The 144,179-nt window shown below is 44.6% G+C and overlaps 4 protein-coding genes and 2 pseudogenes across 16 annotated transcripts; all 6 read right to left on the bottom strand.

Annotated features, from left to right (window-relative positions):
- Nucleotides 1–4,913: 4,913 nt before the first annotated feature.
- LOC308235446 (uncharacterized protein) lies at nt 4,914–21,406 on the bottom strand. Of its 2 annotated transcripts, none has more exons than XM_080644274.1 (5): nt 21,244–21,406; nt 19,452–19,740; nt 16,995–17,121; nt 10,404–10,477; nt 4,914–9,318 (listed from the first exon to the last, which is right to left on the bottom strand). In XM_080644274.1, the coding sequence occupies exons 2-5, from the start codon at nt 19,464–19,466 to the stop codon at nt 7,516–7,518; spliced, it is 2,019 nt and encodes a 672-aa protein (XP_080500400.1). In that variant the 5' UTR covers nt 19,467–19,740; nt 21,244–21,406; the 3' UTR covers nt 4,914–7,515. The 2 variants fall into 2 exon arrangements, with proteins under 2 accessions (XP_080500400.1, XP_080500399.1); XM_080644273.1 differs by having other exon boundaries at nt 19,452–19,597.
- A 1,367-nt stretch (nt 21,407–22,773) lies between these two features.
- Nucleotides 22,774–24,225, bottom strand: LOC308235448 (ATP synthase subunit gamma, mitochondrial-like; annotated as a pseudogene). Its single transcript has 2 exons — nt 23,989–24,225; nt 22,774–23,536 (listed from the first exon to the last, which is right to left on the bottom strand). The product of its transcript is annotated as an ATP synthase subunit gamma, mitochondrial-like (transcript).
- Nucleotides 24,226–28,619: 4,394 nt separating this feature from the next.
- Nucleotides 28,620–55,653, bottom strand: LOC308235447 (uncharacterized protein). 3 transcript variants are annotated; one of them, XM_080644275.1, is made up of 5 exons: nt 55,457–55,653; nt 52,603–52,748; nt 48,117–48,243; nt 31,969–32,042; nt 28,620–30,894 (listed from the first exon to the last, which is right to left on the bottom strand). In XM_080644275.1, the coding sequence occupies exons 2-5, from the start codon at nt 52,615–52,617 to the stop codon at nt 29,464–29,466; spliced, it is 1,647 nt and encodes a 548-aa protein (XP_080500401.1). In that variant the 5' UTR covers nt 52,618–52,748; nt 55,457–55,653; the 3' UTR covers nt 28,620–29,463. The 3 variants fall into 3 exon arrangements, with proteins under 3 accessions (XP_080500401.1, XP_080500402.1, XP_080500403.1); XM_080644276.1 differs by having other exon boundaries at nt 52,603–52,891; nt 55,457–55,643; XM_080644277.1 differs by having other exon boundaries at nt 52,603–52,831; nt 55,457–55,635.
- Nucleotides 55,654–67,775: 12,122 nt separating this feature from the next.
- LOC308234970 (uncharacterized protein) lies at nt 67,776–111,967 on the bottom strand. Of its 6 annotated transcripts, XM_080643505.1 has the most exons (7): nt 111,815–111,967; nt 89,180–89,325; nt 88,809–88,956; nt 84,591–84,736; nt 82,016–82,142; nt 73,262–73,335; nt 67,776–71,931 (listed from the first exon to the last, which is right to left on the bottom strand). In XM_080643505.1, the coding sequence occupies exons 4-7, from the start codon at nt 84,603–84,605 to the stop codon at nt 69,628–69,630; spliced, it is 2,520 nt and encodes an 839-aa protein (XP_080499631.1). In that variant the 5' UTR covers nt 84,606–84,736; nt 88,809–88,956; nt 89,180–89,325; nt 111,815–111,967; the 3' UTR covers nt 67,776–69,627. The 6 variants fall into 6 exon arrangements, with proteins under 6 accessions (XP_080499631.1, XP_080499630.1, XP_080499628.1 ...); XM_080643504.1 differs by lacking the exon at nt 88,809–88,956; XM_080643502.1 differs by lacking the exons at nt 88,809–88,956; nt 111,815–111,967 and adding an exon at nt 91,728–91,906 and having other exon boundaries at nt 89,180–89,467.
- A 2,173-nt stretch (nt 111,968–114,140) lies between these two features.
- LOC308234972 (uncharacterized protein) lies at nt 114,141–143,330 on the bottom strand. Of its 3 annotated transcripts, XM_080643508.1 has the most exons (5): nt 143,168–143,330; nt 132,651–132,796; nt 132,338–132,464; nt 119,434–119,507; nt 114,141–117,918 (listed from the first exon to the last, which is right to left on the bottom strand). In XM_080643508.1, exons 2-5 carry the CDS (start codon nt 132,663–132,665, stop codon nt 116,221–116,223), a joined length of 1,914 nt encoding a protein of 637 aa, XP_080499634.1. In that variant the 5' UTR covers nt 132,666–132,796; nt 143,168–143,330; the 3' UTR covers nt 114,141–116,220. The 3 variants fall into 3 exon arrangements, with proteins under 3 accessions (XP_080499634.1, XP_080499635.1, XP_080499636.1); XM_080643509.1 differs by lacking the exon at nt 132,651–132,796; XM_080643510.1 differs by lacking the exons at nt 132,338–132,464; nt 132,651–132,796; nt 143,168–143,330 and adding an exon at nt 129,920–129,956.
- Nucleotides 139,855–140,968, bottom strand: LOC308235324 (protein Wnt-9a-like; annotated as a pseudogene). Its single transcript has one exon. The product of its transcript is annotated as a protein Wnt-9a-like (transcript).
- Nucleotides 143,331–144,179: the final 849 nt, after the last annotated feature.

The raw sequence follows: 144,179 nt of genomic DNA, 5'->3' as shown, positions 1-144,179 counted from the left end.
TTAAGCGGAGGAAAACCTTCAAAAATTGTTATAAAATACATTTTAAAAATAAGTGTTCTATCCCACACTTGAAATCAATTAACTTCAGATACCTTTGGGATAAACTTGTTCACATCATAGCACACTTAGGGCGATAATAGCTAAGTATCCCCCGGCTGGGGTGGCTCAGTTGTTTGGGCATCCCCCCAGGCACCAACAGGTGGCTGGTTCCGTTCCCATGAGGGCACGTGCCCAGTTTGAGAGCTGGATCTCTGGATGGGGTTGTGCAGGAGGCAGCCAATCACATCTATGTTTCTCTCTCTGTCTCCCTTCCTCTCTCTAAAAATCAATTTAAAAAATCTAATGTACTTTCTAGTTAATTACATGCTTCTTCTGAGAGCAATTAGTGTATTATTTTAAATAGTATCTTTTAAATAGCTCTATTTTTGTTTTCTATTTTTTTTAATATTCTAACAGGTGCAGATAACAAAGCCTGTAAAATACATCGTCTCAGGAAGACATTTGGGTTAATTTTATCTAAAGAATCATTAATTTGGGCCTCGCTGGTTTGGCTCAGTGGTTTCTCTGTGTGTGTGTCTCTCTCCCTCTCCCTCCCTCCCACTCTCTCTCTAAAAATTAAATGAAAAAAATATCTTAGTGAGGATCAACAACAGAGAGGAAAAAAAAAAAGAGAGAGAGAGAGAGTTTGGCCCAGTGGTTGAGCATTGCCCTATGAAACAGGAGGTCACAGGTGAATTCCTGGTCAGGGCACATGGTCGCGATCCCCGGTGTGGGGTGTTGCAGGAGGCAGCGGATCCCTGATTCTCTCTCAACATTAATATATATATATATCTCCCCTCCTCTCTGAAATCAATAAAAAAATATATTTTTAAAAAAGTGTTTAGCAGTGAAAATGGAAAGGTTAAAATATACTATTTATCAACATACTGTGCCAAACCACACACACACACACACACACACACACACACACACACACACACACCTCACCACGTAGAAAAGGCATGTCTGCTGCCCCCTGCCAGAGGAGGGACCCTGGGACAGTAAACTGCGATCAGAAGCAAACAAGTGCATTTTCCCACCCCCTTTGTTCAGATCATACTGCCCTACTGGTGACACCTCTCTCTCCCTCCCTCTCTCACACGTAAGGCGAGACCCCAAAATTGGGGGTCCTGGCAGAACACAAAGCATACCCAGGAGCCAGGCAGCAAGCCCAGTAACTTGACCCCCACAGGAGGGGGCACAGGCACTCTGAGAGGGTGGCCCCTCGGTTTTTTATTCCTGACACTGAAGCATAGTAACTCCATCTTGGGTAAAAACTGCTGTTTAAAATTATTTAACCCTGCTATTCTGGTTTCTGTAAACGTTTGCTTGCTTAAATAACAGGGAAAAATAAGACTAATCCCCATTCCAGAGAGGCCATAAACTATGGTTCAGACAGGGTTGTGGGGGAGACGAAGAGGAGGGGGGGAGAGGAGGAGGAGGAGGGGGGAAAGGAGGAGTAGGAGGGGGAGAGAGGAGGAGGAGGGGAAAGACGAGGAGGAGGAGGGGAGGAGAGGAGGAGGAGGGGGGAGACAAGGAGGAAGAGGAGGGGGAGATGAGGAGGAGGAGAGGGAGAGGAGGAGGAGGGGGGGGAGAGGAGGAGGAGGGGGGAGAGGAGGAAGAGGAGGAGGAAGAGGAGGGGGGAGAGGAGGAGGGGGAGAAGAGGAGGAAGAGGAGAAGGGGAGGAGGGGGCGAGACGAGGAGGAGGGGGAAGACGAGGAGGAGGAGGGGGGAGAGGAGGAGGAAGGGGGAGACGAGGAGGAGGAGGAGGGGGGGAGAGGAGGAGGAGGGGGGGAGACGAGGAGAAGGAGGGGGGGAGACGAGGAGGAGGAGTGGGGAGACGAGGAGGAGGAGGAGGAGAAGGAAATACCATGCTTTCACTTACATCTAGAATCTAAAGAACAAAATAGACAAAACTGAAACAGATTCAGAAACAGAAATATGAAGACTGGGAGTGGAAACCGTTGAGGAATGGAGTGAAAGAGGTCACAGGGGTTAAAGAACAGCATAGGGAATACAGGATGTAATAATATAATCAGTACAGATGGTGGGTCCTGGAATTACCCATCAGTGGGAACAATTTGTAAGTATATGATTGTCTAGTCACTATGATCTAAACCTGAAACCAATACAAAATAATATTAAATGTAAACAGTAATTGAAAAAAAAATCAAAGTAAAGAAATGCTCACGTGTCTTTCCCATCTGTAAACAGCTTTGCTTCCTGAGCATTTTAAGTCACAGCGCCTGTCAGTTTTAAGGTGAAAGTTTAGAGTGATGTGAACCACTTCTGTTGGAAACTATTTGATTTCCTCTTAACAGTTGAAAAGATTTATGTAAAAAGCTATTATTTCAGGGCAGCCAAGACTCAACAAGGCTGAATTCTAGAGCTGTTTTGTTTATAGGGACTCGACATGTGATATCAGATGTGGAGATCCAAGGCAGGTGATAATGAGGCCAATAAACATTGCTTTGAAAAAAAACTTTTAAAATTGTTATAAATTGAATTTTTAGGATAACTGTTGTTGTATACCACACTTGGAATAAATTACCTTCAAATACCTTTGAGATGAAACTTGTTCAAATCAGGGGATATTTGAGATCTTCCTCCCAAGCATATGCTGTCATTTCCCCTCAAATAAACTCTTAAAAAAGCAGACAGCCCTGACCGGTTTGGCTCAGTGGATAGAGCGTCGGCCTGCGGACTCAACGGTCCCAGGTTCGATTCCCGTCAAGGGCATGTACCTTGGTTGCGGGCACATCCCCAGTGGGGGGAGATGTGTAGGAGGCAGCGGATCAATGTTTCTCTCTCATCGATGTTTCTAACTCTCTCCCTCTCCCTTCCTCTCTGTAAAAAAAATCAATAAAATATATTTAAAAAAAAAAAAAAAAGCAGACAGTCCGGCCAGTGTAGCTCAATGATTGAGCATCAACCTACAAACCAGGAAGTGACTGTTGGGATTCCAGTCAAGGTCACATATCTGGGTTGTGGGCTCAATCCCCAGTGTGGGGAGTGCAGCAGGAAACATCATCATTGATGTTTCTCTCTCTCCCTCTCCCTTTTTCTCTGAAATCAATAAAAAAACAACATGAAAACAACAAACAAACCAACAAAGAAACAACCTTGTTCAAATCATAATACAATGTACTTAGGTCAATCATAACTAAATGCAATTTCAATTTCATTATATGTTCCTTCTGAGAACAATCACAAAGTTTACTTTTTTAAAAAAATGGTAATATTTTTACCCCCTTTTTTTTTCTATTTCTGAGCAATTCTTCTTTTAAAAATATTTTATGAGCTTGAAACAGACTCAGGCATTTCTTGTCTCAGGTCACCTCCTCGTTGCCATCCCAGGAAATGAAAAGGGACCCATGACCAACGTACAAGTCTCTCCCCGCTGAGTGAATAAGGGTTGCAATTGGAAGCAAGTAATTAAAAAATTCATAAGCCTTATAAACCGGAGGTTTGTCACTCTCATTCAGCTCTAGCTAACTAAACAATTCAGCTAATGTTGAATTAAACATGTAAAGGCACAACACAATATATCACAACCTAACCATCCACACCCCATCAGCTCACCTCTCACCCAGACAAGGGTTCCCCTCCTCCCACTGCTATGTATTTCTGTCTATGGATCTGTCTCTGTCTCCCTGTTCCCTCTCCACTGTGGTCCTTTCCTGTGTCCCCCTCTCCCTTTTTCTTTATGTCTGTCTCTAAACCTGGACCATGAACCTCCTGAAGCCTATTTCACCTTCAGTTACCCTTTCTCCCTGATCTTTCCGATTGTTTCTACCTCCACACAGGTCTGCGTCTTTCTCTCCCCATGCCTGTGTCTCCTCTGCTTCCAGTGTTACCATCTTTCCTGTTACCCACAGCTGGCTGACGCTCAATGCTGTTTCTCCCTCTGCTCGGTCATCCCTAAACCCCCCTTTTCCTCCCCGAGTCCCTGAATTCCACCCCCCAACTTTTCTCAGAGCCACTCTCTCTTTTCCTTTGTTGCTCCCACTTCTGCTCACCAGGGCCCCTCTACTTATTAGCTCCCCTTCATTTCTCTGGGTCTCCCCCCTCTTCTCCCTTTTTTCCACTTCCTTCCTCCCCCGTATACTTTCCCGCATTACCATCTTGTACTGTCGTTGTCCAATCCCTGCCACATCCCCTATGAGGCCCCCTCACTGCCCTTTCTCCCTCCCACATGTCTGTCTCTCATTCCCTCTCCTGACCCCTCCCAGCCTGGTTCCCCGTGCCCTCAGTCACTGCTGGCCCGTGACTTGTTCTGGGGACACCATGTTCTTTCCCGTAAGTCCCACCCCATGAAGACTGCTCTTCCTAGGAATCTAGGCTCATTATTTTTGGGGAAGGGGGGGTTGGGGATGGAGGGAATTTAAACTATTTGAAGCAAACTGATGACACACCAGAAGCAAGATCTGAAATGCTCCCTTCTAGGCCGGCATGCAAAGGGTTGGACTCCGCCCTAGTCGTCTCCAGAGACTTGAAACCTCTTGGGGTGGGAGGGCTGTCCCAGAAGGGCTTGCAGCAGAAAGCCCTCCACACCGCAGGCGGTGTGTGAAGGCCCGAAAGCGGAGACACCACAGGGAGTTTCCTCTGACAGACCCTCCATCTGGGTGGGGAAGCAGGCTCCATGTGGGGTGTGGGCTCTAAACTGCAGCACCCTCCTCCGGCAACCCTCCCTTTGGGCTCCCCAGACCAGTACCTGCCGCCAACCCCTGCCTGAGCCTCTCTGGTGCCTGCCTGCGGGCACAGAGGACCTGAGGTGGTGCACCCAACTATGGAAGAGGGGGGCGTCACTTCAAGGCTCCTTGCTAAAGAACATAAAGGCCACGGCAGCAGCATCAAACGTAGTTTAGCAGAACTCTCAAAATCACTTGTCATATTTATTGTGACTATGATACTGTCGCCAAAGATACAACAAGAACAATATATCAACAATGGAGAAATCTCTTCACATTATTTAAAGTTCAAGGCCACTGGGAAAAGGGTTTGCTACTGACATAACTACACTGCATTACCAACTCCAATGCTGTTACTACAACCTTGAAGGTTGAACACATGAACACATGCACACTCACTCAGCTTTACTAATGAAAACAGCCCGGCCAGCATGGCTCAGTGGTTAAGTGTTGACCTTGCAGTTCCATTCCCCGACAGGGCACATGCCCGAGTTGTGGGCTCATTCCCAAGTGTGGGGCATGCAGGAGGCAGCCAATCAATAAATCTCTCTCCTTATTGATGTTTTGATCTCTTGGTCCCTCTCCCTTTCTCTCTGAAATCAATAAAAATACATAAAAAAAAAATAGGAAGTTCACCCATACTCTAAATAAAGTATGACAACCAACATTTAAGTGCAACCATTTATCAAAATGCACATTACAAACATTTAAGATGTATGATTAATCTTCTGAAGCTGGAGGCTAAAGCAAACAGCACTTAGTATAAAAGTGCAAAAGAGACATTGGAAGGCCAATGGACTTTGATATTCAGCAGGGCTGAATATCAGCACAAGTTTGCCCTGCTGTGATTGCAATGGCTCCAGGCTATTTCCTGACCTGATAATCTTGACATTGTATACCAAACTTTACCTTTGATCTGCCTGTATGCATTGCTAAAGGGCAAATGTGTATTCAAAGTGGGCAGGACCCAATCTCGGTGTTCTTCTTCATTGAAGAGGTTTCACCTGGCGCCCAAATGCCTTCAAAATTCATATTTTTTGTATAGTGTATTTATTGTGTCGTCGGCCCTCTTTCAAGTCATCCTGAACTTGCCAGGAAAGTTATGGCATTCTGATATAATAATGTAATAACTGTGCTTCATCTGGTCTTTTGAATGTAGGCTAATCATTTAGAAAACATGAATGTACAATAATTTTATGCAATTAGGGATGAGTTTTCTATATACGTTCTCAGACATGCCTCGTATCTTCTTTATTTCACCACATTAACCAATGTTCATCACTTCTACCTATGGCTACTATGAAGATACATCAGGATTTTAATGAACTGCCACCGTATTTTTCTGAAAGTGCAATTGGCAAATTTAGTCAAAGTTTATAATGCCCTATGTGATGACATGAAACAACATTCTAAGTCAACCACAATCTCCATTTAGATGGCCTTCAAGCAGCAGTGTGCCTTACACTATGTGCAATATTCCATGGAAAAGTATACGTCAGTGAAACCCACGCAATAGACAAGAGCTCACAGGTCTTTAAGGCAGTAACAACCCCATGATTTCACACATACACCAGGAATAAAACATGACAGCATCAGTGCTATGGGAGCAGAATCACATTAATACTTCCTTTTCAGTCTGTCTCAAATAATGTCAATAAAAAATAGACAACACTGTAAGTAATTATACTTATGGAAACATTGCTTATTTAATATATTCAAGCATACTAAAAATTACTTAGGTTCATTTAAACATTGTATTCTCTATAAGTATTCTGATTTAGAGTAATACCTGAAAAGTATTGACTATTCATCTAGTGTGAATTCTGTGATACTTTAAAATTTAATTTCAAATACATACTTTGGAAAATTTTTTTAGGTGTTTGAGAAGCATATATTTTTAATAAAAGTCTTTCCTACTATATCAAAAACATAGAATTAAGTCCAAATTGCAATCCCTGATATTGACTGAGACTGCAGGTCCAGCTATAGGATTTCCCACATTCTTTGGTTTTAGTTTCCCTCTGCTAGGAATTTCCATGTGAAGAATAAATTATAAATGTGGAATAAAGACTTTTGGACATTGTTTACATTTTCATTGTTTCTCCCGAGTATGAATTCTGATCTCAAATATGGTTCATGTACTGAGTGAAACTTTGCCACATTCTTTATATTTGCTGGGCTTCACTCCAGCAATAATTATCACATGTTGAATAACATATAAATGAGAATATACACTTTGGCACATGTGTTACAATTTATAAAGCTTAATTTGATCATGCTCAATGAAATTGGAATATTGGTTAAATCTTTGGGCAAACTCTTTATATTTTTAGTTTCTATTTAGAATGATTCCAATTATGAGTAAGTTTGAGTACAGGTTAAAAGCTTTGCCACATTCTCCTTTGGTAATGTTTCACTCCATTATATTTTCTTGTTGAGTGAGACACCAGTCCTGATTTAAGGCTTTGACAAACTCACCGTATTTATAGGTCTTCTCTCCAGTACAAATTGTATTGTGTTGAGAAAGACACCAATGATAATAAAAAATTTGCCTAATTCTTCACATTTGTAAGGCTTCTCTTCACAATAAATTATCTAATATTCAATAAGATCACACTGACAAGGAAAGGATTTGCCATACTCCTTACATATTTAAGATTTCTCTCCACTATGAAGTCTCTCATGTACAGTAATCACAAATATCTTTAAAGGCTTTTCCACATTTTTCACATTCATTAGGCTTCATGCAATCATGAATTCTATGGCGCTGAGTAAGTTCTTACTACTAGTAGAGTACTAATGGCACTACTTGTAACTGCAAGGAGTTATCAACTCTTTGATGTACAATAGCGCAAGAACACTGGTTAAAGGCTTTGCCACATTCTCTACATTTATCGGGTTTTTCTACAGTATGACCTCTCTGATGATTACTAAGGTTTGAGGACTTACTAAAGGCTTTGCCACACTGTCTACATTCATAAGGCTTCTCTCCAGTATGAACTCTCTGATGTACAGTAAGGGTTGAGGACCTGTTGAAAGCTTTGCCACATTCTCTACATTTAAACGGCTTCTCTCCAGTATGAACTCTCTGATGATAAGTAAGGTCTACTGCCACAATGAAGGCTTTGCCACATTCTCTACATTTATAGGGCTTCTCTCCAGTATGAAGTTTCTGATGTCGCTTAAGGTTTGAGGAGTTACAGAAGGCTTTGCCACATTCACTACATTTATAAGGCTTCTCTCCAGTGTGACTACTCTGATGAAGAATACACACTGAGGACCTCCTAAAGGCTTTTCCACATTCTCCACATTTATAAGGCTTCTCTCCAGTATGAACTCTCTGATGATAAGTAAGGGATGAGGATCTGGTAAAGGCTTTGCCACACTCTCTACATTCATAAGGCTTCTCTCCAGTATGAACTCTCTGATGTACAGTAAGGATTGAGGACCTGCTGAAGGCTTTGCCACATTCTCTACATTTATAAGGCTTCTCTCCAGTATGAAGTTTCTGATGTCGATTAAGGTTTGAGGAGTCACTGAAGACTTTGCCACATTCACTACATTTATAAGGCTTCTCTCCAGTATGCACTCTCTTATGAAAAGAAAGTGTTGATGCTGCACTGAAGGCTTTGCCACATTCTCCGCATTTATAGGGCTTCTCTCCAGTATGCACTCTCTGATGATAAGCAAAGTTTGATGCCTTACTGAAGGCTTTGCCACATTCTCTACATTTATAGGGATTCTCTCCAGTATGCACTCTCTGATGAATATTAAGTGCTGATGCCATACTGAAGGCTTTGCCACATTCTCCACATTTATAGGGCTTCTCTCCAGTATGCACTCTCTGATGATTAGTAAGTGCTGATGCCATACTGAAGGCTTTGCCACATTCTCCGCATTTATATGGCTTCTCTACAATATGCACTCTCTTATGATGAGCAAAGCTTGATGCCGCACTGAAGGCTTTGCCACATTCTTTACATTTATAAGGCTTCTCTCCAGTATGAACTCTCTGATGTTGATTAAGGATTGAGGACTCACTGAAGGCTTTACCACATTCTGTACATTTATAAGGCTTTTCTCCGGTATGAATACTCTGATGACGACGACACTTTGAGGACCTCCTGAAGGCTTTGCCACACTCTCCACATTTATAAGGCTTCTCTCCAGTATGAATTCTCTCATGTTCACGAATATTTGAAAGGAAATTAAATGTTTTACCACATTGTTTACATTTATGTTTTTCTCCAGTTCGGATTTTCTTGAGTTTATTTAGATTGAGTATTTGACTGAAAAGTCTCGCACAGGAATTAAATTTGTAAGCTTTCTCTCTGGTATGAATATTATCTCGTTCAGTATGATTTGAAGATTGTTTCAAAGGTTTGTCACATTTACTTCGTTTGTTTGTTTTTGCCACAGTATGAATAAACTGAAGTATACTTTGACTTGACATTTGGTCAAAGACTTTTCCACCTTTATAATGGTTCTCTGGAAGCTGAATTTTCTGATGTATATTAGAATTTGACTCTTGGTTAAAATTTTTCCAATGCTCCTTGCATTGATAACTTCCGTCTTCATTGCATGTATTCTGGTAATCATTGAAGATAAAAAGGCCTTTACTGACAGCTATAATTTCATTAAACATGTACTCTTTCAAATAACTATTCTGTGATAACTATGAAAACATGATGGTGTATAAAAACAAGAACACTCCTTCCACGCTGGTGTGACTCAGGGGTTGAGCAACAAACCATGAATCTGGAGGTTACAGTTTGATTCCTGGTCAGGGCACATGCCTGAGCTGTGGCCCTGATCCCCAGTGGGGAGTGAGCAACAGTCAACGATTCTTTCTCATCATTGATATTTCTCTCTCTCTCTCTTCTCCCGTACTCTCTTAATATATATATATATATATATATATATATATATATATATGCATTTTAAAATATATTTTACTGATTTTTTACAGAGAGGAAGGGAGAAGGATAGAGTTAGAAACATTGATGGGAGAGAAATATCAATCAGCTGTCTCCTGCACACCTCCTAGGGGAGATGTGCCCGCAACCAAGGTACATGCCCTTGACTGGAATCGAACCTGAGACCTTTGAGCCCACAGGCCGTTGCTCTATCCACTGAGCCAAACCGGTTAGGGCGATAAAGACATACTTAAAAAAGATGCCTAAGTTTATAAAAATTATACATATTTGTACCAAAAACATTATTTTTCAATAGAAGTATAATGATACCTTAAGACAGAATTCAACAAACTAACTTCATTTAAATTTTGTATGTGCATTATAAATCACTATATTCTAGAAATATTGAAAATTTAATTGCACACTACACTGTAATAATTCTTATATTTATAGCATAGATTATGTAAATGCATAAATTTTCAGTATTTTCATGCCAAGAATGTATAATATTAAAAACATTATATTTGGTCTTCACATTTAGAAACACATTAGTTTAAAATATAATTAATTTAATTGGGAGTATTACCAAATGTATAATACCTTTGACCTCATTAAGTGACAATGATTTCATTATGAATAACTGTACCAGGTTACTTCTGTCCATGTTAAAATACTTTTTTCTCATCTTATACTCCTCCTCAAATTCCAAGGCTTTCACTAAATGTACATTATCAAAGCCATACCTTCCATATCTTACCAGTATTATTTTAGGGAATAAATCTCTTATTTTTGGCTTTTGCAAAATGGCCTGGTTGTCTTCAGATAAGATAGCTGAAAGATATGAAATAAAGTTTCAAAGTTATGACACCCAGGGAAATGTACACTGAACTTACCAGCAATTACTGATCAAATGACATTTTTGAGTACTCCAAAATTAAGTTAAATGTTCAAAGCAAGACCAAGAAAGGTACAATGAGGAATAGGCACATCAAAGAGGGTTAAAATTTGCTTACATTTCCCACCAATACTTGAAAACACCCTAGCAAACATTGGCAGTATTACAAGAAAACTCCCACTTCCCAGTTTCTTCTCTGAGGAGATAGACATGAGGGTACTGTGTGTGTTCAATGATCTTGTGGTTTTACAGCATCTTGAAGAAGGTGTTTCTCTTTAGCATGATACAGATTGCTAAACTAATAGCATTACTGGTACATGGTGAATGCATTGTAATGGCTGCTAAAGAGAAAAAGTGGGTGCCTGGCCCACATGGTTCAGTGGCTGTGCATCAACCTATGAACCAGGGCGTCACAGTTCGATTCCTGGTCAGGGCACATGAGCAGGTTGTGGGTTCAATCCCCAGTGTGGGATGTGCAGGAGGCATCTGATCAATAATTCTCTCTCTGGCGGACATATGTAATAATTTCAACAATAGAGAATTATTAAAAATAAATTATAATTCTCTCATCATTGATGTTTCCATCTCTCCCTCTCCCTTCCTCTCTGAAATCAATTAAAAAATATTTAAGAAATAAAAGAGGTGGGTAATTGTTCAAACACTACAGAGACTGCAATACTGAAGACACTTATAGAGAACAAAAAGATGTTTTGGGTTGTGGGAAGAAATAGAAAATTATTTAAACTGGGAACTTACACACACTCTGACCCCAAACAATTTTGACAGAAATTATAATTTCTACCACAGGTGATTCTTATTTATTTTCTCTTACAAAAAGCAAGTTCATAAGGCCTGGTTGTTTAAATTCCTGAACCCCAACAAGAGATATTAAGATACTGAGAAAAATTAAAAAACATGGTCCAAACATAAAATTATCTATGAAATAAACCAAACATAAAAGGGAAGCTAAAAAAAAAAATGCACCAATATAAAAATATAACAGAATTACCAATGAAAGATATGACCAAGCTGAAGAATAAAAAAACTTGCATAGCACATTCAAGATTTTGATAGAGGGAAGCCCACATGGGATACTAACAAATCGACCACTTTGCACATCAAGTGGAGCAACATAAATACAGAATAGTGAAAAGGGGTGATAACAGATAAGAAATTAAGAGTTGAAGACATGGGGAGCAATGTCAGAAAAATGGAGGCTAGAGAGATCACCCAGGCCTCTCACCCTGCAACTAGAACAAGTTAATCAACTAACTCAACAAGGAATTCCCTGCTCAATATAGAAGCCTGGCTGAGGGACCACCAAATTGAAACATCTAGAGGTGCGCAACCAGGAATAGAAGGGGAAGAAGGGCGGAGAGGCCAGATGGCCATGGACACAGCCATGCAGCAGGAGCTGGCGACCAGCTCCATCCAGAGAGGGAGGGAAGCTGGTGGTATTAGTTGTTCCCATGGGGCAGAACAGAGTCTCAGTGGGCTCTCCAGCAGGGTGAGCAGTGAGAATAGCACCCGAGCCAGCAGAGATGCCTGGGCAAGGACAAAGCACAGGGGTTCTGCCATGACTGTCTGCTGTCGGGCAATGGTGTTTCAGACAAAGCAATGTAGCCACTGATGTTTCCATCTCTCTCTCCCTCTCTTTTCTCTGTTAAATAAAAAACAATTTTAAATGTGTAAGACAAGAATAGAACATTTATCTCCCAAATTGTGAATTCTAAATACATGTACCAGTGGAAAATAATTTTTATAATAACTATACATTCTAACTGTAATTGTGCCTCCATGAACAACATACATTTTGCATTATGACATATGTTACATGGAAAGACAAATTCACAGGATATGAATTCAAATCATTCAAAAATATAAGTATAGCCCTAGCTGGGTAGAGCAGTAGCCGGGGAATAAAAGGTCTCAGGTTAGATTCCAGTCAAGGGCACATGCCCAGGTTGACAGCTTGATCCCCAGAAGGGGGCATGCAGGAGGCAGCCAATCAATGATTCTCTCTCATCATTGATGTTTCTATGTCTCTCTCCATTCTCCCTTCCTCTATGAAATCAATAAAGATATATTTAAAAAATATATATACATATATATGTATAATTTTAATAAAGAAGCATTTTGGGGTCATGGCCTGGTAGCTCAGTTGGTTAGAGCATCATCACAATACACCAAGGTTGCAGTTTCAATCCTCGGTCACGGCACAAAATAAATTTAAGGAATGAATGCATTAATAAGTGAAACAACAAAAATCAATGTCTCTCTCTCTCTCTTCCCCATCCTCTCTAATAAAAATCAATACAAAAAAACTTTTAATTGAGAGAAATTTTTGTCATTATTTCTGCTACTCCTATACAAAATGTATAGGTGTAATCAATCCTAAAGTAATAAAAAAGAAAATGAAAAACACTGCCCCTCATTTATAAAAAAAAAAAGAACCATAAGAAATTTGTAAAGTGTGCAGAGAATGATTGATGTTTAAAATAAACATTTCAAATCTAAATAAATAAAATAAAATAAACATTTCAGCCCTGGCCAGGTAGCTCAGTTGTTTAGAGCATAGTCGCAGTATGCCAAGGTTGCCAAGGTTGTGTGTTCGATCTGCGATCAGGGCACATGTAAGAATCGACCAATAAATGCATAAATAAGCGGGATAACAAATTGATATTTATCTCTTTCTCCCTCTCTCTCTCTCTCTCTCACCACCCCACTGTCTTTATTGTTCTCTATTTCCCTTAAATCAATACAAAACAAATGAAAAATTAAACTAAATATTTCAAGCATAACATGATTAAGAGACATACTGAGGAGCCCTAACCGGTTTGGCTCAGTGGATAGAGCATTGGCCTGCGGACTTAAAAGGTCCCAGGTTCGACTCTGGACAAGGGCATGTACCTTGGTTGTGGGCACATCCCCGGTAGGAGGTGTGCAGGAGGCAACTGTTCGATGTTTCTCTCTCATCGATGTTTCTAACTCTCTATTACTCTCCCTTCCTCTCTGTAAAAAATCAATAAAATATATTAAAAAAAAAAAGAGACATACTGAGGAAAGATATATAAAAGCATAATCATTGCCCTTTCCTAAAGTAAACTTAAATGGAAGAACAAAATTTTTTCCTAAATATGAGGTGCCCAGTATTTCTGTAACTCACTACCAAAGAACATCCCAGCATGTTGTATCAGCACTTGACAATATAAAACCACAATCTGACCAAGATCTCATCAGAAAGTGAAAACATATATGACACCGTCACAGGTAACTTTGGTCTGAACAAGAGAGAATCACAAGATGATAGTGAAGAACAAATCGGGTAACCATGGAGACTCTCCTACAGATGGGCAATGTTCTAAGGCCACAAAGGGCAGTAACTTATTGAAAAACGTTGCGAGTTAAACAGACACATTAAACTACTGTCACACTTCGAAACCGGTTTGGCTCAGTGGATAGAGCGTCGGCCTGCAGACTGAAGGGTCCCAGGTTCGATTCCGGTCAAGGGCACGTACCGTGGTTGCGGGCACATCACCAGTGGTAGGTGTGCAGGAGGCAGCTGATCGATGTTTCTCTCTCATCGATGTTTCTAACTCTCTATCCCTCTCCTTTACTCTCTGTAAAATATCAATAAAATATATTAAAAAAAACTACTGTCACACAAGGAAACTGCAGGTGGAATACACAGGAAAAGGAAGATTTGAAGTGAAAGAATATTAAATTTTCTCATTTTGGGGAGGTGCGGGTGCGGTGATGAAATCCCTGAGTCTAAACTTTGCAGGGTCTTGTTTGAAGCCTACATTGCATTAGGAATTACAAACCAGAGAACAGGACACCTGTCCCATGTTCCTGGAGTTTCTCCATCAAATTTATCCATCTCAACTCCTTTCAGGAGATAAAACCAAAATTTCAACAGAAAAACCTTAACATGCAATTCCTCAAGAACATGCACAGATTTTCCCAGGCTCCCAAAGCAATGGAAGAGGAGCCCTCAGAGCCCAAGGGGAGGACCTGCCCTCACTGCTAATGTGAGGATGGCGGTCACGGGGGCAGAAGCAGGGTCCGGAGAGGATGCACGTGAACGGGTCCTGATGGAGTCGGTCTGTCCCTCTACGACAGCAGCAGACAAACCTGAGCTTCTCAAAATCCTTCCCACTGAAACAGCTTCCCAACCCAAATGGAGGTCTGGCTTCCTCCGTGACCTTTGGGCCTCTCACCTATGTCATCTTCTCCTCATTCCCACCTACCTGGGAACACATACTGTCATTTTTGTTTGTATTCAAGTGCTCTTTCTTACTCTTTTTTAATATTTTTTTTTAAATATAATTTTTTATTGATTTTTTTAACAGAGAAGAAGGAAGAGGGATAGAGAGTTAGAAACATCGATGAGAGAGAAACATCGATCAGCTGCCTCCTGCACAGCCCCCACTGGGGATGTGCCCGCAACCAAGGTACATGCCCTTGAGCGGAATCAAACCTGGGACCCTTGAGTCCGTAGGCAGACACTCTATCCACTGAGCCAAACCGGTAAGGGCTTTTTTTTAAAAGTTTTTATATTTTTTATTTATTGTTGAGGGAGAGAAAAAGAGAACTAGAGGAACATTGATAAACATTCCATTCATCTATTCAATCATTAGTTACTCCTTTTGTTTGTTATTGTTGTTAATCCTCACTGGAGGATAATTTTTCCATGACTTTTTTTTTGGAGAGAGTGGAAAGGAAGGAGGGAGAATATAGGGAGGGGGTGTGGAGAGAGAGAGAGAGAGAGAGAGACAGAGACAGAGAGAGACAGAGAGAGACAGAGAGAGAGAGAGACAGCAATGTGAGGGAGACACTTCAATTGATTCCTTCCCCAAATCCCAACCCAGGCTGGGGATCGAACCTGCAACCCAGTTTCATGTCCCTGACAAGGAAAATAACCCTCCACCCTTGGATGGGTAGATTGAAGCTCTAACCTGAAGCACACCAGCCAGGGCAACATAGGTTGCTTCTTGAATTCATCCTGACCGGATCAAATCCAGAACCTTGGCAGACAGGGATAACGCTCTAACCAACTTACTACCCCAGCCACAGCCCACCTGCTCTTTCATTTGCTTACAAAAGATGATAAGAACTTGCTTAGAGACTGCAAGAACTACCAGTATTTATTTATTTATTTATTTTTTTTTTTTTTAATATATTTTATTGATTTTTTACAGAGAGGAAGGGAGAGTGATAGAGAGTTAGAAACATCGATGAGAGAGAAACATCGATCAGCCACCTCCTGCACACCCCCTACTGGGGATGTGCCCGCAACCCAGGTACATGCTCTTGACCGGAATCGAACCTGGGACCCTTCAGTCCGCAGGCTGACGCTCTATCCACTGAGCCAAACCGGTTTCGGCATACCAGTATTTATTATTAGACTAGAGGCCCGGTGAACAAAATTCATAAATGGGTGGGGTCCCTAGGCCCGGCCAGAGATCAAGGCTGATAAGGTTCCCTGCCTCCCAACCTCCTCCATCCCTCACTGCTCCTGTGCTGCCACTAGTGTGGTTGCCGCCAATTGGGGCCTGTGAACAGGGTGAAGGAGAGGGAGAGGGGCCTGGGAGGTAGGCCCTGAGCTGGGAGCCGGCCCTCAGCCTCCCTGGGAAAGGGGCTGTGTCCACCGCCACCGACCCAACCCCAGTTCCCCATCCCAGCCCAGGCACCTGCTGGCGGGGGCGGGTGGGGGGGGAAGGACCGAGAAGTTGGCCAGCAAGTCCTATGGGCGATCAGGACCTGTGGGCTGCGGGAAGCTCCTGTGTTGAGTGTCTGCCCCCTGGTGGTCATTGTGCATCATAGCGACTGGTCGTTCTGGACGTTCCTTGGTAAAGGTAGCTTATGCTTTTATACGTATAGATGGAAAATGAGTTTAGACAGAGATTCTCCTATTTCCAATCCAGTTTGTCCACTGGCAAGAAGACATGGCAGAATATTTGAATATTCTAGAAAATTATTTTCCAAAATGCTGTTTTCTGACAGAACCTTAATTAGTCTAGACCAGTGGTCAGCAAACTGTGGCTCGCGAGCCACATGCAGCTCTTTGGCCCCTTGAGTGTGGCTCTTCCACAAAATACCACAGCCTGGGTGAATCTATTTTGAAGAAGCAGCGTTAGAAGAATTTTAAGTTTAAAAAATTTGGCTCTCAAAAGAAATTTCATAGTTGTACTGTTGATATTTGTCTCTGTTGACTAATGAGATTGCCAAACCACTGGTCTAGACAACAAGTAAAATTTTCAAACGCTGAGTTCCAAATTCACATACATAACAAAGCCTTTCTTTTCTAAACCAGAAAAACCCCATTTGTTCCCAAAGAGCAAAAATCAGAAAGTCTACCCTAGAAAGCAGAAGCCCCTAAAGATGTTAAAATAATAAAGGAAACAAAACCCTGTGGGAGGAGGAGGAGCTCGGGAAGGAAGTCATCCTCACCCAGGGAGGCCAGGTTGCTGTAGTTCTCCACCATCACATCCAGGTACAAGTTCCGCTGAGCTGGGTCCAGGCACTCCCACTCCTCCTCAGAGAAATCTATGGCCACATCCCTGAAGGTCAGGGGTCCCTGAAATAAAAGACACATTTACCAAGAGGTCATCAGAGGAGTTCACAATGTCACCCAACATGGAAACAGTGTGAGGAGATTAGAAAAAAATGAAAGGAACAAAAAAGAAACAAACAAAAAAGAAAACCATGTTAGAAGAGGTTTTGACCAAGGGGAACATCCTGAATCACCCAATAAGATCACTTTGCCCAGTAACATTCTCTGATGTGCGTTCTAACCCTAACAAAAGAGGATGACGCATGTCCCAAAATCCACAGTACAGATTTTACTTTTCAGGAAAACAAACTTTAAAATTAGGGCATCGACACCGGCATATGGGTTTCCGAGGGCTGTGTTTGCATCGCTAAGGGTCCGTGGTGTGTATTTCTCAGCTGGAGATGTCATGCTGAGTTGGAAGCATAATTACTGCCTGAAGTTAACACAGTCAACCACGACTGCACTTCCTAAAAATACAGGTTCTGATCCAGGTTCTCAGATGGGGCCTGTGTTTCCACATGTGTAACAAGCTCACTTTTCGCTTGTGATGCCAATGTTTCTGGTCCATTTGTCATACTTCTGAATACACAGCAAAGAAAACACAGGAAAAAATTCATACAGAACTTTTAAGTGAAAGTATTTTTCAATGGAATTTATAGTTCTCATGGAATAGGACACATAGGAACCACAATCCTGTTTGAAATTTTACTATGAGTATTCTCAGAACAAGATTATTCTGCCTTTGATAAAAGAATATTTTGTGAAACATATAAAAAAGTTAAACCGTCAATTTTATTCCAAACTTGATATACAATTAAAAAACAAACACAGGTCAATACTCATAAAGAAATCTCATGACTATTCACAGCAGATTCTGTAACTGAGAAGAAGAATAAAGACAGGTTAAGCAAGTAAGAAAATATAGCTCAGACAATGTTAACATTTTATGTGGAGACAGACACACTGATAAGAACTTACCTACAATATAAAATGGACAGAAAAAAGAATTCTCATGTCAATGAAATCGAGGTTATTTTGTGATCCCATAAATTTCATGATCCTCCTTGTGAATGATACCCTTGGTGTATTATAAACACAATAAGGAGATGAACTCACATAATGATAGAAAATATTTTGGACCTATTGTTTCTTAGTCGATAATTTATTTGGAAGTTTTTGAGGGTCATTTGTGGAGAGCTACGATCATAGAAATTTACCTGAATTGGAGATATATTAATAATATGATTCTTGTAAACTTTCTAGACAATATAAAAAGTGATTATGTCGAATATGTCCATGAAATGAGTGTAGAACATAATAAAAATTTACAGCAAGAAGGCCTCATGGGTTGAAGCTCGAATGTCAAAAGACAGTCATCTGTAGGAAATAGAAGTAGGGCTTTTATTTTTCAAAGCAAATAAAAGCTAAGACGAAGAAGGGGTCTTCTGGATGGTCTGTGCACGTCTCTCAATAAATTCTACGATTAGTGGAGCATCTCAGCCAAGGGAGTATCAGGTGAACTGGAACAATAGATACCAAGTGACTGAGGCACAGGAAAGGACATGTCAGAGCAAAAATACATAAATAAGCAAGTCATTATGTGAAAACGTTCACAAATAAACATTAACTTTTGCAAGTGTCAATCCACGTGTACCTCTCACATTCTGTAAGCTAAAGGTACATATAAACAGCAAGTCTTTCTTACTAATCTAGTGAGCAAGTCTCTTCTATTTACTCTTCTTTTCAGAACTTGCTGAGCTATTCTGAGCAGGAAGATGTGCATTTTCTTACCCCTATTCTAGCGCTGATGCTACAGCCACTTGACCCTAAAAGCTACATTTCCCTTCTTCCCCGATACCCCAACTGCGTGGTTCTACTGACCAGGGTGAGGGTGAGGGAGAGGGGGAGGGGCCAGGAAGGTTGGCCTTGAGCGGGGAGCTGGCCCTCAGCCTCCCTGGGAAAGGGGCTTCGTCCACTGCCACCCACACCAGGTTCCAAGTCCCAGCCTGGGGGCCTGCTGACCAGGATGAGGGAGAGGGGGAGGACCGGGAGGGGACCTGGGGGCTGGGGACAGCTCCTGTGTTGAGTTTTGAGGGATGTTTTCAGTAGTTGAAAGTCATCACTTAAAGGTGGAAAGTCTTGACCTGGTGGAGCCTGTATAACATGAATGCAGAGAAGGCTCTGGGCCAAAGGACAAACCTATATAAACTGCTGACCTTGACTGTCATAAGAAAAACAGTAATTAAATAAGGAAAAGAACATGAATAGGACCAACATCAGAAGTGGCAGGTTCTAAATCCACAGATGCCAGAGGAAAAGGAAACACAGCCTGTGACCCAGGACACATCTTTTACCTGAGAAGCAGCCATGTGGTCCTGGTCCTGATGGGGTCTGGGTTGTTTCCTCAGGTGATAGTATGTTGAGGAGTCACAGAATGTGCCTTCAAAGGTGTCAGCCCAGCGTCTCAATCAGCTCCCCTCACACTCACAGAGAGAAGGACCTGGAAATGAGGAAAAGGCCACCCCTCCTGTCCTTGGTCACAGGAGAGAGTCAGCAGCAATGAGCTCCTACATGGAGACCACACTGTGAGTTTTTGTGTGTGTGTCTTCATGTGTGTCTCCTCCCAAAGACATCCACAAACTCCTACAGAAATGAGAACGTGAGCTGCTGTCCTGACCCCCCGAACCAAACAGAGCACCCCCTTACCTCCCCTGAACAAAGCCTGCTCCCCACTCTCACAAAGACATCCTGCACCTCTCCTGCTAATGTCCTCACCTTCCAATCACCTGGTGCCCCTCAGTAACCAATGATGCCCCACCCAGAGCAGCTGTCCACCTCCATGGGGGAAAGTGCCCCTGAGGGCATTGCTTAAAGCTCCTCAGGGGATCTGAGAAGACCCAGAGGATTTATCTCAGGATGTTTTTAAATAATAAATTGTCACACATAGAAAAAGTAAATCAATGGAAGAAACACACACACACACACACCAAATGTCACAACTATACCACCCACACCCCATCAGCTCACCTCTCACCCACATCAGGGTTCCCCTCCTCCCACTGCTGTGTATTTCTGTCTATGGATCTGTCTCTGTCTCCCTGTTCCCTTTCTCTCCACTGCGGTCCTTTCCTGTGTCCCCCTCTCCCCTCCCTGCTCTTTCCCCCCTTTTCTCTCTGTCTGTCCCTACACCTGGACCATGAACCTCCTGAAACCCATTTCCCTTCAGGTGCTCTTTCTCCTGGTCTCTGATTGCTCCCATCTCCACACACGTCTGCGTCTTTCCCTCCCCACGCCCGCGGCCCCTCTGCTGCCTGTTACAGTCTGTCCTGCTCCCCACAGCTGGCTGACTCCGTGCTGCTTCCCCCTCTGCCCCCTCATCCCTGAGCCCCCCTTTCTGTCCCTGCACTCGCTCCCCCAACTCTTCTCCTCTGAACCAGTGTCTCTGTCTGACCTGCCTCCTCCTGTGTGGCCCCCACTTCTGCTCACCAGGACCCTCTCCCTCTCAGCTCCCCTTCCTCTCTCTGGGCTCCCCATCCTCCCTATTTCCCCACTTCCTTCCTCCTCAGGCTCCTTTCCCGAGTTACCCCCTCACTCCTACCGTCACCGTCCAGTCCCTCCCACACCCCCTATGGGCCCCTCTCTGTGGACCCCTCACTGCCCTTTCTCCCTCCCACGTGGCTGTCTCTCTCACTCCCTCTCCTGACCCCCCAGCCCGGTTCCCCGCCCCCCGCAGTCACCGCTCCCACAAAGCCCCTCCCTGCGGGCAGGTCACCTCTTCTGGGGACACCGCGTTCTTCCCCCTGAGCCCCACCCCATGGGAACTGTGCTCCCCTGGCATTCAGACCCCTTATTAATGGGGATGGGCCTAGGAAGGCGGGGTGCAGACCCCCAGGCCGGGGAGCCATCCGGGCTCTTTGGGCGGAAAGCGCCGGGCGGGGGGAGGGGCGCAAAGGACGGGAACCCCCTGACCCAGACTTTCAGCCCCGCGGGGAGGACCGGCGGCCCCGGGAATGGTTTTCAGCAGGAAAACCGCGCGGCAGGCGGTGACCCACAGCCAAAGGCGGACAGACCGCGGGCCAGGGCCTCAGTTTCCGCCCAAAGGAACGCGGCGCCTCCACTGCGCAGCCGCCCGGGACGCGGACTCACCGCCGTGAGGGGCTCCGGGGCGGGGACCTCAACAAGGACTTCAGCGCCTGCAGCGCCCCTCAGCCTTCCCTGCTGGGAGGAGGACGGAGAGCAGCAGCTTTAAAGCACAAACACCTCCTCAGGGGGAACCGCCACCTTCCCCTCCACAGCCGCTTCCGGGTCTGCCAGAAACTGCGCATGCTCCTCCCTGCGGGATGGGCGGGGCTAGCACCTGACCTGAGCGACTCCGCGATGGGGGTGGGGCCGAGCTGCAGGGACAGAGGGAGGGAGGGAGGGCGGGGCAGGAGCAGGGGGCAGCCCTGGTTCCCTCACCTCCTCCCACAGGGACAGCCCTTCCTGGTGGAGTTTCCACGTCATTGTTGAGGTTTTGGCAGGTGACGCGGCTGCGAAAGGATTCACAAGGGAGAGAAGAGACAGGAGCAGAGAGAGGGCGTTCATTTTACTTCTTTAAAGGGAGGAAAGGGCCAGGTGCCCTTTGATGTCACAAGGCTCCCCAGGTAGAGGGGCTGCTCTTTTATTAGGGTGCTAGCGAGTAAATGGCAGCTGTGGCAAAGCATAAAGAGGGGAGGAAGAATCTGGAATTCACACAGAAGTTTCCAGATCCCAGAGGCTGTGCTTAGAGCTACTGGCTGGCCTGCCCTTCAGCTGCAGATGTCCCAGGAGGTGTCTTTCCCAGGATCTTCACAGGCCGGTAACACATTCTTACAGTGAAGGTACAGGGAATTCAAAAGGCGGGCAAACTGGATTTGAAACCAGAAACTTCCTGCCTCTATTTGCCTGGATCCTTAAACCCTCAGTGAGGAGGGGGGAGGGGAAGGGCAGCCTGCTCTCTCAGTCCCTCCCTGTCTCCCATCTGAATGGAGAGGCAGCTTGAGTTAGGGAAGCAGGTGGATGGGGGTGTCAGAGACAGACCCAGATATCCATTCATGGTCAGGCACCTGATGAGATAAGGTCCCATCCAACACAGTGGGAAACAGATTTTAATTTAGGCATTTTTCAAGGGATAAACATTTTGTAGTTGTAAGTTGTGTTCTTTGAAATCTTTGTGTTCTGGGAAGGCATTTTTAAATGATATTTTTACTTTAGTAGTCCCTATAAACTCGTTAGTGGACATTGGTATTAATGTAGAATGTCTCCTGTTAGTTTTCCTTATATTTGGAAAGCAGTACAATTTTAAAATCAACAATATTTAAAAGTTATAAGAAAAATAACAATTGTACTTAGTCCCATCACCATATTATTTTCCAATATTTTCATGAATACAGGTGTTCATTTGCATTTTATATATTTTTTAAAAATATTTTTTATTGATTTCAGAGAGGAAGGGAGAGAAACAGAAACATCAATGAGCGAGAATCACTGATTGGCTGGCACGCCCCCTACTGAGGGGGATCAAGCCCGAAACCTGGGCATGTGCCTTTGGTGGGAATCGAATCTGGGATCCTTTATTTTTTTATTTTTTTTATTTTTATTTTAAGTTGTTTATTGTAAGATAATTTACAAATATCTTGCTGTCTTTAGTAATTAAACAACAGACCAATAATTTCTTCTGACCAGGACAGCAGTAAGATAAAGCAAAATCAACTGGCTGAATTTTCCTTCTTTACCTCTTGTCTGAGGATGAAACTTGATTTTCATTAATCCAGAGCTGCAGCACCAGAGATGATTTCAATCACCTCCTTTGTGATGACAGCTTGGCGGGTGCGGTTGAAGGTCAAAGTCAATTTGTCAATTATTTCAGAAGCATTCTTGCTCACATTGTCCATGGCCGTCATCCTGGCACTTTGCTCACTCATGGTGGACTCCTTCAGAGAATAGTAGATGATGTTGGCCAGAGTGTATTCCTGATAATTCTGTAGCACGTCAGCATCACTGTCATCATAAATACTCATGCTCTCAGCACTTGCAATGGTATTAAGAGAAAAGATGGGTTTTTCGTCTGTCTTGCAGGAGATGACAGACCTGAATGGATTAAAGATGATAGATCCTTCATCAAATTCATATCCAGAATTTAGTAGTTCCAGGGCAATGACTGATGCATCTCCAAAAGTAGGGGGTTTTCTTCTCACTTCTTTGAACGTCACCAGAAACTGTTCAGAATGAGTCCTATGAAGTATAGCCCTAATTTTATCACCAATTCCAACAATCTTAACTTCTTTCCCAGCTGCTGTGAGCGTAGCCACCTCATTTTTCATCTGTTTAGCAACTGAGGAATGGATAGCACCACGAAGCCCTCTGAGGACACACCGATAAGGAGGTGTTTCTTCATGTCTTCAGGCACCTTAATATCAGCCTTTTCAGCCCTGACCGGTATGGCTCAGTGGATAGAGCGTCAGCCTGCAGACTGAAGGGTCCCAGGTTCGATTCCTGGTCAAGGGCATGTACCTTGGTTGCGGGCACATCCCCAGAAGGAGGTGTGCAGGAGGCAGCTGATTGATGTTTCTCTCTCTTCGATGTTTCTCTCTATTCCTCTCCCTTACTCTCTGTGAAGAAAATCAATAAAAGGTATCAATGGAGCCCTAACCGGCTTGGCTCAGTGGATAGAGCTTCGGCCTGTGGACTGAAGGGTCCCAGGTTCAATTCCGGTCAAGGGCATGTACCTTGGTTGCGGGCACATCCCCAGTGGGGGATGTGCAGGAGGCAGCTGATTGATGTTTCTCTCTCATCGATGTTTCTAACTCTCTATCCCTCTCCCTTCCTCTCTGTAAAAAATCAATAAAATATATATATAAAAAAAATATCAGCCTTTTCATAGAGAGCCAAAGATCCTGTTCCATACACTCGAGCTGGTTTCAGCTCCCTCTCAGCTCGGGCATATTTTGCTGCTGCTACCATTTTCATAGACTTGGTAACTTTCTGGATGTTTTTGATTGACTTCAGTCTCCTGGTAATGTCTTTTAAAGTTGCCATATTTCGAACTTGGATCCACTGCGGCTGCATGGCCCAGGCCAAGACCCCAATGAAGCCCGCCCGAGAAAACATGGTGGTACTGGCTGCGGCGGCTGGGGCCGGGGCCAGGCCCAGAGCAGAGACACGACACATAGGGGGGCCGGGCCTGGAGAGGAGACACAACACAAGGGAGGGCCCACCCTCGCTGAGAGACAGCTTTCCAGCAGTCCCACCTCTGCACGTGAGCTGCAGAGGAAACACCTTTTCTTACAGCTGATTGGCTAAGCTCCCTGTATGCCAGTAACAGTGCTCTTGGTAACTTGGGTAATTAGAATCCAAGAAGGTGATCTAGGGTTTTTCCACCTCTGTCCTGGAAGAAAAAATGAAGATCTGCTGCTGGAGGGGCTAAGAAAAGTCACATCCTGCCGCGGTAGCCGGTTTTGCTCAGTGGATAGAGCCTCGGCCTGTGGACCGCAGGGTCCGGGTTCGATTCTGATCAAGGGCATGAACCTAGGTTGCAGTCTCCTCCCTGGCCAGGGCCCATTGAGGGCTCATGCAGGAAGGAGGCAACCAATTTAAGTGTCCCTCTCACATTGATGTTTCTGTCTTTCCCTCTTTTCCATGCTCTCTAAAAATCAATGGAAAAACATCCTCAGGTGAAGATAAAAAGGAAAGAAAGAAATGTCATATTCTATGAAAGAGACATCTTGAAAATGCCTAAAGAAAGTTGTCATTGTTTCGTGGTGAAGGGACTGGAGGACGTGTTGAGGAAAACACCTTTAATTTCATGCAGTATCTTTTTATCTAAGTGGGTCTCATTTAGACAGCATATGTATGGGTCTTATTTCCCTATCCATTCAGCTACCCTGTGTCTTCTGGTGGAAGCATTTAATCCATTTGTATTTTAAGTGATTATTGAGAGGTTTACAGCGTTTGGCATTTTTAAATTAATACATTCATAGTAAGGGACTTTAGCTTCCCATTGACATCAATGGATAGCACTTCCAGAGAGAAATCAATAAGGAAAAAGTGGTCTTAAATGACACATTAGACAAGATGGATTGGATATGTTTACAGCAGTGATTTTCAACCGTAGTGTCACACAGGCAAATTGGTGTGCTGCAAGAATTTTTAGAACAAGCAACTTCTGACTATTTAGATCAGGGGTCCTCAAACTAAGGCCCACGGGCCACATGCAGCCCGCCGAGGACATTTATCCGGCCTGCCGGGTGCTGCTGCCTGTCCTGCTTAGCAGCCAACTCGTCCCGGGCCCGCAGTGCGCATAGGAATTTGTTCACAGCTTTCTTTTAAACTATAGTCTGGCCCTCCAATGGTCTGAGGGACAGTGAACTGGCCCCCTGTTTAAAAAGTTTGAGGACCCCTGATTTAGATGCACAGACTACATTATCCATAGACTCCTAATATATAAAAAGCCAGGGGCCCTCAGGACCTAAATGACCAGGCGGATGACCAAACAGCAGGCTGCATGGGGCGACCAGGCCGGCAGGGGGGTTAGTGAGGGACGACCAAACAACTGACTGAACAGCAGGCTGCGTGGGGTGACCAGGCCGGGGGGGGGGCAGTTAGAGGCGACCAGGTCAGCAGGCAAGCAGTTAGGAGCCAGCGGTCCTGGATTGTGAGAGGGATGTCCGACTGCCGGTTTAGGACCAATCCTGGTCCTGGGATCAGGCCTAAACTGGAAGTTGGACATCCCCTGAGAAGTCCCGGATGGGAGAGGGTGCAGGCTGGGCTGAGGGGACCCCCCCACATGCACGAATTTCATGCACCAGGCCTCTAGAGTCTAATAATATACCAATATATGACAACAGGCAACACAGTGACAGTTGTGTGATGTGCATGAATCAAAATCATACATTTGTTTTGGCAAATTGGCAAAATATTTATCTTGGTGGACCACAGAATTTCAGTAGTTAGTACACATATGCCATGAGATAAACAATGTTGAAATCTCTTAGAGCTTTTAACATCACAGCAGAAGGATATGCATTCTGGACGAAACGAAGACAGATGAAAGGACAATGTCTGCTTCATCTATTTTCCTAATGACTGTGTGAAAAAAAAATCTTATGTATATTTTACATCAATACACCTCCTCCATATTCCCCAATACAGTACCAAAAAATGGAACTGATGTCTAGCTGATATCGAATTCCTATGAATGATCCAGATCCAATAGTTTGTTCGGAACAGAACAAAACCACAAAGCCCCTGGTCCAGATATTGAGATCTAGAGACAAAATATCAGGAGTTTCTTACACGTATGAATGCTCCATGGGGATGTCAGGAAGTAGAGTAGAAGAGTATCCAATATCTTGTTTCTTTAATCATTGTGTGATCCTTTGGGTTGGCCCCTGCAAAGCATCTGATATTTACCACCTTGTACAAATTTACAACAGTACACTGGCGAAGGAAGGAATGTGAGGCTTTCATTTCAATCTCTGCTTACCTGCTGTCCCTGGAACTTACAGCGATGGCTTGGAAAACACTGTGGGGATGCCTAAAAACATACCTGTGGTCATGCTGTCAATATACAAAACAACTTTTGATGCAAAATAGCAAAATTCTTCAACTGCAAATCTAGCATGGTCTCTGGGGTTCCTCTAGAAAGAATGACCAACATTCAGCTACATTCAAGTAATCTATGTAATAAAAGCCCAGCGACCATTACAGCGGAACGAGCAGAACGACCAGAACGACCGGACAACCAGTTGCTGTGATGCGCCCTGACCACCAGGGGCCAGACGCTCAAAGCAGGAGGAGGGAGACAGGGGCACAGTGGGGCCTGAAGGCACATGCTATGGCCCAGGGAATCCCAGGAGCCGCAAGCCCAGTGCTTGCTTTACAAAAAATAAAAAAATAAACTGGGGGGGAAAAAATAAGCGTCCCGATGCCGCCACCCTGGGAAGAACGGCTCCAGGATGCAAAGGCCTCCCCAGGCCCCGCCATCCCGACTGGGGCGCCGTGGGCTCACGGGGACTCACCGGTGACCTGCAGGAAGCATAGCCCCTCTGACTCCAAAGCCGGTCACACGAATAGCTGCTCCACATCCAGCTCCATTGCGGACACACTGCTGCTGAGCCGCCTCAACTGTGACTTCCAGCTTCTGCCTTCCTGCCTCCCCCTTTGTATACTACATGCACCTGGAGGCATGGCTTCAGCCTCCCTGGCCAACAGTGCCACAGCACAGCCAGAGTGGCAGGACACAGCCACCAGGGCTGGCTGGGCATTGATTTGGCTGCTGACTGACGTCCATGTGCAGTCACACTGTGTGTTTACATTTGTAGGGAAGCAGGGCAGCCCACTCCTCTCCTGCCACCGCCCTCACCTTCTAGGCTAAGCAAGGCCCGCTGATCTCCGTGTTTCTCCTCCCGTCCGGAATCAAAACCTCTTGGGGATGAATGATCCCAGTAATGGCCCCAACACACGCTCAGTGTCACTGTCACAGACATTCCCAGTCATTACAGCCCGTTCCTCAGCCCACAGTGCCCTGCTCCACCCACGGCCACTCCTCACTTGTCTCCCCGAGGACCACCTTGTGTTATCCTATTTGAAATGTGAGCAAGATCTAAATGCCCCCCGTCAGTACCTCCCTTGCCCTACCTTTCTTCTTCTCAAAACCTTGCATTTTAAAAATATATATTTGATTGATTTTGGAGAGGGAAAAAGAGATAGAAACATCAATGATGATAGAGAATAATTGGCTGCCAATTATACTTTTCAAACTGGAGATCAAAACCTCCCCCAGCCCCTCTCCCCATCCCTCCTGCAGTGAGCAGACCCCCAGTGGCAGCGCGGCAACCAGGGCAGGAGGCGGGGTACTGCAGGGTGGTGGGGGGCCGAGGGCAGTGTCAGCCTCTGGTGTCCAGTCCTTCCAAGTCCTGCCTGGCAACAGTCACCTCCTCTCCCAACCCCGCCAGGGCCTTCAGGCCCCGATCGGCCTGGCCTTAATTGGCTCTGATTGTCCACCAGGCCTGGGGACCCCACCTGTGCACAAATTTCATGCACTGGACTTCTATGCCTATACCATAAAAGCCTAATATGCAAATAGACCCAACGGTGGAACGACCGGTCGGTGGAGGGCAGGGCCAGCGAGTGGGCGGTGCCAGGTGAGCCAAGGCCCGTGCCAGCAGACAGAGGGAGGGGACGATGATCATTGGGTGGTGGCAATCAGCAGATGCTGAGAGGCGATCGGGGAGTGTGGCTGGCCAATCGCCAGCCGGCGCAGTCCCCTGATCGGCTCGCTAGTCGCCTCAGACATTCCCTGACAGACTGCAAGAGGCCACAGGTCAGGCTGAGGGACCTCCCCCACTCGCAGGTGCACAAATTTTTGTGCACCAGGACTCTAGTTGAGAATAAAATCTGTTTTACTCCAGTTGATTCTACTCCAAGAAAAAAATTAATGAGGTAACACTGAAAAATTCTGAAGGATTCCAATGAAAATCAGTACAAGAAAAATCATTCCAGTTAAACAGTACACAGAAGCCAATTTATTATATTCCAAAAATTATAATATTCAAAACTTGAGAATCCAGCACAAAAACTGAATGGTAGGCTACCTACTTTATGAACATAAAGCAATATACTTGCCAAATTCTGACATAAGTCATAGCATTAGTAAAATTCCAAACTTCTGAACAGAAGCTACAGGGGCCTGAAGGGCTGATGTGAGGGCGGAAGAGTTTTAGATGCCACTGATATAGCACAGAGAGGAAAAGAGAGGGAGCTATAAAAACATCAATGATGGAGGGAATCACTGATCAGCTGGCTCCTGCAAGATCCACAGCTGGAATTGAGTCCGCAACAAGGGCCTGTGCCCTGACAAAGAATTGCACCCTGGCCTCCTGGTTCATACATCCAAGCTAAACCACTGAGGCAAGCCAGCCAGTGCTTTCTCACATTTTCTACAGTGTAAGGCTTCCCTCCACTATAAAAGTCTCTGATATCTAGTAAATTTTGAGCTATATGTATAGGATCTTGCACATGCTCTACACTTGAAAAGTTTCTCTTCAGTATGAACTCTCTTAGGTACAGTAATACATTACTGGCTTTACTACATTTTTCACTTCATAAGATTGATCCCAGTCAGAATTCTGTGATGTTCAGTAAGTTTTCACTGTTGGTAAAGGACTTATGACACTCCTTATAACTGTAATACTTCTCTCAAGTATGAACTCTGCCATACAATAAGGCAGGAACATTGATTAAAGGCTTTGTTACATTTTTACATTTATAAGGCTCCTCTCCAGGATGACCTCTCTGATGATGTGCAGTAAGGTTTCAGGCGTTGCCAATGGATGTGCCACATTCTCTTCACTCATGTGGCTTCTCTCCAGTATGAACTCTCTTATGCGCAGTCAGTTGTGAGGACCATCTAAAGGCTTTGCCACATTCTCCACATTTATAAGGCTTCCCTCCAGTATGAACTCTCTGATGCGTAGTAAGGTGTGAGGAGCTGCCAAAGGCTTTGCCACATTCTCTACATTTATAAGGCTTCTCTCCAGTATGAAGTTTCTGATGTCGCTTAAGGTTTGAGGAGTCACTGAAGGCTTTGCCACATTCTCTACATTTAAAACGCTTCTCTCCAGTGTGACTACTCTGATGAAGACGACACCTTGAGGACCTCCTGAAGGCTTTGCCACATTCTCCACATTTATAAGGCTTCTCTCCACTATGAACTCTCTGATGATTATTAAGGGATGAGGACCTAGTAAAGGCTTTGTCACATTCTCTACATTTATAAGGCTTCTCTCCGGTATGAACTCTCTGATGCTTAGTAAGATCTGAGGAGCTGCCACAGGCTTTGCCACATTCTCTACATTTATAGGGTTTCTCTCCAGTGTGAACTCTCTGATGATATCCAAGGCTTGAGGACTGGCTAAAGGCTTTGCCACATTCTCTACATTTATAAGGCTTCTCTCCGGTATGAACTCTCTGATGCTTAGTAAGATCTGAGAAGCTGCCACAGGCTTTGCCACATTCTCTACATTTATAGGGTTTCTCTCCAGTGTGAACTCTCTGATGATAAGCAAAGTTTGATACTGCACTGAAGGCTTTGCCACATTCTCCACATTGATAAGGCTTTTCTCCAGTATGAACTCGCTGATGTTGATTAAGGATTGAGGACTCACTGAAGGCTTTGCCACACTCTCCACATTTATATGGTTTCTGTCCAGTATGAGTTATCTGATGGTCAGAAAGGGTTGTGGAGCTCCTGAAGGCTTTTCCACATTCTCTACATTTATATGGCTTCTCTCCGGTATGAATTCTCTTATGATAAATAAAGGCTGAGGACCGGCTGAAGGATTTACCACATTCTCTACATTTATAAGGCTTCTCTCCAGTGTGAATTCTCTCATGTTCACGAATATTTGAAAGGAAATTAAATGTTTTACCACATTCTTTACATTTATGTTTTTCTCTAGTACGGATTTTCTTAAGTTTATTTAGATCGAGTATTTGACTGAAGAGTCTCACACACTGATTAAATTTGTAAGCTTTCTCTCTGGTATGAATATTACCTCGTTTAGTATGATTTGAAGATTGTTTCAAAGGTTTGTTTGTTTTTGCCACAGTATGAATAAACTGAAGTATACTTTGACTTGACATTTGGTCAAAGACTTTTCCACCTTTATAATGGTTCTCTGGAAGCTGAATTTTCTGATGTATATTAGAATTTGATTCTTGGTTAAAAATTTTCCAGTGCTCCTTGTATTGATAACTTCTGTCTTCATTGCATGTATTCTGATAATCATTGAAGATGGAAAGGCCTTTAGTGACAGCTATAATTTCATTAAACATGTACTCTTTTTTTCAAATAACTAATCTGTGATAACTATTAAACCATGATGGTGTATAACAAAAACACTCCTTCCAGGCTGGTGTGACTCAGGGGCTGAGGAACAAACCGTGAACCAGGAGGTCACAGTTTGACTCTTGGTCGGGGCACATGCCTGAGCTGCAGCCTTGGTCCCCAGTGGGGGGTGTGCAACAGGCAACCACCCAGTCAATGATTCTCTCTCATCACTGATATTTCTCTCTCTCTCTCTTCTTCTCTCTTAAATCGATAAATTCATATTTAAAAAAGGATTCCCAAGTTTATAAAAATTATAGGCATTTGTATCAAAAACATTATTTCTCAATAGAAGTATACTGATACTTTAATACAGAAGTCAACTAATTGCATTTAAATTTTGTATATTCATTATAAACCACTATATTCTAGAAATGATTGAAAATTTGATCCCACACTACACTGTATTAATTCTTATATTTACAGCATAGATTATGTAAGTTCATAGATTTTCAGTATTTTCATTCCAAGAATGTATAATATTAAAAACATTATGTTTGGTCTTCACATTTAGAAACACATTAGTTTAAAATATAATTAATTTAATTGGAAGCATTACCAAATGTGTAATATCTTTGACCTCATTAAGTGACAATGATTTTATTATGAATAACTGTACCAGGTTACTTCTGTCCATGTTAAAATACTTTTTTCTCGCCAAAACCGGTTTGGCTCAGTGGATAGAGCGTCGGCCTGGGGACTGAAGGGTCCCGGGTTCGATTCCGGTCAAGGGCATGTACCTTGGTTGCGGGCACATCCCCAGTGAGAGGTGTTCAGGAGGCAGCTGATCGATGTTTCTCTCTCATTGATGTTTCTAGCTCTCTATCCCTCTCCCTTCCTCTCTCTGTAAAATATCAATAAAATATATTTAAAAAAAAATACTTTTTTCTCATCTTACACTCCTCCTCAAATTCCAAGGCTTTCACTAAATGTACATTATCAAAGCCATATCTTCCATATCTTACCAGTATTATTTTAGGGAGTAAATCTCTTATTTTTGGCTTTTGCAGAATGGCATGGTTGTCTTCGGATAAGATAGCTGAAAGATATGAAATAAAGTTTCACCGTTATGACACCCAGGGGAATGTACATTGAGTACTCCAAAATTAAGTTAAATGTTCAAAGCAAGACCAAGAAAGGTACAATGAGGAAAAGTCACATCAAAGAGGGTTAAAAAGTTACTTACATTTGAAAACAATACTTGAAAACACCCTAGCAAACAGTGGCAGTATTACAAGAAAACTCCCACTTCCCAGTTTCTTCTCTGAGGAGATAGACATGAGGGTACTGTGTGTGTTCAATGATCTTGTGGTTTAAAGCATCTTGAAGAAAGTGTTTCTGTTTTGCATGATACCGATTGCTAAACTAATGGCATTACTGGTACATGGTGAATGCACTGTAATGGCTGCTAAAAAGAAAAAGTGGGTGCCTAGAACACATGGTTCAGTGGCTGTGCATCAACCTATGAACCAGGGCGTCACAGTTTGATTCCCAGTCAGGGCACATGCCCGGGTTGTGGGCTCCATCACCAGTATGGGGCGTGTAGGAGGCAACTGATCAATAATTTTCCTCTCTGGGGGACATATGTAATAATTTCAACAATAAAGAATTATTAAAAATAAATAATAATTCTCTCTAATCATTGATGTTTCTATCTCTGTTTTTCCCACACCCTTCCTCTCTAAAATCAATGAAAAAGTCTTTAAGAAAGAAAAAAGAAAAGCTGGTTAATTGTTCAAACACTACAGAGACTGCAACAGTGAAGACACTTACAGAGAACAAAAAGAAATTTTGGGTTCTGGGAAAGAAACAGAAAATTATTGAAACTTGGAACTTATACACACTCTGCCCCCAAACAATTTTGACATAAATTAGAATTTCTACCACAGGTGATTCTTTTTTAAAAAAATGTATTTTATTGATTTTTTTTTTTACAGAGAGGAAGGGAGAGGAATAGAGAGTTAGAAACATCGATCAGCTGCCTCCTGCACACCTCCCACTGGGATGTGCCTGCAACCAAGGTACATGCCCTTGACCAGAATTGAACCTGGGACCTTTCAGTCCGAAGGCCAACACTCTATCCACCGAGGCAAACCTGCCAGGGCCACAGGTGATTCTTATTTATTTTCTCTTACAAAAAGCAAGTTCATAAGGCCTGGTTGTTTAAATTCCTAACCCCCCACAAGAGATATTCAGACATTGAGAAAAACTAAAAAACATGATCCAAACATAAAAGTATCTATCAAATGAACCAAACACAAAAGTGAAGCTAAAAAAAATGGACCAATATAAAAATATAACAGAATTATCAATGAGAGATATGACCAAGCTGAAGGATCAAAACACTTGCATAGCACATTGAAGATTCTGATAGAAGGAAGCCCACATGGGACACTAACAAATCGACCACTTTGCACACCAAGTGCAGCGACAGAAATACAGAATAGTGAAAACGCGTGATAACAGATAAAAAATTAAGAGTTGAAGAAATGGGGAACGTCAGAAAAATGGAGGCTAGAGAGATCACCCAGGCCTGTCCTCCTGCAACTAGAACAAGTTAATCAACTATAACTCAACAAAGAATTCCCTGCATAATATAGAAACATGACTGAGAGACCAACGCATTGAAACATCTAGAGGTGGGCAACCAGGAATAGAAGGGGAAGAAGGGAGGAGAGGCCAGATGGCATGGACACAGCCCTGCAGCAGGAGCTGGCGACCACCTCCATCCAGAGAGGGAGGGAAGCTGGTAGTATTAGTTGTTCCCATGGGGCAGAACAGAGAGTCTCAGTGGGCTCTCCAGCGGGTGAGCAGTGAGAATAGCAGCTGAGCCAGCAGAGATGCCTGGGCAAGGACACAGCATAGGGGTTCTGCCATGACTGTCTGCTGAGGGGCAATGGTGATTCAAACAAAGCAATGTAGCCACAGAGCCCTACCTTCCCTCAGATTCCCAAAACTCGCTTCCAGTTAACCTGGGTCAAAGAGCACAGTATCAGCACACAGAGACCTAGTGCCATAGAATCGCTGTTGACTTCTGTGATGGATAACCAGGTGAGGTCTGTGGGGGGACCCACAGAGGTCTGGGGTCACCATTACAATAAGGGCAAAATAAACACCCACCCAAGCAGCAAGGCTGTAGTCAGCTCTGGGAGTTCAGAGTTAATAATGTTGTCATTCAGCGCCACCTGCTGTAAAATACAGAAAGTCCTCTTCAGAGAAAGCTGACAGTGGAGACTAACAAACTGCATTAGTAACCACGGTGATGAGAAAGCTCAGAAAGGAAATAAAAAGTCTCCAGAGAGCCCTAACCGGTTTGGCTCAGTGGATAGAGCGTCGGCCTGAGGACTCAAGGGTCCCAGGTTCGATTCTGGTCAAGGGCATGTACCTTGGTTGTGGGCACATCCCCAGTAGGGGGTGTGCAGGAGGCAGCTGATGGATGTTTCTCTCTCATCGATGTTTCTAACTCTCTATCCCTCTCTCTTCCTCTCTGTAAAAAATCAATAAAATATATTTTAAAAAAAAAAGTTTCCAGAGAGCAAGCTGCAGCACATGGAAATATGTGATAGAAATGACACAGAATTCAAGATTACAGTTCTGAAAACACTCAATAAGATACGGTAACAGCAATTCAATGCACTCAGAAAACAAATTAATGAACAAAATGAGTGCTTTACCAAATGGATTGAAACTTTCAAATGAACCAATCAGAACCCTTGGAAACAAAGTATGCAATTTAGGAGATTAGGGGTGAATTACTGAGACTAGGGAACAGCTGAACAGATGGAGCAAAGAAAGAAGAGACCTGAGCATGAAAAGGAAGAAAGGGCTCCACGACAACTATCTGACTCCATCAGAAAAGCCTCATATATAAGAATTATAGGCATACTAAGAGGAAGAAGAGAGGAAGAAGGGAACTAAAAGCCTATTCAAACAAATAGTGAGTGAGAACTTCCCAAAACTATGTAAACAACTAGATCCTCAAATTTAGGAAGGACATAGAACACCTACTCAACTCAATCCAAAGAGGCCATCTCCACGGTACATTGTATTGCAACTGTCAAAAATGAATTTCAAAAAATAAAAAGGAATTCTCAGCCAGGGAAGAGAAGGAAGTAACCTACAAAGGAAAACCCATCAGCCTATCATCCCACTTCTCAGCAGAAACGCTACAAGCCAGAAGAGGGTGGAACCAATTACTCAAATGACTAAAAAAGAGAAATTACCAGGCAAGAATAAAATACCCAGCAGTAATTTCCTTTACATATGACAGAGAAAGACTCACCCATACATACACAAGCTAAGGGATTTTCTCTCCAGAAAACCTCCATTGCACAAATACTCAAGGGAGTTGTTCTACCCAAGACAAACAGTATAAAGTCACAACAATACTAGTAAGATCTAATGGTGCTGTACAGTTTAAACTAAATTAATAGACTTCTTTTTGTTTCTATTTTGTAACATATAACATTACAAAATTTATATCTCATCACCTCCCAGACATTGTGTTTATTCCGGGGATGACACATAGCTACAAATATAACATCTATATTATTAAATATCAAAGGAATGTAATGTTATATACTTCAAATTTTTGAAAGCCAAATTCTTAAGTTTGTTTTTTTAACTGATTCTATTAAAATTGAAACTCCCAATCTATCAACTGAAACATTAAGGAGAAAAAAAGTTATGTTCAACATGAGAAAAATACCGATGCCACAAGTGGAGAAAAATCTTTATAAAACACAACGTTTACAAAACGATTTTTAAAAAATATATTTTTAATGATTTCAGAGAGGAAGGGAGAGGGAGAGAGAGATAGAAACATAAATGATGAGAGAGAATTATCGATTGTCTGCCTCCCGCACGCCTCCTACAGGGGATTGAGCCTGCAATCCCAGGCAGGTGCCCTTGACAGGAATCGAACTTGGGACCCTCTGGTCCGCAGGACGCTCCATCCACTGAGCCAAACTAGCCATGGCCGTGTACAAACCTATTATGCAAAACATATAAAGAAGTATTCCAACTCATCCTGGCCAAGTGTGGCTCACTTGGTCAAGCATCTGTCATTCACCAAACGTTACTGATTTGATTCCCAGTCAGGGCGTCGTGCTCAGGTTGCGAGCTTGAACCCCTTAGGGCCGTGGTCGGCAAACAGCTGCTTGCAAGCAACATGCGGCTCTTTGGCCCCTTGAGTGTGGCTCTTCCACAAAATACCACGGCCTGGGCGAGTCTATTTTGAAGAAGTGGCATTAGGAGAAGTTTAAGTTTAAAAAATTTGGCTCTCAAAAGAAATTTCAATCGTTGTCCTGTTGATATTTGGCTCTGTTGACTAATGAGTTTGCCGACCACTGACTTAGGGCAGTGGTTCTCAACCTTCCTAATGCCGCGACCCTTTAATACAGTTCCTCATGTTGTGGTGACCCCCAACCATAAAATTATTTTCGTTGCTACTTCATAACTGTAATTTTGCTACTGTTAATGAATCGTAATGTAAATATCTGTGTTTTCCGATGGTCTTAGGTGATCCTGCAAGCAGTTCTCAATCTGTGGTTCGCGACCCACAGGTTGCGAACCGCTGCTGCAGAGCCTAAGAACATCAGAAAATACAGATATTTATGATTCATTAACAGTAGCGAAATTACTGTTAGGAAGTAGCAACGAAAATAATTTTATAGTTGGGGGTCACCACAACATGAGGAACTGTATTGTTAGGAAGGTTGAGAACCACTGCCTTAGGGGGGTGTGCCGGGGGCAGGCAGTTGATGTTTCTTCCTCATGAATGTTTCTATCTCTCTCTCTCTGTCTAGCTTCCTGTCTGTGAAATCAATAAAAAATATATTAAAAAGATCCTTCACAACTTATGTCACTAAGTAAATGCACATTAACGCAATGAGAAGTAACAAACAGCACAGTTAAGCGACACGAACCCACCACCGAACAGGTCAGAATCCAGAAGACTGACCCCACCAAATGCTTCTGTGGATGGGGAACAACTAGAATGCGCATTTATTGCTGGAGAAAGTGCCAAATGCTATAGTCACTTGGGAAGATAGTCTGGAGGTTTTTACAAAACTAAACATACCCATACCATATGAAGCCTTAATTGTGCTCCTTAGTATTTATCCACACACAGGTAAACATATTATCTACACAACAGCCTACAAGGTGGTCTTTATAACATCTTTGTTCATAATTTCAAAAAAAATGAAAGCAACAAAGGTGTGTGTCACCAAGTGAATGGATAATTAAACTGAGGTATGTACAATAGGAAATTGTTCAGCACTATAAAGATATATCAAAACATGAAAAGAGAGGATAGAAACTTAGATACATAGAAACTTAGATACATAGAATTAAGTGAAAGAATCCAATCTGGCTGGCCAGGTAGCTGAATTGGTTACAGCACTGCCCAGATATGCCATGGATAGGGATTCGATCCTGGATCAGGGCACATACAAGAATCAATCATAAATAAATGCATACGTAAGTGGGACAACAAATTGATATTTGTTTCTCTCAAAAAATCAATACCAAAAAAAACACCAACTTGGAAAGGCGACATATTATATAATAACTATATGACATTTCAGAAAAGGAAATGACAAACCCAGTAGACAAATCAATGGTTACGAGAGTGTAGGGGAAATAGGGAAGAATAGGCAGAGCAGAGAGAATCGTTAGATCCTAGAAGCTAATCTGTACACTATCATTTTGGAAATGTGCCATCATAAATTTTTCCTCACCCTTAGAGTGTACAAACCAGCAGTGAACCCTAAGGTAAACTATAACTTTGAGAGATATTGTGCCAATGTAGCTTCCTATATATAATCAATGTACCACTGATAGAAAACAGAGAAGGGGCAGGTTATGCAGGGAGCATGTGGGAATTGTCATCACCCCTACACCATTTTGCTGTGCATCTAAAAGTAGTCATTGTTTTGTTTTGAAAATGTATTTTTATTGCCCTAACCAGTTTGGCTCAGTGGATAGAGCATCGGCCTGCAGACTGAAAGGTCCCAGGTTTGATTCCGGTCGGGGGCATGTACCTTGGTTGTGGGCACATCTCCAAGGGGAGGTGTGCAGGAGGCAACTGATCCATGTTTCTAACTCTTTTTTTAAAAAATACATATTTTATTGATTTTTCACAGAGAGGAAGGGAGAGGGATAGAGAGCTAGAAACATGGATGAGAGAGAAGCATCGATCAGCCGCCTCCTGCACACTCCCCACTGGGGAAGTGCCTGCAACCAAGGCACATGCCCTCGACCGGAACCGAACCCGGGACCCTTGAGTCCGCAGGCCGACGCTCCATCCACTGAGCCAAACCGGCCAGGGCAATGTTTCTAACTCTTTGTCCCTCTCCCTTCCTCTGTAAAAAATCAATAAAATATCTTTTAAATAAAGAAAATATATTATTATTGATTCCAGAGATGAAAGGATAGAAACATCAATGATGAGAGAGAATCATCGGTTGGCTGCCTCCCGTATGCCCCACACTGAGGATCTAGCCCACAACATTGCATGTGCCCTGACCAGAAATCGAACTGTAGCCTCCTGATTCATAAGGTCGACACACAACCACTGAGGCCAGGCTAAAAGTGCTCTTTGAAAAACTCCATCACAGACTTTTTCTTTTTTTAAAATATATTTTATTGATTTTTTACAGAGAGGGAGTGACAGGGATAGAGAGTTAGAAACATCGATGAGAGAAACATTGATCAGCTGCCTCCTGCACACCTCCTACTGGGGATATGCCCGCAACCAAGATACATGCCCTTGACCGGAATCGAACCTGGGACCTATCCACTGAGCCAAACCGGTTGGGGCCAGACTTTTTCTTTGAAGTATCTGATCTCAGGTCCAGGAAGCTTTCTTACCGTTTTGTTGTTGTTGTTCTTGTTATCTTTACCCAAGGATATTTTTCCATTAATTTTCTTTTATTTTTTTGGTTAATACTCACCAAGGATATTCTTCCATTGATTTTTATTTTTACATATTTTTAAATACAGTTTTATTGACTTCAGAGAGGAAAGCAGAGGGAGAGGGATAGAAACATCAATGATTACAGTGGTCACTGATCGGCTGCCTCCTACACGCACGACTTTGGGGATCGAGCCCACAACCTGGGCATGTGGCCCAACCGGGAATCGAACCATGACCTCCTGGTTCCTGGGTTGACGCTCCACCACTGAGCCACGCCAGCCAGGCTCCACTGATTTTTAAAGAAAGTGGAGGAAGGGGAAGAGACAGAGGGAGAGAAACATCGATGTGAGAGAGATTCATCGATTGTTTGCCTCTGGCTTGCACCCTGACCAGAGCCAGGGATCAAGCCTGCAACCCAGGTATGTGCCCTTAACCAGAATCGAACCGGGACCCTTCAGTCTGCTGGATGATTTTCCATCCACTGAGCCAACCAGGCTCCATTAATTTTTAAAGAGGGTGGGATGCGGGGAGGGAGGAGGGAGAGTGAGAGAGAAAGAAACATTGATTACTAGCCCACCACACATGCCCCAATGGGGCCAGGGAAAGAACCCACGACCCTTTGGTGCTTGGACGGATGTCCCAACCACTGAACCACACCAGCCAGCTTTTTTCTATCATTTTTTCCTGCACATGTGATAAATAAACATTTGTAACCAACATAAAAAAACAACAACACAAGATGTCACTTCAGAAAAATAAGGATGACCAGGATCAAAGAAACAAAGTATAGAGGGATGGGGGTGGCTGGGGAGAGGTCAATGTGGGGAAAAGGAGGCATATGGAATACTATATGTAATACTTTAAACAATAAAGAATTAAAAAAATAGCCGAAACCGGTTTGGCTCAGTGGATAGAGCGTTGGCCTGCGGACTGAAGGGTCCCGGGTTCGATTCCGGTCAAGGGCATGTACCTTGGTTGCGGGCACATCCCCAGTGGGAGGTGTGCAGGAGGCAGCTGATCGATGTTTCTCTCTCATCGATGTTTCTAGCTCTCTATCCCTCTCCCTTCCTCTCTGTAAAATATCAATAGAATATATTTAAAAAAAAAAAAAAAAAAAAGAATTAAAAAAATAAAGAAACAAAGCATAAAAAGTGTTTTATAAACTGTTGAGAAAATGGACCCTATTCCTGGCTGAATGGAACATTAATTGATGCCAACAGTATGAAACACACAGGAGCATTTGTCAAAAAATTACAAACAGAATAATCCCATCATACACCATCCCATTTGTAGGTATTTATAAAAAAAACATTTGCAGGAGAAACTACAAGAGACATTTGCACATCTGTGTCCATTATGATGTTATTCACAAAAGCCTGAGATAGGTGGAAACAACCCTAAGGTCCATGCAGTTGAATGAATGAAGGAAGTGTCCTACATACGTACGATGGAAGACTACTCTGCCATGAAACAGAAGTAGAGATCATCAACTGAGAAACAGAGAGAAACCCTGAGGACATTTTTTTAAGTGAAGCACACAAGTGACAAAGAGAAACTGTAGGGTTTCCCTTAGGTGAGTAATCTAATGTCATTCACCTCAGGAAAAAAAAAAAAAAAAAGGGAATTACTGGCCTTGCTTTTAAAACAAATGAGGAAGTAGTTTTTCAATGCATATTGAGACATTTCTGCAAGATGGACGTTTTGAGAGATCAAATGCACAACAAGGTGGGTATACTGAATAGCAGTGGACTGTTATAGATGGTAAAGATGGTAGATTTTTAATCACGTTGTTGTGTTTTTAAAAAACTTTATTGATTTTTATAGACAGGAAGGAAGAGAGAGCATGAAACATCAATGTGAAAGAGAAGCAATGATCGTCTGCCTCGTACAGGCACAGCAACCCCAGACTGAGCCCGCACCTAGGTACATGCCCTGAACAGGAAATGAACTGGTGACCTTCCAGTGTATGAGTCGATGATATAACCAACAGAACCACACAGGCCAGCTCTAGTCACATGCTTTTTACCAAAATTGAAAATAAAAAATAACATCTAAAGAGACAGAATTAGCCCTGACTGGTTTGGCTCAGTGGATAGAGAGTTGGCCTGCGGACTGAAGGGTCCCAGGTTCGATTCCGGTCAAGGGCATGTACCTTGGTTGCAGGCACATCCCCAGTGGGGGGTGTGCAGGAGGCAGCTGATCGGTGTTTCTAACTCTCTATCCCTCTCCTTTCCTCTCTGTAAAAAATCAATAAAATATATTTTTAAAAAATTAAAAAAAATAAAGAGACAGAATTATAAAACTTTTCAAAACCTACCTTCGATGGTAACAAGTTTTTATCTCACATGAAGAGAACATAAATTTATCCAAAAAACAAATATTAAGTAAATGTCCGTAACGACACAGAAAAAAGCATCCATTCTCCAGAGCCTGAGCAGGGGAAGAAGCAAGGTGAGCCGTGAACGAAGCCGGGTAAGGGCACAGACAAACACGCCCATGACGTTCATGGGGACAGACACGTGGCTGACTCAGACCTGAATGTCCGGGGGCACTGAGGTGAGAACTACCACCCACTTCCCTCATATCTAAACAAAACCCACAAAGGCCGTGAACTAAATGTGGGAACTATCACAACCCAGGAGACACTCAAACACCTGTGTGCATGGGGGCTGTGTGAGACTGCGGGGTGCTGGGGTCACGGCACTTCCTCCTTTTTTTTTAATGTTTATTTTATTATTTTCTAATATATTTTTATTGATTTCAGAGAGGAAAGGAGAGAGAGATAGAAACATTAATGATGAGAGAGAATCATGGATCGGCTGCTTTCTGCACGCCCCTCACTGGGGAACTGAGCCTGCAACTCCGGCATGTGCCCTTGACCAGAATCGAACTGGTCCTTTCAGTCCACTGGCTGACGCTCTATCCACTGAACCAAACCGGCTAGGGCAGGATTTCCTCCTAAAGGGCCTGCACACGGACTTACTCTTGGACTCACTGACTCTGAGCTCTAGCACCAGGGCATCAGTTGCACAGACAGGGAGAAACTGAGTTGTCTGTCCGTCGTCAGAGCCAGAGCTGGAAGGGCAGCTTTGTGTCAGCGAAAAGTGCTGAGAGCCCACTGTTCATTTCTGAGACCTTCCCACAAAGCCAGCAGGCGCCTCCATGTGAGTCTCCATCACCCTGGTTAACGCTGTAGCTCTGACCTACTGATTGCTGGAGAACTTGTCCACCCAACTTGGGCCCCCCACCAGAGCTGTTTTGCTATGTTTGGTGGCTTTTCCATAAAAACGGCCTCGTCTTTCTCATGCTTCAGACTTTCCCCAAATCCCTCAAACAAGCAGCACTTGGCTTTCAGGTGCCACAGACGGCACACGTAAGTGGCCTGAGGCTCGGCTTTGGTGGCAACTAGTTGTGGATGACAGCGGGACCTCTCCGGGGCAACGCCAAGCTGAACACAGGCAGCAGCCACTGCCCAGCTGGTGTGGCTCAGTGGTGGAGCACTGACCCATGAACCAAGAGGTCGCTGGTCCAATTCCCAGTCAGGGCACGTGCCTGGACTGCAGGCTCCGTGCACAGTAGGGGGCGTGCAGGAGGGAGCTGATCAATGATGTTTCTATCTATCTTTCTCCCTTCCTCTCTGTCTAAAATCAGTAAAAACATATTTAAGAAGAAAAAAAAAAATAACCACGTGAACCAGTTTGGCTCAGTGGATAGAGTGTCGGCCTGCGGACTGAAGGGTTCCTGGTTCGATTCCGGTCAAGGGCATGTACCTTGGTTGCCGGCACATCCCCAGTGGGAGGTGTGCAGGAGGCAGCTGATCGATGTTTCTCTCTCATCGATGTTTCTAACTCTCTCTCCTTCTCCTTTCCTTTCTGTAAAATATCAATAACATATATTTAAAAAAAAAAACAACACAAAAAATCCAATTTTCAGGTCGCTCTATAGCTCATATCAAGTGGCCCCAGGACGACACAGGTGGTGCCTGACCTTGGCCCACACCTCCTGACGGCCCCAGAGCCAGTCCCTTCGTTAGTTAGCTTCATACCCCCCTGGATTACAACCCAACCTCCACGGGAGACACACTCACAGGCAGACTTGGTGGACATTCAAGCACCACATCAGCAAGTTCAGTTACAGGGGCTTGGCCCCAGCACTGCTGCTTCTCTTCTCAAGCTGCAGTGGGTCCTCACAGTCAATCTGCCTGGGGGTCGATCCCGTCAGTAACGTGCCAACAGCAATCAAGGCTCAAGGACAGCAGGACAGAAAACACAAGCCACACACAGCACCGGCCTGCAGCACCTAGCTGGAGAGACTCGGGAGGGCGTGCCACTGAGCCCTACAGAACGCCTACTTGAGCCACGCTCCCAAGTCCAGCAGATGGCGCAGCTCTACCTAATACACAGCCACAAAGATGCAGACAAGTGGGAAGACAAAAAACGGGTCCCAAATGCAAGAAATGGAGAAATCTCCAGAAGAAGAAATGGAGGCAAGCAAACTGCCAGATACAGAGTTCAAAGCAATGGTTATAATGATGCTCAAGAAACATCATGAAAACCTCAATAGCATAAAACAGACCACGGAGCCCTGACCGGTTTGGCTCAGTGGATAGAGTGTCGGACTGCGGGCTAAAGGGTCCCAGGTCCAATTCCAGTCAAGGGCATGTACCTTGGTTGCGGGCACATCCCCAGTAGAGGGTGTGCAGGAGGCGGCTGATCGATGTTTCTCTCTCATCGATGTTTATAACTGTCTATTCCTCTCCCTTCCTCTCTGTAAAAAAATCAATAAAATATATTTCAAAAAAAAAAAAAACAGACCAGGGAAACCATTAAAATGTAAGTCAGAAATGAAGGCTACACTAACTTAAATAAAGTTAACTATTGCAGGGAATCTAAAGGAGATGACTGCCCAATTCCGATTGACTCCGTGGGAAGGGCATCCACCCGAGGAATGAAGGATCTTGGGTCCGATTCCCGTCAAGGGCATGTACCTCGGTTGCAGGCTTGAGCCCCCGCCCTGGTCGGCTCATATGGGAGGCAACCAATCGATGTGTCTCTCTCACATCCGTGTTTCTCTTTCTGTTTCCCCAATACATTTGCACTCTCTCTAAAAATCAATGGAACAATATCCTGGGGAAAGGATTAACAAAAAATAAAGAAAGAAATAAAGTAGAATAGATGAAGCAGAGAATCAAATCAGAGATTTGGTATATAAGGAAGCATATTAACATCCAACCAGAACATCAAAAAGATAAATGAATTTTTTAAAAAATGAGGCAAGCCCATCAGGTAGTTCAAGGGTAGAGCATCTACCTATGAACCAGGAGGTCACGGTTCGATTCCCGGTCAGGGCACATACCTGGGTTGCAGGCTCAATCCCCAGAATGCGGGTATGCAGGAGGCTGCCGATCAATGATTCTCTCTCATCGCTGATGTTTCCATCTCTCTCCCTCTCCCTCTCTCTCTCTTTTTTTTTTTTTTTTTTTAAAAATATATTTTATTGATATTTTACAGAGAGGAAGGGAGAGGGATAGAGAGCTAGAAACATCGATGAGAGAGAAACATCGATCAGCTGCCTCCTGCACACCCCCCACTGGGGATGTGCCCGCAACCAAGGTACGTGCCCTTGACCGGAATCGAACCTGGGACCTTTCAGTCCGCAGGCCGACGCTCTATCCACTGAGCCAAACCGGTTTCGGCTCCCTCTCTCTCTTAAAAAATTTTTTTTAAATGTGCAAGACAAGAATAGAACATTTTCCAAATTGTAAATTCTAAATACATGTACTAGTGGAAAAGAATTCTCTTATAACAACTGTAAATTCTAACTGTCATTATGCATCCATGAACAGCAAATATTTTGCATTATGAAATACATTACATGGAAGAAAAAATTCACAGGATATGAATTCAAATCATTCTAAAATATGAGTATATGTTAATAAAGAAGCATTTTGGGGCCCTAGCCTGATAGCTCAGGAGGTTAGAGCATCGTCTCGATACACCAAGGTTGCGGTTTCAATCCTCGGTTACGGCACAAAATCAATTTAAGCAATGAATGCATTAATAAGTGAAACAACAAAAATCAATGTCTCTCTCTCTCTCTTCCCTTTATTCTCTAATAAAAACAAAAAAATATTTAATTGAGAAAAATTGTTGTCATTATTTCTGCTACTCCTACACAAAATGTATAGGTGTAATCAATCCTAAAGTAAAAAAAAAAAATAAAAATGAAAAAAGAACTGCCACTCATTTATTAAAAAAAAGAACCATAAGAAATTTGTAAAGTATGCAGAGATTGACTGATGTTTAAAATAAACATTTCAAATCTAAATAAACAAATAAAATAAAATAAACATTTCAGCCCTGGCCAGGTAGCTCACTTGTTAAGAGCATAGTCGAAGTATGCCAAGGTTGTGTGTTCAATCCGGGATCAGGGCACATGTAAGAATGGACCAATAAATGCATAAATAAGTGGGGTAACAAATTGATATTGTCTTTCTCCCTCTCTCTCTCCCCGCTCTGTCTTTACTGTTCTCAACTTCTCTTAAATCAATACAAAACAAATGAAAAATTAAGCTAAGTCTTTCAAGTTAAGTATAACATGATGAAGAGACATACTGAGGGAAGTTATTGAAAAACATAATCATTGCTTTTTCCTAAAGTAAACTTAAATGGAAGAACAAAATTTATTCCTAAATATGAGGTGCCCAGTATTTCTGTAACTCACTTACTACCAAAGAACATTCCAGCATGTTGTATCAGCACTTGACAATATAAAACCACAATCTGACCAAGATCTCATCAGAAAGTGAAAACATATATGACACCGTCACAGGTAACTTTGGTCTGAACAAGAGAGAATCACAAGATGATAGTGAAGAACAAATCGGGTAACCATGGAGACTCTCCTACAGATGGGCAATGTTCTAAGGCCACAAAGGGCAGTAACTTATTCTAAAACTTTGTGAGTTAAATAAACACATTACACTGCTGTCACACAAGGAAACTGCAGGTGGCACACACAGGAAAAGGAAGATTTGAAGTGAAAGAAAATTAGATTTCCTCATTTTGGGGAGGTGCGGGTGCTGTGATGGAATCCCTGAGTCTAAACTTTGCGGGGTCTTGTTTGAAGCCTACATTGCATTAGAAATTACAAACCAGAGAACAGGACACCTGTCCCGTGTTCCTGGAGTTTCTCCACCAAATTCCACCATCTCAATCCTTTCAGGAGACAAAACCAAAATTTCAACAGAAAAACCTTAACATGCAATTCCTCAAGAACATGCACAGATTTTCCCAGGCCCCCAAAGCAATGGAAGAGGAGCCCTCAGAGCCCAAGGGGAGGACCTGGCCTCACTGCTAACGTGAGGATGGCGGTCACGGGGGCAGAAGCAGAGTCCGGAGAGGATGCACGTGAACCGGTCCTGATGGAGACGGTCTGTCCCTCTACGACAGCAGCAGACAAACCTGAGCTTCTCAAAATCCTTCCCACTGAAACAGCTTCCCAACCCAAATGGAAGGTCTGGCTTCCTCCGTGACCTATGGACCTCTCACCTATGTCATCTGCTTCCTCATTCCCACCTACCTGGAACAGATATTGTCGTTTTTCTGTTCACATTCAAGTGCTCTTTCTCATTCTTTTTTAATATTGTTTTTCTATTTTGTTGAGGGAGAGAGAAAGAGAGATAGAGAGATAGAGAAACATTGATATATATTCCACACATCTATGCAATCATTGGTTACTTCTTTTTTTAAAAAAATATATTTTATTGATTTTTTACAGAGGAGAGGGATAGAGTTAGTAATGTCGATGAGAGAGAAACATCGATTAGCTGCCTCCTGCACGCCCCCTACTGGGGATGTGCCCGCAACCAAGGTACATGCCCTTGACCGGAATCGAACCTGGGACCCCTCAGTCCGCAGGCCGACGCTCTATCCACTGAGCCAAACCGGTTTTGGCCCATGACTTTTTTTTTTAGAGAGAGTGGAAAGGAAGTAGGGAGAAGATGGGGAGAGGGGAGAAGGGAGAGAGAAGAGGGGAAAAGTGAGAGGGAAAAAGGGGGAGGGGGAGGGGAAGGGGGGAGGGGGAGAGAGCACAATGTGAGAGAGAGAGTTCAATTGACTGCCTTCCCCAAATCCCAACTCCGGCTGGGGATTAAACCTGCAGCCCAGTTACATGTCCTGACAAGGAAAAGAACCCTCCGGTAGATTGAAGCTCTAACCTGAAGCACACCAGCCAGGGCAACATTGGTTGCTTCTTGAATTCATCCTGACCGGATCAAATCCAGAACCTTGGCAGACAGGGATAACGCTCTAACCAACTTACTTCCCCAGCCACAGCCCACCTGCTCTTTCATTTGCTTACAAAAGATGATAAGAACTTGCTTAGAGACTGCAAGAACTACCAGTATTAATTATTAGACTAGAGGCCCGGTGCACGAAATTCATAAATGGGTGGGGTCCCTAGGCCCGGCCGGAGATCAGGGCCAATAAGGTTCCCTCCCTCCCAGCCTCCTCCATCCCTCACCACCTTTGTGCTGCCACCTTGTGGTTCGTTGCCAATCGGGGCCTGTGAACAGGGTGAAGGAGAGGGGGAGGGGCCTGGGAGGTTGGCCTGAGGGGAGGGGGGTAGCCAGCTGCGTCCAACCACCCACCCCTGGTTCCCTGTCTCAGCCCAGGGGCCTGCTGCCCGGGGGGGGAGGCACTGGGAGGTTGGTGGCCGGACCCATGTGCGATCAGGACCTGTGGACTGCGGGCAGATCCTGTGTTGAGTGTCTGCCCCTGGTGGTCAGTGTGCGTCACACCGACTGGTTGTTCTGGACATTCCATTGTAAAAGTAGTTTAGGCTTTTATATTTACAGATGGAACATGATTTTGATATAGACATTCTCCTATTTCCAATCCACTGGCAAGAAGACATGGTAGAATATTTGAATATTCTAGAAAATTATTTTCCAAAATGCTGTTTCCTGACAGATCCTTAATTAGTCTAGACAACAAGTAAAATTTTCAAACACTGAGTTCCTAATTCACAACAAAGCCTTTCTTTTCTAAACCAGAAAACGATCTCCATTTGTTTCCTAAGAGCAAGAATCAGAAAGTCTACCCTAGACAGCAGAAGCCCCCAGAGATGTTAAAATAAAGGAAAGAAAACCCTGCGGGTGGAGTAGGAACTCGGGAAGGAAGTCATCCTCACCCAGGGAAGCCAGGTTGCTGTAGTTCTCCACCATCACATCCAGGTACAAGTTCCGCTGAGCTGGGTCCAGGCACTCCCACTCCTCCTCAGAGAAATCTATGGCCACATCCCTGAAGGTCAGCGGTCCCTGAAATAAAACACACATTTACCAAGAGGTCACCAGAAGAGTTCACAATGTCACCCAACATGGAAACAGTGTTAGGAGAAAAGAAAAAAAAATGAAGAAAAATAAAAAAGAAACAAACAAAAAAGAAAACCACGTTAGAAGAGGTTTTAACCAAGGAGAACATCCTGAATCACCCAATAAGATCACTTTGCCCAGTTACCTTCTCTGATATGCTTTCTAACCCTAACAAATGGAGGAGAAACCAAGATGGCGGCATAGGTAAACACCTAAACTGCGGCCTCACACAATATCAAAACTACAACTAAAACACAAAACGGACACCATCCAGAACCACAGGAAAGCTGGCTGAGTGGTAATTCTACAACTAGAAGAAAAGAGGAAAGCACATTGAGACTCAGAGGAGCTGCAAAAGGCTGAGGTACAGAGACTCGCACGCGGAGAGGACGGGCGGCTGAGTGCATGGGCGGCTGAGTGCGCAGCTGGCTTTCTAAAGCGGGAGGGAGAAGGAAACTCCCGACTGCACTGAACTCCAGTCCCGGGCGAGACGCTGGGAAACTGGACTCATTCGGGGGGAATCTGGACTGTCAGGAAAAGAGAAAGCACACTGAGACTCGGGAGCTGTGGAAGGCAGAGGCCCGAGGCACGCGCGTGCAGAGAGGACTGACTGCGGAATGCACGGGAGGCTGAGTGCACGGCTTGCTTTCTAAAGCGGGAGGGAGACAGAAGCTCCCGACTACATTGAACTCCAGTTCCGGGCAAGTTTCTGGGAACCCAGACTCATTCGGGGAGAATCTGCACTGTCTGGCAGCCGGCGAAACTCCAGGGCAGCTTTCTCTCAGAGGTGCCTGCAACAATTACCAAGGGACACTGAGACCCAGAGGCCCCATAGGGCAGGGCTGACGGGAAGCCAAGGCAGTCTGCTCCACCCTGAGACTCCGCCCCATCCAAGCTGAGCACAGAGTCTTTTGCAATTTTGCAATTCTTGTCTCATAAGGGTGTCTCCAGCACAGAAGTTCTCCCAGCGTAGACACAGCTGATCCTCACAGCCAATTGGCCTGGAGGTCAATTCATCCCAGTGATACCAAAAACAATCAAGACTTTAACTACAACAAGACTGTGCACACAGCCCACAAAGAGGTGCACCAAGAGTGTCCACCTCAGTAACTGGGGAGGCTGAGCCACTGGGCCCTATAGGACACCTAGCACACAAAGCTACACTACGAACTCAGGGAAGTAGCAAAAATGCGGAGACAAAGAAACAGATCACAAATGAAAGAAATGGAGGAAAACAAACAACTGGATATAGAGTTCAAAACCATGGTTATAAGGTTTTTCAAGAATTTCCTAGAAAAGGCCGATAAATTTAACGAGACCCTCGAGGATATGAAAAAGGACCAACTAGAAATTAAACATACACTGACTGAAATAAAAAATATTATACAGGCCCTAACCAGTTTGGCTCAGTGGATAGAGCGTCGGCCTGCGGACTGAAGGGTCCCAGGTTCGATTCCGGTCAAGGGCATGTACCTTGGTTGCAGGCACATTCCCAGTAGGGTGTGTGCAGGAGGCAGCTGATCAATGTTTCTCTCTCATCGATGTTTCTAACTCTCACTCCCTCTCCCTTCCTCTCTGTAAAACATCAATAAAATATATTTAAAAAAAAAGACTTATTAAATTAAAAACAAACAAACAAAAGCACTAAGAAATGAGGATGACGCATGTCCCAAAATCCACAGTACAGACTTTACTTTTCAGGAAAATAAACTTTAAAATTAGGGCATCGACACGGGCATATGGGTTTCTGAGGGCTGTGTTTGCATCGCTCAGGGTCCGTGGTGTGTATTTCTCAGCTGGAGATGTCATGCTGAGTTGGAAGCATAATTACTGCCTGAAGTTAACACAGTCAACCACGACTGCACTTTCCTACAAATACAGGTTCTGATCCAGGTTCTCAGATGGGGCCTGTGTTTCCACATGTGTAACAAGCTCACTTTTCGCTTGTGATGCCAATGTTTCTGGTCCATTTGTCATACTTCTGAATACACAGCAAAGAAAACACAGGAAAAAATTCATACAGAACTTTTAAGTGAAAGTATTTTTCAATGGAATTTATAGTTCTCATGGAACAGGACACATAGGAACCACAATCCTGTTTGAAATTTTACTATGAGTATTCTTAGAACAAGATTATTCTGCCTTTGATAGGAGAATGTTTTGTGAAACATATAATTAAAGTTACTAGTAAACCTTCAATTTTATTCCAAACTTGATCTACAATTAAAAAACAAACAAACACAGCTCAATACCCATAAAGAAAAGTCATGAATATTCACAGCAGATTCTGTAACTGAGAAGAAGAATAAAGACAGGTTAAGCAAGTAAGAAAATACAGCTCAGACAATGTTAACATTTTATGTGGAGACAGACACACTGATGAGAACTTACCTACAATATACAATGGATAGAAAAAAAGAATTGTCCTGTCAACGAAATCAAGGTTATTTTGTGATCCCATAAATTTCATAAACCTTCATGTGAATGATATCCTTTGAATATTATAAACACAATAAGGAGATGAACTCAGCCCTGGCTGATTTGGCTCAGTGGATAGAGCGACAGCCTGCAGACTCAAGGGTCCCAGGTTCGATTACAGTCAAGGGCACATGCCTGGGCTGTGGGCTCAATCCCCAGTGCGGGTGTGTACAGGCGGCAGCCAATCAATGATTCTCTCTCATCATTGATGTTTCTCTCTCTCTCTCCCCCCCTCTCCCTTCCTCTCTGAAATCAATAAAATTAAAAAAAAAAAAAAAAAAAGAACATGAACTCACATAATGATAGAAAATATTTTGGACCTATTATTTCTTGGTCACTAATTTATTTGGAAGTTTTTGAGGGTCATTAGTGGAGAGCTACAATCATAGAAATTTACCTGAATTGGAGATACATTAATAATATGATTCTTGTAAACTTTCTAGACAATATAAAAAGTGATTATGTCGAGTATGTCCATGACATGAGCATAGAATATAATGAAAATTTACAGCAAGAAGGCCTCATGGGTTGAAGCACCCATGTCAAAAGACAGTGATCTGTAGGAAATAAAAGTAGGGCTTTTATTTTTCAAAGCAAATAGAAGCTAAGACGAAGAGGGGGCTTCTGGATGGTCTGTGCACATCTCTCAATAAATTCTATGATTAGGGGAGCATCTCAGCCAAGGGATTATCAGGTGAACTGGAACAATGGATACCAAGTGACTGAGGCACAGGAAAGGACATGTCAGAGCAAAAATACATAAATAAGCAAGTCATTATGTGAAAATGGTCAGAAATAAACATTACTTTTTGCAAGTGTCAATCCAGGTGTACCTCTCACGTTCTGTAAGCTAAAGGTACATTTAAATAGCAAGTCTTTCTTACTAATCTAGTGAGCAAGTCTCTTCTATTTACTCTTCTTTTCAGAACTTGCTGAGCTATTCTGAGCAGGAAGATGTGCATTTTCTTACCCCTATTCTAGCGCTGATGCTACAGCCACTTGACCCTAAAAGCTACATTTCCCTTCTTCACCTACACTGAGTGGCCAGATTATTATGATCTCTGAATGCATAATAATCTGGCCACTAAGTATACACACACACACATATATATGGGCCCGGTGCATGAACTCGTGCATGGGTGGGGTCCGGCCAGTCTGGCCAAGGGGAGGGGACATGGGCGGTTGGCCGGCCTGCCTGCTGGTTGAACTCTGGTTGAGGGGACAATTTGCATATTAGCCTTTTATTATATAGGATATACACCGAGTGCCACATTATTATGTATTCAGAGATCATAATAATCTGGACACTGTGTATACTTGAACCCCGTTCGGGGCCTGCTGACCAGGGTGAGGAAGAGAAGGAGGGGCCTGGGAGGTTGGCCTTGAGGGGGGAGCCGGCCCTCAGCCTCCCTGGGAAAGGGGCTTCGTCCACTGCCACCCATGCCCGGTTCCACGTCCCAGCCCGGGGGCCTGCTGGCCGGTGGGAGAGACCGGGAGGTTGGTCAACAGGTCCCATCTACGATCGGGACCTGAGGGCTGGGGGCAGCTCCAGTGTTGAGTGTTGAGGGATGTTTTCAGTAGTTGAAATTCATCAATTAGAGGTGGGAAATCTTCTTGACCTGGCGGAGCGTGCATAACATGAATGCAGAGAAGGGCCAAAGGATAAAAGTATATAAACTGCTGACCTTGACTATCATAAGAAAAACAGTAATTAACTAAGTAAATGAAAGAACATGAATAGCACCAACATCAGAAGTGGCAGGTTCTAAATCCACAGAAGCCAGAGGAAAAGGAATCATAGCCTGTGACCCAGGACACATCGTTTACCTGAGGAGCAGCCATGTGGTCCTGGTCCTGATGGGGTCTGGGTTGTTTCCTCAGGTGACAGTATGTTGAGGAGTCACAGAATGTGCCTTCAAAGACGTCAGCCCAGCATCTCAATCAGCTCCCCTCACACTCACAGTCAGAAGGACCTGGAAATGGGGAAAATGCCAGCCCTGCTGTCCTTTGTCACAGGAGAGAGTCAGCAGCAATGAGCTCCTCCATGGAGAACACACTGGGAGTTTTTGTGTGTGTGTCTTCATGTGTCTCTCCTCCCAAAGACATCCACAAACTCCTACAGAAATGAGAACGTGAGCTGCTGTCCTGACCCCCCAAACCAAACAGAGCACCCCCTTACCTCCCCTGAACAAAGCCTGCTCCCCACTCTCACAAAGGCATCCTGCACCCCTCCTGCTAATCCCTGTCCTCACCTTCCCATCACCTGGAGCCCCTCAGTAACCAATGATGCCCCACCCAGAGCAGCTGTCCACCTCCAAGGGGGAAAGTGCCCCTGAGGGCATTGCTTAAAGCTCCTCAGGGGATCTGAGAAGACCCAGAGGATTTATCTCAGGATGTTTTTTTTTTTTTTTTTAATGTATTTTATTGATATTTCACAGAGAGGAAGGGAGAGGGATAGAGAGCTAGAAACATCGATGAGAAACATCGATCAGCTGCCTCCTGCACACCTCCCACTGGGGATGTGCCCGCAACCAAGGTACATGCCCTTGACCGGAATCGAACCCGGGACCTTTCAGTCCGCAGGCCGACGCTCTATCCACTGAGCCAAACCGGTTTTGGCTCTCAGGATGTTTTTAAATAATAAATTACCTGTCAGACAAAGAAAAAGTAAATCCATGAAGAAACACACACACACACACACACACACACACACACACACACACACACAAAATACCACATCAACAAACCTCACGCTTCTAAGATACTGTGAAAAAGTATCAGGCCCTAGCCGGTTGGGCTCAGTGGATAGAGCATCGACCTGCAAACTGAAAGGTCCCAGGTTCGATTCCGGTCAAGGGTACATGCCCGGGTTGTGGGCTTGATCCCCAGTGGGGGACTTGCAAGAGGCAGCTGATCCATGATTCTCTCTCATTGTGGATGTTTCTCTCTCTCTCACTCTCCCTCTTCCTTCCTCTCTGAAATCAATAAATATATATATATATATATATATTTTTAAAAAAGTATCAAATGGTGACAGACACAGGCCACCTCCTCGTTGGAATCCCAAGAAATGACAAGGGTCCCATGACCAACAGACAAGTCTCTCCCCTCTGAGTGACTAAGGGTTGCAATTGGAAGCAAATTATTATAAAATTCCCAAGCATTATAAACTGGAGATTTATAAGTCTCATTGAAATCTGTATAACCAAGACAATTCAGCTGTTAAATAACTATATAAAGGCACACCTAGACGGCATGACTCAGTGATTGAGCTTGGACCTAAGAACCAGGAGGTCATGGTGAGATTCCTGGTCAGGGCATGTGGCCAGGTTGCAGGTTTGATCCCCAGTGAGGAACGTGCAGGAGGCAGTTGATCAATGATTGCCTCTCATCATTGATGTTTCTCTCTCTCCCCCTCTCCTTCCCTCTTAGAAATCAATAGAAATATATTTAAATGTATGCATATACATATATATAATGTGTGTGTGTGTATATATACATGCACACACACATAAAACCAGAAGCCAATAAATCACAACTTAACCATCCACACCCCATCAGCTCACCTCTCACCCAGACCAGGGTTCCCCTCCTCCCACTGCTGTGTATTTCTGTCTATGGATCTGTCTCTGTCTCCCTGTTCCCTTTCTCTCCACTGCGGTCCTTTCCTGTGTCCCCCTCTCCCCTCCCTGCTCTTTCTCCCCTTTTCTCTCTGTCTGTCCCTACACCTGGACCATGAACCTCCTGAAACCCATTTCCCTTCAGGTGCTCTTTCTCCTGGTCTCTGATTGCTCCCATCTCCACACACGTCTGCGTCTTTCCCTCCCCACGCCCGCGGCCCCTCTGCTGCCTGTTACAGTCTGTCCTGCTCCCCACAGCTGGCTGACTCCGTGCTGCTTCCCCCTCTGCCCCCTCATCCCTGAGCCCCCCTTTCTGTCCCTGCACTCGCTCCACCAACTCTTCTCCTCTGAACCAGTGTCTCTGTCTGACCTGCCTCCTCCTGTGTGGCCCCACTTCCGCTCACCAGGACCCTCTCCCTCTCAGCTCCCCTTCCTCTCTCTGTGCTCCCCCTCCTCCCTATTTCCCCACTTCCTTCCTCCTCAGGCTCCTTTCCCGAGTTACCCCCTCACTCCTACCGTCACCGTCCAGTCCCTCCCACACCCTATGGGCCCCTCTCTGTGGACCCCTCACTGCCCTTTCTCCCTCCCACGTGTCTGTCTCTCTCACTCCCTCTCCTGACCCCCCAGCCCGGTTCCCCGCCCCCGCAGTCACCGCTCCCACAAAGCCCCTCCCTGCGGGCAGGTCACCTCTTCTGGGGACACCGCGTTCTTCCCCCTGAGCCCCACCCCATGGGAACTGTGCTCCCCTGGCATTCAGACCCCTTATTAATGGGGGTGGGCCTAGGAAGGCGGGGTGCAGACCCCCAGGCCGGGGAGCCATCCGGGCTCTTTGGGCAGAAAGCTCCGGGCGGGGGGAGGGGCACAAAGGACGGGAACCCCCTGACCCAGACTCTCAGCCCCGCGGGGGGGACCGGCGGCCCCGGGAATGGTTTTCAGCAGGAAAACCGCGCGGCAGGCGGTGGCCCACAGCCAAAGGCGGACAGACCGCGGGCCGGGGCCTCAGTTTCCGCCCAAAGGAACGCGGGGCCTCCACTGCGCAGCCTCCCGGGACGCGGACTCACCGCCGTGAGGGGCTCCGGGGCGGGGACCTCAACAAGGACTTCAGCGCCTGCAGCGCCCCTCAGCCTTCCCTGCTGGGAGGAGGACGGAGAGCAGCAGCTTTAAAGCACAAACACCTCCTCAGGGGGAACCGCCACCTTCCGCTCCACAGCCGCTTCAGCGTCTGCCAGAAACTGCGCATGCTCCTCCCTGCGGGATGGGCGGGGCCAGAGCCTGAGCTGCTAGATCCCGCCTTGGGGGAGGGGCCGAGCCAGGCGGCCAGGCCCGTGCAGGGATGGATGGAGGGACAGAGGGAGGGAGGGCGGGGCAGGAGCAAGTGGGCAGCCCGGGTCCCTGCACCCAGCTCCCAAAGTTGTCAGCCGTTCCTGGTTGGAGTTAGCACAGCAGTGTGTTTGCCTCTAAGGCTGGCTGTGAAAGGATTCACAAGGGAGAGAAGAGACAGGAGCAGAGAGAGGGCGTTTATTTTACTTCTTTAAAGGGAGGAAAGGGCCAGGTGACTTTTGATGGCACAAGGCTCCCCAGACAGAGGGGGCTGTTCTTTTATTAGGGTGCTAGCGAGTAAATGGCAGCTGTGGCAAAAGCATTAAGAGGGGAGGAGGAATCTGGAAATAAAGGTTGAAATAAAGTAGTTGTCATTAAAATTAATGCTCTGTGCATTCAAGGACTCTCCATGAGTGAAAATAGTCTATAACAGGGGTGGGCAAACTTTTTGACTCGAGGGCCACAATGGGTTCTTAAACTGGACCGGAGGGCCGGAACAAAAGCATGGATGGAGTGTTTGTGTGAACTAATGTAAATTCAAAGTAAACATCATTACATGAAAGGGTATGGTCTTTTTTTTTTATTTCAATAGTTTTATTCATTTCAAACATTTTAACAAGAAGAATGTAAACACTAATTATTATAATTTGAAACTTCAAAAAATGGAGGAATCATAGCACAATAACATACCTTATATTGAAGAGGGCAAAGGCAAAATAAAATTGCCTAACAAAGGAAAGGTACAAAAGCCTTTCAAATTAAACTTAAATATAATAAAATAATTTAAAACTAAAACAAATAGAAAAGAACAAAATGTGTAAACAGTAAATTAAACATTTTCTTTAGTGCAACTTCCAAATTATGCCCGGGACGTAGATGTAGATGGCAATGTAGACTGGGTTGAAAGGTTTTTGGTCTTTAAAACATCAGCTTCAGTGGGAACAGTGTTGTTGGTCTCCTTTTTAGCTAATGCTCTGATACTGTGCTCTCCAGGGGCGTGTCTCCCTACATCACCACGATAACGTGTCTACACATTCCCAGGGTGATGTCGGGGGACGCGTCCGCGGGCATTACAAGGAGCCTCTGGAAGACTGAGAGGTTGTTCCTTCTACTGAATGGGGGATATAAATCCGCCCACTCAGAAGAAGGAGCTGTGGCCGTGTTTCCCGACGTTGCCATGTTAACACTGCTGCTGGTGAAGGAGCGGAGGGGAGAGCAAGAGAACCCTCCGCTCTTTCAGCTCCACGGGCCGGATAGAACAGCCGAACAGGCCGGATACGGCCCGCGGGCCGTAGTTTGCCCACGGCTGGTCTATATGGTGGGAAAACGTGATTTCAAGTCACACATCTTGAAGCATCTAATACCCGTATTTCACAAAGTCCTACAAATCAACATCCCAAAAAACAATGAGCCCTGATTGGTTTGGCTCAGTGGATAGAGCGTCGGACCATGTACTGAAAGGTCCCGGGTTCGATTCCGGTGGAGGGCATGTACCTTGGTTGCGGGTTCGATCCCCAGTGAGGGGCGTACAGGAGGCAGCTGATTGATGTTTCTCTCTCATCGATGTTTCTAACTCTCTATCCCTCTCCCTTTCTCTCTGTAAAAAGTCAATAAAAATATATTTTTAAAAAATAAATAAAAATAAAAAACAATTAAAACAGATCAGTCTCTGCCGCCATGTCCACCAATATTTGCTTCATGTACTCAGGTACTTTGTATGCAAAAACTGATCCCTTTATGATTCTGAAGTATCCTTCCCTTATGGCCTCTCTTCTAAAGGCTATATTTGTCTGACATTAGTATTGCAATCCTGGCATTTTAATATTTTCATTTCCATGAAATCACTGGTTTTCCCCTCCAAGGGCACAGTTTTTTCCTTTATTGGATTTCCAAATTTTAGAAACAGAATGTAAAGCCATCAATTAAGTGGTTCACATAAAAGAGAGCCATCTTTACCTGACATTCCCAGCAGGCCTGCTCTGACCTGCTCCAGCTCCTTCTAAAACTTTCTGGGTATTAAAAAACTGTTCACATGCTGACTTCTTTAAGAGTCAGGATTTCCATATGGGTCAGCTACCTCTGAGCACGCTTACTCTCATACCTATTAAATGTACACAGTCCACAATTACATCTCTCACTACAGCAAAATTCTCTGTAGAAAAGGATCTTTGGGACCCAAAGGTAGAGATGAAATAACTCTTTTCCAGCCCTTTAATTTCATGCTGTGTCTTTTTTTTAAATATATTTTATTGATTTTTTACAGAGCGGAAGGGAGAGTGAGAGTTAGAAACATCGATGAGAAACATCAATCAGCTGCCTCCTGCACACCCCCTACTGGGGATATGCCCACAACCAAGGTACATGCCATTGTCCGGAATCAAACCTGTGACCCTTGAGTCTGTAGTCCGATGCTCTATCCACTGAGCCAAACTGGTTCGGGCTCATGCTTTGTCTTTTGTGGGGTTTTTTTGTTGTTTTTTTTTAAATACATTTTATTGATTTTTTACAGAGAGGAAGGGAGAGGGATAGAGAGTTAGAAACATCGATGAGAGAGAAACATCAATCAGCTGCCTCCTGCACACCCCCCACTGGGGACGTGCCTACAACCAAGGTACATGCCCTTGACCGGAATCGAACCTGGGACCTTTCAGTCCGCAGGCTGACGCTCTATCCACTGAGCCAAACCGGTTTCGGCATGCTTTGTCTTTTGATCTAAGTGGTTCTCATTTAGACAGCATATGTATGGATTTCATTTTCCTAACCATTCAGCTACCCTGTGTCTTCTGGTTGAAGCATTTAATCCATTTATATTTTAAGTGATTATTGAGAGGTGTATAGCTTTTGACATTTTAAAATTAATACATTCATAGTAAGGGACTTTAGCTTCCCATTGACATCAATGGATACATCTTCTAGACAGAAATCAATAAGGAAAAAGTGGTCTTAAATGACACATTAGACGAGATGGATTGTGATTTTCAACCGTATTGTCACACAGGCAAACTGGTGTGCTGCAAGAATTTTTAGAATAAGCAACATCTGGCAATTTTGTAAAAGATACCAGCTTGGTGGCCCTGAGGATGGATGGCACTCGAGCATCAGGCCCATACCTTGCCATCGCTGGCAGTTGGTCCGAGTGAAAGGGGAGCAGCGAGTATACCTCTGCATCCCTGCTGAACGCCCCCATGCACTGTAGCCCAGGCTGACCAGTAAGTAGGAGGGCTGCTAAGATGGGCCTTCAAGCCTAGGGGGTGGGCCTGGGTGCAGGTACAGATCTCAGTGAGGAATTCACCTAACCCAGCAGATATTGCAGACAGGCCTGATGGCAGCTGGATGGCTTGGCTTCTCTGCCCTGAAGGGCACATCAAGACGCAATCATGAAATTCTGACAAAGGCAGTCAGTTACTATTCTTGTTGTGACTATGCAAACAATCAGGCCAAATTGAAACTAGACTTAATGCAATAGATAAATTGATCTTTTTTTTAAAATATATTTTATTGATTTTTTACAGAGAGGAAGAGAGAGGGATAGAGAGTTAGAAACATCGATGAGAGAGAAACATCGATCAGCTGCCTCCTGCACACCCCCTACTGGGGATGTGCCCGCAACCAAGGTACATGCCCTTCACCAGAATCGAACCTGGGACCCTTCAGTCCGCAGGCCGACGCTCTATCCACTGAGCCAAACCGGTTTCGGCAAATTGGTCTTAATTTGGCTCTTTAATAAAAATGGGGGTGGCCCTGACCGGTTTGGCTCAGTGGATAGAGCGTCGGCCTGTGGACTGAAGGGTCCCAGGTTCGATTCCGGTCAAGGGCATGTACCTTGGTTGTGGGCACATCCCCGGTGTGAGGTGTGCAGGAGGCAGCTGATCTATGTTTCTCTCTCATCGATGTTTCTAACTCTCTATACCTCTCTGTAAAAAATTAATAAAATATATTTTTTAAAAAATGGGGGGTGATTTTAAGGAGAAAAATTCTATTTCAATAGGAAATTATTAGGACTGAAATGTTTTCTTTTCCCTTCCACCAGACCATTTGTTGTAATTCTTGTGGTTCTGATTGCTCAATGATACTAAATTTTGTAACATAGTTTGTTTCTGCCAGGTCACAAGCCCCATTGCTTTAGGGATTAAGTGGACCTGCGGGTATGCTGGGCCCTGAAGGCCACGGTAGGGTTCTCTCCACTTGAGATTCTATATGGCAGACCTTACCACCCTTAATTTGCCAAAGGGATACTTGGGGGAAGTAGGGAACTTAGAAATTCAGAAACAGCTACCAGAACTTGGAAAACGATCCTTGAAGTCCACAGATGGGTTACTGATCGATTGTCCATCTCTCTAAGAACAGCTGTGCACCCACACAAGCCTGGGGAACAGGTTTGGGTAAAAGATTGGGAAAAGGAACCCCTTAAGCCAGCCTGGAAGGGACCTCATCCAGTCGTACTAACCACCCCCTCAGCTCTCAGCGTTGCAGGACTGAACACCGGGATCCACCACTCCCGGGTGAAAGCTGCTCACCAGCTGGACAATCAGCATCCAAGAGTGCAAGGTGACCTCTGACCTGAACCACCCCCTGCGGATCATCTTCAAGAAGACTGTGGATCTGGCTGACCGGCCTGACTTTGGTTTTTCTGCATAATCACTGTTTTCATTTTCTTAACCGTTTTCGCCAGAACCCCAGACTGGTACCGGGAGAACTTCTCTGCCCTTGCTACTCTGAACTAAGATTACGACCCCCTTGGGGAAGATAATGAACAAGAGGGGGAATGAGAAGGAAAATAGTGGGGCAACTTTGGGGGCTTACAGCATAGTTTATTTTTATTTTTATTTTATTTTTATTTTTATTTTTTTTAATATATTTTATTGATTTTTTACAGAGAGGAAGAGAGAGGAGAGGGATAGAGAGCTAGAAACATCGATGAGAGAGAAACATCGATCAGCTGCCTCCCGCACACCTCCTACTGGGGATGTGCCCACAACCAAGGTACGTGCCCTTGACCGGAATCGAACCCGGGACCTTTCAGTCCGCAGGCCGACGCTCTATCCACTGAGCCAAACCAATTTTGGCTATTTTTATTTTTTTAAAATATATTTTATTGATTTTTTACAGAGAGGAAGGGAGAGGGATAGAGAGATAGAAACATCAATGAGAGAGAAACATCGATCAGCTGCCTCCTGCACACCCCCTACTAGGGATGTGCCCGCAACCAAGGTACATGCCCTTGACCGGAATCGAACCTGGGACCCTTGAGTCCGCAAGCCAACGCTCTATCCACTGAGCTAAACAGGTCAGGGCAAGCATAGTTTAAATAGTAACCTTACTTCCCCATGCTAATTGACATGGGTGGAGCTGCAAGGCCCACCTCCTTCCATCCCTCTGACAGAGAGCAAGGATCTCTTGGCTCTGAAAGAAACCTTCGTCCCTCCCCAGCATGAAGCAGTTACAGAAAAGACCCTGCACCCCTTTTCTCTGAAAGAATTCAGAGCCAAGATCCTTGAGGGGATGTGTTAAGCCGTTAGACCAGTGGTTCTCAACCTTTCTAATGCCGCGACCCTTTAATACAGTTCCTCATATTGTGGTGACCCCTAACCATAAAATTATTTTCGTTGCTACTTCATAACTGTAATTTTGCTACTGTTATGAATCGTAATATAACTATCTGTGTTTTCCGATGGTTTTAGGCTCTACAGCAGCGGTTCTCAACCTGTGGGACCGCTAGCAGGGTCGCCTAAGACCATCGGAAAACACAGATATTTACGTTACGATTCATAACAGTAGCAAAATTACAGTCATGAAGTAGCAACGAAAATAATTCTATGGACGTGCTTCTCACCACTCTGACTGCTCTGAAGCGGGAAATGAAGAAACCTGTATAGACTCCCTCTCCCGTCCCCTAAGAAAGCCAACAGTTTTAGAACAGCTGACAGAGAAGCCCCAGATATTCCTCCATACCAGATCTCTGGACTGCCATTACAATCCCTTGGGTAATGAAGATGGAAAAGACTCGAGCTACCGAACACCCTACCCCAGCATTGAGTTTTCTGTTGAATCCCCAAGGCTGAAAATCAGCTTGAGGACCAAGAAGGGAGGATAAAGGGGAAATAAGACATGTGGGGGCCAGGCTGCAAGGCCTCGACAGGTCTGGAAGCCTGATATAAAAGGAAGGCTTCCTCCATATTGTCTCACTCAGGATTTGGAGAACTGATCGCTGAGTCACTGTATTAGGACATCTGAAAATAAAGGGGTTTTCCTGAATTTCCGAGTACTCCTGTGTGCATTTTCCAGTCACCTGGTAACACTTAAGTTGCAGGTATCCCAGGGAGGTCTTTTTACCAGGATCTTCACAAAGCCGGTAACATTCTCAGAGTAAAGTTACAGAGAATTCAAAAGTGAGGCAGATTGGGTTTGAAACCAGAAAATTCCTGCCTCCAATTTCCCCTGAGTCCTTAAAATCTCAGTGAGGAGGCGGGAGGGGGGAGGGCAGCCTGCTCTCTCAGCCCCTCTGTCTTGCCATTGAAGGAGAGGCAGCTGGAACTAAGGAAGTCAGCCATCTCTGTGGGTAATTACCAGGTGCTTTTCATAGCGAATGGAAGCTTACAGCAAAGAAAAAGGGAGGCCTTCCGTTTTCCTCCGGACAATCATCACTCCTGTCATTTGTAACATTGCTTTCCAAAATCATAACGGGACACTTCGTGGATGCAATTTTGGATAAGGTCTTTCCCACACACATTATACGTTTAAGGTTTCTCTCAGATGGATATTGACTGATGTTTAACTCTCGGTGAAATACATTGCCCAATTCCTTATGCAGTATGGTAGCAACCATACTTGGGTAAAAATTGCTGTTTAATATATTTTTTTTAAATATATTTTATTGATATTTCACAGAGAGGAAGGGAGAGGGATAGAGAGCTAGAAACATCGATGAGAGAGAAACATCAATCAGCTGCCTCCTGCACGCCCCCTACTGGGGATGTGCCCACAACCAAGGTACATGCCCCTGACCGGAATCGAACCTGGGACCCCTCAGTCCGCAGGCCGACGCTCTATCCACTGAGCCAAACCGGTTTCGGCCTGTTTAATATTTTAACCTTGCTGTTTTGGGTTCTGTACTCATTTAAAAGTTATTTCGATTTTCTGAACTTATGTATGATTGAATACTCCCTTGATGGCGGTTTGAATATCCCATTGATTGTGATCTCACTGGTCATCGAAGCACATTCCTCTGGGACCCAGGACAGATAGTGTTCCTAAACTGTCTCAGCAGCTACAGATAACTGAGTTTCGGTTGACTCAGTGATCTCAGAATCTAGACAGCACAATTATTCTAAATTGTCCAGGTGGTCCCAGATAATGCGTTTCTGTTGATGCAGTGATTCGTAGATACTTTAGATAACTAAGTTGCTCTTCTGTAAAAATGCTTTTTCGTGAAACAGGTTCCTCATTCCAGACCCAACGATATAATCAATACCTTTGTGATATTCTGTCAATATAAGCCAGATGTGGCAAGCTGTTCGGTGCTGCGAGGTCTGGAGCGCTTTTGCTCCCTTGTATACCGCCGGCTTTTAATAAATGACTCCATAATTCGACCTCTTTTTGAGGCGTCCTTTGTAAGATGGGGGTTACACTACAACATTTATATCTTAACATCTTCCTGTCGTCAACATAAGAAACATTCAAAACTATGAAGAATTTTTGTGGATTTGAGCCAAACTGTCCACAAGTGACTGGAAGCAAAATTTCAACAAATGGAGATCATGTTCCAGAGAACAGCAGTTGTGCACCTTATTTTACACATTATAATTAAGAGCAGATGCAGAGCATGTCTCTCTCCTGACTGTTTTTCTGGAAGGCCACCAAGTTGGTTGCTCTGTTTGGGGAAAAAAGTAAAAGTCTTTAATGGAGCAATTTAAGGTTTAAAAGTAAAAACAGCGAGGATTAAGGTTCAGTAAAAATTAGAAGTCGAGTCAGTGAATGGGAGAGTATAACCACAGGAAATGTAAAGTCCTAATTTAGGCTAGTCCGAATACAGTGTCTTACTTCCTATCCAACCATCCAGGCCCCTGGCCTCAACTGCTCCTTGCCTTCCCTTTTTCTTTTCCCTTGGTTAACAGCCCATTCTAGCATCCCCTCCCACTTACACTGCAATAAAATCTCAACCACTCATCTGCCACCCCTTACAAAACAACAAAAAAAGAGATAAGATGGAAGTGGGTTATATGAAATCCATTGGTGAGAGATTAGAGAGGTGGGAGAGAGCCGAGTGGGGAAACCTGTAGGAATGGATGAAAAGTAAAATGATTAATACATGTCTTTTAAATAAGTGTACACACCTTACCTAACAGTGAACAATTAATATAACAACGAGAGGGTTTCTGGTTAGCCGCTGGTGCATTGGTTCTGTCCTGAGGGCTCTGGAAAAGGGGGAGTTACCCTGATATTCCAAAGGAATTTTATCCTGGCTGCAAAAGAAAATAGACAGGCTTAGATAAGGATTCCCTCTTGTTAGGGAAGATTCTTGCCTAGGACCTGAGTACCTGCTACAACTGCTTTTAGTTAAAAAGATTTTCATTTCAGACCACCCTTTCTGGTTACTTTAGGTCTCTGACTTTGAAAGGCTGACATGCAGGCCTTCAGTGAGCTTGTTAAGTTAGCATGTGTCCCCTTTTCATGCACACATTCCCTTTGGGACATAAATCAACCCAAAGGAAGTATTGAGGAGCCAACTTTTTGTAGGATAATGAGGTGCCCTGGAACTGGGAAGGCTCATTTCTAGGAAGGTTCAGTCTTAGTGTTTTTCTCCATAAATAATGGACCATTGGGGTTGGAGAAAAACTGTAATGGCAGTCAAGGCCAGTTTTTTTTGTGGTTTTTTTTTTGTAAAGTGAAAAGAATGTAAATTGGAGGCAGTTAAGTCTTATGGACCTCTATTAAGTATAACAAGCAATCTCTTTAAATAGATTTTTATTGATTTCAGAGAGGAAAGGAGAGGGAGAGAGAGCAACATGAATGATGACCAAGAATCTGGGTCAGCTGTCTCCTGCATGCCTCTCCCTGGGATGGAGCCCGAAATCCTGGCATGTGCAGATCTGTAATGAACTCTGACCTCCCAGTTTCTAAGTCTATGCTCAATAACTGAGCCACACTGGCCTGACACAATAGTTTTAATTTATAAGTTATTATGATTCGGGTTTTGTTTTACTTATTATATATTGTTTAGTATTATATTTCTTATAGTTTAAGGGCATATAATACACCATCAGTAATATTAGTAGCTGTGATACATACACTGAGTGGCCAGATTATGATCTCTGAATGCGTAATAATCTGGCCACTCAGTGTATATCCTATACAATAAAAGGCTAATATGCAAATTTCCCCCTTGACCAGAAGTTCGACCAGCAGGAAGGCCAGCCAACTGCCCATGTCCCCTCCCCTTGGCCCGGCTGGCCAGACCCCACCCATGCACGAATTCATGCACCAGGCCTCTAAAACACACACACACACACACACACACAGTGGCCAGATTATTTTGCATTCAGAGATCATAATAATCTGGCCACTCAGTGTATATGTAGGCTTCACAGAAGCCTATTATTATTATTAATTACTACTACTATTAGCAGTAACATTCATTTGACAGGCCGCACCAGTGTCTTTGGATGGCTGTCTATTTATGATGTTTGGACTGTTCACTTTTGAAAAGTCTGACTTCTATTTTAGATGAGGGAAGTGTCAGAGACAGACACAGATGTCCATTCATGGATAGGCACCTGATAACATAAGGTACCTTCCAACAATGTGGGAGACAAATTTTAATTAATGTATTTTTCAATGGATAAATATATTCTGGTAATAAGTTGTGGTTTTTGAAGTCTGTGTGTTCTGGGAGTACATTGTCAAATGAATATTATTAAGTTAGTAGTCCCTATAATCTCATTAATGGGCCATTGATAAAAATGTAGAATGTCTCCTTCCACTTTTCCTTCCAAAACAAATTTCTGGGGAATGAAAAACTGTTTACGTTGCTGACTTCACTAAAAGGCGGCGCTTCCACATGGGTCAGCTAACTCTGAGCATGGTTATCTTCATGCCTATAAAATGTACAGTCCTCAATTAGAGCTTTCACTAGAGCAGAATTCTCTGCAGCGTAGTTTCTTTGGGGCCCAAAGGTAGAGATGAAGTAACTTTTTCCCAATCCTTTACTTTCATCTTGTGTCTTTTGATCTGAAATGGATCTCATTTAGACAGTATAAGTATGGGTATTGTTCTCATACCCATTCAGCTACCCTGTGTTTTCTGGTTGAAGCAGTTAACTCATTTATATTGTGATTATTGATAGGTGTGTAGTTATTTGCATTTTAAAATTAATAAAGTCCTAGTAGGGGACTTTAGCTTCCCATTGACATCAATGGATAGATCTGTCAGAAAAAAAGTCAACACAGAAAAGGTGGTCTTAAATGACTCATTAGACAAGATGGATTGAACATTTATAACAGTGATTATCAACTGGAGTGTCACACAAGGAAACCGGTGTGCTGCAACCTTTTTTAGAACAAGCAACACCTGGCTGTTTAGTCTCTACCACAGACTACATTACCCATAGATGGTCGAATTAAAATAAGTGACAACAGGCAGCACAGGAATAGCTGTATGGTGTGCATGAATCAAAGTCAGACATTTTTGTGACACATTGGAAAAATATATATTTTGGTGGACCTCTGAATTTCAGTAATTACTCCATTTGTGCCATGAGATAAAAAATGTTGAAATATCTGACTTAGAGCTTTTCAACCCAAAGCAGAAAAAAAATGCTTTCTGGACAAAATGAAGACAGAAGGCCATCTAAACCTAGAAACAATGTCTGCTTCATCTATTCTCCTAATGACCATGTGAAAAACAAACCTTATGTATATTTTGCACCAATATACCTCCTCAATATTCATCACTATAGTACCAGAAAATGGAACTATTGTCTCGGTGACATCAAATTCCTATGAATGATCTGGATCCAACAGTTTGTCCTGAACAGAACAAAACCATAAAGCCCCTGGTCCAGATAGAGACCTAGTCACAAAATATCAGGAGATTCTTATATGTATGAATGGCCATAGGAATGTCAGGAAGTAGTACCCAATATCTAGTTTCTTTAATCATTGTGTGATCCTAAGGGATGGCCCATGTAAAAGAATTGATATTTACCAGCTTGTACACATTTACAACAGTATACTGGAGAAGGAATGAATGTGGGGCTTTCATTTCAACCTCTGCTTACCTGCTGTCCCTGGAACTTAGTGACGGCTTGTAAAAAAACTGCAGGGACAACTAATGCCTATGAACATAACTGTAGTCATGCTGTCAATATACATAATAACTTTGATGCAAAATAATAAAATTTTTCAGCTGCAAACCTGCCATGGTCTCTGGGATTCCTATTGAAAGAATGACCAATATCCAGCGACATTCAAGTAATTGACAATAAAACCTGTTTAACACAGGCTGAGTCCATCCCAAGAAAGAAGTTAATGAGGTAACACTGACAAATTGTGTTTTTCCTTTATTGATTTCAGAGAGGAAGAAAGAGAGATAGCAACATCAATGATGAGAATCATCGATTGGCTGCCTCCTGCATGCCCCACACTGGGGATTGAGCCCGCAATCCAGGCACGTGTCCTTGGCCGGAATTGAACCTGGAACTGTTCAGTCCGCAGGCTGATGCTCTGTACACTGAGCCAAACCAGCTACAGTACACTGATACCAATGAAAACCAGGACAAGGAAAATAATTCCAGTCATAAAGTACACAGAAGCCAATTTATTATAATTCAAAAAAAAATTTTTTTTTTTAATATACTTTTATTGATTTTTTTTACAGAGAGGAAGGGAGAGGGATAGAGAGTTAGAAACATCGATGAGAGAGAAACATCGATCAGCTGCCTCCTGCACACCCCCCACTGGGGATGTGGCCGCAACCAAGGTACATGCCCTTGACCGGAATCGAACCCGGGATCCTTCAGTCCGCAGGCTGACGCTCTATCCACTGAGCCAAACCGGTCAGGGCTATAATTCAAAAATTAATATTCATATTCAAAATCTAGAATCCAGCATGAAACATGAATGGTGGTCCTCCTACTTCATGAATATATATCAAAATTCTGCCAAATGCTGATGTTATTGCATTCATAAAATTCTAAACTACAGAACAGAAGCTATAGGGGCCAGAAGGGCTGATGTGAGAGGAAGAGGTTTAGATGCCATTGTTATCGCACTGCAGGAGAGTATCAGCTAGGTAGAAAATGAGAACAAACACACCACATAACACAGAGAGAAATATGAAATAGGAAATGAAAGGAATAAAATTAATTCTCTGTGTTCAGCTAGGAGTGCAGATTGGAAACAGGTGTCCTCTCTCCAACGCAGAGTTCATGGCAATTCTGCATCCAGGGTAAGAAACATCTCCTACCTTGTACTACAACATCACTGGTATTGGATTTGAGAGAGAAGGGAAAGGGAGATAGAAACAGCAAAAACACAAAATCATCGATCAACTGCACTTACGCGAACCCTACTGGGTATCTAGCCCACAAACAGGGCATGAGCCTTGATCGGGAAATGAGCACTGACTTCCCGGTTCATGGGTTGACTCTCTACCAAGGAGCAACACAGTGTGGGCACCCCACTGCTTATCAAAGTCACACACAGTACATTTATAGGTGTTCCCTCCAGTACGAGTACTCTTGTGTTAAGCAAGAGAAGGATAATTAAAAGTTGTGCCTCATTCTTCACATTTGTAAGGCTTTCTTTTACAATGAATTCTCTGATGTTAAATAAGACTCCATTGACAAGAAAAGGATTAACCTCATTCTTTACATTTGCAAGGTTTCTCTCCAGTATAATCTCTCATGTACAGGGAGGAATAAACACAGACTAAAGCTTTCCTCACATTTTCTTTTCTTTTTCCAAACAATATTTTTATTGATTTCAGAGAGAAGACTGTGTGATAGAAATATCAATGATAAGAGGGAATCATGGATCAGCTAGCTCCTGCATGCGCACACTGGAGATCTAGTCCACACCAGGGCATGTGCCCTGACCAGGAGCTGCACCCTAACCTTGTGGTTCACAGGTCAAAGCTAAACCACTGAAACATGCCAGCCAGTGCTTTCTCACGTTTTCTACAATGTAAGGTTTCCTCCAGTATAAAATCTCTAATGTTCAGTAAATTTTGAGCTGTGGGTAAAGGCTCCAGCCTATTCTCTACATTTGTAAGGTCTCCCCCTGTTAGGAAGTCACTCAAGTACAATAACACCTGAATGACTTTTCAAGACTTTTTTTCCCCCCACATTCACAAGGCTTTTTTCCAGAATGAATTCTATGATGTTCAGTAAATTCTCACTGCTGGTCCAGGACATAGGAAACTCCACACATCTCTAAGACTTCTCTCAAGTATAAACTCTCTGCTGTATAGTACAGCAGGAACAGTAAATAAAAGCTTTGTCACACTTTCTACATTTATAAGGCTTCTCTCCAGTATGATCTCTCTGCTGTGCAGTAAATTTTGAAGAACTGCCAATGGATTTGCCACATTCTCTACATATATAAGGCTTCTCTCTGGTGTGAACTCTCTGATGAGAAGTAAAGGATAAGGAATGGCTAAGGGCTTTGCCACATTACCTACCTTAGTAAAGCTTCTCTCTGGTGTGAATTCTCTGATGGTAAGTATTGAGGACTGTGTAAAGCCTTTGCCACATTGTCTACATTTATAAGGCTTCTCTACAGTGTACTCTCTGATATCTAATAAAACCTCAGGAGCTGTCAAAGGCTTTGCCACATTCTCTACATTTATAAAGCTTCTCTCCTGTGTAACTCTGATGATAAGGTACACTGCTACACTGAAGATTTTGCCACATTCTCTACATATATAAGGGTCCTCTCCACTGTGAAGTCTCTGATAAGTAAGGACTGATGCTCCACTGAAGATTTTGCCATTCTCTACATTTATAAGACTCCTCTCCAGTGTGAATTCTCTGATGACAAGTAAGGTGTGAGGACTGTGTAAAAGTTTTGCCACATTCATTACATTTATAAAGCTTCTCTTCAGTATGAAGTCTCTGATGAATGCTAAGGGTTGAGGGCTGGCAAAAGACTTCGCCACATTCTCTACATTTATAAAGTTTTTCTCCAGTATGAACTCTCTGATGTGTAGTAAGGTGTGAGGACCATCTAAAGGCTTTGCCACATTCTCCACATTTATGAGGCTTCTCTCCAGTATGAAGTCTCTGATGCCTAGTAAGGTATGAGTACAGTGTAAAGGCTTTGCCACATTCTCCACATATGTAAGGCTTCTCTTGAGTATGAACTCTTTCATGCCTAGTCAGGTATAATGACAGTGTAAAGACTTTGCCACATTCTTTACATTTATAAGGCTTCTCTCCAGTGTGAACTCTATGATGATTAGTAAGATCTGAGGACCTTCTAAAGGCTTTGCCACATTCTCTACATTTATAAGGTTTTTCTCCAGTATGAACTCTCTGATGAGGAATAAGATCTGCAGACCATCTAAAGGCTTTGCCACATTCTCCACATTTATAAGGCTTCTCTCCAGTATGAACTCTCTGATGCCTAGTAAGCCCCGAGGAGCTGCCAAAGGCTTTCCCACATTCTCTACATTTATAAGGCTTCTCTCCTGTGTGAACTCTTTGATGACAAGTAAAGTGTGAGGACTGGCTAAAGGCTTTGCCACATTCAGTACATTTATAAGGCTTTTCTCCAGTGTGAACGCTCTGATAAGGAAGGTCTGATGCTACACTGAAGGTTTTGCCACATTCTTCGCATATATAAGGGTTCTCTCCACTGTGAAGTCTCTGATAAGTAAGGTCTGATGCTCCATTGAAGATTTTGCCACATTCTCTACATTTGTAAGACTCCTCTCCGGTGTGAATTCTCTGATGATAAGTAAGGTGTGAGGACTGTGTAAAGGCTTTGCCACATTCATTACATTTATAAAACTTCTCTCCAGAATGAAGTCTCTGATGAATACTAAGGGTTGAGGGCCGGCTAAAGACTTTGCCACATTCTCTACATTTATAAGGCTTTTCTCCAGTATGAACTCTCTGATGCGAAGTAAGGTCTGAGGACCATCTAAAGGCTTTGCCACATTCTCTACATTTATAAGGCTGTACTCCAGTATGAACTCTCTGATGTGCAGTAAGGTGTGAGAACCATCTAAAGGATTTTCCACATTCTCCACATATATGAGGCTTCTCTCCAGTGTGAAGTCTCTGATGCCTAGTAAGGTATAAGGACAGTGTAAAGGCTTTGCCACATACTCTACATTTATAAGGCTTCTCTCCGGTATGAACTCTCTGATGCCTACTAAGGTATAAGGACAGTGTAAAGGCTTTGCCACATTCTCTACATTTATAAGGCTGTTCTCCAGTATGAACTCTCTGATGCTTAGTAAGATCTGAGGACCATCTAAAGGCTTTGTCACATTCTCTACATTTATAAGGCTTCTCTCCAGTATGAACTCTCTGATGCTTAGTAAGGTCTGAGGAGCTTCCCCAGGCTTTGCCACAATCTCCACAGTCATAAGGTTTCTCTCCAGTGTGAATTCTCAGATGAATACTGAGGGTTGAGCGCCGGGTAAATGCTTTGTCACATTCTGAACATTTATATGACTTTTCTCCCGTTTGATTTCTATGATGTTGAGTATATCTTGAGGACTGACTAAAGCCTTTTCCATTTTCTTCGAGTTTGCAAAATTTTCCAATAGTATGAATTCTTCCCTTATGTACAATAAGAGATGAATGACATTTAAAGGCTTTGCCACATGCTTTACATTTATAAGGCTTCTCTCCAGTCTGAATTCTCTGATTTAGAGTACAACCTGAAGGCCAATTAGATGTTCTACCAGAATCTTTATATTTATAAGGTTTTTCTCCATTATGGATTTTTTTCATTTTATTTATATTGAATATTTCACTGGAGATTCTACCACAAGGATTCCATTTGTAAGCCTCTTCCCCAGTATGAATATTCTCTTGTTCAGTGTAATTTAAAGACTTCTGAAAAGACTGGACACATTGACTTCCTTGGTGTGTCTTCTCCACAATAAGAATAACCTGACGTGTATTGTGATTGACTATTTGGTCAATGACTTTTCCACTTTTATAATGGTCCTCTGCAAGCTCACTTCTCCACTGATTATATGTACTCTGGTGATAATGGGAGACAGAAAGGCCTTTAGTGATAGTTATAATTTCATTAAACATGTACAATTGTTCCATAAGAACCATTTTATGATACTCATTAAACCAAAAGGGTTGTATAAAAAAAGCTTTCCTAATTTATTAAAATTATACACAAAAAATAAATACAAAACATTAATTTTCAGAGGAAGAATGAATCCTTGTTTAAAAGATTGCCAAATGGCCAAGCAAGCATGGCTCATTGGTTGAGCTTTAATGTGTGAACAAGATTTGGTCATGGTTCCATTCTGCGTCAGGCACAAGCCCCGGGTTCGGAATCGGTCCCCAGTGTGAGGAAACCAGAAGGCAACCAAGGAATGATTGTCTCTCATCATTGATGTTTGCCTCTCACTTTTCCTGTACCTTCCTATCTAAAATCCATAAGTATTTTTTAATAAAAAATAAAAGCCCTAGCTGTATTGATTCAAGGGATAGAGCATTTCCCTGAGGACTGAAGGGTCCTGGGTTCAATTCCAGTCAAGGGCACATGCTCAGGTTATAGGTTTAATCCTCGTGGGGGGGGGGGGGCATGCAGGAGGAAGCCGATCAATGATTCTCTCATACTGATGTTTCTCTTTCTCTCTCTCACTACCTCTATGAATTTAATAAAAATCTATTTAAAAGTAGTAATAGCCCTAACTGGTTTGGCTCAGTGGACAGAGCATCGGCCTGAGGACTCAAGGGTCCCGGGTTTGATTCCGGTCAAGGGCATGTACCTTGGTTGCGAGTACATCCCCAGTGGGGTTGTGCAGGAGGCAGCTGATTGATGTTTCTCTCTCATCGATGTTTCTAACTCTCTCGCCCTTCCTCTCTGGAAAATCAATAAAATATATTTTTAAAAAATTAAGAAAATAAAAGTAATAATACTAATAAGGTTTCCAAATTGAGTACATTTAAATTTTATAGGTACATTATAAATCTCTACATTTTAAAAATGATTGCATGAAAATAGAATCCCACCCTACATTTTAAACAATTCAAAAGACTATTTACACTACAGACTATGCGAATTCCTCGTTTTTCCAGATTTCCTTTCCAAGAATGCATAAAAGTAAAAAGTTGTTTTCAACCTTCACGTGCAGAAACACACTGATCTGCCAATGTAACTGACTTCAATACCAGAGGTTTTCCAAATGCATACTACACTTAACTTCTTTAGGTAAAAACTATTTTATTCTGATAACTGTTCCAGATTAGTTCTGTTTATATTAATATCCTCTCTTCTCATCACACACTTCTGAAATTCCAAGGCTTTCATTAAGTGTACATTATGAACGTGACAACTTTTATATCTTACCAGTATTTTTTCAGAGAATAAATCTTGTATTCCAAACTTTGGCATAAGGGCCTGGTCATCTTCAGATGACATAGCTGAAAGAATAACAAATTTTCAGTTTTGACAATCAGGTGAGTGCACTTTGAAGTTACCAACAACTATAGACCAAGTGACAGTTTTGAGTACTCCAAGAACTAGTGAAGGATTCAACGAAGCTCAAGATAGGTACAATGAGGAAAACTCAAATCAAAGAGGGACAAAGAGTTGCTTTCATTTGCCAATGATACCTGCTCAAACCCCTGGCATACATGGCAGTATTATAAAAACACTCCCAATTCCCAGTTTTTTTGTTTGTTTTGTTTTAATATATTTTATTGATTTTTTTACAGAGAGGAAGGGAGAGGGATAGAGAGCCAGAAACATCGATGAGAGAGAAACATCGACCAGCTGCCTCCCGCACACCCCCTACTGGGGATGTGCCCGCAACCAGGCTACATGCCCTTGACTGGAATCGAACCCGGGACCCTTCAGTTCGCAGGCCGACGCTCTATCCACTGAGCCAAACCGGTTAGGGCAATTCCCAGTTTTTTTGCTGGAGAGAGAGATGAGGGAAGTGCATGTTCAATGATTTCCCTGTTTTGAAGCCTCTTGAACAACAAGTGTCCATTGTGCATGACACAGACTGAGAACAGAATGGCAATACACAGTAAGTGACCTGTATGGCTGCTACAAAGAAACAATGATAAATTGTTGGAGCACAACAAAGACTGTGATACTGAAGATGTATATCAACCCTGAAAAGATACTGTGTGTCTGAGAAGAAAACAGAGAACATTTCCAACTGGCAAATTAAACAGATAACCGAACCAATATTAGAGATACTGAAAACAGTGTTGACCGAAAGTACACTTTGTTCCACAGATGGTTATTATTTGTTTCTTCCTATAGAAAGATGTTCAAAAGCCTGCTACTTTACAATTCAGGAATCTCAACAAAAGATATCAAGTCATGAAAAAAAAAAAAGAAAAAAAAGAAAAGTGTACCATCAGGAAAACAAAATAAATATAATCAAACTGGCACTACATTAATGGAAATATATTAATTATCTCAAAAAGAATGGCAAATAAATATCTTAATGCCGGAAAGAAGAAAAAAAAAAGACAACTATACAATATCACCAAAATCTATATAATCAAAATACAAATACAATGAGAAAGTATTTTACAAACATCACGCCAAAGGAGAAATTGAAATAATACCCAAATTAAAAAAAGTACAGTGGAATCATGAATGAAAGACGTGATCAACTCAGAATATCAAAGAATTTGCCTGGCAGTGGTAGAGCTTGAACGTATGAACTAGGAGATCATGGTTTGGTTCCACGACAGGGCACAGGCCTGGGTTGAAGGCTTAATCCCTGAATGTACAGGAGGCAGCTGATCATTGACTCTCTCTCTTCACTGATGTTTCTATTTCTCTCTCCCTCTCCCTCTCCTTTCCTCTCTGAAATGAATAAAGATACATTAAAACAAATAGTAATTAAATAATCAAAAAATTTGTACATAAAGCATTAAAATTTTGATTCAGAGAAGCCTACAAATATGTGGAAATGTGAAGAGAATTTAAGGAACTCCTAAGACACTAACAAATTGACCACCAAGGAAACCCCATGGAGACAGAACAGTGAAAAGGAGAAGGTAGCTTACATAAAGTGACATACAAATGCAACTAGCTCACTGAATTCTAAGTAGAATAAATATAACCATGAGAACAGAAAAAAAAACAATGAAAATATCATGAGTCGCAGAATACTATCTAAAAACATAAAAAAAAATTCTGCATGGAAAAGACAGCTCCTCTAAGATCATTAGGGGGTTTCTAAGCAGAAAACTATTGGGGGGGGGGAAGGGAACGAATAAAACAGTGCACTGACAAATGAACAGAAACCATCCTATATAATAAAACCTTAATATGCAAATAGACCCAATGTCAGAAGGACAGGTCACTATGATGTACACTGACCACCAGGGGGCAGACGCTCAACACAGGAGCTGCCCCCTGGTGGTCAGTGTGCTCCCACCGGGGGTGTGCCACTAGGCCAGAAGCCGTGGCATGGCGGGAGCCTTTGCCACCTCTGCGGGTCCCATACTTGCGAGAGGACGCAGGACGGGCTGAGGGACCCTCTCCCCACAGTGCATGAATGTCGTGCACCGGGCCTCTAGTCCAACAAGAATGTTGACAGAACAGATGATAAAACAATGGAGAGGAAAAAACTTTTCCAGCTCTAAAACATACTCATTATTAGACTGTCCTGATAAAAAATCCGTAAGAAATATATTTCTGGAAGTAATTTAAAAATGCTACACAACACTAACATATGAACATATAAAGATGCATTGTATGTGGAAAAATATACCGAAATGTAAAAATTTGTGGTGTTCTATTAAAGAAACACGTATCACTTTGATTTCTCTTGTGTAACTTTAGAAAATAAAAGGAATCATCTGACCTGAGTGGCTCATTAGTTAAACGTCTATCTGTGAATCAGGAGGTCACAGTTTGATTCCCGGTCAGGGCACATGCCTGTATTGTGGGCTTGTTCCCCAGTGTGGGGTGTGCAGGGGTGGCCAATCAATGATTCTCTCTCATCATGGATATTTCTCTCTCTTTCCCCATCTCATTCTTCTCTAAAATAATATAAAAAATGTATTTTTAAAAAATAAATGAATAAAATCTTAAATCTTTGCAATAAGACACACGACATTAAAAGATCATGTGATATCAACTTATGTGGATACATGGGTAGAAATGGCAATCAGCAGAGATTTGTATGAAATTGACATGAGTTTAAGGTACATTGTTACAACCTTAAGATATTTTAAGTAGTTCCTATGGTGACAACAAAAAATAGAAAATAAAATCTCTGCTAATAGGTGACACAATTCTGTATTGGAAATCACAGATTTCACATTTCTAATACACACACACACACACACACACACACACACACACACACATTAGCGGCCCTGTGCATGAAATTCGTGCACGGTGGAGGTGGTTCCCTCAGCCCAGCCTGCACCCTCTCCAACTGGACATCCCTCTCACAATCTGGGACCACTGGCTCCTAATTGCTCACCTGCCTGCCTGCCTGATCGCCCCTAATTGCTCTCCCCAGCCAGCCTGATCTCGCCCCCAAATGCCCTCCCCTGCCGGCCTGATCTCACTTCCAACTGCCCACCCCTGCTGGCCTGGTTGTCCCCAACTGCCCTCCCCTGACAGCCTGATCTCGCCCTCAACTGCCATCCCCTGCCAGACTGATCACCCGTAACTGCTTCTGCCTCGGCCCCCACCACAATGGCTTTGTCCGGAAAGAAGTCGGATGTCCAGAAGACAGCCCGTCAACCCTATGTAATTAGCATATTACCCTTTTATTAGTATAGATATCTATATAGATACATCTTCCAGATGTCCTTCTGGACAAAGCCACGGGGGTGGAGGCCGAGGCAGAGGCAATAAGGGATGATAAGCTAGCAGAGGAGAGGAGTTCAGGGCGATCAGGCCGGCAGGGGAGGGCAGTTAGGGGAGATCAGGCTGGCAGGGGAGGGCAGTTAAAGGCCATCAGGTTGGCAGGGCGTAGTTAGGGGCATCAGGCTGGCATGCAGAGTGGTTAGAGGCGATCAGGCAGGCAGGCAGGTGAGCGGTTAGGAGTCAGCGGTCCCAGATTGCGAGAGGGATTCCGGATTGGAGAGGGTGCAGGCTGGGCTGAGGGACCACACCCGGCCCCCTGACGAATTTCATGCACCAGGCCTCTAGAATATAATTAATTTCTCAAAACATGGTATATAAAAACAACCAATGAAGTTAGCTGTGTCCCGTCCCTGTACAGTAATAGAAATTAATACAGACTAACAAACTTAAGTATGTATTTACATGATTACCAGCATAATGGAAAATAAAATATTAACAGTTTACTTCTTAAGAAGGAACATGACTTGTATGCTGTAAAGTATAAAATACTGCCGGCTGCCTCTGCAGTGTGTCTCAGGGGTTGAGCATAGGGCCACCCAGCAAATGGCTGCAGGTTCAATCTCAACCCCGTTTGGGACGTGTGAGGAAGCCAAACAAACAATGTCTCTCTCACACATCGATATTTTATTCTCTCTCTCTATGCTTCTACCCCTCCCTCCTTCTCACTCTCCCTAAAACTCAAGGGGGAAAACACCATCAGGTGAGGATTAACAAAAGAAAACATACAAACACACATCGACAGCTGTAATCAAAGAACAAAACAGTACGTTGGAAAAAACATTCCATGACCTTACTTTGCAATGCTAACAGTATCAGCTGTCATTAGTACCCAAAGTGACCTAAACATTCAAAGCAATCCCTACCAAAGTCCCAGTGACTTTTGGTAGAAGAGAAAAGCTCTTTGTAAAATTAATGGGAATGTCACAGGACTCCATGTAACCAAGTCAATCGTGAAAAGAATGTATGAAATTAAAGGCTTCAGACTTCTTGATTTTAAAACATACTTCAAAGCTTCTATTTTCAAAAAACTCTTAATACAACCCTGGGTGGTTTGGCTCAGTGGATAGAGCGTCGACCTGTGAACTGAAAGGTCCCAGGTTCAATTCCTGTCAAGGGCACATGCCCGGGTTGTGGGCTTGATTTCCAGTAGGGGACATGTAGAAGGCCGCCTATCAATGTTTCTCTCCTCATTGATGTTTCTATCTGTCCCTCTCCCTTCCTCTCTGAAATAAAAAATAAAAAATTATAAACAAAAAAATAAGAAAACTGTAATATAGACATTAGGAGAAATAATAAAGCAAGGTAGAATAAAAGACCTACATAGAAATTCTCTGGGATAGGGACTAAAGATATCCAACAAGGATGCCTACACCACCAGACAAGAAAAGGATATTCTCACATTGCCCGAGTAGCTCAGTTGTTTAGAGTGTGGTCCTGATACCAAATCATTGCAGCTTTGATTTGTGCTCAGGGCACATTAAAAAGTAACCAATGGCCCTGGCTGGTTTGGCTCCGTGGATGAAGCGTCGGCCTGTGGACTGAGGGGTCCCAGGTTCGATTCCGGTCAGGGGCATGTACCTTGGTTGCGGGCACATCCCAGGTGGGAGGTGTGTGGGAGGCAGGTGATCGATGTTTCTCTCTCATCAATGTTTCTGGCTCTCTGTCCCTCTCCCTTCCTCTCAGTAGAAAATCCATAAAATATATTTTAAAAAAAAAAGTAACCAATGAATGCATAAATAAGTGAGGAAATAAATTTCTCTCTCTCTCTTGCCCCCATCTCTCCCCCCTTGCTCCCTTTCTCTAACATCAATAAAGTATAAAGTAGTGCTAGCTGTAATTAAAGAACTCAATAAATGAGCAACACATGCAATGACCTTAAAGTGGAATGCTAACAGGACAAGCTGTCAAGAGTACCCAAGGTTGGCATAAACATTCAAAGCAGTCCCTATCCATGTCCCAATGACACTTCTCACAAAATTAGCAAACCTCATCCTAAAATTGGTATGAAATGACAAAGGACACCAGGGAACCAAAACAATCACGGGAGAGACAGTACAAGCTTAAAGGCATCATGCTTCCTGATTTAAAAAAATATTTCAAAACTGGTGTTAAATAAAAGTGTCATCGACACATTAAGACACAGGTAAATAAAGGAGCACGGGAGGCCCTGGCCAGTGTGGCTCAGGGTTAGAGCATCATCCTGTGCACTTAAGGGTGGCGGGTTCAATTCCCCTTAAAGGGCACAGACCTCAGTTGGAAATTCCCACCCCACCTGGGTTGAGGCTTGAGCAGCAGGAGGCCAGTTGATGTGTCTCTCTCACATCGATGTTTCCCTCTCTCTCCACCCTCCTTCCTCCCACCCTTCCACTCTCTCTAAAAAGCAATGGAAAAAATGTGCTCAGGTGAGGATTAACAACAATACCAAAAAGAAGCACTGTAGAATAAAGAGGCTGCTTACAACTTCTCACACATGTGGTAAAATCATCTTTTGTAAGGGTGCATATACCACAAAACAAGGAAAGCATATTCTCACATATACGAATAGTGTTGAGATACTTAGATGTCTACATGTAAAATGAGTGAAGTTGGACTGTTATTAAACACCATATACAAATATTAAATCAAAATGGATAAAAGATTGAAAAATAAAGCTAATAATAACTCAATCTATTAAAAGAAGAGGTATACTAAAGTTTTAGTTTTTAAATACATTTTTATTGATTTCAGAGAAGAAGGGAAAGGGGGAGAGAGAGAGAGGGAGAGGGAGAGAGGAGAGAGAGACAGAGAGAGAGACAGAGAGAGACATTAAGATATTAATTGATTGGCTGCTTCCAGCATGCCCCCTACTGGGATGGAGCCTGCAACCTGCTCATGTGCCCTTCATCAGAATCGAACCTGAGACCCTTCAGTCCACAGGTTAACACTATCCACTGAGCCAATGGTCAGCAAACTCATTAGTCAACAGAGTGGCAAACCGCGGCTCGCGAGCCGCAGTTTGCCGACCACTGCACTGAGCCAATCTGGCTAGGCCAAATAGAAAAGTTTCTATGACATTTGATTTTTTATTATAGCACTAAAAGGAAAGGTACACAAAACATAATAGTCAAAATGCATTAAACCCCCTATAAAAATAACTTCACATTAAAGCAAATTGTGAGTGCGTTCAAAACACAAGGAGTGAAATGGGAAAAAACGTCTCCAAAGCGTATTTCCTGATAAGCAGTTAATATCTATAATATATATATAGACCTTTTACAAGTCAACATGAAAAAATTAACACAACTTTTAAAATGTCCAAAGCTATATTGTTAATTAATCTGTAAGATAGACGGCAAGAACACACAATAGCGCCCTAGCTGGTTTGGCTCAGTGGATAGAGCATCGGCCTGCGAACTGAAAGGTCCCAGGTTCAATTCTAGTCAAGGGCACATGCCCGGGTTGTGGGCTCGATCCCCAGTGGGGAACTTGCAGGAGGCAGCCGATCCATGATTCTCTCTCATTGTGGATGTTTCTATCTCTCTCTCCCTCTTCCTTCCTCTCTGAAATCAATAAAAATATCTTTAAAAAAAAGAAAAAGAACACACAATAGGTAAAGACAATTTCTTCACCAAGCAGTGCAAGAAAAACTGAACAGATACATGCAAAAATAATCAAACTAGATCCCGTTCATAGGCCATGAAACAAAATGAACTCAACATGGATTAACAACTAAAATATAAGACCTGAAACCATAAAACACTGGAAGAAAGCATAGTCAATGAACTTTACCATCACTCTTAAAAACAGTGGTTTGGATGTATCTTCCTAGGCCTAACAAAGCAGCTAAAAAATAAAGAAATGAGACTACAAAAGAATAATCTGGTATACCAAAGAAACCACCGAGTAACAACAACCAAAAAATCCCAGCAATGTTACATCCTGAAAAGCTAAAGATCCAAAATATATAAGGAACTCACACAACTTAACACCAAAAAGACAAACAATCTGATTGAAAAATGGGCATATGACCTGAATAGACATTTCCCAAACAGGACATAAAGATGCGCAATAGACATATTAAATGATGTTCAACTCATTCATCATCCGAGAAATGTAAATGGGACACCATCATGAAATACCACCAAACACGTAACAGGGTGGCAATCATCCATAAATCAAAGAACGACAAGTATTACCAATGAAGTATAGAAATGAGAACATTGATGCACTGTCAGCAAGATTATAAACACACTGGTGCAGCCACTAACAAAACACGATGGAGGATTTTCCAATATTTACAAAAGGTACCAGGGAACACAGTGATTCCATATCTAGTGATTTAAAAAAAAATTTTTTTTCAAATATATTTTATTGATTTTTTACAGAGAGGAAGGGAGAGGGATAGAGAGTTAGAAACATCGATGAGAGAGAAACATCGATCAGCTGCCTCCTGCAAACCACCTACTGGGGATGTGCCCACAACCAAGGTACATGCCATTGACGGGAATCGAACCTGGGACCCTTGAGTCTGCAGGCTGACACTCTATCCCCTGAGCCAAACTGGTTAGGGCCATATCCGGCGATTTATACTGAGAACACATATTATCTGGGCACATACAAAAAAATCAATTAATGCCCAGCTGAAGTTTGTATGTCTCTCTAACTCTCCCTTCCTCCCTTAATTCAACAAAATCTTAAAAAATTAAAGAAAATGGAGTGTGAATTTTGATAGAGGCTTTCCCATTTCCAATCAAGGTTGTCCTCTGGACAGCTGACATGGTAGAATATTAGAATATTCTAGAAAATAATTTTCTAAAATATTATTTTCTGATAGTACATTAATTAGTATAGACAACATGTAATGTGTGTATACACTGAGTTCCTAATTCACATACATCACAAAGCCTTTCTTTTCTATTCCAAGGACCCCAATTTGTTCCTTTTTAAAAAAATATTTTTATTGCTTTCAGAGAGGCAGGGAGAGGGAGAGAAACATCAATGATGAGAATCATTGATAGGTTATCTCATGCACGCCCCCTGGTGGGGAGCAAGCCAGCAATCCTGGCATTGGCCTTTGACCAGAATCAAACCTGGGACCTTTCAGTCTGCAGTGATGTTCTCTCCATTGAGCCAAACCAGCTAGGGGCCAGTTTGTTCCTTGAGAGCAGGAATCTAACACAGAAAGCAGAAGGCCCTGAGATGTTAAAATAACAAAGGAAACAAAACCCTGTGGGTGGAGGAGGAACTTGGGAAGGAAGTCATCCTCACCCAGGGAGGCCAGGTTGCTGCAGTTCTCCACCATCACATCCAGGTACAAGTTCCGCTGAACTGGGTCCAGGCATTCCCACTCCTCCTGAGAGAAATCTATGGCCACATCCGTGAAGGTCAACAGTTCCTGAAAGAAGACACATTTATCAAGAGGTCATCAGAAGAGTTCATAACGTCACCCAACATGAAAACAGTGTCAGAAGAAGAGGTCTGGACCTAGGGGAGTATCCTGAATCACCCAATAAGATCACTTTGCCCCAGTAACATTTCTGATGTGTTTTCTAACACTGCCACATGAGGATGACATATGTCCACAAATCCACAGTACAGATTTTACTTTACAGGAAAATAAACTTTAAAATTAGGGCATAGCCCTAGCCAGTTTGGCTCAGTGGATACAGTGTCGGACTATGCACTGAGAGTTGCAGGTTCAATTCTGGCCAAGGGGACATGCCTGGGTTGTGCGCTCCATCCCCAGTTTGGGATGGGCTGGAAGCAGCCGATCAATGATTCTCTCATCATTGTTTGTTTTTCTCTCTCTCTCTCTCTCCATTATTCTCTAAAATCAATAAAAATATATTTAAAAATAAGTTAAAATAAAGGCATGGACACAGGCATATGGATTTCTGAGTGCTGTGTTTGCATCATTAAGGGTCAGTTGTGTATATTTTTCAGCTGGAAATGTCATGCTAGCTTGGAAGTATATGGACTTCTTCTCAAGTGTGAAGCAGACCACAACAAAACGAACTTCTGTAAAGACACGGATTCTGATTCTTGTTCTGAGATGGGGCCTGTGTTTCCACATGTGTAACAAGCTCACTTTTTACTTGTGATGTCAATGTTTCCGCATCATGTGTCTACTTCTGAATACACAGAAAAAGAAAACAGGAAATAATTTATACAGAACTTTGAACTAAAAGGCGTTATTAATGGAATTCAGGTCTCACGGAATAGGACACATAGGAACCACAATCCTAGTTGGAAATTTACTATGAGCCATCGTAGAACAAGATTCTTCTCCCTGGTCCGGCTGGCGTTGCTCAGTGGTTGAGCGCTGACCCATGCACCAAGAGGTCACTGGTTCGATTCCCGGTCAGGGTACACGGCCAGGTTATGGGCTAAATCCCCAGTGTGGGGTGTGCAGGAGGCAGCAGATCAATGATTCTCTATCATCATTGATATTTCTATCGCTCTCTACCTCTCCCTTCATCTCTGAAATAGATAAAAACGTACCTGAGATTAAAAAAAAAAAGCTGAAATAATGTTAACAGTTTAAGAAGAGAGACACACATTTTACAGCTATGAAGTCAAGATGGTTTAGTGATTCTGCGAATCTCATGAATCTATTTGTGTATTATTCCCTTTGTGTTTCATAAACAAACTAGAGGCCCGGTGCACGAAACTTGTGCATTGGGGGGGGGGGGGGGGGGCTGTGTCCCTCAGCCCAGCCTGCACCCTCTCCAATCTGGGACCCCTCAAGGGATATCTGGTGGGATAGGGCCTAAATGAGCAGTCGGACATCCCTCTCACAATCCAGGACTGCTGGCTCTTGCTTGGTGCCTGCCTGCCTGATTGCCCCTAACCGCTTCTGCCTGCCATCCTGATCACCACCTAACCACTCCCCTGCCAGCCTGATCAACGCCTAACTGCTCCCCTGCCGGCCCAATTTTTTTAAAAAATGTATTTTATTGATTTTTTACAGAGAGGAAGGGAGAGGGATAGCGAGTTAGAAAGATGAGAAACATCGACCAGCTGCCTCCTGCACACCCCCTACTGGGGATGTACCCCCAACCAAGGTACATGCCCTTGATCAGAATCAAACTTGGGAGCCTTCAGTCCGCAGGCCAATGCTCTATCCACTGAGCCAAACCAGTCAGGGCTCCCATTTTGAAATCTATAAAAACATATATTAAAAAGGAGACAGGGCCCTAGCTGGTTTGGCTCAATGGATAGAGCGTCAGCCTGCGGACTGAGGGGTCCGGGTTGATTCTGGTCAGGGGCACATGTCTGGGTTGCAGGCTCGATCCCCAGTTGGGGGTGTGCAGGAGGCAGCCAAGCAATGATTCTCATCATTGATGTTTCTCTCTCTTCCTCTCCCTTCCTCTCTAAAAAATCAATAAAATATATTTTTTAAAAAAGAGAGAGACAGGGAAATATAGAAACTGCTGACACTGACTATCATAAGAAAAAAGGAACGAAATAAGGAGAGGAAAACAATCTGGAAAGGCAAGAACATCAGAAGTAGAGAAATATGGAGGAGAAAGCTGAAGGGGACTGAGAGGGAGAGGGGTCCTGGTGAACAGAAGTGGGACAAAGGGGGGAGGCACTTGAGACAAGGAGACTGGTTCAAGGAGAAGAATTGAGGGATTGAGTGCAGGGACAGAAAGGGGGGGAGGGGATGTAGGGATGATGGAGCAGAAGGAAAAGTAGCACTGAGTCAGCCAGCTGTGGGGACAGGACAGAGTGTAACAGGGGAAGCAGAAAGGGAAACAGGCTTAGGGAGGAAAAAAGAAATATATCAACAGATGTTAGAGGAAAAGGAAATGTAGCCTGTGACCCAGGACACATCTTTTACCTGAGAAGCAGCCATGTGGTCCTGGTCCTGATGGGGTCTGGGATGTTTCCTCAGGTGACAGTATATTGAGGAGTCACAGAATGAGTCTTCAAAGGCGTCAGCACAGCGTCTCAATCAGCTCCCCTCACACTCACAGTCAGGAGGACCTGGAAATGGGGAAAAGGCCAGCCCTCCTGTCCTTGGTCACAGGAGTGTCAGGAACAATGAGCTCCTCCATGGAGACCACACTGGGAGGGGTTTTATTCTGTCTTCATGTGTCTGTCCTTCCAAAGACTTCCACAAACTCCTACAGCAATGAGAGCATGTGCTGCTCTGTTGAACCCCAAACACAACAAAACACCCTTTAGCTCCCCTGAAAAACCCTGCCCTGGGGCCCATGACAGGGTATCTTTAACGAGTTCCCTCCTGGGGCCTGCGAGGCTCCCCCAGAGTGGTTTCAGTAGCGCTGGGCACAGACAGCAGACCCAGCACACCCGAGACCTCTGGGTAGTGGGAGGGAATGAAGTCGGAACTTGTAAACGTGCAGGTTTCCCAGGCAGATTTCCTTCCTCCTTTCCCAGGAAATTACAGAGAATAGATCTTCATGCTAAAGCCTTTGGGGAAAGTTAGCTACTGAAATATGCTCATCAAATGACTTCTCCATGAATAGAGGGGCTCTGTGGGAACCACGTTCCAGGTCAATCCAGTGTATCCTTCAATAGTGTCAGAGAATGGACAAGAGGGACTTAGGAAAACGGCTCCTTTGTGGCTCACAGACACTAAGTCAACAAATCACATAAAGGGAAGGAAAGAGGTGCTGAACATGAGACCAACTCACAGAACTAGCTCCTGATTGTGAAGACCATTGCCATCCTTACCAAGTGCACGCTGAGATCACCTCGTATTACTAAGTGCCAATGGAAGTTTCCACATATGATAAACAGTAGAAAGGATGCAGGGCTCAGAATCTCAACTACACACAATATATTTAAAACCAAAAACAATTGGGTTGTTTCTTTTAATGTAATGATTTCTAGGTTTAAAGCTTTAAAAAGGGAGAGACTGCCTTATATTAACAAAGAATGATAAGAGGTGCTTGTAAGATGTCAACAATGCTAATTTCAGAAGTTAAGGACTATTTACATGAATTAAATATCAGAGGTAGAAAATGCAAACCCATGGGAGAGAAAAAAAGATCCAGTGCTTCTAATATTCCTTCATAAACATCAGACTCAGTCATCTCTTGTCCCAGGTCACCTCCTTCTTGCATTCCCAGGAAATCACAAGGGGCCCATTAGGACATACCAGTCTCTCCCTCTGTGTGATTAAGGTTGCAAATGGATCAAGTAATTATAAAATATTCATCAGCTTTATAAATTGGAGATCTGTAATTCTTATTCAAATCTGTTTAAACAAGTCACTTGTTAAATTCAACATATAAAGCCACAAGCTGATATATCACAACTTAACCATCCACACCCCATCAGCTCACCACTCACCCAGATCAGGGTTCCCCTCCTCCCACTGCTATGTATTTCTGTCTATGGATCTGTCTCTGTCTCCCTCTTCCCTTTCTCTCCAATGTTGTCTTTTCCTATATTTTTTGTTTATGTTTTAATATATATTTTATTGATTTCAGAGAGGAAAGGAAAGGGAGAGATAGAAACATCAATGATGAGAGAGACTCCTTGATTGGCTGCCTCCTGCAAGCCCCCAAGTGTGGACTAAGCCGAAAAACCAGACCAGGAATTGAACTGTTACCTCCTGGTTCATAGGTCCACCTTTAAGCACTGAACCATGCTGGCCGGACTTTTCCTGTGTTCTGTCTCCCTCTCCCCTGCTCTTTTTCCCTTTTTATTTCTGTCTCTACACCTGGATCATTAAACTCCTGAAACCTTATTTCACCTTAAGTTGTTCTTTCTCCCTGGTCTTTCTGATTGATCCCATCTACGTACACATCTGGGTCTTTCTCTTCCCACTTCTGTGTCCCCTCTGCTGCCTGTTACAGTCTGTCCTGTTACCCATAGCTGGCTGAATCTCAGTTCTGCTTCTCCCTCTCCTCTGTCATCCCTACAATTAAAAAAAATAAAGAAACCTCATGAATATTCACAGCTGTTTCTGTAACTAAAAAGAATAATAAAGACAGGTTAAGCAAGGAAGAAAAAAATACCTCAAATAATGTTAACATGGTATGTAGAGTCAGACATACCTATGAGAACTATCTACAATAATAAAAGCGTAATATGCAAATCGACCCAAGAACCGAACAGCGGAACAAACATCCAGACGACCACACTATGACACGCACGGGCGCCAGGCCAGCCAAGATGGGTGAGATGTGATTGGTTGGGGGCCCAGCTATCGCCCCATGATCGCCCTACAGAGGGAGGCCCAGGCCACCTACTGGCTGGCTGTGGCGGCTGGGCGGGGCCTCCCTCTGTGTGGGGGTCGGGGTGGGGGACAGGGGGGACCATCATGGAGCCCTGGCCAGGTGGGCAGGGTCTACCTCTTTGGGGCGATCAATCGTGGGGCTCCCGGACTGTGAGAGGGCACAGGCCAGGCTGCGAAACACCCACCCAACCAGTGCAAGAATTTCATGCACCAGGACTCCAGTGTACACTATAAAAGAGATAGAAAACAGAATTGTCATATCAATGAAATCAAGATTATTTTGTGATTCCATAAATTTCATGAATTTATTTGTGAACGATACCCTGAGTATTACAAACACAATAAGGAAAGGAATTCACATAATGATGGAAAACAAATTAGACCTACTGTTTCTTAGGCACTCATTTATTGGAAAATTTCTGTATATTAGTGGAGAGCTACAATCATAGAAATTTAACTGAATTGAAGATATATTCATATGATTCTTGTAAACATTCCAAAATATTCAAAAAGTGATCATGTACAGTATGTCCGTGACATGAGTATAGAATATAATGAATATTTACAGGAACACCGCCTGATTGGTTAAAGGCCTATGTCAAAAGCCAATGATCTGTAGGAAAGAAAAGTAGGGCGTCTATTTTCCAAAGCAAATAGACACTAAGAAGCAGGGTGTTTCCAGGTGCCATGTGACGGCCTTTGCACATCTCTCAACAACGCCCTCCTAAACCGCTCTTACTGAGAAAGGGAGACGACGAACTCCACAGGGAGGGGAGCACCTCTGCCACATGAACACCACGTGGCCTGAACAATGGGCCTCAGGTGACTGAGGCACAGGAAAGGACATGTCACCACTGCTGACATTCCTGGCAAAAATACATCAATAAAGAAATAATTATGTGAAAATGATCACAAATAAACATTAATTTTTGCAACCGTCAATCCACGTGTACCTCTCATGTTCCATAAGCTACTGGTACATTTCAATACCAAGTTTTTTGTACTAACCTAGTGAGCAAGTCTCTTCTATTTACCCTTCTTTTCAGAACTTTCTGAGCAGTAAGATGTGCATCATCTTTTTTTTAAATATATTTTTTATTGATTTTAAAGAGGAAGGGAGAGGGAGAGATAGAAACATCAATGATGAGAGGATCATTGATCGGCTGCCTCCTGCACGCCCCGTACTGGAGATTGAGACTGCAATCTGACCATGTGCTCTTGACCAGAATCAAACCAGGGTCCTGCCGAAACTGGTTTGGCTCAGTGGATAGAGCGTCGGCCTGCGGACTGAAGGGTCCCAGGTTCGATTCCGGTCAAGGGCATGTACCTTGGTTGCGGGCACATCCCCAGTGGGAGGTGTGCAGGAGGCAGCTGATCGATGTTTCTCTCTCATCGATGTTTCTCTCTCATCTATGTTTCTAGCTCTCTATCCCTCTCCCTTCCTCTCTGTAAAATATCAATAAAAAATATACTTAAAAAACAAACAAAAAAAAACACAGGGTCCTTCCAGTCTGCAGTCCAAGGCTCTATCCAGACCAGCTAGGGCATATATGCATTTTCTTACCCGTGATCTAGAGCTGATGCTGCAAGTACTAGAACCTAACACCTACATTAGCATCCTTCACTGGTACCCGAGCCTCTGACCCATCCCAGTAGGGATGTCAGACATGGCTGCCTTCCAAGTTTGATCTGTCACAAAAGGAATGTTTTGAGTAGTTGAAAGTCATTAATTAAAGGTGGTAATGCTTCCTGACTTGGGAAGGCTGCATGAAATGAATACAGAGAAGACTCTGGGACAAAGGAGAGAATTATAGCTCGGCCAGTGTGCCTGAGAGATAGAGGGCTGACCTATGAACCAGAAGGGCAGGGTTGGTTTCCTGGTCAGGGCACACTGCAGGTTTCACACTGGATTGCCAGTGGGGGGTGTGCAGGAGGCAGCTGATCAATGATTCTCTCTGCTGATTGATGTTTCTGTCCTGTCTCCCTCTCCTTTCCACTGTGAAATCAATAAAAAAATATTTTAAAAAAAGAGAAAAAAAGAAGAAGAAATTATGAAAAAAGAAATATAGAAAGTGTTGACAATGACTATGATAAATAAAGTAATGAAATAAGGAATGAAAAACAACCTGCAAAGGCATGAACATCAGAAGTAGAGGAATAAATCACCAGATGTTAGAGGAAAAGCAAACACAGCCTGTGACCCAGGACACATCTTTTACCTGAGGAGCAGCCATGTGGTCCTGGTCCTGATGGGGTCTGGGTTGTTTCCTCAGGTGACAGTATGTTGAGGAGTCACAGAATGTGCCTTCAAAGATGACAGCACAGCCTGTTAATCAGCTCCCCTCACACTCACAGTCAGAAGGACCTGGAAATGGGGAAAAGGCCATCCCTCCTGTCCTTTGTCACAGGAGAGAGTCAGGAACAATGAGCTCCTACATGGAGACCACACTGTGAGGTGTTTAATTCCGTCTTCATGTGTCTCTCCTCCCAAAGACTTCCACAAACTCCTACAGAAATGAGAACGTGAGCTGCTGTCCTGACCCCCCAAACCAAACAGAGCACCCCCTTACCTCCGCTGAACAAAGCCTGCTCCCCACTCTCACAAAGGCATCCTGCTAATCCCTGTCCTCAGCTTCCATCACCTGTAGCACCTCAGTAACCAATGTTACCCCACCCAGAGCAGCTGTCCAACACTATGGGAAAAAGTGCACCTGTGGATATTTCTTTTTTTGTTTGTTTTTAATATATTTTATTGATTTCTTACAGAGAGGAAGGGAGAGGGATAGAGAGTTAGAAACATGGATGAGAGAGAAACATCAATCAGCCGCCTCTTGCACACCCCCCACTGGGGATGTGCCCCAATCAAGGTACATACACTTGACCAGAATGCAACATGGGACCCATCAGTCCGCAGGCCAAGGCTCTATCCACTGAGCAAAACCGGTTAGGGCCTGAGGGCATTTCTTAAATCTTCTCAGGGGATCTGAGAAGACCCAGAGGATTTATCTCAGGATGTTTTTAAATAATAAATCAAGTGTCAGAGATAGAAAAAGTAAATCCACGGAAGTAACACACACACACATACACACGCAACACCACAGCAACGAAGGTAAGGCTTCTAATATTCCTTGAAAAAGCATCAGATGGTGACAGACACAGGTCACTTCTCGTTGCCATCCCAGGAAATGACAACGTCCCATGACCAACAGACAAGTCTGTCCCCTCTGAGTGAATAAGGGTTGCAACTGGAAGCAAATTATTATAAAATTCCCAAGCCTTATAAACAGGAGATTTTTAAGTCTCATTCAGATCTGTATAACCAAGACAATTCAGCTGTTAAATTAACTATATAAAGCCATGCTTAGGCGGCATGCTCTGTGGTTGAGCTTGGACCTAAGAACCAGGAGGTCACGGCTAGATTCCTATTCAGGGCATATGGCCAGGTTGCAGGTTTGTTCCCCAGTGAGGGGTGGCCAGGTGGCAGCGGACGAATGATTGTCTCTAGTCATTGAAGTTTCTATCTCTCTCTCCCTCTCCCTGCCTCAGGGAGATCAACAGAAATGTATTTAAAATACACACACACACACACACACACACAAAGCCACAAGCTGATATAGCACAACTTAACCATCCACACCCCATCAGCTCACCTCTCATTCAGAGCAGGGTTCCCCTCCTCCCACTGCTGTGTATTTCTGTCTATGGATCTGTCTCTGTCTCCCTGTTCCCTTTCTCTCCACTGCGGTCCTTTCCTGTGTCCCCCTCTCCCCTCCCTGCTCTTCCCCCCTTTTCTCTCTGTCTGTCCCTACACCTGGACCATGAACCTCCTGAAACCCATTTCCCTTCAGGTGCTCTTTCTCCTGGTCTCTGATTGCTCCCATCTCCACACACGTCTGCGTCTTTCCCTCCCCACGCCCGTGGCCCCTCTGCTGCCTGTTACAGTCTGTCCTGCTCCCCACAGCTGGCTGACTCCGTGCTGCTTCCCCCTCTGCCCCCTCATCCCTGAGCCCCCCTTTCTGTCCCTGCACTCGCTCCCCCAACTCTTCTCCTCTGAACCAGTGTCTCTGTCTGACCTGCCTCCTCCTGTGTGGCCCCCACTTCTGCTCACCAGGACCCTCTCCCTCTCAGCTCCCCTTCCTCTCTCTGGGCTCCCCCTCCTCCCTATTTCCCCACTTCCTTCCTCCTCAGGCTCCTTTCCCGAGTTACCCCCTCACTCCTACCGTCACCGTCCAGTCCCTCCCACACCCCCTATGGGACCCCCTCTGTGGACCCCTCACTGCCCTTTCTCCCTCCCACGTGTCTGTCTCTCTCACTCCCTCTCCTGACCCCCCCAGCCCGGTTCCCCGCCCCCCGCAGTCACCGCTCCCACAAAGCCCCTCCCTGCGGGCAGGTCACCTCTTCTGGGGACACCGCCTTCTTCCCCCTGAGCCCCACCCCATGGAAACTGTGCTCCCCTGGCATTCAGACCCCTTATTAATGGGGGTGGGCCTAGGAAGGCGGGGTGCGGACAAACAGGCCGGGAGCCATCCGGGCTCTTTGGGCGGAAAGCGCCGGCAGGGGGGAGAGGCACAAAGGGAGGGAACCCACTGACCAGACTTTCAGCCCCGCGGGGAGGACCGGCGGCCCCGGGAATGGTTTTCAGCAGGAAAACCGCGCGGCAGGCGGTGGCCCACAGCCAAAGGCGGACAGACCGCGGGCCAGGGCCTCAGTTTCCGCCCAAAGGAACGCGGCGCCTCCACTGCGCAGCCTCCCGGGACGCGGACTCACCGCCGTGAGGGGCTCCGGGGCGGGGACCTCAACAAGGACTTCAGCGCCTGCAGCGCCCCTCAGCCTTCCCTGCTGGGAGGAGGACGGAGAGCAGCAGCTTTAAAGCACAAACACCTCCTCACGGGGAACCGCCACCTTACCCTCCACAGCCGCTTCCGTTGGCAAGAAACTGCGCATGCTCCTCCCGGCGGGATGGGCGGGGCCAGAGCCTGAGCTGAGCGACAGCACCAGGTGGGCGGGGACGAGCTGCAGGGACAGAGGGAGGGAGGGCGGGGCAGGAGCAAGGGGGCAGCCCTGGTTCCCTCACCTCCTCCCACAGGGACAGCCCTTCCTGGTGGAGTTCCCACGTCATTGTTGGGGGTTTGGCTGGTAACGCGGCTGCGAAAGGATTCACAAGGGAGAGAAGAGACAGGAGCAGAGAGAGGGCGTTTATTTTACTTCTTTAAAGGGAGGAAAGGGCCAGGTGCCCTTTGATGGCACAGGGCTCCCCAGGTAGAGGGGCTGTTCTTTTATTAGGGTGCTAGCGAGTAAATGGCAGCTGTGGCAAAGCATAAAGAGGGGAGGAGGAATCTGGAATTCACACAGAAGTTTCCAGATCCCAGAGGCTGTGCTTAGAGCTACTGGCTGGCCTGCCCTTCAGCTGCAGATGTCCCAGGAGGTGTCTTTCCCAGGATCTTCACAGGCCGGTAACACATTCTCACAGTGAAGTGACAGAGAATTCAAAAGGCGGGCAAACTGGGTTTGAAACCAGAAACTTCCTGCCTCTATTTGCCTGGATCCTTAAACCCTCAGTGAGGAGGGTGGAGGGGAAGGGCAGCCTGCTCTCTCAGTCCCTCCCTGTCCCCCCATCTGAATGGAGAAGCAGCTTGAGTTAGGGAAGCAGGTGGATGGGGGTGTCAGAGACAGACCCAGATATCCATTCAGGGTTAGGCACCTGATGAGATAAGGTCTACTCCAACACTGTGGGGAGATATTTCAATTCAAGTATTGTGAAGAGCCATGTCCCGCGTGGTTCAGGGTTTGGGCTCTGTACAAGAGCCGTGCGCAATGACAGAGATGAGACAAGAAATAATAATTTGGAAATTGGGGGGCGAGGCGGGACCCCAACACAAGGAGGACTCTACTTGTGCTCAGGCCTATCCATTCTTTTATTCAGTTTGGGATACACCTACAGCCCTTAGGCAGACAATTTCCAGTATCAGACAGACTATCTCATCAGTAAGGATTTACATGACTATCTGGTCAGGAAGTTGCCTCAGCTAGCAATGTCTCCACTAAATAGTCAGTGATTAGCTCTGATCTTTGCCAGGGCTCAAGGTTCACCAGCATTCCAGGCTCCTTGTCCACATCTCTCTGCTAGTGAAGAAAATGTGCGGCCTCCCACAAGGTATTTTTCAAGGGATAAAAATTTTCTGTTTGGACTAACTGGTTTGGCTCAGTGGATAGAGCATCAACCTGCAGACTGAAAGGTCCCAGGTTTGATTCCAGTCAAGGGCATGTACCTTGGTTGCGGACACATCCCCAGTAGGAGGTGTGCAGAGGCAGCTGATCAATGTTTCTCTCTCATCTATGTTTCTAACTCTCTATCCCTATCCCTTCCTCTGTGTAAAATATCAATAAAATACATGTTGGAAAAAAAAACTTTTTTCTGTTTGTCAGTTGTGGTCTTCGAAGTTTTTGTGTTCTGGGAGTGCATTTTGAAATGAATGTCATTAATTAGTAGTCCCTATAATCTACATAATGGGCCATTGACAATAATGTAGAATATCTCCTGTTAGTATTCCTTATATTTGGGAAACAAAATAATTTAAAAATCAACAATATTTAAAACAGTTGTAAGAATAATCACTTTAGACTCATCACCATTTTTAAATTTTGATTATTTTCCAGTATTTTCATGAATATAGATATTCCCTAGAGTTTTATGGAACTATATTCACTTTAAAGATATGACCTGTTTAGAAACTTGTAGGATGATGTCAGGAGCTATATTGCCCCAACCTTCTCCCCTACCATGCAGGCAGATGCTGGTAGTGAGGCTGAAGCAACTCTGTAGGAACTGGGATCTCAGGGAGGGGCTGGAAGTGGGGAGGGGCTTGAACCCAGGAACATACCTGCAATTGGAATTCATGTAAGCACTTTCATTCAACAAAGAGTTGCAATGGTCTGTGTGAGAAGGAAGAACTAGAAGGTGAAACCACAACTCCCCCTGGGTAGATGGGTAATTTCATGCTCACACCAGCAGCCTTTCCTGCTCCCTTCCTCAATCCCCAGGGAGACCAAGACTCAACATGGCTGAGTTCCAGAGCCTTTCAGAGGGACACGACCTGTAATATGAGACTTGGATGACTAAGACATGTGATCATTTAGAAAAACAGCACTGCTTAAAAATGAATCTTTTTAATAAAATTGGGATAAACTGCATTACTTCTGTGTTTCCCCGAAAATAAGACATCCTCCGAAAATAAGACCTACTCACAGGTTTCCTTCTGAGTAAAATATAAGGCATCCCCCGAAAATAAGGCCCCAGGCTCTGTCTCAGAATGAAAATTAATTTACCATAAACTGGTCGCTAGGGCCGCCCCGACTGGCGTCTAGCAACCAGTGACGTTACGCGGAGTCCTGATGTCACTGCTGTGTGGAGACGGAGCAGAGGTCGGAGTGAGCGGTGAGCGCATGGCGGGAGAGAGGAGGAGACTTTTGCAGATGCGTGTAGAAGAACAGGAGGATTAGAGCAGACGGGACGCGGCGAAGGTGGTGAGTGCTGGTCTGTCTCTGGTGACACTATCTGATGCTCGCGGCCGCCTTCATGATGACTGAAGGTTCTCAGTCAGTGGCAGACCCTGCTCCAGCCCAGATCCAGGCCCCAGCAAGCCCAGTGACAGTCCCCAGGCAGGCCCCAGGGGGTAAATGTCTGATAAAGGGGTAGGGGGGATGTCTGGTGAAGGTGTTCAGTGGCACAGGGGTGGGGGGAGGGGGATCACTTAAAATGACACAGGAGGATCAGAGGGGGCAATCAAAATGACACAGGAGGATCAGAGGGGGCAATCAAAATGACACAGGAGGATCAGAGGGGACAATCAAAATGACACAGGAGGATCAGAGGGGACAATTAAAATGACACAGGAGGATCAAAAGGGGTTACTAAAATGGTAATCACCCCTCTGATTCTCCTGTGTCATTTTGATTCCCCCCTCTGATCCCCCGTGTCATTTTGAGTGATCCCCCTCCCCCCACCTTGATACCCCAATTCCTTTTTTTTTACCCCTAGAAATGAGCGCAAAAAGAAAAGGCTACTCCGTGGAGTACAAGAAAGGAATCGTGGAAGACTCTTGGGGCCAAAATCTTACTGCTTTCTACAAAGAGAAGATGTTGAGTATCCGATTGGTCCGAAAATGGCGAGCAGAGTATGGTAACCTCATTTAACAAGTGGACAAGGGAAATGCTAAAAAGCGCAAGTGTGGATCATCAGGTCGGCAACCATTATTTTCCGAGCTGGAAGACCTGATCTGTGAATGGGTTGTTGACAGGAGAGCAAAGGCTTTGGTTGTGAATAGGGCTCAGATTCAAGAATTTGGCCTTGCAATGGCACCACAATTTGACATAGCCCCCGAAGACTTCAAAGCATCACAACACTGGCTGGATAATTTCCTGCAGCGAAGTGAACTGTCTTTAAGAAGATCTACAACATTGTTTAGGTTGGAAGATACTCAAGTTATTAAGCGAGCACTTGCATTCAAGTCCTTTATTGATGATGCTGACTTATCTAAATACAATCTTTCCAACATGATTGCTATGGATGAAACTGCAGTGTTTATGGGCCAATCATCTCAAACAATTGAACAGCGGGGTGCCTCCTTAGCGTACATTCCCTCCACTGCTTACGAAAGTGCACGTGTTTTCTGTATTTTGGCAATTCGTCTGGATGGCACTAAAATCCCACCTTTAATCATCTCTAAGGGCAAGAAGGAAAAGATTGAACGTGTTTTGGGCGTTTTATTCTTGAAACTGAAAAAGCCTGGGCCACACAAGCAGTTATAAGGAAGTGGGTCGATTTAATGCTGCCGCTTGTTATGCGAGGGAGCCAAAGAGGTCTACTAGTCTGGGATGCAGCCAGCACTCATCTCGCTAAAGACATGAAGACATTTTTTCGCGAAAGAAAAATAGATCAGATAATGATTCCCACAGGAATGACGGCCTATCTCCAGACTCTTGATATTGCAATAAACAAGCCATTCAAAGACAATTTGCGCATGGAAATTAATGACTACATTGAAAATAGAATGGAGAGAAATCAGCGTGGAAACTTTGTGAAACCTAAACTGCAAGAAGTTGTGACTTGGGTGAAGAATTCATGGGAGAAAATCACTGACAGTTGCATTGCAAATGCACTGTGAGCAGGCTACCTTGACAAGAAGTACTCATTTAAAGACAGTGCTATTTCTAAACATGAGAGATTTGGTCCACTGATTCTGAAAGAAATGGAGTCACAAGAAATTCACCAGGAAATTCAGGAATTGGGTTGTTATGATGATGTTCCAGAAGATGATGACATGATTGTCATTGAATAAATGAGTAAATTCTTGATACTGTAGGATTCACAGTTTTTCTGGTTTGTGTTGACAACTACTGTACTACCGTACCATATACAGGTAGTAAATTTCCTTTATTTTCATTTAACAATAAATGTGTACCGTATTCTTCTTCATGGAAAAATAGGACATCCCCTGAAAATAAGACCCAGCGTGTCTTTGGGGTCAAAAATTAATATAAGACACTGTCTTATTTTCGGGGAAACATGGTATAACAAATGTTGTGTCCAACACTTAAATTAAGTTACCTTAAATACTGTTTTTTCATTACACATCTTTTATTATTTCAGGAAGCATTTGAATGTAACACCAATTCCAAAATTAAATACGCACATCAAAAGTAAACATTGCCAACTTAGCTCAAAAAATATATTGAACTATCCTTTCTTGATAATATTATCTTTATAAAAATCCAAAAATATATACAGACAGGGTATTTGGTCTTCTTTTATAAGGACCCCACTGCTATCATATTATGACCCCTCTTGTGACCTCACATAACCTTAATGACCTCCCTAAACACCCTATTTCCAAATGCAGACATATTGGGGGTTAGGCCTTCAAAATATCGATTTTGAGGGGACACAATTCAGTCCTTACCACTCAGCATCTCAAGTTCAGTATCCTATATAATAAAGAGGTAATATGCAAATTGACCATCACTCTAACACACAAGATTGCTGCCCCCATGTGGTCAAAGATGGCTGCCCCCATGTGGACACAGATGGCCGCCACAAGATGGCCAGCAGGAGAGGGCAGTTGGGAGGGACCAGGCCTACAAGCGAGAGCAGTTGTGGGGGGACTAGGCCTGCAGGGGAGCACAGTTGTGGGGGGGACCCAGGCCTGCAGGGGAGGGCAATTGGGGGGAACCAGGCCTGCAGGGGAGAGCAGTTGGGGGGACCAGGCCTGCAGGGGAGGGCAGTTGGGGGGGACCAGGCCTGCAGGGGAGGGCAGTTAGGGGCAACTGGCCAGCAGGGGAAGGCAGTTGGGGGTGACTAGGCTGGCAGGGGAGGAAAGTTAGGGGTTACCAAGCTGGCAGGGGAGGGCTGTTGGGGGCAACCAGGCCTGCAGGTGAGGACAGTTAGGGGTGACCAGGACAGCAGGGATGGGCAGTAAGGGGTGACCAGTCCGGCAGGGAAGGGCAATAAAGGGTGACCAGTCCGGCAGGGAAGGGCAGTTATGGGCAATTGGGCTGGCAGGGGAGCAGTTAGGCATCGATCAGGCTGGCAGGGGAGTGGTTAGGGGATGATCAGGCTGGCAGGCTGAAGCGGTTAGGGGCAAACAGGCACGCAGGCAGGCATGCCCTTGGGAGACAGCAGTCCTGGATTGTGAGAGGGATGTCCCAGATTGGAGAGGGTGCAGGCTGGGCTGAGAGACACACACACCCCCTGTGCATGAATTTCATGAACCGGGCCGCTAGTCTATTTTATAAACCACCGAAAACTGATGCAACAATGTTCAATAATTCTTACAGGTCTAGGGGTTGCCAAGGTGGTGCTTTTACTTCATGTGGTATTGGCAAAAGGTTTGTCAGTGTTTTCACTAGATCCAAACATGATTTCACAAAACAAACAAAACAGAAAACAAAAAAACCACACACCATGATTTCTTGTGCTTCCAACTTAAAATCCTAGCTCCCCCGTTTGCAGCATCCACTAACAGTCTCCTTCCAGCCCCTATCCCAGGGGTGGGCAAACTTTTTGACTCGAGGGCCACAATGGGTTCTTAAACTGGACCAGAGGGCCGGAACAAAAGCATGGATGGAGTGTCTGTGTGAACTAATATAAATTCAAAGTAAAGGAGCGGAGGGGAGAGCAAGAGAACCAGATAGAACAGCCGGATCCAGCCCGCGGGCTGTAGTTTGCCCAAGACTGCTCTATGCACTAGCCAGTCCCAAGGCCATGTCACACGCGTTAGGATTTTATTACTGAGCACCTCAATCTCAGGAACTCTTTCCTCTTACAATGAGTCTTTGTTGTGGAATAAAACACCCCAAAGTTTAGTGGCTTAAATCAACCAAAACTCATCCCTGCACGTAATTCCAGGTGGCTGAGCCCTTCTCTGCTGCTTTCACTTAGGCTCATACATGCAGGTGCCTCCAGCTGACAGGGCAGCTGTCTGGGGCCCCAGGGAGCTGGACAATACCTTGCTTTGAAGATATTTTTAAAGTTTTTTTTTTTAAATTGAATTGAGAGCCGAAACCGGTTTGGCTCAGTGGATAGAGCGTCGGCTTGCGGACTGAGGGGTCCCAGGTTCGATTCCGGTCAAGGGCACGTACCCTGGTTGCGGGCACATCCCCAGTGGGAGGTGTGCAGGAAGCAGCTGATCAATGTTTCTCTCTCATCGATGTTTCTAACACTCTATCCCTCTCCCTTCCTCTCTGTAAAAAATCAATAAAATATATTTTTTAAAAAAATTGAATTTAGAGAGGAAGGCAGAGATGGGGAGAAACATCCATGTGCAAGACAAATATCCATTTGGTGCCTCCCGAAAACGCCATGAGGAACTCTGGAATCACACCCCCAATCCGGGTATTTGCAGGAAAAGGAATCAAACCTGCAACCTTTTGCTGGAGGGCACTGCATGCAGACAGATGAGCCAAACGGACAGGATAAGAAAGACCTTTGAGATAAACTTCCTTACATCGTGATATAGTTGTCAGTCATCTCTCATATAATGTAACTTCAGATTTATTAAAAGTCCCTTCAAAGGGAATCCTCAGCTCAGCGTGTGTCGCTCAGTGGTTAGAGTGCCGTCCCTCCCACCACAGGGTCACAGATTGGATTCCCCCTCAGGTCTGGTACCTGGGTGGAAGGTGTGGTCTTCAGCCTGCCCTGTGTGCCTGAGGGAGAAACTAATTGATGTGTCTCTCTCATATCAATGTTTCTCTCTCTCTCTCTCTCTCTCTCTCTCTCTCTTGCCCAACTATCCCTCCGATTCTAAGATTAATGGAAATAATATCTTTGGATAAGGATTTAAAGAAAGAGAAACTACATTGACATTTTAGAATATTGTATTGATTTCAGAGAGGAAGGGAGAGAGATAAAGAAACATCAATGATGAGAGAGAATCAATGTGCCACTGACTCCTGCATGCCCCCTATTGGGGATTGAAGGGGAAACCCCGGCATGTGTCCTGAAGAGGAATCTTGTGACCTCACATAACCTTAGGACCTCCCGGTTCATAGGTCAATGCTCATCCACTAAGTAACACAGACAGGCTTGTGTTTACTTCTTACAATTATAACCTATTTTGTTGCCCCCTTGCCCCAGAATCCCCTATTTTTTGTTTTCTATTTCTCAATGGTCTGTCAGGTATGGATAACGAACCTGTCAAATGTATACACTGAAGAGGACATTGGGACATATTTTTAGCTCAATAATCATTAATTCTGGCCCTAGCAGGTGTTACTCACTGGATAAAGCATTGTCTCGTGGACTGAGAGTCCTGGCTTTGATTCCGGTAAAGGGGACGTACCTACCTTGCTGGCTGGACCTCTGGCCCGTGAAGGAGGCTACCAATCTATGTGTCTCTCCAACAAAGACATTTCTCTCTCCATGTCTGTCCTTCCTTTCACTTTCTCTAAAATTCAATGGAAAAATAGCCTCATGTGAGGATTCACAACAACAAAAAGATACATTAATGTTGTCCTGGCCCAGGAGTAACTCTGCTGGTTGGAGCGCCCTCTCACTGTGCCAGGATTGCGAGTTAGAGCCCATAATGGGGCACAAAAAGCAAAATATTCCCCAAATTCTGATGTCAGTCACTGCATTATAAATTCCAAACTACTGAGTGGAAGTCACAGGGGCTTGAAAGGCTGATGTGGGACAGGAAGCCTCACATGCTGTGGTCACAGCACTGCAAAAGGAATGGCAGCCTAGAAGACAGAGTGAAAAACCAGAGGAACAGGAAATGGGAAATGAAAGAAATAGAATTCATTTTTCTGAGTTCAACCAGTAGTGCAGCCTGGGAAAACTGTCCTCTCCCACATGCAGAGTTCATGCTGATTCTGCATCCTGGGTACAACAATGTCACTGGTATTGCAATATGCCTCTTAATTATGGAAAATCTTTTTTTAAAAAATATATTTTATTGATATTTTTACAGAGAGGAAGGGAGAGGGATAGAGAGTTAGAAACATCGATGAGAGAGAAACATCGATCAGCTGCCTCCTACACACCCCCCAATGGGGATGTGGCCGCAACCAAGGTACATGCCCTTGACTGGAATCGAACCCGGGACCCTTCAGTCTGCAGCCGACGCTCTATCCACGGAGCCAAACTGGTTGGGCTGGAAAATCTTTACACAGACAGCACTGTCCTATGAGTAGCTCATTTGAGGTTGTGACTAACCTAAATGTCACAACCTCAAATTGACATGGCCTCAGCAAGTTTTCAGCTGAACCCATTGGCACAGAAAAGGAAGTAACTTTGATGACGTCATTTACAAAACTCAAGAACTATTTAAAAAGATTTATTCAATAGCCATAACCAGTTTGGCTCAGTGGAGAGAGCGTCGGCCTGCAGACTGAAGTGTCCCGGGTTTGATTCCGGTCAAGGGCATGTACCTTGGTTGCGGGCACATCCCCAGTAGGGCGTGTGCAGGAGGCAGCTGATCGATGTTTCTCTCTCACCGATGTTTCTAACTCTCTAACCCGCTCGCTTCCTCTCTGTAAAAATCAATTAAATATATTAAGATAAAATTTATTCATGAGAAACCAAGATGGTGGCATAGGTAAACACCTAAACTGCTGCCTCGCACAACAATTTCAAAACTACAACTAAAAGACAAAACGGACACCATCCAGAACCATAGGAAGCTTGGCTGAGTGGAAATTCTTTTTTTTTTTTTTAATTTTCATTATTTATTTATTTATTTTTTTAATATATATATATTATTGATATTTTACAGAGAGGAAGGGAAAGGGATAGAGAGCTAGAAACATCGATGAGAGAGAAACATCAATCAGCTGCCTCCTGCACACCTCCCACTGGGGATGTGCCCGCAACCAAGGTACATGCCCTTGACCGGAATTGAACCCGGGACCCTTCAGTCCGCAGGCTGACGCAGTATCCACTGAGCCAAACCGGTTTCGGCTGAGTGGAAAGAGAAAAGCACACTGAGACTCAGAGGAGCTGCAGAAGGCAGAGGGACTGAGATGCGCGCACAGAGATGACTGGCAACTGAGTGCGCGGCTGGCTTTCTCAAGCGGGAGGGAGACAAAAGCTCCTGACTGTGCTGAACTCCAGTTGCGGGCGAGACTCTGGGGACCAGACTCATATGGGGTGAAACTGGACCGTCAGGAAAGAGAAAAGAACACTGAGATTCAGAGCAACTGCGGAAGGCAGAGGTACCGAAGCGCGTGCACAGAGAGGCTGGGCAACTGAGTATGCGGTTGGCTTTCTCTTTTTTTTTTTTTATTATATATATTTTATTGATTTTTTTACAGAGAGGAAGGAAGAGGGATAGAGAGTTAGAAACATCGATGAGAGAGAAACATCGATCAGCTGCCTCTTGCACACTCCCTACTGGGGATGTGCCCGCAACCAAGGTACATGCCCTTGACTGGAATCGAACCCGGGACCCTTCAGTCCGCAGGCCGACGCTCTATCCACTGAGCCAAACCGGTTTCGGCATGGGTACTCAATTCTTAAATTGCAGAGCCACACTCAAGGGACCAAAGAGCTGCATGTGTCTCGCGAGCCGCAGTTTGCCGACCAGTGTGCTAGACTGAATGCCAATGTAAGCAATAAGCTATGGATGCTGATTAAAGACTTTAGGACATGGTTTACAACGGTACTGATTCTCTCCAGTATGAATTCTGATTTCGGGTAAGGTTTGCATACTGAGTAAGCTTTGTCATATATTTTTTTTTTTTTTTAATTTTCAGCCATCATCTACTGTTGGCTTGATCATCACTTTTTTTTCTTTTAATATATTTTTATTGATTTCAGAAAGGAAGGGAGAGGGAGAGAGAAACATCAATGATGAGAGAGAAGCACTGATCGGCTGCCTCCTGCACACCCCCCCACTGGGGACCGAGCCCGCAACCCAGGCATGTGCCTTTGACTGGAATCAAAGCCGCGACCCCTCAGTCCGCAGGCTGACGCTCTATCCACTGAGCCAAGCCGGCCAGGGCAGTCACATTCTTTATATCTGCTGGGCTTCTATCCAGTAATAATTATCAGATGTTGTATGACATACAAATGAAGATATACACTTTGATATGTGCCTCATCATTTGAAAGACCTTAGTTTATCATTCTCAATACTAAACTATGGTTACATCTTTGGATGAAAATGTTATATTATTGCTCTTTCTTTTTAGAATGATTCCTAAAATGCTGACTAGGTTAGAACTAAGATTAAAGGCTTTCTCACATTTTTTTACAGTGTAAGGCTTTCCTCCACTATAAACGTGTTATTCAGTAAGTTTTTTTAAAAAAATGTATTTTATTGATTTTTTACAGAGAGGAAGGGAGAGGAATAGAGAGTTAGAAGCATCGATGAGAGAGAAACATCGATCAGCTGCATCCTGCACACCCCCCACTGGGGATGTGCCTGCAACCAAGGTACATGCCCTTGACTGGAATCGAACCTGGGACTTTTCAGTCCCCAGGCTGACGCTCTATCCACTGAGCCAAACCATTCAGGGCTCAGTAAGTTTTGAGTTATGGGTACAGGCTCATCCACATGCTCTCCATTTGTAAGGACTCTCTTTAATATGAAGTCTCTCAGGTACATTTAAAGGGTTTTCTACGTTTTTCACCTTCATAAGGCTTCTTTCCAGTATGAATTCTGTAATGTCTTGAGGAAGTTCTCACAGCTGGTAAAGGACTTACGGCACTCACATCTGTAAGTCTTTTGTACAGTCAGGCAGGAACACTGATGAAAGGCTGTGTTATATTTTCCACATGTATAAGGCTTCTCTCCAGTGTGAACTCTCTGATGCATAGTAAGGCCTGAGGACCTGCCAAAGGATTTCCCACATTCTCTGCTTTTACTTGGTATAAGTTTTCTCCCCAGTGTGAACTCTCTGATAAGTAAGGGATGAGGACTGGCTAAAGCAGGGGTGGGCAAACTTTTTGACTCGAGGGCCACAATTGGTTCTTAAAATGGACCAGAGGGCCGGAACAAAAGCATGGATGGAGTGTTTGTGTGAACTAATATAAATTCAAAGTAAAGGAGCGGAGAGAGCAAGAGAACCGGATAGAACAACCAGATCGGGCCCACGGGCCGTAGTTTGCCCACGGCTGGCTTTGCCACATTCTCTACCTTTAAAAGGCTTCTCACCAGTGTGAACTCTCTGATGAGTAGTAAGGTGTGAGTAGTAAGGCTGAAAGCGTTGCCACATTCTCCACATTTGTATGGCTTCTCTCCAGTATGAATACGGTTATGTGTAGCAAGATATCTATGGCTGATGAATGCTTTTCCACATTCTCTACATTTATGAGGCTTCTCTCCAGTGTAAATTCTCTGACGTGCAGTAAGATTTGAGGACCTGCTAAAGGTTTTGCCACTTTCTCTACATTTATAAGGTTTCTGTCCAGTGTGAATTCTCTGATGAATACTAAGTTTTGAGGGTCGGCTAAAGGTTTTTTTAAAAATATATTTTATTGATTTTTTACAGAGAGGAAGGGAGAGGAATAGAGAGTTAGAAGCATCGATGAGAGAGAAACATCGATCAGCTGCATCCTGCACACCCCCTACTGGGGATGTGCCTGCAACCAAGGTACATGCCCTTGACCGGAATCGAACCTGGGAACCTTCAGTTCCCAGGCCAACGCTCTATCCACTGAGCCAAACCGGTTAGGGCTTGGCTAAAAGTTTTGTCACATTCTCTACACTTACACGGCTTCTCTCCAGTATGAACTCTCTGATGTCGACTAAGGATTATGGACTCACTGAACGCTTTACCACATGCTGTACATTTATAAGGCTTCTCTCCAGTATGAATACCCTGATGACAATTAAGGGAGGAGGAATGACTGAAGGCTTTGCCACCTTCTGAACATTTATGAGGCTTCTCTTCAGTATGAATAATCTGATGTCGATTAAAGGAGGAGGACTGGCTAAAGCCTTTGCCACATTCTTTACATTTGTAACGTCTCTCTCCAGTGTGAATTCTCTGATGAAGAATAAGTTTTGAGGGTTGGCTAAAGGCTTTGCCACATTCTGAACATTTATAAGACTTTTCTTCCCTATGATTTCTATGATGTTCAGTATGTTTTGAGGACTGACTAAAGCCTTTTCCATTTTCCATGAGTTTATAAAGTTTTGCCCTAGTGTGAATTCTTCCCTCATGTACAACAAGAGTTAAATGACATTTAAAGGCTTTGCCACATGCTTTACATTTGTAAGGCTTCTCTCCAGTCTGAATTCTTTTATTTAGAGTACAACATGAAGGCCAATTGGATGTTTTATTAGAATTTTTACATTTATAATGTTTTTCTCCACTATGGATTTTTTTCAGTCTATTTAGATTGATTATTTGACTGAAGATTCTACCACATGCAATACCTGCGTAAGCATGCTCCCCAGCATGAACATCCTCTTCTTTAGTGTAATGTGAAGATTCCTGAAAAGATTTTACATGTCTACTTCCTCTGTGAGACATTTACCTAGAGGTCACCAGAAGAGTTCATAACGTCACCCAATATGAAAATAGTGTTAGGAGAAGAGGTTTGAACCTACAGGTGTATCCTGCATCACCCAATAAGATAACTTTGCCCTAGTAACATTATCTGATGTGTTTTTGAACACTGACAAATGAGGATGACACATGTCCAACAATCCATGGTACAGATTTTGCTTTTCAGGGAAATAAACTTTGAAATTAGGGCGTGGACACATGCATATGAATTTCTGAGTGCTGTGTTTGCATCATTAAGGGTCAGTGGTGTATATTTCTCAGCGGGAAATGTCAAGATGAGTCAGAAACATAAGCCCTCCTTCAAGTGTAACACAGAAAACGACGGCACTTTTCTGAAAATACAGATGCTGATCCATGTTCTGAGATGGGGCCTCTGTTCCACTTGTGTTACAAGCTCATTTTAATTGTGATACCAACGTTACTGGATGACGTGCCATATGTCTGAATACAAAGAAATTGAAAACACAGGAAAAATTCAAATATTACTTTGATCTCAAGGGGTTTGTTAATGGAATTTACAGTTGTCATGGAATAGGACATACTAGTATAGGAGCCACAATCTTATCTGAAAATTTACTATGGGAAATCTTAGAACAAGATCCTTTGCCTGGTCCAGCGGGTGTGCCTCAGTGGTTGAGCACTGACCAATTAACCAAGAGGTCACTGGTCAGGACACATGCCCAGATTGCTAGATGGATGCCAGTGTGGGGCGTGCAGAATGCAGCCAGTCAATGATTCTCTCTCATCATTCATGTGACTATCTCTCTCTCTTCCTTTTTGCAATCAATAAAAATATGCTTCAAGAATGAGAGAGCGAAATATAGCAACTGCTGATATTGACTATCACAAGAAAATAGGAAAGAAATAAGGAAAGGAAAATAACCTAGCAAGGCATAACATCAAAAGTAGAGAAGTAAATCCGAAGATATTAGTGTAAAAGCAAATACAGCCTCTGACCCAGGACACATCTTTTACCTGAGAAGCAGCCATCTGGTCCCGGCTACTGATTCTGGCCCTGGGATGATTTCTCAGGTTAAGGAGTCACAGAATGTACCTTCAAAGGCGTCTGCACAGCCTGTTAATCAGCTCACCTCACTCCCAGTCAGAAGGACCTGGAAATGAGGAAAAGGCCACCCCCTCCTGTCGTTTATCACAGGAGCCAGGAACAATGAGCTCCTCCATGTGAGGTGTTTTATTCCGTCTTCATGTGTCTGTGCTTCCAAAGGCTTCCACACACTCCTACGGAAACGAGAGCATGTGCTCATTTCCTAAAACACCAAACGCAACAGAGCACCCCTCACGTGCCCCCAGAAAAGCCGGAGGCCCATGGTATGCCATCTTTAACCAGGTCACGCCTGAGGCCTGCGAGGCTCCCCCAGAGCTGATTTCAGTAGCGCTGGGTAACAGACATCAGTCCCAGCACACCTGAGACCTCTGGGTAGTATGAGGGTGTCACAGCACAGCTGCTCTGAGATCATATATTCTTCTGAATTCTGCTCGACTACGCCATGTGTCAGAGTAGGATCCACTTCTCTGGGAGTGCTTACTCCTAAATCCTGCTCATATTGCTAATTGTGAGAGCGAGTTCCACCTTGAACCCTGCTCACTGCACCAACTGTTGGGAACTTAGTCTAAGTTCCTCCTTTATCCTCAGCTCGACTACACCAACTGAGGGTCCTTGCTCCTCTGCCAGGGGCTGGACCTTCTTGAACGCCAAATAGTAGAAGGAACAGCCATGAGAACTGGTGGGTATATAAGAGAGTCTTTATTGTAGAAGCTAGTGGCCCTGTAGGCACTGCTAGCAATGAACCATCAGACAAAACAGCTCTTCACAACAGTCCTATACAGGCAGCCGCACACTGGCTGACAAACAAGTGCATCTTTCCCACAAAGTAGCAGTAGCCTCTGTACCCACAGCCTCAAGCAGCAGCAGTGTCCTCTGTGCCTACATCTATCATCTGAGCAGCCACACGCTGCCTCTGTACTCACGGCCTCACAGAGTAGCAGCACCTGAGCTCCCTGCATCTCCCCAGCCTCTTTAGCACCCTGGCTTCACATGGTAGCTATATCTGAGCTCTCCATAAGCTCTTAGCCTCACATCATACCAGTACCAGCTCTCAGCTTCATCTGAGGTCTCTAGCCTTACTAATATACTGTAATACTACTTATACAAAAGAGGCTTCCTGCCAACAGTGACATCAATCCTTTGGGTTATAGAAGGGCACAGTGTAGATTGCAGTGGCCTTGTATCTGTGTATAGTCCTTGATCACCCTGATTGAGATTCCCATGCTCAGAGTGTCCTTGGCTGTCTGGCGTACTACAGATGAGTCCTTCACACTCTAATTACCCTTGACTATCTGGTATCACTGGCATGGTTCCCACAGGTGGCTTGAAGGAAGAAGTTTTACCAGTGCAGGTTTCCTAGGTAGATTTCCTTCCTCTCTTCCCAGGAAATTACAGAGAATAGATCTTCATGATGAAATCTTTGGGAAATGTTAGATATTCCAATACACTGATCAAATGAATTCACCATGAATAGATGGGCTCTGTGGGAACCAAGTTGCAGGTCAATCCAGTCCATCCTTCAACATTTTCTGACAATGGAAAAGAGAGACTTGAGGGGAGCAGCTCCTTTGTGGCTCACAGTCAGTAAATGAACAAATCACATAAAGGGAAGGAAACAGCTGCTCACAGAACGAGACTGACTGGTAAGATCATTGACATCCTTACCGGGTGCTCGCTGAGATCGCCTCACGTGACTCACAGCCAATGAATGTTTTGAGAGATGATAAACAGTAGAAACAATACATGGGTCAGAATGTGAACTATACGTAATATATTTAAAACTAAAAACATTGCTACTCAGCCTTTTGGCTAAGCTCAAGTGTAGCATCTGTTCTTATCCGTTTAATATGTGATATGTCCTCTATCCATGGACATTATATGAAATGTATTTTTGGATCAGGGAAATGAAGCAGGAGGTTGCTCTGTCCACTCCACGCATCGTCCACTTCACAAATAAAGGTGTTATTGCAATACATCAGGAAAAGTGCAAGAAGAAAAACAAAGAAACAAACAAACAAAAACTCACAAAAACAATTAGGGTGGCTATTTTTTTCATGTAATATCTAGGTTTAAAGATGTAAAAAGGTGAAGACTACCTTATATTAAGAAAAGAATGATGAGAGCTGCTTGGGAGATGTCACCAATGCTTATTTCAGCAGCTAACGACTACTTACATGAATGAAATGTCAGAGACAGAAAATGCAAATCCCTGGGAGAGAAAAAGATTGATCCGCCAAAACCGGTTTGGCTCAGTGGATAGAATGTCAGCCTGCAGACTGAAAGGTCCCAGGTTCGATTCCGGTCAAGGGCATGTACCTTGGTTGCGGGCACATCCCCAGTCGGAGGTGTGCAGGAGGCAGCTGATCGATGTTTCTCTCTCATTGATGTTTGTAACTCTTTATTACTCTTCCTTCCTCTCTGTAAAAAATCAATAAAATATATTTAAAAAAAAAAAAAAGAAAAAGATTGATCCTTCTGTTGTATCACAAATCAATGAGCTGGACAAGATGCCTTAATGAGCCAATTAGTTAGGAGTCACCTTTATTGCCCACAGGTTCAGACCAGATTACCTCTGTCAAATTCTGAACACCCAAAGGAGGAAGCTTTCTTTTTATTATTTTTTTAGGTCCTTGTGCAAGTTATCTAGACAGACAATTTGTAACCTTGAGTACATATCATATCTAACAGACACCTGAAACCTTGGATATACACTGAGTGGCCACATTATTATGATCTTTGAATGAATAATAATCTGGCCACTCAGTGTATATCCTATATAATAAAAGGCTAATATGCAAATTGTCCCCTCGACCAGGATTTCGACCAGCAGGCAGGCTGGCCAACCACCCATGTCCCCACCCCACCCATGCACGAATTCATACGCCGAGCCATATATATATATATATATATATATATATATATATATATATATATATACCGAGAGGCCAGATTATTATACGTCAAGAGATCATAATAATCTGGACACTCAGTGTATATCATATCTGTACAGACACCTGTAACCTTGGGTACATATCTATACAAACACTTGGCATGAGAATATGGGAATTATTATCAGTATCAGGGTATCAGCCCCTTCAGATGGCTAGCTTGAAAGGTCAATTAAGTTTATTTTTTCTACTATTCAACCTAAAAAGCAAAGTGACAGTTTAAAAATAACAGAGAAGCCCTAGCCAGTTTCGCTCAGAGCGTCGGCCTGTGGACTGAAGGGTCCCAGGTTTGATTCTGGCCAAGGGCACATGCCAGGGTTGCGGGCTCAATCCCCAGAAGGGGATGTGCAGGAGGCAGCTGATCAATGATTCTCTCTCATCATTGATGTTTCTATCTCTCTCTATCCCTCTCCCTTCCTCTCTAAAATCAATAAAAATAATTTTTAAAAAACACCAGAGAATTTCAAAACAGCAGAGAATTCTAAAACAGCAGTTTCAAACAGCAGTTTTTCACAGGAGGGACCGCCATGCTTCACTTCCAATATTCCTTGATAAAACATCCTGTGGGGACAGACTCGGTCATTTCTTGTCCCAGGTCACCTCCTTCTTGCCATCCCAACAAATGACAAGGGGCCCATCGGAAACATACTACCCCTCTGTGTGAATAAGGTTGGCAAATGGAAGCAAATAAGTATACATTTGGCAAATCTTATAAACTGGAGATTTATAATTCTCATTCAAACCTATTTAAATAATTAAGTTGTTAAATTAACCATATCAAGACATAAGCCGATATATCACAATTTAATCTTCCAAATCCCATCAGCTCACTTCTCATGCAGATCAGGGTTCCCCTCCTTCCCACTATGATGTATTTATGTCCATGGATCCGTTTCTGTCTCACTGTTCCCTTTCTCCACTGTGGTCCTTTCCTATATTTTACTTTCCTGTCCCTCGATCTTTCTCCCCTTTTCTCTATTTCTATTCCTACGCCTGGACCATGAAACTCCTAAAATCTATTGCACTTTCATGTGCTTTCTCCTAGTCTTTCTGATTGCTCCCATCTCCATCTTTCTCTCCCCACACCTGTGTCCGCTCTGCTGCCTGTTACAGTCTGTCCTGCTCCCCACAGCTGGCTGACTCCGTGCTGCTTCTCCCTCTGGTCTGTCATCTGGAAGCCCCCATGTTGTTGGAAGCCACCCAGTGTCTTCACTATCAGAGAAGTATAAACAAGGAGCCCAGAACGCTGGTGAACCTTCAGCCATGGCAAGGGCCAGAGCTACGCACCGATTGTTTAGTCTAGACCAGTGGTCGGCAAACGGCGGCTCGCGAGCCACATGCGGCTCTTTGGCCCCTGGAGTGTGGCTCTTCCACAAAATACCACAGCCTGGGCGAGTCTATTTTGAAGAACTGGCGTTAGAAGACGTTTAAGTTTAAAAAATTTGGCTCTCAAAAGAAATTTCCATCACTGTACTGTTGATATTTGGCTCTGTTGACTAAGAGTTTGCTGACCACTGGTCTAGACAATGGTAGCTCGAGCAATTTCCTGACCAAATAGTCTCAGAGTAAATATTTATTAATATTTGCTGACCTTTAAGACAGCCTGTCTTAAAGTTACTGGAATTGTTTGCCTAAGGGCTATATGTGTATCCAAAATTGAATAAAAGGTTGGCAAGGGCCAAAACCGGTTTGGCCCAGTGGATAGAGCGTCGGCCTGCGGACTGAAGGGTCCCGGGTTCGATTCTGGTCAAGGGCATGTACCTTGGTTGCGGGCACATCCCCAGTAGGAGGTGTGCAGGAGGCAGCTGATCGATGTTTCTCTCTCATCGATGTTTCTACTTCTCTTTCCCTCTCCCTTCCTCTCTGTAAAATATCAATAAAATATATTTAAAAAAAAAAAAAAAAAAAAGGTTGGCAAGGCCTGGGCACCAGTGGGAGTCCTTCCCCTTGAGTTGGACTTTCACCTGGACCCCAGTATTTCCAAATTATTATTTCTTGTTTCGTATCTGTCATTTGTGCGCAGCCCTTCTTCAGATCCCAAGCCCTGAACCACGCAGGACGTGGATCACACAACCTTTCTGTCCCTGCACTCGCTCCCCCTACTCTTCTCCTCTGAACCAGTGTCTGTCTGACCTGCCTCCTCCTGTGTGGCCCCCACTTCTGCTCACCAGGACCCTCTCCCTCTCAGCTCCCCTTCCTCTCTCTGGGCTCCCCCTCCTCCCTGTTTCCCCACTTCCTTCCTCTTCAGGCTCCTTTCCCGAGTTACCCCCTCACTCCTACCGTCACCGTCCACTCCCTCCCACACCCACTATGGGACCCTCTCTGTGGACCCCTCACCGCCCTTTCTCCCTCCCACGTGACTGTCTCTCTCACTCCCTCTCCTGACCCCCCCAGCCCGGTTCCCCGCCCCCCGCAGTCACCGCTCCCACAAAGCCCCTCCCTGCGGGCAGGTCACCTCTTCTGGGGACACCGCGTTCTTCCCCCTGAGCCCAACCCCATGGAAACTGTGCTCCCCTGGCATTCAGACCCCTTATTAAATGGGGGTGGGCCTAGGAAGGCGGGGTGCAGACCCCCAGGCCGGGGAGCCATCCGGGCTCTTTGGGCGGAAAGCGCCGGGCGGGGGGAGGGGCGCAAAGGGCGGGAACCCACTGACCAGACTTTCAGCCCCGCGGGGAGGACCGGCGGCCCCGGGAATGGTTTTCAGCAGGAAAACCGCGCGGCAGGCGGTGGCCCACAGCCAAAGGCGGACAGACCGCGGGCCGGGGCCTCAGTTTCCGCCCAAAGGAACGCGGCGCCTCCACTGCGCAGCCTCCCGGGACGCGGACTCACCGCCGTGAGGGGCTCCGGGGCGGGGACCTCAACAAGGACTTCAGCGCCTGCAGCGCCCCTCAGCCTTCCCTGCTGGGAGGAGGACGGAGAGCAGCAGCTTTCAAGCACAAACACCTCCTCAGGGGGAACCACCTTCCTCTCCACAGCCGCTTCTGGTCTGCAAAAAACTGCGCATGCTCCTCCCTGCGGGATGGGCGGGGCCAGAACGTGAGCACAGAGATCCAGGGACCAGGGGAGAGGCGAGGCCAGAAGGCCAGGCCTCTGCAAGGACAGAGGGACGACTGGGCAGGAGCGATGGAGCAGTCCTGGTTCCCTGCACTTGTTCTCAGTGTGTCATTCACTAAATGAGGCACCTAATGAGATAAGGTCCCATCCAAAAGAGTGGGAAACAGCCAAAACCCATTTGGCTCAATGTATAGAGCATCAGTCTGCGGACTGAAAGGTCCCAGGTTCGACTGAGGTCAAGGGCATGTCACTTGCTTGCGGGCACATCCCCAGTAGGTGTGCAAGAGGCAGCTGATCGATGTTTCTCTTTCATGGATGTTTGTGACTATCTATCCCTCTTCCTTCCCCTCTGTAAAAAATCAATAAAATATATATATTTTTTAAAAAGAGTGGGAAACAGATTTTAATTTATGTATTTTTCAATAAAAATTTTCTAGTTGTAAGCTGTGGTCTTTAAAGTCTTTGTGCTTGGGAAGGCATTTTTAAATGAATATTTTGCATTTAGTAGTCCATATAATTTAGTTAATGGGACATTGATATTAATATAGAATGTCTCCTGTTAGTTTTCCTTATATTTGGGAAACAAAACAATTTAAAATTAACAATATTTAAAACAGAATAATAACTATTATTGTTTTACTTAGGCCCATCACCATTTTTTTTTATTATTTCTCAGTATTTTCATGAACATAGGTATTCATTTCAGTGTTAGAAATCTTTATTTACTTTAAAGATAACATATTTAGAAACCTGTAATTTAGAATAAGTCAGGCTAGATGATTATGTTTAACCTATATAAGTACTGAATTGCTTTAGGCCAATAAAATATCACCCCTTAGTATTGCCACCCGAAGACAGCAAACACACCACATATAATACTCATAATAGGGGATGTTAGCTTCCCATAGATATCAGTGGACATATCTACCAGACAAACAAGTCAATATGGAAAAAGTGGTCTTAAATGACTCATTAGACAAGATGGATTGGATATGTTTATAGTAGAGATTATCAACGGAAGTGTCACACAGAGAAACTGGTGTGCTGCAATGTTTTTTGGAACAATCAACACCTGGCTGTTTATCAACAGCACAAACTACATTACCCATAGATTGTCAAATAAAATGGGACAAAGGCCAGCACAGTAATAGCTGTGTGGTATGCATGGACTAAAATCAGACTTTTTTTTTTGGCAGATTGGCAAAATATATTGGTGGACCTCTAAATTTCAGTAATTACTCTATGTGCGCCATGAGATAAAAAATGTTGAAACCTCTGTTTTAGAGCTTTTCACCCCAAAGCAGAAAAAAAATGCATTCTTGATAAAATGAAAACAGAAGGCCCTCTAAACTTAGAAACAATGTCTGCTTCATCTATTTTTGTATTCATCTTTGGGGGGTGGGGGAGGAAGATCTTATGTACATTTGGCATCGATACACATCCTCAATATTCCTCAGAACAGTACCAGAAAATGTAACTACTGTCTAGATGGGATTGAATTATTTGAATGATGTGGATTTCACAGTATGTCCTTTAATAGAACAAATTCATAAAGCCCCTGGTCCAGATGAACCATAGTCCACAAAATATCAGCACATACATATATGTAGGAATGCTCCATGGGTATGTCAGAAAGTAAAGTAGAAGAATATTGAACATCTTGTTTCTGTAATGATTTTGTCAGTCCTCTGGGTGGCACATGCATAGGAATTGATCTTAACAACCACCTTGTACAAATTGAGCACTGGACACTGGAGAATCAATGTAGGGCTTTCATTTTAATCTCTGCTATCCTGCTGTACGTGGAACTAACAGTGATGCCTTGGAAAACACTCCAGGGACAGCTAATGAACATACCTCTGGTCATTCTGTGAATATACAAAATAACTTCTGATGCAAAATAATAATTTCAACCGCAAATTTACCATGGTGTCTGGGGTTCCTCTAGAAAAAATGACCAACATCCAGCTACATTCAAGTCACTGAGAATAAAATCTGGTTAATACTGGCTGAGTCCATCCTAAGAAAGAAGTTAATGAGGTAACACTGAGAAATTCTTAAGCATACAAATGAAAATCAAGACAAGAAACATGATTACATTTATAAAGGACACAGAATCCAATTTATTATAATCCATACCTATTCAGTCAAAACTATAAAATCCAGCATGAAAACATCAATAGCGGTCTATCTACTTCATGAATAGAAAGCAAAATATTGCCAAATTCTGATGTCAGTTATTGCATTAGTACAATTCCAAACTATAGAACAGAAGCTACAGGGGACAGAAGGGTGATATGGGAGAGGAAGAGGTTTAGATGCCATTGTTATAGCACTGCAGAAAAGAGTATCAGCTGAGTAGAAAAATGAGGAAAAAAATAACACAGTAAAGAATATGAAATAGGAAATGAAAGAAATAAACTTAATTTTCTGAGTTCAGCTAGGACTGCAGCTCAGAAACAGATGTCCTCTCCCAATGCAAAGTAGTTGCCAAAGTTCGTGGCAATTCTGCATCTTGAGTAAGAAACATCTCCTACCTTGTACTACACCACCACTGGCAGAGGATTTGAGAGAGAAGGAGGGAGAGAAAGAAGGATAGAAAGAGCAATGATAATGCAGAATCACTGATCAGCTGCGATTGCTTGAACCCTACTGGGTATCTAGCCCCAAAACAGGGCATGAGCCTTGATCGGGAAATGAATGCTGACTGCCTGGTTCATGGGTCCACACTTTACCATTAAGCAACACAGTGCGGGCATCCCCAGTGCTTACCAAAGTCACACACAGTACATTTACAGGTGTTCTCTGCAGTACGAATTCTCTTGTGTTGTGTAAGACAAGGATAATTAAAAGTTGTGCCTCATTCTACACATTTGTAAGGCTTTCCTTCACAATGAATTCTCTGATGTTAAAGAAGACTTCATTGACAAGGATTAATCTCACAGATGACATTTGCAAGATTTCTCTCCAGTATAAACTTTCGAATGTACAAAAAGGAATAAACACTGACTAAAGCTTTCCTCACATTTCCTTTTCTTTTTTCAAAACATATTTTTATTGCCCTAACCGGTTTGGCTCAGTGGATAGAGCTTCGGCCTGCGGACTGAAGGGTCCCAGGTTCGATTCCCGTCAAGGGCATGTACCTGGGTTGCGGGCACATCCCCAGTGGGAGGTGTGCAGGAGGCAGCTGATCGATGTCTCTCTCATCGATGTTTCTAACTTTCTATCCCTCTCTCTTCCTCTCTGTAAAAAATCAATAAAATATATTTTTAAAAAAACCAAAAAACATATTTTTATTAATTTCAGAGAGAAAAAGAGAGGGAGCTATAGAAATATCAATGATCAAAGGAAATCATGGATCGGACAGCTCCTGCATGCCCCACACTGGAGATTGAATCTCCAACCAGGGTATATGCCCAGAGAGGGAATTGCACACTGAACTTTTGGTTCATAGGTCGAAGCTAAACCACCGAGGAATGCCAGCCAGTGATTCCTCACATTTTCTACAGGGTAAAGACTTTCCTCCACTATAAACTTGTATGTTATTCAGTAAATTTTGAGCTGTGGCTAGAGGCTCTTGTACATGCTCTACAATTGTCAGTTCTCTCTTTACTATGAAGTTACTCATGTACAATAAAATAATGCCTTATTATGGGTTTTCTACATTTGCACATTCAGAAAACTTCTTCCTATTTAGAATTCAGTGAGTTCAGTAAGTACTAACTGCTGATAAAGGATTTATGACACTCCTCAAATCTTTAATACTTCTCTCCAGTATAAACGAACTCTCTAATGTGCCAAAAGGTTTGAATAGTTGCCAAAGGATTTGCTACCTTTTCCACACATATAAGGCTTCTCTCCAGTATGAACTCTGTGATGGTAAATAAGGGCTGAGGAATGCCTGTAGGCTTTGCCACATTCTCTATGTGTATAAGGCTTCTCTCCAGTGTGAATTTTCTGATGCTTAGTCAAGTGTGCGGACTGGTGAAAGGTGTGGCCACAGTCTCTACATTCATGAAGATTCTCTCCAGTATGCGTTATCTGATGGTCAGGAAGGCCTGAAGGGTGCCTGCAGGCTTTGCCACATTGTCTTCATTGGTAGGACTTTTCTCCAGTATGAACTCTGATGATAACTTAGGGTTGATAATGCAATGAAGACTTTGCCACATTATCTACATTTGTTAAGGTTTCTCTGTAGCATGAACTCTCTGATGATTATTAAGGTGTGAGGACCGGCTAAAGGCTTTTCCACATTGTTTGCATTCGTAAGGCTTCTCACCAGTATGAACTCTTTGATGGCGTGTAAAGTTTGAGGACTCACGGAAGGCTTTGCCGCATTCATTACACATAAAAGGTTTCTCTCCAGTATGAACACCATAATGACGATAAAAGGATGAGTAATAGGTATAGGTTTTGCCACATTCATTACATTTATAAGGCTTCTCTCCAGTATGAACTCTTTGATGGCGTTTCAAGCTTGAGGACTCGCTGAAGGCTTTGCCGCATTCATTACACATAAAAGGTTTCTCTCCAGTATGAACACCATGATGACGATAAAGGGATGAGTGATAGCTATAGGTTTTGCCACATTCATTACATTTAAAAGGCTTCTCTCCAGTATGAAATCTCTGATGTCTAGATAAGTGTGAGGAATGCCTAAACAGTTTGCCACATTCATTACAATTGTAAGACTTCTCCCCGGTATGAACTCTCTGATGATAATTAAGTGATTGTGCCGCACTGAATCCTTTGCCACATTCTCTACATTTATACGGCGTCTCTCCAGTATGAACTCTCTCATGATAATAAAGGGAAGCTGCCAAAATGAATCCTTTGCCACATTCTTTACATTTATACGGCTTCTCTGCATTATGAACTTTCTGATGCAAAATAAGTTTTGAGTACTGTCTAAAGGCTTTGTCACATTGTGTACATTTATAAGGTTTCTCTCCAGTATGAACTCTCTGATGATAATAAAGGGATGAGGAGTGCCTAAAGGCTTTGCCACATTCTCTACATTTGTAATGCTTCTCACCAGTATGAACTGGCTGATGTCTATTAAGGGAGGAGGAATCACTGAAGGCTTTGCCACATTCTCTACATTTGTAAGGTTTCTCTCCAGTATGAACTTTCCGATGTCTGATCATGTTTGAGGCGCGGAGGAATGCTTTACCACATTCTCTACATTTATAAGGTTTCTCTCCAGTGTGAATTCTCTGATGAAGAATAAGGGTTGAGGGTAGGCTAAAGGCTTTACCACATTCTGAACATTTATAAGTCTTTTCTTCTGTATGATTTCTATGATGTTGAGTATGTCTTGAGGGCTGACTAAAGCCTTTTCCAGTTGCCCTGAGTTTGTGATACTTTGCAATAGCATGAATTCTTCCCTGATGTACAGTAAGAGATGAACGACATTTAAAGGCTTTGCCACATGGTTTACATTTGTAAGGCTTGTCTCCAGTACGAATTCTTTGATTTAGAGTACAACCTGAAAGCCAATTAGATGTTTTACCAGAATCTATACATTTATAAGGTGTTTCTCCACTATGGATTTTTTCCCGTGCATTTAGATTGTATATTTGCCTGGAGGTTCTACCACAAGGATTCCATTTGTCAGCCCCTTCACTGGGATGAATCGTCTCTTGTTCACTGTAATTTGAAGACTGTTGAAAAGACTGGGCACATTTACTTCCTTTGTCTGTCTTCTCCACAATAAGAATAACCTGACGTGTATTGTGATTGGACATTTGGTCAATGACTTTTCCACTTTTAGAATGGCCCTCTGCAAGATCACTTGTGCGATGATTAAGACATGTCTCCTGCTTAAAGTTTTCCCAATGTTCAATCCACTGATAACTGCTATCTCCATTATGTGTACTCTGGTGATAATGGGAGACAGAAAGACCTTTAGTCAGAATTATAATTTCATTAAACATGTACATGTTATCCATAAGAACCATTTTTTGATACTCATTAAACCAAGATAATTGTATAAACAAAGCTTTCCGTATACATTAAAACTACAGGCCTGGTGCATGAAATTTGTGCACTCAGGAGGGGGCTCTCACCGAGACTGCACTCTTGCAGTGCTGGAGCCCTCAGGAGATGTCCGACTGTCGACTTAGGCCTGCTACTCCTGGGTAGCGGACCTAAGCTGACAGTCGGACATCCTTAGCACTGCCACGGAACTGGGAGAGGTTTCCACCACCACTGCTGCACTTGCCAGCCGTGAGCCCGGCTTTTGGCTGAGCGGCACCTCCCCTGTGGGAGCGCACTGACCACCAGGGGTCAGCTCTCATGTTGGGAATGACTGGACAAATTACTCTCTGACAACCACTGAGGGTCTTGGATTGTGAGATGGTGCAGGCCAGGCTGAGGGACCCCACTGGTGCACGATCTGGGCCAGGGAGGGACACGAGAAGTGGGCCACCCAGGGAGGGACATCGAGAGGGCTCCAGGGCCTGTCCAGCCCAACTCACTCAGTCCTGATCGGACGGACCCCAGCAGCTAGCTAACCTACCAGTTGGAGCATCTATCCTCTGGTCATCAGTGCACATCATAGGGAGCATTTGAGTGGCCTTAGCATATCATTAGCATATTATACTTTGATTGGCTGAACGGATGACTAGACAACCGAACACTTAGCATATTTGGCTTTTATCATATAAAATTATAGACAAAATATAAATACACCTTAATTGTTAGAGGAAGAAGAATGAATAATGTTTAAAAGATTGCCAAATTGCCTAGACAGCATGGCTCAGTGGTTGAGCTTCGAAGTATAAACAAGAAGATTGCAGTTCCATTCCGAGTATGGGCACATGACCCAGCTGGGGGATCGCTCCACAGTGGGAGGCATACAGGAGGCAGCCAATGAATGTTTCTCTCTCAACATTGATGTTTTCCTCTCTATCTTCCTGTCCCTTACTCTAAGAAATCAATAAAAATACATTTTTTTTAATAAAAATACAGAACATTGCTCAATTGAGCACATTTTATTATATAGATACATTATAATTTTATACATTTTGTAAATGATTGAATGAAAGTTTATTCCCACCCTACATTTTAAACAATTCAAATGATTACTTAATCTAGACACTACATGAGTTACTAGTTTTTCAGATTTCCTTTCCAAGACTGGGTAACAGTAAAAAGTTGTTTTCAGCCTTCATGTGCAGAAACACACTGATCTGCCAATGTAACTGACTTTGAATTGGGAGGCTTCCCAAATCCATAGTACACGTGACATCGTTAGGTAACAAGAAATTTATTATAACTGTCCCAGCTTAGTTCTGTTTATATTAATATCCTCTCTTTTCATCATATTCTTCCTCAAATTCCAAGACTTTCATTAAGTGTACATTATCAAAGCGAAACCTTTTATATCTTACCAGTATTATTTCAGAGAACAAATCTTGAATTCCGGGCTTTGGCATAAAGGCCTGGTTATCTTCAGATGACATACCTGAAGGAAAACAAATGTTCAGTTTTGACAGTCAGGTGAGTGCACTTTGAAGTTACCGGCAGGTATAGGCCAAATGACAGTTTTGAGTACTCCAAGAGCCACTGAAGAATTCAAAAAAAAGCTCAAGATAGGTACAATGAGGAAAAGTCATATCAAAGTGGGAGAAAGAGTTGCTTACATTTGCCAATCATATCTGCTCAACCCCCCTGGCACACAATGGCAATATTATAAAAACATTCCCAATTCCCAGTTTCTTCACTGGAGACAGATGAGAGAAGTGCGTGTTCAATGATCTCGCTGTTTTGAGGCATCTTGAAGAACATGTGTCTCTTGTGCATGACACAGAGTACGAACAGAATGGCAGTACACAGTGAGTGCTCTGTAGTGGCTGCTACAGAGAAACAATGAGAAATTATTCGAGCACCACAAATGCTGCAGTACTGAAGATAAGATGTACATCACGCCTGAAAAGATACCGTGGGTCTGAGAAACCCACAAAGAACATTTCAACTGTGAAATTAAACAGACAAGGGAACCAAGAATACAGGCACTCAAAACAGTGTTCACTGAAAGTAGAATTAGTGTTCCAGGTGGTTATCATTTGTTTCCTCCTATAGAAAGCATGTTCAAAAGTCTGCTTGTTTACAATTCCGGAATCTCAACAAAAGATACCAAGTCATGCACAGAATCAGAAAGTGTCCCATCAGAAAAACAAAAGAAATCAAAGTGGAACTACATTAATAGAAAGATATTAATTACCTGAAAAAGTTTGCTTCAGTGGATAGAGTGTTGGACTGTGGGCTGAAGGGTCCCTGGTTCAAATCTAGTCAAGGGTACATTTCTGGGTTGCAGGCTTGATCCCCACTGGGGGGACATGTAGGACGCAGCCCATCAATGATTCTCTCTCATCACTGATGTTTCTATCTCTCTCCCCCTTGCTTTGTTTCAGAAATCAATAAAAATATACTTTTTAAAAAAGGAATGGAACGAAATATCTTAAAGCGGAAAAGGAGGAAAAAAAGATAATTATACAGTATAATATGACCAAAATATTATAGAACCAAAATGAAAATACAATGAGAAAGTATTTTACAAATACCACTTTGAAAGGGGAAATTGAAAAACATAATATCTGAATTAAAAAATACAGTAGGATCATTAATAAAAGACATGCTCAACTTAAAGCATCAAAGAATTTGCCTGGGAGTGAGGAACCAAGAGGGCAGCATAGGTAAACACCTGTACTTGCTGCCTCCCACAACCACATCAAAATTACAAGTAAAACACAGAACACCTATCATCCAGAATGGAAGGAAAGCTGGCTGAGTGGAAGTACAACTAGAGAGGGAAAGAAGAAAGCGCATTGAGACTGGTAAGAGGTGTGGAGGCGTGGAACAATCTGGCACCCAGGTGTGTCACTTTTTTTTTTTTTTAATATATTTCATTGATTTTTTTACAGAGAGGAAGGGAGAGGGACAGAAAGTTAGAAACACTGATGAGAGAGAAACATCGATCAGCAGCTTCCTGCATACCCCCCACTGGAGATGTGCCCACAACCAAGGTACATTTCCTTGACCAAAATCGAACCTGTAACCTTTTAGTTCGCAGGCCGACACTCTATCCAATGAGCCAAACCGGTTAGGGCGGGTGTCACTTTTTTAATTGTGAGGGAGATACTAGCTCCTGCTTGATCTGAGCTCCAGTGCCAGGTGAGGCTCTCGGGGTCCCAGACACATAAGGGGAGAAGCTGGACTGTTGGGCATCAGGGCAGGAATGCGGGGGCGGCTTTTATCCAGACAGAGGTGTTCACAGCGGTCATTGTTCCTATGCTGGGACCTCCCAAATGCAGGGCTAACTGGCAGCCTTTGCTGTTTGCTCTACCCTGGAGATTCCCTGAGACCCCATCCTACCCAATTTACTACCACACCCAAGCTGTGCGCAACAGCTTTTATATATGAATGGCCTGTCCTTTCTCAGCCTAAAACCTGTCAAACAAGCTGCAGCTGGGTCAGGGAGCCCCAAAACTATCAAAAAAAGGCCCCAAAACCGAAACAAGCCACAGCCTGCCTTCCTTCACAGCTGGGCCTCTTCTGGGCACTTCCAAACAGCATACAAAGAGAAAAAATATGCAGATCTCTATGTATCTCCTGTTGGGTGGCCCCAGGCAGTGGCTGATTTTGCATCTCCGTGGAGATTCAAGAGCCAGTGTACTCAGTATTCAGAGTGAGAACATACCAGATTACAAGTTTTCACATTCATCAGTGACACAGTCAAGGGGTAGACTCAGTGGGCACCAAAGCCCCACTGAAGTAAGTCCTGCCCCATAAGGGTGTGTCCTGCACAGCAGCTCTCCCACTGTAGTCACAGCTGGTCATCACAGCAAACTGGCCTGGAGGTCAATTCCCCCCAGTTATACCCAAAACAATCAAGGGTCAACTACAACAAGACTGTGCACACAGCCACAGAGGGGTGCACCAAGAGTGTCCACATAAGGTGATTGGGGAGGCTGAGCCACTGGGCCCTATAGGACACCTACTACACAAGGCCACACTATCAACTCCAGGAGACTTAGCAGCTACCTAGTACATAGAAACAAACACAGGGAAGCAGCCATAATACGGAGACAAAGTACCTTGCCATAAATGAAAGAAATTGAAGAAAGTAAAATACTGGATATAGAGTTCAAAATCACAGTTATATAAGGTTACCAAGAATTTGCTAGGAACCTCCGAGGAACTTAGTTAGATCTTCAAGGAACTTAGTGAGAATGCCAAAATAATGGAAAAGGACCAATCAAAAATTAAGCATACACTAACTGAAATAAAGAATAATATACAGGGATACAACAGTAGACTAGAGGATCCCAAGAATCAAGTCAATGATTTGAAATACAAGGAAGCAAAAAACACCCAACCAGAAGTGCAAAAAGAAAAACGTATCCAAAAATATGAAGATAGTGTAAGAAGCCTCTGGGTCAACCTCAAGCGTACCAACATCCGAATTATGGGGGTGCCAGAAGAAGGGAGAGAGCAAGATATTGAAAACCTATTTGAAGAAATAATGACAAAAAACTTCCCTTACCTGGTGAAAGAAATAGACTTACATGTCCAAGAAGCACCGAGAACCCCAAACCAGAGGAATCCAAAGAGGACCACACCAAGACACATCATAATTAAAATGCAAGTGCAAAAGACAAAGAGAATATTAAAAGCAGCAAGAGAACAACCGTTACTTACCTACAAGGGAGCACCCATATGATTGTCAGCTGATATCTTAACAGAAACTATGCAGGCCAGAAGGGAGTAGCAAGAAATATTCAAAGTGATGAATAGCAAGAACCTACAACCAAGATTACTCTACCCAGCAAAGCTATCATTTAGAATTAAAGGTTAGATAAGGAGCTTCACAGACAAGAAAAAGCTAAAGGAGTGCATCACCACCAAACCAGTATTATATGAAATGTTGGAGGGTATTCTTTAAAAAGAGAGGAATAAGTAGAAAAAGGTAAAGATAAAAAATTATGAACAACCAAGTGACAATAAATACCTATCAACAAGTGAATCTAAAAATCAAATGAATAAAAAATCTTATGAACAGAATAAACTGGTTAATGTAATAGAATCAGGTGCATGGAAATGGAACAGACTGATGATTCTCAGAGGGAAGGGGGTGTTAGGGGGATCAGGAAGAGTTTAGACAAAGATTTTATATGCGTGTATGCAGTACCTATGGACACGGACAATAGGATGGTGAGGGGCGAGGGTGGGTTGGGAACCGGGTGGCGGGGAGCTCTGGGGGGGGGGGGGAGAGGGACATCTGTAATTATCTCAATAATAAAGATTAAAAAAATAATTTTAAAAAAAGGATGAGAAAAAAAAATGCCTGGAAGCAGTGGCTCAGTGGTAGAGCTTCGATCTATGAACCAGGTGGTCACAGTCTGGTTTCATGTCAGGGCAAAAGCCTGAGTTGAAGGCTCAATATCCGATCATGCAGGAGGCAGCCAATCGATGATTCTCTTTCTTCATTGATGTTTCTATCTCTCTCTCCCTCTCCCTTCCTCTCGGTAATCAATAAAGATACATTTAAAAAATAATTAAATTATCAAAGAATTTTACATAAATCAATAAAATTTTGATTCCAAGCCAAGAAGCAAGTGGAAATATGAAGAGAACATAAGAAACTCCTAAGACACTAACAAATCAGTCTCCAAGTAGACCCCATAAGGACAGGAGAATGAAAAGGAGAAGGTAGCTTATATAAAAAATTAATCGTTTAAGATCCTGACAGTTGGAGAAAGAGACATACAAATGCAAGAAGCTCACTGAATTCGAAGTAGAATGAATATAAACATGAGAACAGATAAAAAGCAATGAAAACATCATGAATTCCAGAATATTATTCTAAAAGCACATAATAACTACTCATGGAATGGACAGCTCTTCTAAAATCATTATAGGGTTTCTAAGAAAAATACTATTCGAGGCAAAAATGGGCACAAAATAAAACAATGAACTGATAAATGAACAGAAACCATACAACAAGAATACTGATGAACAGATCAACAATGGAGAGGAAAACACTTTTCCAGCTCCCAAACATTCTCACTGTTAGACCTTCTCATTATTAGACCTGCCCTATAAATAATCCTAAATAAATATACTTCTGGAGGTAATTTAAAAATTCTACACAACATTAACATATCTATACTAATAAAAGGATAATATGCTAATTAGACGAGGAGACTGGACATCTTCCTACCTTCTTACTTCCTTCCAGACAAAGCCACAGTGGTGGGGGCCAAGGCAGAGGCAGTTAGGGGTGATCAGGCCAGCAGGGAAGGGCAGTTGGGGGCCATGAAGCCAGAAGAGGAGCGATTAGGTGGCGATTAAGCTGGTAGGCGGGCAAGTGGTTAGGAGACAGAGGTCCCAGATTGCGAGAGGGATGTCCGACTGCAGGTTTAGGCCCCATCCCCTAAATCGGCAGTCGGACATCCCCCAAGGGGTTCCAGAGTGGAGAGGGTGCAGGCCGGGCTGAGGGACACACACCACCCCCCTCCGTGCATGAATTTTGTGCACTCGGTCTCTAGTCTATATTATAAAAAGCTAGTGGCCGTAACGCCGCAATGACCAAATGAACCGTCACCAGGAGGTGCACTGATGAGTCCCCCAGCAGCGGCAGGACTCTGGGTATCGCACAATTTCGCATGCTGGGCCTCTAGTTTATATATAAAGAGGCCTTGTCTATGGAAAAATATACAGAAATATAAAAATTTGTGGTGTTCTAATAAAGAAACATATCACTATGTTTTCTCCTGTTGAACTTTAGAAAATAAAAGGAATAGTCTGAGTGGCATGGCTCAGTGGTTAAGGGTCTACTTAACCAGGCGGCCACTGTTTGTTCCCGGTCAGGGCACATGGCAGTATTGTGGGCTCGTTTCCCAGTGAGGGGTGGCTGATCAATGATTCTCATCTTGGAGGTTTCTCTCTCTCTTCCCAAATCCTTCTCTGAAATAAAAATGTATTTTTAAAAATTATATAAATCTCTGCAATAAGACACACAACATCTGCCCTAACCACTTTGGCTCAGTGGATAGAATGTCGGCCTGCGGACTGAAGGGTCCCAGGTTCGATTCCGGTCAAGGGCATGTACCTAGGTTGTGGGCACATCCCCAGTAGGAGGTGAGCAGGAAGCAGCTGATCGACGTTTCTTTCTCTTTTATTTTTTTTAAAATATATTTTATTGATTCTTTAAGAGAGGAAGGGAGAGGGATAGAGAGTTAGAAACATTGATGAGAGTGAAACATCGATCATCTGCCTCCTGCACACCCCCCACTGGGGATGTGCCCGCAACCAAGATACATGCCCTTGACCGGAATCGAACCCGGGACCCTTCAGTCCACAGGCCGACGCTCTATCCACTGAGCCAAACCAGTTTCGGCATTGACATTTCTTTCTCATTGATGTTTCTAACTCTCTATCCCACTCCCTTCCTCTCTGTAAAAAAATCAATAAAATGGCTCTGATCGGTTTGGCTCAGTGGATAGAGCATCGGACTGCGGGCTAAAGGGTCCTAGGTTCGATTCCAGTCAAGGGCATGTACCTTGGTTGCGGGTACATCCCTAGTAGGGGGTGTGCAGGAGGCAGCTGATCAATGTTTCTCTCTCATCGATGTTTCTGTCTATTCCTTCCTCTCTGTAAAAATATCAATAAAATATATTTTTTAAAACAATCAATAAAATGTATTTAAAACATAAAAAAAATATATTAAAGAAACAACATCTATATATCCTATATAATAAAAAGGTCATATGCAAATTAACCCTCACGCCCTCATAAGATGGCTGCCAACAACCAGTCTAGCAGGGGCGTTAGTGAGGGGTGACCAAATGACTGAACAAGCAGGCTGCATGGGTCAACCAGGCCAGTGGAGGGGACATGAGGGGTGACCAGGCCAGCAGTTTGGGGCAGTTAGGAGTGACCAGGCCAGCAGGAGGGCAAGTTAGGGGCAATCAGGCCGGCATGCAGAGGCAGTGAGGGGCAATCAGGCTGGCAGGAGGGGAAGGAGTAGGTATGGGCGACCAGGCAGGCAGGTGAGCGATTAGGAGCCTAAAGTCCAGGATTGTGAGTCTGACATCCCCCAATGGGTCCTGGATTGGAGAGGATGCAGGCTAGGCTGAAGGGACTCTCCCCCCGCCCCTGGACAAATTTCATGCACCGGCCTCTAGTATATAAATATATACTCGCTCCTGATTGGCTGGTGGGCGTGGCTTGTGGGTATAGCCGACATACGGTGAATCCTACCTAATAAAAAAGTAATATGCAAGAAACCAAGATGGCGGCATAGGTAAACACCTAAACTGCTGCCTCGCACAACAATTTCAAAACTACAACTACAAGATAGAACGGACACCATCCAGAACCACAGGAAAGCTGGCTGAGTGAAAATTCTACAACTAGAAGGAAAGAGGAAAGCTCACAGAGAATTGGAGGTACGGCAAAGGGGCTTTGTGCGCGCAGAGAGGAAGGGCGGCTGAGAGCCTGGCTGACTTTCTCTGGCGGAAGGGGGAAGGAAGCCTCCGACCGCACTGAACCCCAGTTCTGACAGCACTGAACCCCAGTTCCGGGCGAACCCCTGGGGACCCACGCTCTTACGGGGGGAGTCTGGACTCTTGGGCGGAGACCCGGGAGCCGGGGAAGGCGGAGGACTGAAAGTGCCCGCGCGCGCGCGCCAGTGCGCACAAAGGCTGCGGAGGTTGCCACAGGCTTTCCCTAGTGAAAGGGAGTCAGAGGCTCCTGACGGCACTGAGCCCCAGTTCTGACTGCAGTGAACCCCAGTTCCAGGCGAGCCTCTGGGGACCCACGCTCTTGTGGGGGGAGTCTGGACTCTCGGGCGGAGACTCGGGAGCCGGGGAAGGCGGAGGACTGAAAGTGCCCGCGCGCGCGCGGCAGTGCGCACAAAGGCTGCGGAAGTTGCCACAGGCTTTCCCTAGTGGAAGGGAGTCAGAGGATTCTGACTGCACTGAGCCCCAGTTCTGACTGCAGCGAACCCCAGTTCCAGGCGAGCCCCTGGGGACCCACGCTCTTGTGGGGGGAGTCTGGACTCTCAGGCGGAGACTAGTGCTGGGGAAGGCGGAGGACTGAAAGCGCACATGCGCGCAAGGGCAAGGCTGACAGGAAGCCAAAACTGAGACTCCACCCCATCCAAGCTGAGCACAGAGGCTATTGCAATTTGGCAAGTCTAATCCTATAAGGCTGTCTCCAGCACCGAACTTCTCCCAGCATAGACACAGCTGATCCTTACAGCCAACTGGCCCGGAGGTCAATTCTTCCCAGTGATACCAACAACAATAAAGACTTAATTACAAGAAGGCTGTACACACAGTCCACAAAGGGGTGCACCAAGAGTGTCCACCTCAGGTTAACTGGGGAAGCAGACCCACTGGGCCATATTGGAAACCTAGCACAAATATCTACCTTACCAACTCAGGGAATCAGTGAAAATGCGGGGTCAAAGAATCAGATCACAAACGAAAGAAATGCAGGAAAACAAACAACTGGATATAGAATTCAAAACCACGGTTATAAGACTTTTTAAGAATATCCTAGAAAAGGCCGATAAATATAACGAGACCCTCGAAGATATGAAAAAGGACCAACTAGAAATTAAACATACACTGACTGAAATAAAAAATATTATACAGAGACCCAGAAACAGAATAGAGGAACCCAAGAATCAAGTCAAAGAATTGAAATACAAAGAAGCAAAAAACACTCAACCGAAAAAGCAAAAAGCAAAAAAAAAAATCCAAAAAGTTGAAGATAATGTAAGAAGACTCTGGGACAACTTCAAGCGTACCAACATCAGAATTATGGGGGTGCCAGAAGAAGAGAGAGAGCAAGATACTGAAAACCTATTTGAAGAAATAATGACCGAAAACTTCCCCCACCTGGTCAAAGAAATAGACTTACAAGTCCAGGAAGCCCACAGAACCCCAAACAAAAGAAATCCAAAGAGGACCACACCAAGACACATCATAATTAAAATGCCAAGAGCAAAAGACAAAGAGAGAATATTAAAAGCAGCAAGAGAAAAACAGTTAATTACCTACAAGGGAGCACCCATACGACTGTCAGCTGACTTCTCAACAGAAACTATGCAGGCCAGACGGGAGTGGCAAGAAATTTTCAATGTGATGAATAGCAAGAACCTACAACCAAGATTACTCTACCCAGCAAAGCTATCATTCAGAATTGAAGGGCAGATAAAGAGTTTCACAGACAAGAAAAAGCTAAAGGAGTTCATCACCACCAAACCAATATTATATGAAATGCTGAAAGGTATTCTTAAAGAAGAGGAAGAAGAAAAAAGTAAAGAGAAAAATTATGAACAACAAATACATATCTATCAACAATCGAACCTAAAAATCAAGTGAATTAAAAACCTGAGGAACAGAATAATCTGGTGAATATAATAGAATCAGGGGCATAGAAAGGGAGTGGACTGATAATTCTCAGGGGGAAAGGGGTATGGGGGGTTCATGAAGAGAATGGACAAAAATCATACACCTATGGATGAGGACAGTGGGGGGGGGAGGTAAGGGCAGAAGGTGGGGTGGGAAATGGGTGGAGGGGAGCTATGGGGGGAAAAAGGAGAAATAATTGTAATAATCTGAATAAAGATTTATTTAAAAAAATAATAAAAAAATAAAAAAGTAATATGCAAATTGACCGTACATCCACTACGCCCTCCAGCCACGCCCACGAGCCAAACAGGTGCGAGTATACAAATTAACCCAACCAAGATGGCTATGGTTACAGAGAGAACAGGAGGCTTGGGCTTCTCCGACAATGGAGGAAGCCAAGAATCCACACACCCTGGCTGGCCCAGGCCTCTGCTCAAGGCTACAAAGTTTCAATTACAGAAGATAAATAAATCCCAACAAAGAAGGCAGAGGCAATGGAGCAGAGCCAGCCGGAGGCTTGGGTTGTCCCGGGCAATGGAGAAAGCCAAACTTCCCGCCTACCCTGGCCAGCGCTGGCCTCTGCTCAAGGCTACAAAGTTTCAATTATAGAAGATAAATAAATCCCAGATACCAGGGCTTCCGTTTGGGTCACCGGGGGGCGTGGCTGGCCTGCAAACCACCAAAGGCCCCTTGCCCAGGCGGCCCCACGCCCAAAGAGAACCCCCACTGTGATCTGGGACATCCTTCAGGGCAAAAAAGCGAGCCCCCACCCGTGCACGAGGCCTCTATCCTATCTAATAAGAGTAATGTGCAAATTGACCACCACTCCAACACACAAGATGGCCAGAAGGGGAGGGCAGTTGGGAGGGACCAGCCCTACAGGGGAGGGTAGCTAGGGATGACCAGGCTGGCAAGAAAGGGAAGTTAGTGGTGAACAGGCCAGCAGGGCAGGGCAGTTAGGGATGACCAGGCTGAAAGGGGAGGGTAGTTACAGGCAATTGGGCCAGCAGGGGAGCAGTTAGGCGTCAATCAGCATGGCAGGAAAATGGTTAGATGGTGATCAGGCTGGCAGGCAGAAGTGATTAGGGGCTATCAGGCAGGCGAGTGGTTGGGAGCCAGCAGTCCTGGATTGTGAGAGGGATCCCAGATTGGAGAGTGTACAGGCTGGGCTGAGGGACCCCCCATGCACGGATTTCATGCACTGGGCCTCTAGTTATATATATAAAAGTCTAAGTGATCAACCGTACACCCGTCCGACCATCCAGTACATATAAAGTACACTGGCAATCGAAAAATAAATGTTGACTCGTGCATGCACGGTACTTGTCCCCGTCTGACACTAGCCTCCCATTTAAACTAATTTGAAGACAGTTTCCCATGATGCCAGCATTCGCGATGACGATTAATAAATCACAAGGACAAACTCTAGACAGAGTAGGAATATTCCTACCTGAATCCGTTTCCGGACATGGTCAGTTATATCTTGGTTTCTGTGGAGTTCAAGGAACATGTGCTGTTCAAGTTAAAGTTATAAATACTTCATCACAAGGGTAATTACTGAAGCACTCTGAAAGTGTTTTTATTCTTAAATCAGTATTTTTACTCTTAAATGATTGCTATCCTGTTAGGTGTTTGGTGGTAATTCACTCTTTAATGTGGTATATAGGGAGATATTAGAAGAAGGTTAATCACTTTATCAGTCAACGTTTGTATCAAAGTTGTTTTAATATCATGTTTTTGTTGTTTTTACATCATGTTTTCTTGTTTTTATATTAGGCCATTGTGGTTGTTATATCATGTTGTTATTGTTTATTTTTTTAATAAATTTATATATTATGTTCATATACACTTTACTCCTTTACTTTGATCTCAGACACTTCTATTATAGAGAAAGGGCCAATAGCGATATTAAAATATTCCTTCTAATTAATTTCCTTTCAATGTGCACAAATCCATGCACCAGGCCATTAGTACATTAATAAAAAGGTCAACATGTACAGGATAATTATGTAAAAAAGACCAAGAAACCTTTCAACTCAGCATTGACAAAGGACCAACATGACTGAAAAGGACCAAACACCTTAAGGCAAAGCACTACAAAAAATATACACACAGAAAATCAATGTGACAAGATCCTGCACGTTTTATGTCACTAAGGAAATGCACATTATAACAATGAGAAGTAAAAAACAGCACAGGCAAACAACACTCAACCACCATCAAACAGGTCAGAATCTAGAACACTGACTCCACCAAATGCCTTTGTGATGGTGGAGCGGCTGGAACTCCAAAATCACTGCTGCTGAAAATGCCAAAAGCTACAGCCCCTTAGAGAGATGGTCTGGAGGTTTTTTTTTCTGTTTTTTTGTTTTGTTTTTAATATATATTTTATTGATTTTTTACATAGAGGAAAGGAAAGGGACAGAGAGTAGAAACATCGATGAGAGAGAAACATCAATCAGCTGCCTCCTGCACACCTCCTACTGGGGATGTGCCCGCAACCCAGGTACATGCCCTTGACCAGAATCGAACCTGGGACCCTTCAGTCTGCAGGCCGACGCTCTATCCACTGAGCCAAACCGATCAGGGCAGTCTGGAGGTTTTTATAAAACGAAATATACACTCGCCATGGGATCCAGTAATTGGGCTCCTTACTATCAAACCAAAGAGTTAAGCCTTTTAGCTACACAAATGGCTACAAGGGGACTATTTATTCATAATTTACAAAAATTGGAATCAATGAAGAGGTCTCTCGACACGTGAATGGATAAATACACTGAAGGACGTACAATGAAGTCTTATTCACTACTATAAATAAATAATACATCCAGCCATGGAAAGACATGATAGAAGCCTAGATACATAGAACTAAGTGAGAGAATCCAATCTGCCTGCCCAGGTGGCCCAGTTGCTTAGATGATCGTACCGACATACCAACGTTGTAGGTTTGATCTCTGGTGAGGGCACATACAAAAAAAATCATTTAATGCCCAGCTGAAGTTTCTCTCTCTCTCTAACTCTCCCTTCCTCCCTGAAATAAATAAGATCTTACAAAATAAAACAATAAAAGAAAATGGAGTGTGAATTTTGATAGAGGCTTTCCCATTTCCAATTCATGTTGTCCTCTGGACAGACATATTTATATATGTCTAATATGCAAATTGTCCACTTGGGAGTATGACCAGGATAGCGGGAGTTCCATCGCTCCCTATGATATGTGCTGACCACCAGGGGGCGGCCCAGAACAAGGCCGGACAGAAGAGGCAGGGCGCTAAGGGAGTGAGGGAAGGAGGAGGCAGGGAGACAGGAGGCCAGACCTAGGGACCCTACCCATGCACGTATTTCATGCACCAGGCCTCTAGTGGTAAACTCCTGGAACATTCTAGAAAATGATTTTCTAAAATATTATTTTCTGATAGTACTTTCATTAGTGGAGACAAAATGTAATGTGTGCAAACACTGAGTTACTAATTCACATACACCGTGAAGTATATCTTTTCCACACCAAAGAATTCCCCATTTGTTCCTTTTTACAAATATACATATATATATATATATTCCTTTTAGAGAAGAAGAGAGGAGAGATAGAAACATTAATGATGAGAGAGAATCATTGATCAGTTGCTTCCTACACACCCCATACTGGGGAGTGAGACCACAACCCTGGCATTTGCCCTTGAAAAGAATCAAAACTGGAACCTTTCAGTCTGCAGGCCAGTGTTCTGTCCACTGGGCCAAAAGCTAGGGCACAACTTGTTCCTTGAGAGCAAGAATCTACCACAGAAAGCAGAACCCCCTAGAGATGTGAAAATAAAGGAAACAAAACCCTGCGGATGGAGTAGGAACTCGGGAAGGAAGTCATCCTCACCCAGGGAGGCCAGCTTGCTGCAGTTCTCTAACATCACATCCAGGTACAATTTCCGCTGAGCTGGGTCCAGGCACTCCCACTCCTCCTGAGAGAAGTCTATGGCCACATCCCTGAAGGTCAGTGGTCCCTGAAAGATAAGAAACATTTACCAAGAGGTCAGCAGAAGAGTTCACAATGTCACCCAACAATAAAACAGTGTGTAATAGGAGCAGCAGAGGGGACTGGGGATACAGGCTTGGGAAGAGAACCAGAAATATATCAACAGATGTTCAAGGAAAAACAAACAGCCTGTGACCCAGGACACATCTTTTACCTGAGAAGCAGCCATGTGGTCCTGGTCCTGATGGGGTCTGGGTTGTTTCCTCAGGTGACAGTATGTTGACGAGTCACAGAATGTACCTTCAAAGGCGTCCCCACAGCCTGTTAATCAGCTCCCCTCACACTCACAGTCAGAAGGACCTGGAAATGAGGAAAAGGCCATGCCCTCCTGTCCTTTTCACAGGTGAGAGTCAGGAACAATGAGCTCCTACATGGAGACCACACTGTGAGGTGTTTTTTTCTGTCTTCATGTGTCAAACACTTCCACAAAATCCTACAGCAATGAGAATATGTGCTGCTCTGATGAACCTCCAACCCAATAGAGCTCCCATTACTTCCCCTGAAAAAAGCCTGCCCCGGAGAGAGACCAAGATGGCGGCATAGACAAACACCTGAATGTGCTGCCTCGCACAACCACTTCAAAACTACAACTAAAAGACAAAACGGGTATCATCCAGAACCACGGGAAGGCTGGCTGAGTGGAAATTATATAATTAGAAGGAAAGAGAAAAGCACACTGAGACTCGGAGGAGGAGCGGAGGTGCAGAAGTGAAGTGCAGAGGTACGGAGGCGTGCGGGCACTCGGAAAGGGCTGGCAATTGAGTGCCCTGTTTTCTTTTTCAATCAGGAGGGAGATACAAGCTCCCGACTGCTCTGACTCTAGTTACTGGCGAGACTCTGGGGACCCAGACTCATATGGGGAGAAACTGGCCTGTCTGGCATTGGGTGGAACTGGAGGGTGGCTTTCTCGCCGAGGTGCTTGCAGCTATCTTTGTTCCTGCACAGTGCCGTGTGACACAGAGACACGGGACCTCTTCCAGGCAGGGATGATGGTCAGCCATTACTGTTTGCTCCACCCTGGTGATTCCGAGACCCCGCCCCACCCAAGCTGTGTGCAGAGGCTGTTGCATATGAATGGCCTGGCCCTTTGCAATCTGAAACCTAACTTTCTGCAGCTGGGTCAAAGAGCCCCCCAGCCTCCAAAACAAAACCCAAGGCTGGACAGCAGCTTGCACTGCTTCACAGCTGGGCCTCATCGGGGCACCTCCAAACCCCAAACAAAGGGAAGGAATCTGCAGGTCTCTCTGTAGCTCCTGCTGGGTGTCCTCTCTCCTTGGAGAACCAAGAGCCAGTGTACCCAGTGGCCAGAGAGAGACCATCCAGACTACAACTCTTCAGATCCATAAGAGACACACTCAGGGGGCAGACTCAGTGAGCGCCAAAGCCCCACTGAAGCAAGTCTTACCCCATAAGGGTGTCTCCAACTCAGTAGTTCTCCCATCATATACACAACTGATCCTCACAGCCAACTGGCCTGGAGGTCAATTCCTCCCACTGATACCAACAACAATAAAGGCTTAACTACAAGACAGTGCCTACAGCCCACAAAGGGGTGCACCAAGAGTGTCCACCTCACGCCCTAATGGGTTTGGCTGAATGTATAGAGCATCAGCCTGCGGACTGAAAGGTCCCAGGTTCGATTCTGGTCAAGGGCATGTACCTTGGTTGTGGGCACATCCCCCATAGGAGGGGTGCAGGAGGCAGCTGATTGATGTTTCTCTCTCAACAATGTTTCCAACTCTCTATCCCTCTCTCTTCCTCTCTGTTAAAATCAATAACGTATATTAAAAAAAAAACCACAACTCTTTAAAAAAAATAAATAAGAGTGTCCACCTCAGGTAATTATAGAGGCTGAGCCACAAGGCTCTATAGGGCACCTAGAATACAAGACCACGCTATTAACATAGGGAAATAGCCAAAATGCAGAGACAAAGAAACAGGACACAAATGAAAGAAATGGAGGAAAGCAAATTACTGGATATAGAGTTCAAAACCACAGTTAAAAGATTACTCAAGAATCTTCTAGAAATCGCAGATAAATTAGGTGAGACCCTCGAGGATATGAAAAAGGACCCACTAGAAATTAAGCATACACTGACTTAAATAAAAAATACTATACAGAGATCCAACAGTACATCAGAAGATCTCAAGAATCAAGTCTAAGAGTTGAAATACAAAGAAGCAAAAAACACCCAACCAGAAGTGCAAAAAGAAAAAAGAATCCAAAAATATGAAGACAGTGTAAGAAGCCTCTGGGACAACTTCAAGCGTACCAACATCCGAATTATGAGGGTGCCAGAAGAAGAGAGAGAGCAAGATATTGAAAACCTATTTGAAGAAATAATGACAGAAAACTTACCTGGTGAAAGAATTGGACTTACAAGTCCAGGAAACGCAGAGAACCCCAAACAAAAGGAATCCAAAGAGGACCACACCAAGACACATCATAATTAAAATGCCAAGAGCAAAAGACAAAGAGAGAATCTTAAAAGCAGCAAGAGAAAAACGGTTAGTTACCTATAAGGGAGCACCCATACGATTGTCAGCTGATTTCTCAACAGAAACTATGCAGGTCAGATGTGAGTGGCAAGAAATATTCAAAGTGATCAATAGCAAGATTACTCTACCCAGCAAAGCTATCATTCAGAATTGAAGGTCAGATAAAGAGCTTCACAGATAAGAAAAAGCTAAAGGAGTTCATCACCGCCAAACCAGTATTATAAGAATGCTGAAGGATATTCTTAGTTTAAAAAATATTTTACTGATTTTTTTAACAGATAGGAAGGGAGAGGGATAGAGAGTTAGAAACATTGATGAGAGAGAAACATCAATCAGCTGTCTCCTGCACACCCCCAACTGGGGATGTGCACACAACGAGGTACATGCCCTTGACCACAATCAAACCTGGGACCCTTCAGTCAGCAGGCTGACGCTCTATCCACTGATCCAAACCGGTAAGGGCTGAAGGGTATTCTTTAAGAGGAGGAAGAAGAAAAAGGTAAAGATAAAAATTATGAATAACAAAGTGACAACAAATACATATCTATCAACAAGTAAATCTAAAAATCAAACGAATAAAAAGTCTGATGAACAGAATAAACTGGTGAATATAATAGGATCAGGGCATAGAAAGGGAGTGAACTGACAATTCTGGGGGGCAGGGCAGGGGGGAAGGCTGTGTGGGGTGTGGGATGAGACTGGACAAAAACCGTACACCTATGGATGAGGACAGTGGGGGGAGGTAAGGGCAGAGGGTGGGGTAGGAACAGGGTGGAGGGGAGTTATGGGGGAAAAAAGAATAACAACTGTAATAATCTGAACAATAAAAATTTATTAGGGGAAAAAAAAAGCCTGCCCTGGGGGCCATGACCTGGCATCTTTAACTAGTTCCCTCCTGGGACCTCCGAGGCTATCCCAGAACTGTTTTCAGTAGTGCTGGGTAAAGGACATCAGACCCAGAACACCTGAGACCTCTGGGTAGTGGGATGGGTTGAAGCAGGAACTTGTACACGTGCAGGTTTCCCAGGTAGTTTCTGTTCTCTTTCCCAGGATATTACAGAGAATAAATCTTCATGCTAAAGCCTTTGGGGAAAGTTAACTACTGAAATATGCTCATCAAATGACTTCACCATGAATAGAGGGTCTCTGCGGGAACCAAGTTCCAGTTCAATCCAGGCCATCCTTCAATATGTTCAGAGAATGGACAAGAGGGACTTAAGGGGAGCAGCTCCTTTGAGACTCACAGACACTAAATCAACAAATCACATGAAGGGAAGGAATCAGGAGCTGGACATGAGACCAACTCAGAGAACTAGGCTCTCTCACTGTTAAGATCTTTGACATCCTTACCAAGTGCATGCTGAGATTGCCTCATATTACTAAGTGCCAATGAATGTCTTGAGGTATGATAAACAGTGGAAATGGTATAGGGTTCAGAATCTGAACCACACACAATATAGTTAGAACCACAAACAATTAGGGTTGTTGTTTTTATTTTCAATTTAATGACTGCCCACTCTCGCTCACTGACTTCCGGAAAGTCTCAAAAGTCCTGGTGGTAGGCCAGAAGACTCCTCAGCCATTTGGCTTTGGGTCCTTCTGGATTGGGGCCGCCCAGTCCAGAGGGTTACCTCTCATTTGTCATGGTGATTTGTTTAGCAGCGGGACGCCTGCCCTAAACAGTACCCTTTGGATCTGTGGTCTGTCACTCACCAGTCCTCTCTCGTGGGACCAAAGCACTTTCCATTTTAACACATTGCACAATGTAGATAACTGCTGTCACTGCAATGGAAAATGGTCAGAGATTCCCTATGTCAGGCCTTTTCCACCCTTTCCTCCCAACCCTGTCTCTCAGTCCCGCTCTATCGGAACCTTCTCCTACACACAAAACATCATACCCCTGACACTTCTGATTCTGAATCTACTTTTGACCCGGCAGAACGCCGACGTCCACCCCCTTACACATCCCCTCCCTCATCTGCAGTAGATTCCCAAAACCCAGAAGCTCCTAACCAGCAACCACCTTCTCCCCCAGTCCCTGAGAGCCCAAATCCTGAGAACATAAGCTCCAAAACAGCCGTTTCCCATCTAACACTCGTTCTCATGCCACCCAAAGACCACGTTCCTCAACAGCCTCTTCCATTCCCGCGCCAATTCAACCCCTGACGGAGGTAACAGCAACTGAAGGTATTGGGGTCAATTATGACAAACGTAATGAAATCATTCAAGGCCCTGAGAAAAACCCAGCTCTCTTTCTCTTTCGCCTCACACAGAGAGACCTTACAGAAACTGACCACCTTAAACACCACCTCCCCAAGGGAGCCCTTCTTCTCAACATCCATTTTATATCCCATCAGCCCCCAACATAGGCCACAAACTTAGAAAAATAGACACAGGCCCACCTCAGAAAGACCTCGTTAACCGGGCTTTTAAGTTCTTTAATAGGAGAGACGAGGTAGAATGACATCCAAAAACAAAAGCGAGATCAGGCCAAGGCTGAGGCCCAGAAGGAGGACTTTCAGCTCCTAGCCACCACTTCCATGAACCCCAAACGAATTGAAGTGTTGGTCCTCCAACCGCCGGTAAGTCGGGGGTATTCCTCCTCCAGGCCCATGCCTCAAATGCAACAAGGAAGGACACTGGGTCAAGTCCTGCCCGAACCCAAGCCCTCGCCTAGCCCTGCCCAACCGTCTGTGGAAGGGAAGGCCACTGGAAATCAGACTTACTCGGGCCCCTCCGGGTCGGACCTCAGCCAGTCCAACAAGGCCACCCTCTGGATCTAGTTTGGAGCTTCCAGATCTCCTGGGACTGACCACCGAAAACCGAAGCTGCCCAGGCCCTGACAAAGCCCCACAGACTTACCTCACCGGGACAGAGCTTTGGGTAACGACTGGGGTGGCTCGTAAGCCCACCTCCTTTTTAACTGACACTGGGGCCACTTACGCTGCCCTCTCCGAATCCACTGGGACCCATGTCCCCTCCTCAGTCTCTATTATGGAGGTCGATGGATTAGTCTCACAGCCATTACCACCTCACCTCTACACTGCATCTCCCAGCTCACCCGGTCCAGCCAGGCCTGCAGAGATGGGGGCAGGTCCACATCTCCTGCCACTGAGGAGCCCACCTGGCTCCCTTCCAGGATGGGCCTCCACAGCAGTTATTCACAGTATGTCCTCTCAACCACAGGAGAATAAACTTTACTATTTACACTATAAAACAGGAACCAAGGGACCCACATCAACATAAATAGGTTTTCTTTTAAAAACACAGTTCCCTGGGGCTCCTGGAGCCCCTGGGACTCCAAGGAATGCCCTAGCTCAGTAGTTCCTGGTTCCACACTGCCTGCACCCTTGGAGCACAGCCGCCAGCTGAGCAGGACAATCCCAGGGCAGAAGCTCCAGAGCCACGGCCGCCATTCACGTCAATGTGGGAAGGAGAGGCCCACGCTAAGGAAGGGCACAGGGTGGACCAGGTCACACCCCAACCACCCACAGACCACACCAACACACACACATGGAACATGCACATATGTACACAGCACCCGTGCTTCCACACATGTGCATACATAATGCATACAGCAGAGGCATGTGCTTAGATGCACACATCCATGTAAGCACACACACCCATGAACACGTGCATATGTTCACGCACTCATGTATGCACACATAGCACATGCATACATGACATGTGCTCATATACACACATGCAAGTGCAGTCATGTGTGCATACACATCACACATGCAACGTATAAATGCACACACTGCGCAAGCATGCACACACCACACAGAGACATACTCAAGCACACATGCACACGTATGCGCACACTAACACCAAACCAGGTCGGTGTAGGCCATCCTTTACTCCTTCTGGCAAAGACAACAGCATGGCCAAGGAACACAGCCTTCCATTTGCCAAATCCTAGCCTCAAACACACTCCATTACATCTATCCCCACCCTGCTTCCCCCACAATGACACAGAGCAAGCTGTGCCTTCCTTGTGAAATAAACGCTCCAAGGGGCTGGCCCTGCCCCTCTGCCCATGCATACCCCTTGGGGAAGGCAGGCCGGCCTTGCCACCCCAGGCTCCAAAACCTGCATTTAGGGGCTGGAGTGCAGGGCCATGTGCCCACATGCTCCCTTCCCAGGAGGGCTTCTCTGGAGGCAGCAGCTTGAACCTGACTTCCAGAAGCCCTGAGGGAGGTGGCCAGACACAGCTCGCTTTAATTCTTAGAGCAACGACAGCAACGTCTCTCTTGCCTTAGTGGTTTCAAACACAAAGAAGATCAGGCAAATAAGTCTGCGGGGGGGGGGGGGGGTGAGGAGAGAGGAAGGGGGCCCTCCAGACTGCAGACTGGGAGAGCCACAGCCTGGAACATGATGGGGACAAAGAAAATAATTATTATATATTAGTTAAATTAAAATAAGTTAAAAGTCACTGATATTACTCCAGAGAGAAGTGCTTGATGTCAGAAGGAGCGGCAGCGCCCCCTCCCCTCACTGGCCGTCCCTCTCCTAGTGGTTTGACTCTAACCAGAGCTGGTGGAGGACAGCCAACAGGCTGCCACAGAGGCCCTGTGTGGTCATGAAGGTGCACCCATGCTCCTCGAAGGGAGCCCAAGTGGTGCGGGGCACTGTGACACAGGAACTGGACTCTTAAGGACAGGAAGCATCAGTGCAATGCTGTCGGTTTCTGGGGAGGGGAAAGCAGAGGGTATGCAGAGGTCAGACCAGGCTGGGCTCCGGCCCCCGCCTCATGCCCATATGTGCTGGGAGCACCTAGCCCAGGGCTCAGTCTGCAAGTGTAGATGCCTCTCCTGCACACGCTGCCCACACCCCCACAGCAGCCTGGCCACCTGGCACTAGCCCTTGCAGGTGTAGACCTCCTCCCACTGCGTGCACTGCCTGCACTCCACGTAGCAGCGCCAGTGCTCCTGGCCCTGGCAGGGCCGTGTCACCATTCGGCTCTGTGTGTTGTGGCCTCGCCCACAGCAGATGCTCTCGCAGTTCTTCTCGCGATGGCACCTGCGGTCTGCGGTGCCTGGGGAGAAGTGGCCTGCCAGGCAGAAACTGGGCGAGTCATCCAGGTGCACAAGCTCTGGTGTATGGGGCAGCGGGTCACCACCTGTGCCTGAGGCCCAGCCCCTGGGTGGTGAAATGGCGCCTGCCTCACCGGCAGCCTCGTTGGTGGTGCTGCCCACCTTGAGCGCAGTCTCATACTTGTACTTCAGGCGCTTGCCCACCTCGTGGAAGGGTGCCGGCTGCCGCCAGCACGTCCGCACAGTACAGGAACCTGACACACCGTGTCATTTGCACGTGGTCTCCAACCGAGCCTTGATCACCCACGAAGTTGTTGGGGAAATCCACACGGGCACGCAGGTCCTTGCTCGACCGCCAGCCCAGGAACTCCTTGACGAACTTGCTGCTGTACTTAAGGTTGTCTCCGCAGCCACCCCACTGCCAGGCCTCCCGGTTCTCCAGGTCAGGGGCTTCATCACAGGTACAGCGCTCCATGGGGCCTGCGCTGCAGGCCTTGGCCAGAGCGTGGGTCAGGCCAGCTGAGGAGGTGGCGTAGAGAAAGGCAGTCTCCTTGAAGCCTCGCTTGAGCAGGCTGGCCCGGTAGCGGCCCTCTAGGGTGCAGTTCCAGCGCTCAAACCGGAACTGGTACTGGCACTCCAGGGCGCTCATGCTGACCGCTTCCACCAGTGTCTCCGCCCCAACGGGGTCCCGGCAGCACATACTTCGCTGCTTCCGCTCCAGCTTCAGCCGGAAGCAGGCCTTGTAGTGTGCCTGTACGGCTGCCTCGGGATCCAGAGTCAGCGGGAGGATGGTCAGGGGCTCGCTGCTGGTCAGCCCGAAGTAGGCGGCCGAGGGGAGCAGCGAGGCCAGCAACAGCATCAGCGCGAAGGCCAAGGCCAGCCAGCGCCGTGAGGAAGGGCCCAGCCAGCATCTTGCTGGGCCACTGGGGCTGACCATGGCTCCTGGCCCCGCCCTTGTCCTCACCTTCTAATCACCTGGAGCCCCTCAGTAACCAATGATGACCCACCCAGAGTAGCTTTCTAACTCCATGGGGGAAAGTGCCCCTGAGGGCATTTCTTTTTCTTTTTTTAATATATTTTATTGGTTTTTTACAGAGAGGAAGGGAGAGAGACAGAGAGCCAGAAACATCGATGAAAGAGAAACATCGATCAGCTGCCTCCTGCACACCCCCCACTGAGGATGTGCCCGCAACCAAGGTACATGCCCTTGACTGGAATCGAACCTGGGACCCTTCAGTCCCCAGGCCAACCCTCTATCCACTGAGCCAAACCGGTTAGGGCGAGGGCATTTCTTAAAGCTCATCAGGGGATCTGAAGGCCCAGAGGATTTACCTCAAGATGTTCTTAAATAACAAATGAAGTGTCACAGACACAAAAAGTAAAATCATGGATGAAGAGCGCGCACGCAAACAAACACACACACACACACACACACACACACACACACACACACATGCAAGCACACAAATCACCACAACAGCAAAGCTAAGACTTCTAATTATACTTGAAAAAGCATCAGGTAGTCACAGGTTCAGGCCACCTCCTCGTTGCCATCCCAGGAAATGACACCGGACCCATGACCAACAGACAAGTCTCCCCCCTCTGAGTTAATAAGGGTTGCAATTGGAAGCAAATAATTATAAAATCGCCAAGCCTTATAACTGGAGATTTATGATTTTCATCAAATCTGTGTAACTAAAACAATTCAGCTGTTAAATGAAATATATAAAGGCACACCGAGGCAAGGTGACTCAGTGGTTGAGCTTGGACCTATGAACCAGGAGGTCATGGTGAGATTCCTAGTCAGAGCATATGGCCAGGTTGCAGGTTTGATCCCCAGTGAGGAACCTGCAGGAGGCAGCTGATCTATGATTGCCTCTCTTCATTTATGTTTCTATCTCTCTCTTTCCTCCTTCCCTCGCAGAAATCAATAGAAATATATTTTAAATATATATAGACACATATACAGCCACAAGCCAATATATCACAATTCAATGATCCACATCCCATCAGCTCACCTCTCATCCAGAGTAGGGTTCCCCTCCTCCCACTACTATGTATTTCTGTCTATGGATCTGTCTCTGTCTCCCTGTTCCCTTTCTCTCCACTGCGGTCCTTTCCTGTGCCCCCCTCTCCCCTCCCTGCTCTTTCCCCCCTTTTCTCTCTGTCTGTCCCTACACCTGGACCATGAACCTCCTGAAACCCATTTCCCTTCAGGTGCTCTTTCTCCTGGTCTCTGATTGCTCCCATCTCCACACACGTCTGCGTCTTTCCCTCCCCACGCCCGTGGCCCCTCTGCTGCCTGTTACAGTCTGTCCTGCTCCCCACAGCTGGCTGAGTCCGTGCTGCTTCCCCCTCTGCCCCCTCATCCCTGAGCCCCCCTTTCTGTCCCTGCACTCGCTCCCCCAACTCTTCTCCTCTGAACCAGTGTCTCTGTCTGACCTGCCTCCTCCTGTGTGGGCCCCACTTCCGCTCACCAGGACCCTCTCCCTCTCAGCCCCCCTTCCTCTCTCTGGGCTCCCCCTCCTCCCTATTTCCCCACTTCCTTCCTCCTCAGGCTCCTTTCCCGAGTTACCCCCTCACTCCTACCGTCACCGTCCAGTCCCTCCCACACCCCCTATGGGCCCCTCTCTGTGGACCCCTCACTGCCCTTTCTCCCTCCCACGTGTCTGTCTCTCTCACTCCCTCTCCTGACCCCCCCAGCCCGGTCCCCCGCCCCCCGCAGTCACCGCTCCCACAAAGCCCCTCCCTGCGGGCAGGTCACCTCTTCTGGGGACACCGCGTTCTTCCCCCTGAGCCCCACCCCATGGAAACTGTGCTCCCCTGGCATTCAGACCCCTTATTAATGGGGGTGGGCCTAGGAAGGCGGGGAGCAGACCGCTAGGCCGGGGAGCCATCCGGGCTCTTTGGGCAGAAACCGCCAGGCGGGGGGAGGGGAGCAAAGGGCGGGAACCCCCTGACCCAGACTCTCAGCCCCGCGGGGAGGACCGGCGGCCCCGGGAATGGTTTTCAGCAGGAAAACCCCGCGGCAGGCGGTGGCCCACAGCCAAAGGCGGACAGACCGCGGCCGGGGCCTCAGTTTCCGCCCAAAGGAACGCGGCGCCTCCACTGCGCAGCCTCCGAGACGCGGACTCACCGCCGTGAGGGGCTCCGGGGCGGGGACCTCAACAAGGACTTCAGCGCCTGCAGCGCCCCTCAGCCTTCCCTGCTGGGAGGAGGACGGAGAGCAGCAGCTTTAAAGCACAAACACCTCCTCCGGGGGAACCGCCACCTTCCGCTCCACAGCCGCTTCCGGTTCTGCAAGATACTGCGCATGCTCCTCCCTGCGGGATGGGCGTGGCCAGAGCCTGAGCTGAGTGACTCCCGATGGGGGAGGGGCCGAGCTGCAGGGACAGAGGGAGGGAGGGAGGGCGGGGCAGGAGCAGGGGGACAGCCCTGGTTCCCTCACCTCCTCCCACAGGGACAGCCCTTCCTGGTGGAGTTCCCACGTCATTGTTGGGGGTTTGGCTGGTGACGCGGCTGTGAAAGGATCACAAGGGAGAGAAGAGACAGGAGCTGAGAGAGGGCGTTTATTTTACTTCTTTAAAGGGAGGAAAGGGCCAGGTGCCCTTTGATGGCACAAGGCTCCCCAGGTAGAGGGGCTGTTCTTTTATTAGGGTGCTAGCGAGTAAATGGCAGCTGTGGCAAAGCATAAAGAGGGGAGGAAGAATCTGGAATTCACACAGAAGTTTCCAGATCCCAGAGGCTGTGCTTAGAGCTACTGGCTGGCCTGCCCTTCAGCTGCAGATGTCCCAGGAGGTGTCTTTCCCAGGATCTTCACAGGCCGGCAACACATTCTTACAGTGAAGTTACAGAGAATTCAAAAGGCGGGCAAACTGGATTTGAAACCAGAAACTTCCTGCCTCGATTTGCCTGGATCCTTAAACCCTCAGTGAGGAGGGGGGAGGGGAAGGGCAGCCTGCTCTCTCAGCCCCTCCCTGTCCCCCCATCTGAATGGAGACGCAGCTTGAGTTAGGGAAGCAGATGAATGGGGGTGTCAGAGACAGACCCAGATATCCATTCATGGTTAGAATCTGATGAGATAAGGTCTCCTCCAACACTGTTGGGGAGAAATTTTAATTCAGGTGTTTTCAAGGGATAAAAATTTT

This window comes from Plecotus auritus (assembly GCF_963455305.1).
Source record: "Plecotus auritus genome assembly, chromosome: 10".
In the NCBI taxonomy this organism is placed as follows: domain Eukaryota; kingdom Metazoa; phylum Chordata; class Mammalia; order Chiroptera; family Vespertilionidae; genus Plecotus; species Plecotus auritus.
The sequence above is the reverse complement of the archived record's forward strand: the minus strand, read 5'-3'. Positions and strand labels throughout refer to the sequence as shown.

What these genes read in the sequence shown, in the direction of transcription:
- LOC308235446 (XM_080644274.1), bottom strand. An exon ending in CAGCAACCTGGCCTCCCTGG is followed by an intron (nt 10,478 to 16,994) that starts GTGAGGATGACT and finishes CATATCTTTCAG; the next exon opens with CTATCTTATCTGAAGACAAC. An exon ending in TATTCCCTAAAATAATACTG is followed by an intron (nt 9,319 to 10,403) that starts GTAAGATATGGA and finishes AATGATTACCAG; the next exon opens with AATACATGCAATGAAGACGG.
- LOC308235447 (XM_080644275.1), bottom strand. An exon ending in CAGCAACCTGGCTTCCCTGG is followed by an intron (nt 32,043 to 48,116) that starts GTGAGGATGACT and finishes CATATCTTTCAG; the next exon opens with CTATCTTATCCGAAGACAAC. An exon ending in TACTCCCTAAAATAATACTG is followed by an intron (nt 30,895 to 31,968) that starts GTAAGATATGGA and finishes AATGATTATCAG; the next exon opens with AATACATGCAATGAAGACAG.
- LOC308234970 (XM_080643505.1), bottom strand. An exon ending in CAGCAACCTGGCCTCCCTGG is followed by an intron (nt 73,336 to 82,015) that starts GTGAGGATGACT and finishes TTATTCTTTCAG; the next exon opens with CTATGTCATCTGAAGATGAC. An exon ending in TATTCTCTGAAAAAATACTG is followed by an intron (nt 71,932 to 73,261) that starts GTAAGATATAAA and finishes CATTATCACCAG; the next exon opens with AGTACATATAATCAGTGGAG.
- LOC308234972 (XM_080643508.1), bottom strand. An exon ending in CAGCAAGCTGGCCTCCCTGG is followed by an intron (nt 119,508 to 132,337) that starts GTGAGGATGACT and finishes GTTTTCCTTCAG; the next exon opens with GTATGTCATCTGAAGATAAC. An exon ending in TGTTCTCTGAAATAATACTG is followed by an intron (nt 117,919 to 119,433) that starts GTAAGATATAAA and finishes CATTATCACCAG; the next exon opens with AGTACACATAATGGAGATAG.